Source organism: Delphinus delphis, chromosome 11 (genome assembly GCF_949987515.2).
Source record: "Delphinus delphis chromosome 11, mDelDel1.2, whole genome shotgun sequence".
NCBI lineage: Eukaryota > Metazoa > Chordata > Mammalia > Artiodactyla > Delphinidae > Delphinus > Delphinus delphis.
Window position 1 is genome coordinate 6,882,420 of NC_082693.1, and position 134,570 is coordinate 7,016,989.

The 134,570-nt window shown below is 51.9% G+C and overlaps 9 protein-coding genes and 1 long non-coding RNA gene across 29 annotated transcripts; 4 read left to right on the forward strand and 6 right to left on the reverse strand.

Annotated features, from left to right (window-relative positions):
* Window positions 1-4,600: 4,600 nt before the first annotated feature.
* On the reverse strand, window positions 4,601-6,275 carry LPAR5 (lysophosphatidic acid receptor 5). The gene has a single exon (XM_060026055.1). The coding sequence runs from the start codon at window positions 6,227-6,229 to the stop codon at window positions 5,126-5,128; it is 1,104 nt and encodes a 367-aa protein (XP_059882038.1). The 5' UTR covers window positions 6,230-6,275; the 3' UTR covers window positions 4,601-5,125.
* A 9,006-nt stretch (window positions 6,276-15,281) lies between these two features.
* Window positions 15,282-22,689, reverse strand: ACRBP (acrosin binding protein). 2 transcript variants are annotated; one of them, XM_060024183.1, is made up of 10 exons: window positions 22,594-22,689; window positions 22,167-22,385; window positions 21,870-21,964; window positions 21,285-21,402; window positions 20,224-20,608; window positions 19,642-19,774; window positions 17,515-17,694; window positions 17,241-17,408; window positions 16,141-16,224; window positions 15,282-15,586 (listed from the first exon to the last, which is right to left on the reverse strand). In XM_060024183.1, exons 1-10 carry the CDS (start codon window positions 22,634-22,636, stop codon window positions 15,464-15,466), a joined length of 1,548 nt encoding a protein of 515 aa, XP_059880166.1. In that variant the 5' UTR covers window positions 22,637-22,689; the 3' UTR covers window positions 15,282-15,463. The 2 variants fall into 2 exon arrangements, with proteins under 2 accessions (XP_059880166.1, XP_059880165.1); XM_060024182.1 differs by having other exon boundaries at window positions 15,282-15,616.
* A 265-nt stretch (window positions 22,690-22,954) lies between these two features.
* On the forward strand, window positions 22,955-27,476 carry LOC132433449 (uncharacterized). The gene is made up of 4 exons (XR_009521140.1): window positions 22,955-23,067; window positions 26,060-26,199; window positions 26,345-26,484; window positions 27,051-27,476. It is a non-coding gene; the product is annotated as an uncharacterized lncRNA (long non-coding RNA).
* Window positions 23,280-31,295, reverse strand: ING4 (inhibitor of growth family member 4). Of its 5 annotated transcripts, XR_009521138.1 has the most exons (9): window positions 31,238-31,295; window positions 27,487-27,558; window positions 25,589-25,755; window positions 25,294-25,408; window positions 25,026-25,134; window positions 24,623-24,770; window positions 24,279-24,340; window positions 23,942-24,170; window positions 23,280-23,705 (listed from the first exon to the last, which is right to left on the reverse strand). XR_009521138.1 is itself a non-coding variant. In XM_060024187.1 (8 exons), exons 1-8 carry the CDS (start codon window positions 31,272-31,274, stop codon window positions 24,131-24,133), a joined length of 738 nt encoding a protein of 245 aa, XP_059880170.1. In that variant the 5' UTR covers window positions 31,275-31,295; the 3' UTR covers window positions 23,280-24,130. The 5 variants fall into 5 exon arrangements, 3 of the variants coding, with proteins under 3 accessions (XP_059880170.1, XP_059880169.1, XP_059880168.1); XM_060024187.1 differs by having other exon boundaries at window positions 23,280-24,170; window positions 25,026-25,131; window positions 25,303-25,408; XM_060024186.1 differs by having other exon boundaries at window positions 23,280-24,170; window positions 25,026-25,131.
* A 2,482-nt stretch (window positions 31,296-33,777) lies between these two features.
* ZNF384 (zinc finger protein 384) lies at window positions 33,778-52,985 on the reverse strand. 12 transcript variants are annotated; one of them, XM_060024190.1, is made up of 13 exons: window positions 52,852-52,985; window positions 52,586-52,647; window positions 51,608-51,667; window positions 45,172-45,242; window positions 44,646-44,883; window positions 44,362-44,409; window positions 43,826-44,159; window positions 42,890-42,982; window positions 39,153-39,377; window positions 38,269-38,451; window positions 36,698-36,776; window positions 35,771-35,929; window positions 33,778-35,205 (listed from the first exon to the last, which is right to left on the reverse strand). In XM_060024190.1, exons 4-13 carry the CDS (start codon window positions 45,235-45,237, stop codon window positions 34,834-34,836), a joined length of 1,797 nt encoding a protein of 598 aa, XP_059880173.1. In that variant the 5' UTR covers window positions 45,238-45,242; window positions 51,608-51,667; window positions 52,586-52,647; window positions 52,852-52,985; the 3' UTR covers window positions 33,778-34,833. The 12 variants fall into 12 exon arrangements, with proteins under 12 accessions (XP_059880173.1, XP_059880171.1, XP_059880176.1 ...); XM_060024188.1 differs by lacking the exon at window positions 52,586-52,647 and having other exon boundaries at window positions 52,852-52,971; XM_060024193.1 differs by lacking the exons at window positions 52,586-52,647; window positions 52,852-52,985 and adding an exon at window positions 52,481-52,549.
* A 3,930-nt stretch (window positions 52,986-56,915) lies between these two features.
* Window positions 56,916-63,387, reverse strand: PIANP (PILR alpha associated neural protein). 3 transcript variants are annotated; one of them, XM_060026056.1, is made up of 6 exons: window positions 63,249-63,387; window positions 61,029-61,088; window positions 60,274-60,785; window positions 59,442-59,523; window positions 58,428-58,649; window positions 56,916-58,115 (listed from the first exon to the last, which is right to left on the reverse strand). In XM_060026056.1, exons 2-6 carry the CDS (start codon window positions 61,043-61,045, stop codon window positions 58,094-58,096), a joined length of 855 nt encoding a protein of 284 aa, XP_059882039.1. In that variant the 5' UTR covers window positions 61,046-61,088; window positions 63,249-63,387; the 3' UTR covers window positions 56,916-58,093. The 3 variants fall into 3 exon arrangements, with proteins under 3 accessions (XP_059882039.1, XP_059882041.1, XP_059882040.1); XM_060026058.1 differs by having other exon boundaries at window positions 61,029-61,083; window positions 63,249-63,328; XM_060026057.1 differs by lacking the exon at window positions 63,249-63,387 and adding an exon at window positions 62,771-63,145.
* A 17,835-nt stretch (window positions 63,388-81,222) lies between these two features.
* Window positions 81,223-87,636, forward strand: COPS7A (COP9 signalosome subunit 7A). 2 transcript variants are annotated; one of them, XM_060024201.1, is made up of 8 exons: window positions 81,223-81,313; window positions 81,795-81,999; window positions 83,915-83,990; window positions 84,221-84,309; window positions 85,407-85,609; window positions 86,263-86,368; window positions 86,478-86,629; window positions 86,779-87,636. In XM_060024201.1, the coding sequence occupies exons 2-8, from the start codon at window positions 81,838-81,840 to the stop codon at window positions 86,816-86,818; spliced, it is 828 nt and encodes a 275-aa protein (XP_059880184.1). In that variant the 5' UTR covers window positions 81,223-81,313; window positions 81,795-81,837; the 3' UTR covers window positions 86,819-87,636. The 2 variants fall into 2 exon arrangements, with proteins under 2 accessions (XP_059880184.1, XP_059880185.1); XM_060024202.1 differs by having other exon boundaries at window positions 81,311-81,426.
* A 13,744-nt stretch (window positions 87,637-101,380) lies between these two features.
* Window positions 101,381-106,044, reverse strand: MLF2 (myeloid leukemia factor 2). Its single transcript, XM_060024204.1, has 9 exons — window positions 105,841-106,044; window positions 105,186-105,263; window positions 104,805-104,931; window positions 104,513-104,548; window positions 103,822-103,875; window positions 103,311-103,439; window positions 102,986-103,145; window positions 102,168-102,380; window positions 101,381-101,923 (listed from the first exon to the last, which is right to left on the reverse strand). Exons 2-8 carry the CDS (start codon window positions 105,233-105,235, stop codon window positions 102,193-102,195), a joined length of 744 nt encoding a protein of 247 aa, XP_059880187.1. The 5' UTR covers window positions 105,236-105,263; window positions 105,841-106,044; the 3' UTR covers window positions 101,381-101,923; window positions 102,168-102,192.
* A 7,475-nt stretch (window positions 106,045-113,519) lies between these two features.
* On the forward strand, window positions 113,520-119,851 carry PTMS (parathymosin). The gene is made up of 6 exons (XM_060025932.1): window positions 113,520-113,555; window positions 115,095-115,667; window positions 118,615-118,686; window positions 118,853-118,928; window positions 119,069-119,130; window positions 119,301-119,851. The coding sequence occupies exons 1-6, from the start codon at window positions 113,520-113,522 to the stop codon at window positions 119,349-119,351; spliced, it is 870 nt and encodes a 289-aa protein (XP_059881915.1). The 3' UTR covers window positions 119,352-119,851.
* A 1,409-nt stretch (window positions 119,852-121,260) lies between these two features.
* Window positions 121,261-127,215, forward strand: LAG3 (lymphocyte activating 3). The gene is made up of 8 exons (XM_060024205.1): window positions 121,261-121,678; window positions 121,985-122,132; window positions 122,520-122,779; window positions 123,433-123,696; window positions 124,094-124,369; window positions 125,880-126,122; window positions 126,404-126,531; window positions 126,804-127,215. Exons 1-8 carry the CDS (start codon window positions 121,621-121,623, stop codon window positions 126,906-126,908), a joined length of 1,482 nt encoding a protein of 493 aa, XP_059880188.1. The 5' UTR covers window positions 121,261-121,620; the 3' UTR covers window positions 126,909-127,215.
* Window positions 127,216-134,570: the final 7,355 nt, after the last annotated feature.

The following is a 134,570-nucleotide window of genomic DNA, read 5'->3' on the forward strand; positions in this document are numbered from 1 at the left end:
CCTGGTTGGAAAGAGAGATCCACCTTATGGGATGGCTCTCAGGTGCCTTTCAAAGGTGACCTCATTGACCCTCACTACAACCCAGTAAGTAGATATTATGATCCCCATTTCACAGAAGAGAAAACGGAGGCTCAGAGAGGTTAAATAGCTTCTGAGGTCACGTTGCCAAGAAGTGACAGAGCTGAAATTAGTACCCAGGTTTGTTTGATTGCGAAGTTCTGACAGCCTTCGGGATTCCCCAAGCCCCTGGGAGAAACTTCACTTTTCAGTGTTTCCAGGGCTCCTCTGGAAAAGATAGCATGGTGACAGTTCCCCAGCCTCCCTTGTCTCCAGGATCTCCTGAAAGAAGGGAGAAGGAAGGCTCCATGTGAGATTAACCTCCCCCTCCCCATTTCTTCCAGGGGACCCCCAGTGGCAACCCCACAGGGACTTCCCTCAGGACGGTCCAGGGCTAACAAGCATCTCTTCCCTTTTAGGATCCCTTACCTTTCCCTTGGTTCTCCTGAATTTTTTGTTTTATCTCAAGACCAATGATTGTTAATCTTCCCCCAACTACTCTCAGTGCATGGAGGGACCATTCTATGGAGGAGACAGACTTTGAGGAGAACCAAGGGGAAGTGTCCTCTTCAGTTTAGCTGGTGGACAATCAGGAATTCGCTGTCTTGGAGATGTTGGGTACATCCCAGCTGGGGGAGGGGAGTCATGGCCAAATGCCTGAAGGCTGAGCCATCCTGCCTTGGGTGCCACCAATGAGCCACGCCCTTCTGAGCCCTCGATGCGGTGTGTTTTAGGACCCACCACCATTGGAACGATGAATGAGCCCAGTTCTCAGCGCTCACACAGCCACACCAGGAAGGGGCAGGTATGCTGTAGGGTGCGTGGGTTAGGAGCGGGGAGGAAAAGCTGCACAAGGTGGCCAGAGATGACACAGTAGACTCAAGGTGAGAGAGTGGTGGCCTACATGAGGAGGGAAGGAGAGGAAAGGAAACCAGGGAGCGATGGGTGTAAGGGAACCAGGGATGAGAAGGTGGGCAATAAAGGAAGGGGAGATACTGTAGGGTGTCCTGCAAAGAGTAGGAGTTCCAGAGTCTAACAGATACTGTGCCACTTCCTGCTTGTGTGACCTTAGACCTCAGCTTCTCCGGGGTGTTTCATCTGTAAAATGGAGATAATCATCATTCCTAACTCAGAAGGTTATTATAATAATAAAATAAAATAATTCATTTTAAGCACTAAATTGAGGTCTTGGCATAGCAAGTATTTTTACAACTTGTTAACGCTCTTCTTCCAGCATCTAAGATTTTATCCTTTTCCTCCTTTCGATTTTCCTAAGCCTCAAAGTGGCAAGTAACTCCAGGGCACGGGGTGAGGGCTCTGGATTTCCCACATCTCACCCCCGTCATACTGGCCACCCAGTAGTTGGGGGATCCTGTGAAAATGGCAGGCAGTGGCTACAGGCTTCCTTAAACTTCCTGTTAGCGTTAGCTTCTGTTCATTCCTCCTCTGCCTGCAACATCTCCTGATTCTATTCTTTTTTTTTAATACTTATTTATTTGGTTGCATGGGGTCTTAGTTGTGGCAGGCAGTCTCCATAGTTGCAGCATGTGGGCTCCTTAGTTGCAGCACATGGGCTCCTCAGTTGCGGCACGTGAACTCTTAGTTGCGGCATGCATGTGGGATCTAGTTCGCTGAGCAGGGATTGAACTCGGGCTCCCAGCATTGGGAGCGCAGAGTCTTATCCACTGTGCCACCTGGGAAGTCCCATCCTGAATCTATTCTTGCCTCTCTGTCTTCAGGATGGAAACCCTTTTGATATACTGAATGTGGGGAAACAGTCCACCAGAGCTTAAACAGAGGAGATTCCACACTGGAGAAAATTCATTTCCATCTGCCTCCACAGGCCGCGAGCACACTTCTCCTAGACCAGCTCCCTCACCAGTCTTTCCTTCCCCTTAGACTCTCCCCACCTCGTTTCCCTACAGCTTATCCCACCCAGTGTGTCAGGGTGGGCAAAATCTCACTGAAGAACTTCCAGAGGGGCTTCCCTGGTGGCGCAGTCGTTAAGAATCCGCCTGCCAATGCAGGGGACACGGGTTTGAGCCCTGGTCCGGGAAGATCTCACATGCCGCGGAGCAACTAAGCCCCTGTGCCACAACTACTGAGCCCGCGTGCCACAACTACTGAAGCCCGCGCACCTAGAGCCCGTGCTCCGCAATGAGAGAAGCCACCGCAATGAGAAGCCCGCGCACCGCAATGAAGAGTAGCCCCCGCTCGCCGCAGCTAGAGAAAGCACGCACGCAGCAATGAAGACCCAATGCAGCCAAAAATAATAAATAAAATAAATATATTTTTTAAAAACTTAAAAAAGAAAAGAACCTCCACAGACGGCCCACTGCCTACCAAATTAACGGCCAGAGCCTTACTTTGCATTCTCTCATCTTCCATCTTGAATGATAATTATTGTTGACTTGTTCTGTGGTCCCCACTAGATAGTAACCTACTTCACAGAGAGATTCAACTGTTCTTTACAGCAGTAATTAACACAACATTGTAATTCAACTATACTTCAATAAAAAATAAATTTAAAAAAAGATTCAACTGTTCATCATTCAACAAATATTTATTAAGTACTTCTTTTACGCCAGGCGCTGTTCTAGATGCTGGGGATACATCAGGAAACGGACCAAGCAAAAATCCCTGCCCCCAGGGAGCTTACATTCTACTTTGGGGGTGGGGTGGGGGACAGAAAATAAACTATAAAAGTTATAATAAATAAATAAGTAAATTATATACTATGTTGGAAGAAACTTGCTATGTGAGTTTTAATTACTTTGGAATTCATTCACATTATCTTCATATAAAAATACTCAAGTAGGGCTTCCCTGGTGGCGCAATGGTTGAGAGTCCGCCTGCCAGATGCAGGGAACATGGGTTCGTGCCCCGGTCTGGGAAGATCCCACATGCCGCGGAGCGGCTGCGCCCACGAGCCATGGCCGCTGAGCCTGCGCGTCCGGAGCCTGTGCTCCGCAACGGAAGAGGCCACAACAGTGAGAGGCCCGCGAACGGAAAAAAAAAAAAAAAAAATACTCAAGTAATTTTTAAAAATTGTATTCTGTTCAGTTTGGATAGGGCAAAGTCCTGAGACTTTGGACGGTGATGACGTTTGGTGCCCCCAGGGCTGGAAGGGCGTGGGTCCTGAACCCTAAGGATGGAGCAAGACGGAGCAGGTGCTAACCATCAAGCCCTCTCTAGAGCAGCAGGAGGTGAGGGCTCTAACCCGCCAGATGGAGGAAAGCCCGGCTTCACGGCTATCACTGAGGAATCTGGGTCAGTTCTCCGGTTTGGCCACCAGGGGTCATTTTACCCTTGTAAATCACCATCTGGAGCGATCACGTAAAGACACACACAAGTCTTAGTCCGAACTAAACACACAGAGACGCACCCGGGGAAACTCTGACACTGTCACACACACACACACGCACATACACAGAAACATACAGCATTGAGAGACATAGGGACAGAAATGCATGCAGGACGTGTGCATGGCATCAACTCCCTCACGAATCTCACTAATGTCAGGGTCTCAAGATGTCACAGTGCCAACCCCGCCATTCCTCCCAGCCCCGACTCCGCTAAAGAGGGAAGACAGTAGGTGGCCTGTAAACCAGACTTCCATTTCCTTACCTCCAGCTTGCCAAGAGCAGTCAGCTTACTCCCGTCCTCCCGTCCATCACACTCTTACTTTCCCATAAACTTCTTGTCTGGCTCTGGCACAGCTCCCTTTTCCCTGCCCAGAGAAGCCCTCCACCTCCTCCTGAGTATCTGTGCAACTAGTTCCAGCTCCACCTCCCTCTGCAGCTCCAGGAAGCCCCAGGTGGTGTTCACTCGGTGTGCAACTCCTCCCCACCCCCCATCCCGAAAACCCCAAGCCTTGGGGACTACAATTAGCAATTGATTTGCTGAGCATTGCCCTCTCCTTGCAGCGATAAAAACAATGTACATAATGGCCTGGGAAGACTTTACACATGACTCTAATACTCCAGTACAGGTATGGCTCTCCAAGTGTGATCTGAGGATGGATTCTTTGAGGAAGTCCACGAGAACAAAACCGTTTTCATGATACTACTACTAAGATGTCTTTTGTCCTTTTCACTCATTGTCTCACGAGTAGACGGTGGAGTTTTCCAGAGGCTTCATGAAGTGTGATGACACTTGCTCTCATAGCTATTGGAATGTGTGCTTGGGTATTTCTGTTTTAGAAAACTTACTATTTTTGATTTCTAATATGGTCATGTATCAAAAGGACAAAGTATAAGCAAACTCTCTTTGGAATTCTCCATTTTTAAGAGTGTAAAAGGGTCTGAGACCCCAAAATTGGAGAACTACTACTTTAGTACAGAGAATCTTCTCCTTATTCTAGACGAAGCAGCAGAGACACACACACACGGTGGCGGTGGTGGGGATTTACGATCTAGAATGGAGGAGCTTTTGAAAGGGTGGGTGAGGTGGAAGGGGAAGGCAGGACCTAGAAAAGGGAACAGGGACCAGGAACTCGGAGGAAAACCCCCTCTGCCCCCACCCACCCACGCTGGGCGTCAGATCTAAATTGTTAAAAGTCACTAGACAAGAAGGAAACCAATTCAGCCGGCATCCAATACGCTTTTACATTATGCCTCAGTGCTGGGCAGGCAGAGCCCAGGTGGAAAGGGGAGTGGGTGGCGTCCATGGCCCAAAGACCTCTGTGGTCGGTCTAAACGCAGGACACCCATCTTCTGCTCCAGCTACCAGCTACGGGCCGGGCCGTGTTTCATGCCCCGCCAAGGGCATTTCATCCAGTCTCCCGCCTCTGCACGGGCAGGCTCACGGCAGCACTTCCTAGGTACTAAGGAAGAGGTCCTTCTGCGCTCGCCATCACCACCTAGTTAAAGACGTTTGCAGCCGCGCTCTTCCCTCCCCGGGCCCCTGCCCCCCACACTTTGTTCCCTTCTGCATCTGTGAGCTGGAGTTGCCGCTCAGAAGTCCAAGTGCCCAACCCACCGCCCTGCTGTGCACACACCCTGCGTGTCTGCGAGTGCGAGAGACGTGGGGGTGGGGTGAGGGGACCGCGCTCTGGCACGACGTGCGTTCAGAGGGACGAGTCCTCGGAGCACCGGGTGAAGGAGTCCCGGGTGTCGGAGGGCCGGAGCAGCCCCTGGCTGGCGGCGGCCGGCACGGTGGCGTGGGAGGTCTCAGCGGTTGGTTCGGCGAGTGCCCCCCGAGCCCCGTTGGTGGCCGAGGTCCTGGCCCGGAGCGGAGAGCTCAGGCTGCGCAGGGTGTTGCGGAAACCCTCGGCGCTGAAGTAGTACACCAGCGGGTCGAGCACGCAGTTGGCGCCGGCCAGCAGCACCATGACCATCAGCACCCCGCGCACCTGGTTGCGCGCCGCCGGGCTGGCCAGCACCACGTGGCCGCGCAGCAGCCCGTACACGGCCAGCGTGGCGTTGTAGGGCACGAAGCACAGCAGGAAGATGACCAGGCTGGCCAGCAGGAGGCGCACCGTCTTCTGCCGCCGCTGGCTCCGCGTGGCGTCGGGCCGCGCCAGGGTGCAGAAGACACGGACCGAAGAGTAGACCACGGCTACCAGGGGCAGCAGGAATCCCAGCGCCTCGGCTAGCAGCAGGAGCGGCAGCAGCCTGCCCTTCCACAGCTCGTCGCTGAAGTTCTCGAAGCACAAGTGCACCCAGCGGCCGTCGCGGGCGCAGGGTGAGGGCCGGTGCACCAGGACGGTGGGCACGGCGAACAGCAGGATAAGCGCCCACACGCCCAGGCAGAGCAGCCGCGCCACGCGGGGCCGCCGCAGGTGGCGCAGCCGCAGCGGGTGCACGATAGCGACGTAGCGGTCCACGTTGATGAGGGTCAGGAAGATGCAGCTGCCGTACATGTTCATCTGGAAGACGGCGCCCGCCAGCTGGCACAGGAGGTCCGAGAAGGGCCAGTAGTGCTGCGCATAGTAGGAGAGGCGCAAGGGCAGCGACAGGGTGAAGAGGAGGTCGCTGGCCGCCAGGTTGCACATGTACACGCTCACTACCGAGTGCACGCGCAGCGCGTGCAGGAAGACCCAGAGGGCCAGCGCGTTGAGGGGGAGCCCTGCCGCCAGCACCAGGCTGTAGACCACCAAGTGCAGGTGGTGGATGGGCTGGTGGTCCGGGCACCTGAGATCAGAGTCGTTGGCCGAGAAGTTGGCCAGCATCGTGCCAAAGGGCGAGGAGGAGCTAGGCCGGGAGCATCAGGGGGCGCACCCGCGTGCTGGCTTCGCGTTCATCTCCAGTCTCCACGGCGGGGGCCTGGAGGCTGCACAGAGTCCCAGAGCAAGCGGGGGCCGGGCATAGACTTGTGGCTGTGGCTGCAGGGCCGACAGCTGCGGAGGATCAGATGCCCTTGGTCAGAGCTTCATCGGCCTCAGTGGAGACCTGGCATAGGAGGGAAGGCAGAAGTCAAGACTGTGCAAGGAAGGGCTGAAGACACAAATGTCATATAGCTGAACCTGCTGGCCTCTTGGGCCTTTTCTCAGCCTCACATCTTTCCTCCACCGTCCTTCTGGCCAGAACAGCTTTCTGCAGCCCGCTCTATGGCACAGTGCTAAATGCCCAGGCTCTAGAGTCAGGCCTGCCTAGGGTTAAATCTGGGCTTTTGTCCTCAGAAAAGTGACTTAATCTCTCTGCCCCTCATTTTCCTTACCTGGAAAAAAAAAAGGAGAGGGGCCCCTACTTCACGAGGTCGTTAGATTCAACGAGATGATATATTTAAAGTGCTTTGCTTACTGTTATTATCTACTAATATCTCTCCCTTGCTTCCTTTCTTTCTTCTACAAATGCTTACCAGGATTTTAATTATTATTATTATTATCATTTTGGCCTCGCGGCATGCAGGATGTGGAATCTTAGTTCCCCGACCAGGGATCTAGCCTGTGCACCCTGGAGTGGAAGCCCGGAGTCTTAACCACTGGACCACCAGGGAAGTCCATACAAATGCTTACTGAGACTTTAGAAGGTTCCAGGCATGTTCACAGCAGTGGACAAAACAAAGGCCTTGCCCCCACCTATGTTCCCTTCCATTGAAAGGAGACAGATAATAAAGTCCATGTAAAAAGGTATTATGTTAGGTGGTGAGAAGTACTGTGGAACCCCTCCCCTGGCACCAGCCCGTTCCGCTGACTCCCCATTATCTAAAGAATAAAGTTCAAACTCCCAAGTACAGGACAAAATCCCAGGCTCATCTCCACGACTGCTCCTGTGTGGGCTGGGTTCGTGGTCAGAGCGACCTGGTTCAGCTGGGTTGTTTGACCTCCCTAAGTTTCCTCATCTGTAAAATGGGGACAGTAATATAATGGGGGTCCCTTAGGCCAGGGGTCACCAACCCCCGGGCCGCACAGCAGGAGGTGAGCGAGCGAAACTTCATCTGTATTTACAGCCGCTCCCCATTGCTCACATTACCACCTGAGCTCTGCCTCCTGTCTGCATTTTGGTGGGTTGTATAATTATTTCATTACATATTACAATGTAATAATAATAGAAATAAAGTGCACAATAAATGTAATGCTCTTGAATCATCCCGAAACCATCCCCCCACCCCGTCCGTGGAAAAATCGTCTTCCACGAAACCGGTCCCTGGTGCCAAAAAGGTTGGGGACCGCTGCCGTAGGCTGATCGCACACACCAGCACAGTCCTTCCAGGCAGGGGACGGCCCCGTGGGTTGAACTTTTCCAGGTGCTCCCCTGGAGAGTCTGACTCGGGTGCTTCCTAGTTGGGATTCCGTGATGGGGGCAGATAATGGTTTCGTCCTAAGGGCTCGAAGGGGGCCCAGAGAGGGTGGCAGTGAGACAGGGAAGTACCGTGCGTGCTGATGAGGCTCCTGGAGAGAGCAGACCACAGCCGCTGCCGTCCCCAGGCAAAAGCTGCCAGAGGAAGGATGTGGTCAGAGGCGGAGGAGTTAGAAGACAGGACTTGGTCTTAGGATTCCACCTTCCTTAATGTCATAAGGCCACAGCAGCCACCCCTGCATTGCGACCCCCAGGTGCCATCGTGTTGTAAAGTATACATAACTTAAAAATTACCATTTTAACCATCTTTAAGGGTACATTTCAGTGACATTAAGTACAATCGCAATGTTGTGTAACCATCGCCACTATTTCCAGAACTTTTTCATCATCCCAAACAACAACTCTATACCCATTACCCAATAACTGCCCATCCCCCCTCCCTCCAGCCGCTGGCAACCTCTATTCTGCTTTGTGTCTCTCTGAATTTACCTATTCTAGACACCTCATCTGAGCGGACTCATATATCTGTCCTTTTGTGTCTGGCTTATTTCACTTAGCTTAAAGTTTTCAAGGTCCATCCATGCGGTAGTTTGTATCAGAATTACAGTCATTTTATGGCTGAATAATATATTCCTATATATATACACCACATTTTGTTCTCCCATTCATCTGCTGATGGTTACTTGGGTTTTTCCATCTTTTGACTATTGTGAATAATGTTAATGATCATGGGGTTCCATGGGCCATCTTAGGGAGAGAAGTTATCCGAAGACCCTGAGCGATTATCCCAAGATACGGAACATACTCCCTTCAAAAGGAACCACTTAAATCCTTACATGGAACCAAGTTATAAACATGAGTATAACAAGTTTCCTAGGGTTTTTTTGTTCGTTTGTCTGTTCTCCCTCCAACCATGACTCTGACTCCAGCAGTTTAAGACTTGTAAGAAGCATAGTACAACAGTTGAAGGGAATAAGGAAACACTTTGTCTGCAAAATACCAATTTCGTCAATGAAAATAATGCTAGATGGGTCTTAAACGTGCTGAAAAGCAAGTAATGCCAGGCTCTCTTCCTGAAACGTGCCCACCTCCCATGCTCCTTTGCTCCAGTCACGCCAAACTAGTGATAATTCTGCACATACCTTACATCTTCAGGGCTCTGTCTGCACGTGCTGTTTCTGCAACTGGGAATGCCCTTTCTCCCATCCTCCAACTGGCAAACTCAATCATTTCTCAGGACCCCATGATGCCTTTCCTGACTCCCTCCCTTCCCACCAGGCGAGTCCCCTCACTGGAGCTTTCCCAGCACTTTGGCCACAGGTCAGCTGTTCCCACCTGTGCTATAATTGGCTGTTCTTGGTCTGCCTCTCCCGCCCCCCCGCCTGGGAGCTCCTTGAGGGAGGGCCTGGGGGCTGTGGCTTACTCATCTCTGTAGTCCCAGCCCTCCCTCCATAAATGTTGGGTCAAAAATAATGGCTACCATTTACTGATCCCTCACCATCTCACAGGGTGTTTTACACGCACGAGCTCTAATCCTTCCAACAGCCCTTTGAGGTAGGAGTTTCTCCTGATTTTTCCTTAAGAGCTCAGTCAGTGAGGAGTGAAGTCAGGCCTCAAATCCAGGACATCCGGGCTCCAAAGTCCAAAAAGCTGCTTCCAATAAGAGTGGGTGGGTGGGTATGCGGCTGGATGCTGCACAGAGCACCTAACTTTTACAGCTGAATCGTTTTACTTCCTCTTTTGTCCAGTTGAAACATATACTTTTTAATAACCCACTTCCTTCTTTCTCCCACTTCAAACCCTGGCAACACAGACTCATCTCTCTTTCACATACACACAAATACGCCCTGATGATTTCCCCTTACCTACAGAAACAGTTTGCTGCTTTGAACTCCTTAGGTCATGACGTGTGTTTTTGTCCCATTTCCCCAGCCAGACAGTAGGGTCCTGGGGTGCAGACCACACCTTCCACAGCTTTCTTCCCAGGCTCACTCACACTTCAGTCTCTCTACCTAGCAGGCCCTTGTGATATTCATTGGCTGCCTTTCAGGAAATCTGCCCCCTCCCCCCATGTCCGCCCAGCCTGTAATCCTGTTATAATATTTCTTGCATCAGTCCAACCACTTCTTATCACATTCCTGACTATCTTGTCCGCATGTATAACTCAGAGAAAGGCATGTCCCTTTTGAAAAGCTCGTTTGGAAACAGCTTGCATTAAAACTTCAATAACAGTTTACAGCTACAATCACAGTAACATTTTATCATTCTTTTTTTTTTTTTTGCGGTACGCGGGCCTCTCACTGCTGTGGCCTCTCCCGTTGCAGAGCATAGGCTTCGGACGTGCAGGCTCAGCGGCCATGGCTCAGGGGCCCAGCCGCTCCGCGGCATGTGGGATCTTCCCGGACCGGGGCACGAACCTGTGTCCCCTGCCTCGGCAGGCGGACTCCCAACCACTGCGCCACCAGGGAAGCCCACGTTTGATCATTCTTAAGCAGTACTTGGAGCACCCATAGCTCCCTACGACTAGGAGGCACAACCTAGACACTGAGTGAATGGAAAATTATTTTCCAAGAATCCCAAGTCTTTCGTCAACAAAGTTGCAAGGTTAAAGAGGCCAAAATGTATTAGGTGAGCTGCTGCTAAGAGGTAGAGAGTTAGGAATCCTTCAGGAAAGCAGATGGTGATGCTCTCGCCTTACTCCATTCCAAAGTGGAGAAGCCCTTGAGTTTAGTTGTCAAAAAGCCACCCCTTTCCCACAGACTCACACAGAATGGCACAAGCTGTTGAGAGCTGCCAGGCCCCTGCCCTGGTCCCCACCCGATCCGCTTGCTTCCCGAGGGCTCCCCATCAGTGGAGTTGAATGGGCACAGTGCCAGGCCAGATGGCAAAGATGGGAAAAACTGCCAAAAAGGAGGCAAACAAGAAGTGGAAAGAGGGCTCTAGATGTGGGGGAGGAGTGGCACGGCACTCTCCTCAATCCTGCCTTGAGCAAGAGGTCAGGTTGGGGGTGCGGGAGACGGAAAGCAAAGAGGCAGCAGGTGCCCCAGAAAAGCAGAGACACTGGGATTTCATTTCACCAGGGAGAAGGGGGACGTGGAGGCCCACGCTGGCTCCGTAACCTCAGCACGCCCGGAGGTCATGTGAGCACACCACTACACACACACACACACACACACACACACACACACACACACACACACACGGGCGCATGCAAGGCCACACGCAGGTAAGGGTACACTGAGGGATGTGCACACAAGATCCCTAGTAACATACGAATCAACGTGTATCCACAGCCTGTAACACACGTGTGCACGCATGGAGGCACAGACAGCCGAGCCAGGGGAGGAAAGCAGACACAGTCCCCGCCTAGGGACATTATCCTTAGCCGGACAGACAGACGGGCAGCTTCAGGAGCACACACACGCATGCAGATGTGCACAAACAGATTCTGGCCCCAAGGCACTGAGAGGCAAAGAGAGGCCCTGGGGACGGCCCCGCCCACATCCCAGCCCCCGACACCACACACACGCCAGATGGTGCGCGGCCACCTTCCTCCACGCTGCTTCTCTGTCCTTCAGCTTCCCACCTGCACACCCGGGGCCCAGGTTCCTTATGTCCTCGGGGCCTCTGGGACCTGTCCCATTGCCCTCTGAGCTGGGCTGGGCACTATTCTTTGCTGAGATAAGTCACAGGGGCAGGGCTATTTTCTGCCCTGACAGGAAGTGAGAATGGAGGATAAAAGTGGCCAGGAGGCTACATCATGATCTTTCCCTTCCTCTCCTCTACACAGCTGGCCCGTGGTGTCCACCCTTCCGGCGCCTGACCAGGGATGCAGAGGGGAGCGGAACAGAAAGGGATGGGTGATCTGGGACAGAAAGGGAGGGGAGAGAGGCACCCCGTCTCTGTACAGCTTCCTCCTGTCTGCCACCCTCTCCATGTGCTTCCTGCCCCCCTACTCCCCACCTCCTCTCCTCAGGAATCCACATCCTTCAGAAGTTTGGAAAGTGGGAATGTCAATCCTCACCCTCCTTGACCCAGAAGACCAGCTCTGGAATAGCTCCCACCTTCTTTTAGGTTCTGGTGGCCAGGCGCCAGGGAGCGTGTCCACCCTCCACCTCCCCCGCACGGCGCGCGCTCCCTGACCTGCGACCTGAGCGGTGCTGGCTGAGCCCACTTCCTCTGCCGCTACACCTCGGCAGCCACGGGAAGATGCACCCTTTATCAGCAGACGCTGGTAACTGTGAAGACCTCTTAACGTCTGTAGGTTCAGACTCCCCAGACAGATCCAAACTGTGCTGAGCCTTCAGCGGAAGCTTCAAGAAGTCTAAAGGCTTTGTGAAAAGCTCTGTCCCAGGGCTGCTCTGGGTACACATGAATCCTGCCCATCAGCTTGTCCTGGGTCTGGAGAGCCTGTGGGGTGGAGATAGTACCAGGTCACCGGGCTGAGTGGATGGCTTCCTCCTGCCCTCGGGGCCACGTTCTCCCCCGCTGCTGGGTGTCCTATCTTCTCTCCATCCTCCTTCCTCCCTGATCCAGCCTGCTCTGCTTTCTCCAGCCCAGATTCCTGCTCCAGCCTCTCCCCACCCTTCCCCACCTGAGCCTCTCTTCCTGCCTTTCCAGCACCATCCCTGGGTATTCTCATCTCATCCCTCCCGAAATTTTTTCTAGGAAAAGGCAGAAAGCAAAGGCGACCTACAGCTCCATACTTAAGTCTCCCCAGTGCATGGCTGTCACCTCCCCACCTGCAGACATTTCTCCACCCTGCTGTCAAGAGCTGAAAAACACAGGAAACATAGTCCCAGTCAAGACTCAGATGGGTTCAAGCCACCCTCCGCAGCCCTGTGCTCTGGGTGGTCCTTGCTTTGGGGCCTGGCTGGGTCCCGCTGCCTCAGAGAAACCTCCTGGAGCCTTTGGCTTCATGGACCTCACCCTGACCTCGGGCAGCACTGAGTGTGCTCCACACGTAGCCCTCACGCCTCTGCTGCCCCCTTCCCCGCGGGCCTGGGCATGCAAGGCTTCCGTGTTGCAGGGGTACATGCTGGGGGCATCAGACAGAGGCACAGCTGGGCTCTGGGGTCTCTGGGTGGCCAGGAGGTGAGGCTTGCGGGTCGAATAAGTTTCTGCTTCCTCCTCAAGCCTTGCTGCCATCTCCCCTTTGGCGACAACTTCAGCTCATCCTGAAGGGACTGCAGATGTGACCTGATGGGAGGGCCCCTTCCCATCAGAGAGGCCCCCATAGACCCGGGGAACAGGTGGGCAGCTGCCTTCAGTGGTGTGAGGCAGAGGTATCAGAAGGCCTCACCCACCCTCCAATATCACCCCCCCAACCCCATGGGTCAGTATCTGAAATTTTATCCACTTCATGACACCCATGGGCCACATTCTACCATAGCTCTAGGAACATGGGAGACAGCTGGTCTAATCCTCTATTTTTTTTCTTTTTTTTCTAAACTAATTTTACCAACACTTTATTTTTTATCTTTTATATATATTTTTTTGGCCGCGCTGCACAGCATGCGGGATCCTAGTTCCCCAACCAGGGATCAAACCCACACCCCCTGCAGTGGAAGCGCGGAGTCCTAACCACTGGACCGCCAGGGAAGTCCCTAATCTCCTTGTAAAGAAAACGCACTGGGTGAAGGCAGTATCTCTCTAAGGCACCATTAGAACACTTTGGTTTGCTGGGAAGGATAACTGTGAGAGCAGATCTGTGCCTTGAACCCGCCTGTGGAGTTTAATCAGATCAGTTCATTGTCACCAGCAGAGGCCCAGCCCTGGGGTGAGAGGGTCAGGGGTTGTCTTATCTGAGAGTGGGAAAGGGCTGGAAACCATCCCCAGAGGGCCCTCCCTCCCCAGTGGCCTGGGATCTGGGGTTCAGCATGACAGCGGGGGCCTAACGGGTGAAGGGGCAGACGCAGCTCCCAGGCATACGGGCCCCAGGGTGCGTTGGTGCTTCAGGTCTAGGGAGCATCACCCTCTTGTCTGAGGTCTGCCTGCCTGAGGCCATCCTTTTGAATTCTTTATTCAAAAAGGTTTCCCAGGGCCCAGGGCCCCCTCTCACCTCCATCCCCACCCATGGCTCCCGTTTCTAAAGAAGGGGTGCTGCCCCACGTGCCCCTGTGAGGTTCAACCGCAGCTGGGACGCCCCCATACCTGTGCTCGCCACGGTGGCTCAGCCGCTGCTCCACGCCGGCTTCTGCCTGCTCTGGGCCGGGCTGGGCTGGTAGGACTTGTTCCCGGTGGGTGGGACACACACACACCTCAGCAGCTCTCGGCAGATCCCAGCTCCCTGCACGCACCCAACCCCGGGCAGGGCAGGGAGAGAGAGAGAGGAGGAAGCAGTGCCCTCAGTGGCCTCCACGGACCGGCCAGAGAAGAAACCCCAGCAGATCATGACACTTAACGCAGCCCCGACTCTCCCCCAGTAATGCCCCCCACCCACCCACTCACCCATGGCTCGCACACTCCCTGCAGTTTCCGGGAAGCCTAACTGGCACACCCACCCACAGATGCCAGATGACTAACCCCCAGCCTCCCGCTGTCCTCGGCAGTTCCCCCTGGCCGTCTCCGTCTCTTTTGGGTTCCGGCATGTGGTTTCGTTCTTGCCACATGTGGTTTTTACCTCCCTCTGTGTGTGGGGTGGCAGCTCCTAGTCTCTGAACCCTGGGCTGAGCCCCTTGTCTTCCGGATCAATAGGGCTGGGCAGGTTGTCTGCGCTCAGTACTCGAAAACAAGCTTTGAGTGGTAGGTGAAAAAGGACAGTGCGGTCGAACGAGTATGGGAAACACTAAGTCGAACAGGTTTCTCTGTTTCAGCGCTTCTCAGAGCCTTTGACATGCCTTTAAGAGGTTGACTGCTGTTGGTAATTGAAGCTGGGTGAAGGGTGCATGGGAGTGCCTTACACTATTCTCTACGTGTGCGTGTTTGAGCTTTTCCATAATAAATGTTTTCTTTTAAATGCTGTATAGCTCCCCACACGTGTGTCCTCCGAACACGTCTGGGGAGATCCCAGGTTATTAAAGGCCGATGCTTCCAGATGCAGCTCCTCCCCACATTCAGGCCATCGGGCCCATGACTGGACGTCACAGCAAAGGTTTCCTGAGCTCCAGCCCAGTTGTTTCCTTCCTCCTATAAAGAGCAAGTCCTACCCTACTGTCTGGGATTGGTCCCCCTGGACACAATCTCATTCAGCTTGTCCTCCAGAGGGACAGTCCTACATTCACATCTGAGATCATGGGATCAGGGCTTCAGAAATGGAGACACCCACGGCCTCAGGGCCCACATGGTCCCCAAGACACCCACCGGCTGTGACCTTCTTCAATCCAACTCTGATTTCTCAGGGCTTCTCCTCCTGGCAGAGGGCTGCTTCCCTGAGTACCATCCCCATGGTTCCCTCGCCTGCAGATGGATCCAGGGGTTGGAGGGTTGACTCCCCCGGGGCAGGGCCAACGAGGGGGTCAGAACCAAAACAGCCCACACAGGTTGAAAATAAACATTTTATGTAAAGACATCCTTTAAGGGAGGTGGAGCTCCCATCGCAGACGTCTCCGGGACGGCTGCCCCAACCCAAGGGAAACGTTGAGTCTGGGCCAAGTAAGAGACAACCTGGGGTCTGAGAGCAATGGAGGGTGTGGAAAGTGGGTGGGGAGAGGGCAGAGTCCAGCTCAGCCGGCTTGGCCGAGAGTCAAGGTGCTAAACTCCTGGCTCCATCGAAGCACGAGGTCCTCGCTCTTGGCCGGGGTCAGGACGGTGTACGTCTCATTCTGCAGACATCTCATGCGGGACACCTGCACGGGGATTGGGCGCACGTGGTCCAGCTAGGAAAGCCAGGAGCCCGAGGTGTCGGAAATTCAAGAACAGGAGGTGGGCGGGCGTAGGCACAGGGAGCAGAGGGAAGGAGGAAACTCAGATGTGGGTTTTTAAAGCGGGGAGGCACACCACGTAGCCCGACTCCCCCTTTCAGAAATGAGGAGCCTGAGGCTGGAGAGGAAGTGACTTGGCTCAGACGACTTGGTGAGTAACAGCAAGAGCCAAGACTGAGGCCTCAGCCTCTCAGGCCCAACCCGGCTGGGGGTTCGTCCCTCCTGGCGTATCCACAGGGCCTCTGATGTGCTGCCTCCCTCCCTCCTGGAACCCTCTGCCTGGGGGCCTGGGAGAGCTGCTCACCCCAGGGCGGGAGGAGTGGGGACAGAGCTCCACGGAGGAGGCTCTGCACGGAGATGCACCCACTCTCCACACCCCTGATGCTCGGACGCCATGGGGGGCCCAGAACGGACCAGCCCTTGGGGCTGATGGGAGGCAGCAGGGGCGGGGGGGGGGGGCGGCAGAGGGAGGGGCTCACCTTCCGGTTCCGGTTTCTCATCCTACACTGCTGGCTTTTGAAGGCACAATAGTTCGGGTACTGCACGTATTCTGTGTCACAAATCTAAGCCAGGAGCGGGGGGATGGGAGGTGGGAAGACATCAGAAGCCTCACAGACGCCAGCCCTGCAGAGTGCGCCCACGATGGCAGGACCAGGGCACAGAACCAGACCCTCTGCACCTGGGGTGTCCCCTCTGCCCTTCCCGTCCCACCCTCAGCCATGGTTCAGTTGCTGGGAAGAAGCCAGGAGCTGTAGCTGAGAAGGGGGTGCCCTGCTGGTCACCTAGCTGGGAAAGCAGCCGAGCGACGAGGGCCAGGGAAGGGGCACTGAGGGCCCATATGTGGGAAGGGGCCCAAGCAGCGGGCCCATCTCAGGGAGCTTCCTAGGGACTGTTCAGTGCGGAAGAGGTCAGAAGTGCCTCTAATGTATGACCCTGGGCCAGTCACTTCCCTCTATGAACCTCGCCTGCCCATCTATAAATCCAGGGGAGCAGCTGAGGCAGTCCGAGACCCCTTCCAGATCTAGCGGCCCAGGGAGAAGAGCTGGGCGGAGACCTCTCGGCTCAGATAAAAGCCCTCTCTTAAGCTGCCTCTGCTTTTCCTGGTCTTGATTTTTCCTGCTAAACCACAGAAGGGAGGGGCCGGGCTCTCAGCTACAGTTCCGTGGGGGGAGGTAACTCTGGAGGCGGGGAGCAAAGTTGATCCCATTGAGAGGGAAAGCGCTAGAAGATTTGGGAAGGAGCCTCCAGACTTAGGCAGGGAAGCACTGGGTCACCGTCAGCAGCCGTTTGGGGCAGAGATGAAGTCCCCCACCCCACCCGCTGCAGGTAACCGGCAGAGCTGGGACCAGACCTGTCTCACGCCCCCATGGCCTGTGCCCGCCCGGCCCTCCAGGTTTCTACTCCTTTGCTAAGCGCAATCCTGCTCTCTTGGGGTCTGGAGGGTCTACTGGGGAGAGGCAGGAGGCTCAGTGAGGCCAGGGGCCCAAGCCCCCCTCCACATCCTAGGGTTCCCCAGAGCAGGGGACCAGAGGGAACCGGGGTGAGCAGGGTGGGGCTGAGCTTTGGGGAAGGCGCTGACCTTGGTGGGGAAGTCCCCATCCTGGAAGCTGAGGAACTCAGTCTGGAGCCAGCTGGCGACTCGATTGTCTTCGCAGCCCTTGGTGGCCAGCCGGGCACACCAGAAGTCCATGCGCAGCCCGCCGTACAAATCCAGCGCGTAAAAGCGGCCCGATTTTAGGGTCCCTACCTGTGGCACGGGGCACAGGGGAGAGGTGGGCGTCCTGGCCCCCCTGCTGCCCCATCCTGCCTGGGGCCTGAGGCCCCCGGCCGCTGCAGGCCACCCTCCTCGGTACCTGGGTGCCGACGGACATGCTCTGGGACGCGAGCAGGGGGCTGACGAAGGGCGTCTTGTGGGAGCTGTCACACTGCTGCCGCTGCAGGCTGGCCTCCGAGCGGCACTGCTCCAGCTTGAGGGAGCAGAACTCACAGAGGGCACATGTAGCCACGTGGCGCCGCCCAAGGCTGTCACAGACCTGAGGAGGAGCGCGGCTGGGGGACTGAGGCTCCCCCGCTTCCGCCCTCCAGAGCCGCTCCGCAGAATGTCTCCGCATTAAGTCTTTTCCAGAAGCTCCTGTGGCTTTTCCCTGCCCCCCTCCCCAAGGGTCCTCAAGGACCTCCCGTCGGCGCTCTGTTTCTTCACCCTTTTCCTGGATTATTTCTCTACTCACAGGTAATATTCATCTCCCTGCTGGTGACACCCAAACCTTCACCATCACGTCTGATCTCTTTCCTGAGCTCCAAATCCCCACGGCCAAGTGCCTGACAGACATGTAACTTAGCCCGTCTGAAAAAGACCCATAACCCTCCCTTCCTCTCCGCTAATGATAACGCTAACATTCACAAAGAGTCGGCACAGTGCTGCGCACCATGGCGCTAAGTACCATCATCTCCTTGGGTCTCCACAGGAAGCTTCTACTAGCATAGGTACTAAGCAGGCCTCCGTTGTGTGCCTGACGAGGAAACCGAGGCTCCGTGAGGCTGAGTCAACTGCTTAAACCCACGTCTAGTGTGTGTGGAGCTGAGGCACTGGTCCTGGTGCTTCCAACTCCAAAACCTGTCCTCTGCCCGAGCACCTAGGCTCAGAACCTCCAAGTTCTTGGATGACATTTTGTATGTGGAGCCCGGTGGGGCTCTCTGCCCTGAGCAAGTCTCCCCAGCCTTCCAGGAGGAAGGAGGATCTCGCCCTGCAGCATCGCCAGTCCATCCCGTCAGCGTGTCACAGTCACAAATCTCTTACGTCGCCTTCCTTGCTCCTCCTAACAGCACACGGGGGACGCATCATCATGTCCCTGACCCCAAATCATGACTGAATTCTCTTTTCTTACCAAATTAAATACAAATGCTTCAGACTGCCATTCGGGATTATTCACATCATGACCCTTATTATCTCTTTGACTCTAAAAATCCAGTGAGCCCTCCACCACTCCTGAACTTCCTACACTCCAAAACAAAAACAAAAAGACCCAGAAGAACTCTCTCTCCAGCACCTACCACACTCCTTTTGTAACGCTACTGAATCCCTGCTCCCTGCGGGCCGAGAACAGCAGTGTGCTCGTTTTTTTTTTTGTTTTTTGTTTTGGTTCCATGTGGAATTTCTTCTCTTTCTTGCCTCAGAGACTTTGCACAAATTGATACTAACCCCTCTAGCAGGAACCTCTACCAACCCCTTCTTTTGCCTGGTTAACTTCTTTTAGCTCCGGGTCTCAGTTTACACATCAGTTCCTCCAAGAGGCAATTCTCCGATCCAGCCCAACGCGACGTTTGTGCTCTCCATCTGCTCTCTGCACTTTGTGCTTGTCCGTCATGCATTGATCCTGCCACACCGTTCTCCGTTTCCGCGTCTGTCTCTCCCACCGGACTCCAGGAGGAGAGGGAATGGGATCTGTTGTACTCATTGCTAAAATACCTAGGACAGAGTTGCTAACATCTCAAATACCTAGCCTGATCAATATTTGAACAAACGGATGAATGGGTGGCATACCAGCTCTCAACAAACATTTGCTAACTTGCACTTTTTGAAAGCCCTGTTTCCTGGGAATAGGACCTGCTGGGTGCTGAGGACACGTCGAGGCTGGGATCTCTCTACAGATCCCTGGAAACGGTTCTATGATCCCTCTGGAAAGAAGAGCTACATCTAAGGTAAAGCCAAGTCCTGCCGGTGGTGAACTGGCTCAGGAGATGACTCAAACCCAACGAGGCGCCGCCACAGCATGAATTCTGGACTGAAATGGATTCCAGACTCCGTCCTGTGACCTCCTCCTTTAAGGGGAGCTGGAGATACCCTTCCAAAGAAGGGATTCTCACTTGGAGAGAATCTCCAATGATGCCTCGGGCTTTATGTAGCCCCGCCCATTAACCGCTCCTGAGGCCCAGAGGATGCCCGGTGAGCATGGAGCCATTAAACAGCATGGTGGGCATACCGACTTCCCGAAACCGAGGATCTCATCCTCCAAGTGCTGCCAGGCCTTGGCTGTAGGGGTTATGACACAGGTGTTCTCCACAATCGAGTAGCACAGTGCCAGCAAGGCCTCCACGTGAGGCAGCTGCAGGAGACTGCAAGAAGACGGCGCCGGCTGGGGCAGAAAGCCCACCCACTCTCTTCCCCTCCCCTTAGCGTCTAGTCCTAGTCACACACATTTAGCATGCTGGATGGGGCCCCGGAAGCCTCCAGGCCAACTGCCTCCTTTTACAAATGAGGAACTGAGATCCAGAAAGGGGAAGTAAAAGTTGCAGTGCTCATCAGGGTCAGAGACAACCCCAGAACCCAAGTCTGGTAGCTCTAGGTTCAGGGCGCACCCCACTACTTCATGTAGAGACGGACGTCTAGGGCAGTGCTTAAGCCCATGACGGCCACACAGCAGGCGAGGCAGGCAGTGGCTAGGTGCACCTGAAGCCCAGGCAGATGTGAATGGGTCTGGAGGCCGAAGCTGGCAAAGGGGGCTTCTCATTCCCAAAGACAGCGGGGAAGGTAGGGCCGGTGGGGCAGACAGAACTTCCTGTACCTGCCGGGGCTCTGGGCTTTCCAGATATTCTCCTCATATACATCATTCATTTCATTCATTTCATCCATTTCCTGCACGGATCGGATGATCTCTTGGATGTTCTCCATCGTCATGGGAGTAGACTCCACTTCCCGCACCCGGGGAGTGAAGGAGAAAGGGTTGGAAGTTACAAATTCAGACTGGGTCTTGGGCTCCGGGTCTGCCTGCAACCCAGACGTCACCTCCAGCGCCTGCTTTGTGCCCTGTCCTTCCTCCCACTCCTCCTCTTGTCCCTCCCGCTCCTGCCCTTGATCCTGGCCGCCCAGGGACAGGGAGGATTGTAGCAGCTCCTCCACGCTGCTGTTAAGCCGCTCGGGCCAGGGCTGGAAGGCCTGTTGTTCTGTGGCTGCAGCAGGGTTTGGGAGGGACCAAGAGAGAGAAGGGAAAGAGATGGTCAGGTTTCTGACCCCCCATGTCTTTGTTCGCAGAGGGACACACATAAACGCAGACAAAAACACATAAACAAACACATACATAAACACAAAGGCAGAGAAAGGCAGCGCAAATTGCACATATTCATTCAGTTGAGCATAAAAAACACAGAAGAGAATACAAATATCAAAATAAAAGAACATTACCAGGGCGACAGTGGAGGCAGCGTCACCGGTCCCCTTTCCACCTCCCTTACAAGTGGTCCTCTTCCCTAAGCCACCTCAAATACCACCTTTTGTCCCCCTCACTTAGGAAACACCAGTATTCTGAATACCTAGCAACCAATCCTTTCTAGAGTGAAGATTTTAGCTGGGAAAAGTCCCAGAGCACTTCTTAATGTAGGAAGGTTTTGGGGAGCTAGGGAACATCGGTTCAGGGCAGAGATGTATGTAATGTCAGAAAACATCCTGGGACAGGAAAGCCCTAACTTGTATTCAGAAAAAGCAGGCTCTCCCTTATGTAAACAGCTGCCCATGGCCACCTCCACTGGCTCATCTCCCCACGTCCCTCCCACTGATGCCTTAAACCCTGGGCTCTGGGACTCGTGGGAGGAGAGGCTGGGAGTCTCCCAGGGGCTGGGAGGGTCTCACCTGTGATGTGGGAGGACTTGGGGGAGGTCATCGTCGTGAGCGGCACTTCAGAGGAAGTGTCCACCTCCTTGAGAGTGTTTGGTGAGAGGATTGAGACTGGCTGGGAGCACCCGACCCGCTGCAAGGAGAGAAGCAAAGTGGGAACGCCTTTCCCAAAGGGCGGACTTCTACTCCTGCTTATCCTCCGTCCCTGTCCCTCGGGTCTCCTCTCTCACAGTTCCTGGGCGGGAATGAGGGCACATGGCCCCCGGTGGAACTCTCTAGACCTGAGAAAGGTCCCCTACAAGATCAGACTCCCGTCTGGCCCACACTCCTGCCTTCAGTCTTTTGCATTTGACTTGAATGACATCACTGACCTGCTGGAAGGGCTTATCTCTGCCTCCTCCCATCCCTCTTCCCTACTTTTCTTGCAGTAACAGGACTGTTCTGACAGTCTGAATGCCCAAGGTGAGACTGTACGCACGTATAATCTGGGTAAATGATGGCAAAGTGGCAGGTAGGGAGGACCTAAGGCTGGCTTGGAGCCACTGCCACCACCTGTCCCTTGATCCTTGACACCAGATCCAACCTCTGTCCCGGCCTCACCTTGGCGTAGTAGACGTGGTTGGAGCAACGGTACTGAGTAAACTGGCAGAAGGACTCAAACCGGGAGGCATGAGGGAGGTCGGAGCAGACAGCGCCTGGGGAAGGGCGTGCGGCGGAAGTGAACACACCAGGGGGAACGCCCTCTGGGAGGGGGCACGCCCTCTGGGAGGGGGCGGGACGGGGCGGTGGGCTCCCGGGGTCTGGAGAGCCCAGCACGCGGGCTCAGTGTGAGGCGCCAGCCACCCCCTCGCCCCGGGTCCAGCGAGCACAGGTCTGGCCCTCGAGGCGGGCCCTCACCTTCCGGCACCAGGCCGTGGTTTTCATACTGGTCCAGCTGGACGAGGGTGGGGTTCCGGCAGCCGTGGGTTGCGCGGAGCCGGCAGGTGGTCTCTGCCTTCCAGGTTGGGGTCAGCAGCGCAAAGAAGCGCTCATACTCGGTGGGAGAGAGGGGGCTGCCCGGAGTGGAGGTCGAGAGGGTATCCTGGGCGGGGGCCGGTGCCGGAGGCAGGAGCAGCACTGCGGGGCGGGAAACAGGCCACGGATGGACCCAACTCCGACACCGGGCGAGCCGGCCCGTGCACACGGGGACCGGGGAGTCTGGCCGCCGAGCCCGCGGGCGAGGGCGAGAGGGCTGGGGCGGGGGGAGGGGCTGGAAGCGGCCGGCCCAGGGGAAGGCGGTTCAGAGACGGTGCAGGGAGGGCTCCGGGGGCGGACGCGCGCTCACCCCTCAGGAGTGAGAGAAGGGAGGCGGCGGCGAGCTGCCTCATGGCCCCGGACGGTCGCCCGTGTTCCCGGGACCGAGCGGCCTCTAACGGGCCGAGCCAGGGCTAGCCGGCGGGCGGGGGCCGCGGGTGCGAGGCCGCCGACGTCACAAAGGGCGGGGCGGGCCACGCGGGGGGTGGGGGACGGGGAAACGGACGTTTGGCCGGGCTCGGTCGGAGGGCGGGTGCGGGTCCCCGCGTGTCACGCTCCAACACGAGAGGACAAGGAGGGCAGGAGTGATCACTGACTCGGTGCCTTGGACGGCGGAGCTCCTGTGTTGTTCCTTACGCGTGACGTTTTTTCATCTCAAGGTGATCCCATAAAGTGGATACTGTTACTAGCCCTATTTTACAATCTGCCCAAGCAGGGTGAGGCCTGGAAGTGAGGCGCGCAGAGATGGGACGTACAACACCAAGTCTGGAGAGGGCGCCTCCAGGTAAGGAGCCGAAGGAGAAGCAAGAGGGGGTTCGGGTGAGGAGGAGATGGGGCATAAGGGGGGCTCAGTCTAAGGAGGTGGTTTCTTGGTGGAGGCGGGCCAGACAGCTCACTGGTGTAGGGCAAACTACGTGTTTTTCTGTTTTGTGTTTAAAATGAGTCAGCCTGATACTTAGTCACGTATAAAGCACAAAATACACATTTACTGGAAATTAAGTGAAAGGTATCTAAGGGAGAAAAGATGCACAATCGTAAAGGTTTTGGAAACCCTGGTCTGAGGCACAGTCCCCAGGCAGCTCGGGTGGTTCCAGAGAAGTTGACAAGTTGTGGATTCTGGGGCAGAGGTACCACTTCTGGTTCCACATCTTGTCCCACTTCTGGCATGTCATCCTCCCACCTTTTAGCCAACTCAGAGGATGCAAAATATGCTTAGCACATGCACTGAAATAGTGTCTCTACAATCAACACAGCAGGCCAACATGTACAGCTTTTATTCACCGACCCAATTCCTTTCCATATGAGATATCTGCACTCCACCCTGCCCCTCCCACTCACAAACCAGGACGAATCCTCTTGGCACAGAGGAAGGGGTGACCCTTCAGCCAGGGCCACAGCCCAGATGATCTGGAGGAGCCCCCGCTGGAAAAGCAGGAAGAGAGTGAAGAAAGTTTATCACGCCATGGCCCCCCACGAGGGGAGGGGATCAGGAGGCTGGGGGAGGGCCCCATGCTACTGCCCCAGTCCTTAAATACAAAGCAAGGGGAGTAAAGAGGACCATCCCTCAAAAATACAGCACCAACCTCAGCATGGAGGCAAAAGGACAGTGGGCAAGACCCCTTCCCTCTGAAGGGGGCGGGCTGAATGAGAGCACATACCGTTAGTGGCTGCAGCAACCCCCGTACCAGGGTCTGGGTGCAGCCTCAGCACCAGGAGTGGGGAGGGGAGGAGAGGGGATGACAACTCTGCGCCACCCACCTCTCCCGGACCCCAGCCAGGCATCCCTCTCCCCACTAGCCCAGGTCAGGGGATGTGGAAGAAACTGTGTTGGAATCCAAGGCCCTTGTCTATTTCTTCTTCCGTTCTTGGGAGCAGCGTGGGCAAAACCTACAAAGGAACGTGACAGAGAAGGGGGAGAGAGTGAGCGAAAGGGCGGATGCCCTCTATCACTCACTCAGCTCATGACAGTCCAGCCCCACCGCAGCTCTCACTCACCACTTCCCCCGAGGCTTGGTGGTCAGCCCCACACAGGCAAAATGGAACCACTCGATGGAACACTGGGAAAGGAAGAGGATGGGAGAAGCAGAACTCAGGGACCGGGGGGGGCAGAGGAAAGAAAAGAAACCCCCCCACCCTCCATTCCCCTCCCCATCCTTTAGGAATACTCCCCTATTCCATCCCTTGGGAGAATTCTTGAAGGGTCCAAGGCCAACCAACTCCAACTACCTTTCTCCTATCCCGAAGTCCCCCTATTCAACCGTTACCCCCCTTCTTGTACCCAACTCCCTTCATGTCCACCAGAACCGCCCCCCGCCATCCTGAGGCAAAACAGTTCTTACATCAGGGTTGTCACAGCCAATCATCTCTCCATAGGAGACCTGGTGACAAAGGCAATAGGTGGGTTCGTTGGGATCCACAGGCATATCCAACACATCAGAGGGGTGGACACTGCCAAAGGTCACTGAGGGCATCCCATACTCAGGGCTTCTGCGTGCCAAGAGGGAGAGAAAGTGTCATCTGCAGGAAGGGAAGCTACAGCTTGAGATGCCCAGAGCCAGCAGAGGAGGAGGTCCTTGTGGGGCTAGTGATCTGTGGCTTCTCCTCTGTATCCAGCAGATACCAAAATGGCAAGGAGAGTTGTTGGCACAGGAGACAGCAAAGTGGCAAGGGGCACTGTGGCTGGGGTGAGGTGGCGGGAAAGAGGAGTCTGTCCCTTGGCAAAATGCTCCCTGACACACTCACGTGCGCACAAGTTTTAACTTCTTCTGGGCAGCCTTGGGGGCTTCTTCGTCGGAGTTTTTCCCTTTGGAACGAGCACGGGCAGCCTTCTTCTCCTTTTGAGTCCGGCCTTCTAGGCAAGAGCGGGGGAAGCCAGAAGGCAGGGAGACAGAAGGATGGGTTAAGCCCCCCTCCCCCTGCCCCTCCTCCAAGCCGGTGCAGGCTGGCTTCTCCCTCGGGGTCCTCGCCCCACCCCTCGCCCCACCTCTCACAGCCCCGCCCCCCTCCTCACTCTTTTTGCCTTTGCTGGAAGAGCTGTCATAGTCACTTGACTCAATCTGCTTTTCCTTCAGATCAGCCTCAAAACGGGCCAGGTCTGTGTCCAGTCGCCGAATGTGTTTGTCCACCTGGGTGGGAAGGAAGGAGAAGGAAGAGCTACAGGCCTGGTTCCAGTTAAAGAAAACAGGCAGAGGCAGATTCTATGGATCTCCCAGACCCAAAACAGATCCCAACACGGCTGAAGGAGGGGGTCTAGGACCCCGAGGAATAGACGGGAGGCAGGTGGGGAGCCATGAACAGGGCCATACCATCTCATAGGTCTGCATGGCAAGCTGCACCTTGTCGTCACCAAATCCCTTGCACTTGCCATAGGCTTCCTGGATCTGTCTGAGAAGGGCCAGTTTCTCCTCGGAGCTCAGGCTGCGGGCGCTACTCATATACTCAGTGGCCAACTTGTCAATTTCAGCCTTCAGGTCTACAACAGAGACAGAGGCCTGGTCACAATGGCCCCTGAGTGGCTAGGTGGAACACACTTCTTCCTCTTGCTCCTTGGACCTTTTCCATTGACCATCATAACCTTCCAATTAAAACGTACTGAACATTCCTAGGTACTGTGCCACGTACTCAAGTAATGCAACATGTTCACAATATTTGTTTCAAAGGTGCCTTCGGGTGCTGAAAACATTGCTGTCATAGTTGGAACTGAATTTATTGAACCATAATGAGGGATTCCTGGCACCCGGCACTAATACGAAGTGTGCTTTTGTCGCTGTCTGAAGATGCTTCTTTGCAGGGCTTGCCGCCTCTTGAACCATGAACTTTCTCTCAAAAGCCATCTGGTTTCTCGTCTCGAAAACATCCCACGACAGCTCTGAGTGCTACAAACCAGGCTGGGTCATCTGCTGCTGCTGGCTTCCAGGTCTGTACATCTATATCTCATCATTTAAAATTAGGCCCTGGTCCATTCACGGCACAGTTCTTCTACTTACTTCCCACCCTGTTTTGCTCATCGTTTGCAACTTGCTTATATTTCCCATCACTTTTTTTCTGTTTGTTCATTTTAGATATTTCTCCAAACGTTTCTGCAAGGCTGGTGACGTCCCAAGACACTGAGACTTTAGATGCCCACTGCCCAATATTTGGTAGTGCTCACAAAACATGTCGATGGAGAAAAAAGTATGACTGCAACACGGGGCAGCAATAGGTAACAGGGAAGACCTGCGCGCACACTAGGTTTACGCCCCGCTTCATTTGAGGCCCTTGGAGGAAGCTGGAAAAGCATGTATGTAGTTCAGTAATCTCCAACTGGTCTTTCTGTGCATGAACTCAAGAGCTGGAACTGTATTACAAAGCAAGGAGCTGGTGCTCAGCATTCAGCAGGGAGTTCTCAGGGGCCTACGTCCAGGATTTTAGATGATGTTCACCTTTTCATGAGTGAACTTACCAAGAGTAACTTAAATCACAGCTTTAGGTATTCTAACAACAGCTTGTTACATCCTTGGGCACAGTTACATGAGGATGCACCTACATATTCATCAGCAGGTGCGGGGGGATAGCTCCAACAAATACCTTTGACCTTGAAGAGACAAACCTGACCACTGTAGTGTGGCCTCAGGCTCTAAATGCATGCCTCAGTGCAGCCAGACTTGCTCAACGCCCAGGCAAGGCCACAGATGGTACCCAGTGCTTCTGTGCGGCTGAAGAATATAGTGTAGAGATCCTGATGTTTGTTAATTGCTGCTCTTCCTTCTTTTTTCCTTTCTTTTTAAGATCTTCTCATGCAGCAAAGTTCCTGTCTACCAACATGAGTTGCAGTCTAAAGCCACAGTGAATTTTGTGACAGTAACATTAACAATCCAATGGAATAGAAACATTCTAGTCTTCCTATAAACGTACTGAACATGGAGAACAGAAATGATTCTAGGCATGACTTTGGTTTTTTTAATTCTTCTTGAGGGAGATATAAAGAGCACAGCATCTTTGAATTCTTGAGGCACTGTCACAATACGCCATGTGTTATGGAAAAGCTGACACACAAATATGGGTCATTATTACTCTCCTTCTAAGAACTGCAAGAGAGAGAGTGAGAGAGAGAGAGAGAGAGAAGCTGCAGCAATCCAGACCAGACGAAATGCTAACACCAAACAGAAGAAGAAACGATCATATACACACTCACTATACACTGGACTCCTTACTCTGTACGTACCCTCTGTTCTTTGGTCCAGGTCCCTCATGAGCTGGAAGTTTCTCTGCAGTTCAAATGGGAGGTTTTCAATACCTGGGGAGAAGAGGAGAAATTGAGCCTCCCTGGACGTCCTAGGCCCTACAGCTGCTTTTAAAGAACAGGTCCAAAACAACACTCGGTTTTCCCTCCTTCAAACCACTGGATTATCTGTTACAGCACTCATCGTTCTGCTCTCAGGAGAGGTCACGTCCACCTCTTTCCACAACTAACCCCTCCATCTCTACACAGCTTTCCCACCCTTCCTCCCTTCAGTGACTTTACAAATCAGCCTTTCCCTTTCCTTTCTTTCAATCTCTGTCTCCAAGCTCCTTGCCCTCAACTTACAAGTACCCTCCTGGCATCCTCCACCACTCATCACACACACACTTCCAACCTGCTCTCCAGACAGTAGCCAGAATGTTCTTTAAAAAATGCAGATCTGGGCTACCCTGGTGGCGCAGTGGTTGGGGGTCCGCCTGCCGATGCAGGGGACACGGGTTCGTGCCCCGGTCCGGGAAGATCCCACATGCCGCGGAGCGGCTGGGCCCGTGAGCCATGGCCGCTGAGCCTGCGCGACCAGAGCCTGTGCTCCGCAACGGGAGAGGCCACAACGGTGAGAGGCCCGCGTACCGCAAAAAAAAAAAAAAAAAATGCAGATCTGCTCAAGTCACTGTCCTGTTTATAACCCTCGAGTAACCTCCTACTGCAATATTCCTATTGCTATTCTGCACTTTCTGGCCCTTGCTTCCCTCACACCAGCCCTAACTCACGTCAGTCCCTGTCTGTGCTCTCTCTGCTCTATCATACTGGCCTCCACTGAGTGCCTTGAACTTGCCAGTGCTCTTCATGACACTTGGCTTTTTACACGCTACTCTCTCTGCCCAGAATGCCCTGCCGAGTCTTCTTCATCCCACCTCCACCATACCTCTTGGCCTTCAAATTCCTGTTCATTCTTCAAAGTTCAGCTCAACCCTGACTGCCCCAAACTCCAACAAGTGCCCTGGATTATGCTGTCATGCTATTTTTTTTTAAAATACGTATTTCGCTGCACGGGGTCTTAGTTGCAGTACACGGGATCTTTGTTGCTGCGTGCGGGACCTTTTAGTTGTGGCATGTGGGATCTTGTATTTGCAGCGTGTGGGATCTAGCTCCCTCCCTGACCACGGATCGAACCCAGGCCCCCTGCATTGGGAGTGCGGAGTCTTAACCACTGGACCACCAGGGAAGTCCCTGGCGTGGTATTCTGTGTCTACCCTTTTGGGCTCTTATCCAATGTACTTACATAAGTAATTGTGTAATTACAATTACACAATTATGTGTAATTATGTGTAATTATGTATTATGTGTAATTATGTATTACACATAAGTAATTGTGTAATATTTGGTATGTCTCCCCAGCTCTCCAGAAGGGTTAGATGCATCTGTCTTCTTCCCTATTTCTCTAGAGTTTAGAACTATGATGTGCATACAGAGGATCCTCAATAAATACTTGAATAAGTGCATGAATACTTAAGTCTCTCTCATAAAAGAAAAATCTCTTCCCATGACTCCACTTCCAACTTTTAAAATGCCTCCACTGCTTTAACCTATAAACTCAGGTTCGCCACCACCAGTTTACTGAGACTGAGCCATCAGTGACTTACCAAGTCAAATGATGGGTTACTAGTCCCATCCTAAAAAAATTACCTTCGCAGGATCTGGCACCATCTTCTCGTCTTCGAATAACTTTCTTCCTCTTAAGATTCCAAATCTCATCACATACTTTCTAGCAATTCCGTCACTGACATTTCCTTAGCCTGTCCCTTAAATGTTAATATTTTCTTGAGCTTACACTTAATTTAATCCTCTAATTTTCTCACTTGCTTTCTCTGAACGATCTCCATCTTATTTACTCTTACAGATACAATTACCATTCCTATGCTTAAATCTAAGTTGAATAAATATGTTACTGTTACTCCTGAATTTCCTATCTTGTTGATGATTTACTGTCTACCTCACTTCCCAAACAGGAAATAGAGAAGTCACCTTAGATTCCTCCTTCTCTCTCAACCACTCAGTCAGTCAATCCTGTCATATTTAACTCCTAAACACTTCTGTCACTCCCTGAGATCAGGTCCTCATCTCTGACCAGGACTGTTATCCCTAACTGAACCCTATTACCAATGTCATCATGCTCCAATTTATCATGCAACATTTATTTTCCTTTATATAAAAAAATCACTCTATTTAGAAAATCTGTTGGTTCCTCGCTATTTAAAGTGCACGCTGGTGGACTTCCCTGGTGGTGCAGTGGTTAAGAATCCGCCCACCCGCACTGGTTGAGAGTCCGCCTGCCGATGCGGGGGACGCAGCTTCGGGCCCTGATCCAGGAAGATCGCACATGCTGCGGAGCAACTAAGCCCGTGTGCCACAACTACTGAGCCTGCGCTCTAGAGCCCACGAGCTACAACTACTGAGCCCGCGTGCCACAACTACTGAAGCCGGCGCGCCTCGAGCCCGTGCTCCGCAACAAGACAAACCACCGCAATGAGAAGCCCGCGCACTGCAACAAAGAGTAGCCCCCGCTCACCGCAACTAGAGAAAGCCTGCGGGCAGCAACGAAGACCCAATGCAGCTAAAACAAACAAACAAATAAATAAATATAACGTGCAAGCTTCTTAGCTTGGCTTAAACGACCTTGCACAACCTAGCCCCAGCTACCTTCTCCAGTCTCGTTTCCCAATCTTGCACCTCGGAGTCCTATACATCAAACACTCTGGCCTCACTTTTCCCTGGCTTTGCCACAAACCCATCATAACACCTTTGCTGATGCTTTCCCCAACCTGCAATTCCCTCTCCCTCTCCGCACTCAACCTTCAAGTTTCTGTATATCACATCCTCTGTAAAGCTTTACCTACACCCCCAGGTAATGAGCCCCTCCTTCTCCAGTGTTACCTACTGTCCTTTTAATGTATTTCTATTATTTCATTTGTCACACTGTTTTATAAATATTAGCAGAACCTGTGTTCTACTAGACTATGAGCACTTGAGGGCAAGAGCCGGGTCTTATTCATTCTTGTATATCGCCAGTACCTGCCATTATGTCTGACCCATAGCAGAACCTCAAAAAACGAATGAATGACTCTCAACGGTAAGGCAAATGTAAGGGCATACGGTGACGGACTCTGTGAAGAGGTAGGTTACACAAATAGCATAAACATAACACCAGATTTCCATTTGATGGGAATTGGATCTTTACTCCAAGAGGAGAAGCCTTCCGGTTCATCATGTGACAGTGGTCACTCGTAACCCCCCATCCCCACGAGAAGCCGCTTCTTCGAAAGAACTGGTTGGAGGAGCCGCGAGCAGATCTTCATCGCTGCTCCAAATGGCAGTGGATGATATATTAATACGAAAACGACCGATTCGGAACGATTTTAAGAAAATGATATATGCTGAGGCCAGAGACTCTGCAGACGGGGGCAGCAAATATCTTCCCGGCTATGCCCACCAGCCCTTCAAGAGCCGTCCCCCAGCCCTGCCGCGCAGCCCCTCCCCCGTCTACACCCCAGAGCGAGGCCTCGACCCCGGTGCCCCGCCCCCTATTTCTTCACACCCTCCAGTATTTTCTCTCGCTCAACCTTTCACGACTGTCACTTTCTGACCACCGAGACTTCGGAGCCGTGAAGCTCCTCAGCCCCGATCCCCCCGACCCGTCTGTGACCCCTGACCCCCTCCTCCAGCCTGCTCTTACTGTCCAGATAATGTTCCAAATACATCCCCGCAGCCATCTTGAAGCAAAACAAAGCAACTTCCGCTCCGCCCCGGAAGTGACTGAACGCGAAGGGAGCCGAAGCGCTCCTACCCGGCCTGGAGCCCTTCCGCCCTCACGAGGGGAACTTTCCGCCCTCACGAGGAGAACTTCCGCCCTCACGAGACGAACTTCCGGTCTGAGTACAGGGCCCGCCGAGTTGCCTTCGCCTGGCGCAGACACTGGTCCGTGGCGGGTCGGCCGGGTGCGGGGCCGGCGGCGGTGGCCGCCGCGGCCGAGGGCGCCATTTTGCGTCCTCGCTCAAACTTCCATCCCCTCCAGGACGGGGACGTACGGGCGTGAGAGCAAGGAAACCTGTCTCTTTGGGCTTTCAGTCCACAGAGAGTCCGTCTCAGCAGCTGGGGAATGTGAATCGGCCCCTTTGGCGGAATGTGAAGCTGGCGACCAGAGCAGGTGCCTTCTTCCGCGTCGCTAGTTTCTTAGGAAGTTGAGGAGGCGCCTGGCGATGCGAGGTTTAAATCCTCCCCGTTTCTGTTCACTCGCGCGAACACCAACTCCCCAGGATTATGTTTTAACGTGGAAACAGTTGATTATTTATAAACTCTACTTATAAATACAAAGAACTACTCACACAATAAAGCTGCGGCTCTCCACACCTTTTGTCAGGGTTCCTGTCACTTGAGGACGTTCTCGCTTGTAAAGTGACAGTGCTTCTGGCCTTGCCCTCCTGTTTGTCTCCCTTTTTATTCGAGTTTGGGTACGATGTTAACTGGCACCATAATTCTGAAAGGATTGGGGCACGGAGCTGTCACAACGGGGCCAGTTGGATGCCGACTATCACCCTGGTCCGCGACATCACAGCCACAACTACGCTCCTCGTCCGGATGGAAAGCCACCAAGTGCACGACAGGCCGCCACCACACCAGGGACGCAGAACTCAACGCCCAGAGCCGGAGAGTGTTAGGAAGACAGTTTTGGAGATCACTGTCACCCCAAATCACGCGTTCTTAATAAGTATTAATGTCACATGGCAGGTTTTGGTTTGGGGGTTTTTTTGTTTTTGTTTTTTGGACTGTGCCGCGGCTTGCGGGTCGTTCCCCGACCAGGGAGTGAAGCCGGGTGGCGGCTGTGAGAGCCCAAGATCCTAACCACTGGGCCACCAGGGAACGCCCACATGGCAGATTTTCAATGAAACATTTCAGCCACATAATTTAGCTCAAATATGTAAAAAAGGACAAGGTGAAACCCCAGGTTTACTACTGAGCAGGTGGTAGATAGAGCAATAGAATCTAGAAGACGTCCCTCTAATTGCACGCGGCAGACCCTTGGATTATCTAATCTCCGTGCCTATTTCCGTGTCTAGCAAAATGCCTGGTATCCTGCTTACTTCATAGGGTTGTTGCTGTTGAAGTGTGAGGGTACCCTTCAAAAGAGATGCTGGTTGTAATACCTGTGATGAACGTAGGGCTCTCAATGTCAGTTCAACAGTTGGTGACAACAGGGGAAACGTAGTAAATAGGCAGGAAACACACACTGCACGTTTGGTCATATGTGATACAGTCGTTAGCGTCACACCACGGACTGAGACTATCTTGGATGCCCACACAAGAGCCCGAGCCCTACAGCTAAGAGGTGTTGTTTCATTGCCTATCCACGCGCCACCAGCTAATGAGCGTGGCTGCCCGGCAGTCCCACACAGGATGGCCACGTTGTCAGACGTGGGAGCTTTGTCACAACTTTTTTAGTGCTTAAAAGATTTTTAATTTTCAGAAAGGAATCTTGGAGGTGATCTAGCCCAATCCCTTCATTTAACAGCTGAAGAAGCATTGCGGCCGACACTGGTTGATGGGAGAGCCAGGGCGGAAGTCCAGGTTTCCCGCCCACGCTCTGCCCCTCAGCACTACAACTGTCCTGTTTCATTCTTCAATCCCGGTTATGGGTTCCACCACTGGAAACCTCTGGTTTTAGGTGACACAGGATATGCCAGCTGGAATTAGCACTGAGCCCACAGATGCTCTGGCAGCAGTGCAGGTCCTTCCAGGAGGCCGTGCTTCCATTTCCTGGATAGGGAGAGCTTCGAGGTATCTTGTTAACACACGACTGAACCCTGCTCTTACACCTTAGGCGACACAGTCCTCACAGCCGGATTTGTACGTAGGAACCCTCATAAACCAAGATTTCACTTCAGAGATTTCAAAGTTGTGCCCTTCTATGGCTAGGGATACACACACGGCCCCATCACACAGCATTCGTTCTTACCGTTCGCACACTCTACTGTAAATCCTTAGTACTGGCCTTGAACGTCTCCCCAAGTAGCTGTTTCCCACGCTTATACTCACATCAGTAGCTCCACTGCCTCTGATCCTTTTACACGAATTTATTTCTATACAAGGTTCTAAAAACACCCCTTGGTTTTGTACATAAGTTTTTCTTTTTTTCCTCATTTTAAATTACTTTATAACAACTGGTTTCCTGATTTTTTTTTCCATTTTCTCTTTTCTCTGAAATCTGCCATGATTTAAAAAAAAAAAAAAAAAGACGAAAGGAAATAAAAATGCCATTGGCCAGAAGACAGGGTGGAGAAAAACAAAAGGGACAAAAATAAACATCAAATATGAAAATTCTCAGAGATAATGCATTTATAAACACAGAAATGGTTACAACAAAGATGGCCGTGATGAGTGGGTATATATATATTTATATATATATATTTATATATAAATCCGTGTCCGGCAACTGACCGCGGCACCTAGGGAGCTAAGTCCAGTCCTTGCATCTGCCCCGAACTCTCCCTTCTCTGCAGCCCCCTTATCGTGGGGTTTCATAAAGAACCCGCAGCTCCTTAGGTTGGGGACGGGGAGACTGAGCACAAGGCCTCCGCTGGCAGAGAAGGGGAGAGGCTCCAAGGAAAACCATAACCCACACTTCTAAGCCACCGTCGGCCATTTTGGGGATCTCCGGCCCCTTGGGGACCACATCTCGGCCCTTGCCCCTTTACAAATAAAGGGGGTCTGACCCGGCCCAGACCTCCCTCCAGCATCAGGTAGGAAGTGAAGTGAGATCATGAGGGGAAGAAAACGGCTCCCAGGGACAGGGGCACGGGAGGAAGCTCTGTTCTTTCGCAGGCAAGAACAGAACAGGAGGCTGCTTGCATTTAGGGCTCCCTCCTCTGTGCCGTCCGGGAGTGCCAGCCTCTAGTCCTCTGTCAGCCCGAGCTTGGAGGATTACGAGGGTGAGGAGAGAGTAAGTGCCCACGCTGGAAAAGTCTCTATGAGGTCATAGCAAACCCCTCCCCTGAGCACCAACCCCCAATGTTAAAAGCTACGCTTAGGCGGGAGGCTGCTGGATTACGCGACCAGCTCAGTACTCCTCTGCCATTCAGGAGGGCTGACGTTCCTTCGGAAGAGGAGCTGAGACAATAAGGATGGTATCCTGTGAGAGAAGGCCATGCCTGAGGCCCAAGGAGATGGAGCCGTGGCCTGTCAAGGAAGAAGAGGACTTTTCCCACCAAGAGGAGCTGGAGAAAGAAGGGACCAGAGCCTCTTTCCCCTCTCCCCGGGGGACGGCAGCACAGGTCTCTACGAGCTGGCCAGGTGCTCTACCTGGATGGTGCTGGTGGTGACGGTGAGGCAGATGTCCTTGTGGTGCTCTGCCGTCTTATAGGGGGTCAGGTCGAAGGAGCACTGGGGCGGGGGATTGGGGTTGCTGTCCCCGCCACCCCCGCCCTGGGGGGCCGCCCCCGGGGACTGGAAGTGCGGAGGCTGTGGCGGCTGCTGCTGTGGCTGCTGCGAAGCCTGGGAGGCCTGGGCCTGGGCCTGCGCTTGGGCCTGCGCTTGAGCCTGGGCCTGGGCCTGGGCCTGGGCCACTGCCGCCGCCGCCGCCGCCGCCTGCACCTGCTGCTGGAGATCAGGAGGGTTGTGTTTGCGCATGTGCTTCATCAGGTACGTCTCCTGAGGGGGATGGAAGAGGGGTTGAGGGAAGAAAGAGAAGGAAGGAAGCTCCCTGTAACCAGCACCCCGGGCTGTTACCTTGAACAGAACGACACTTATACAGAGGTGCTCTGGAGCCACGCGGGTTCTCCCCATGAGCCACTTTCAGTGCTCGCACCGCGTGGACAAGGTGGGGGGACCTTTAGGGTAACCGTGGGCATTCAGCTGGCACGGGGAAAGCTGTCACTTTCTCCAAGATCTCTGAATGGAACAACTTGACCACCTTTTTCTGGAGTCTAATGGAAAACATCTAACTGAAATCTCTCGTCTCTCACAATTTCAAGACGCTTTCTTTTGTCCTGTGTCTAAGTAAAATGAAGACTCACTGCTGAGCAATCGCTACAGGCTTAAGGGACCAGGCATCCCCCAAATTCCTCAGCTCTGCGTCTGTTCACTTTCTGTTCTCTTTACTGATCCCGGCAAGTGGAGCAAGGGATGGATGGGGTGTATTCACTGCGGCAGCTCTTTATCGGAAAGGCGGGGTGACGCCGCTTGCGGGGGGGGGAGGGGGGCTCCGAGTGCTCACCGACGTGTACGCCCGGCTGCAGATGGTGCAGGTGTACACCTTGGCATGCTTCACTGTGTGCGTGGACAGGTGCACCTCCAGCGAGGTCGCGTCCGTGTACGCCCGGTGACAGTTGTGGCACTTGAAGGGTTTATCTTTGTTGTGCTGCCGCCTGTGGGACTGAGAAAACAAGGAGAAATCAGGACGGCTGCACCACTCTGCCCTCCTGCCTCCTTGACCTTAATGGAAAGCCCTGGGCTGGGTGCCAGGCCTCCTGGGTTCTCTTACATCTGAAGGCAGCAGGAATTGCTTCAAATGAAACTTCAGACGCTACCAGCTAAGGGAAGCAGCATCCTGCAGGATCCTTAAAGTCAGAATGACGGCTACGCCTGGTCCCACTAGTCCATTGGTTCTCAGAGGGAGGCATGGGAACTGCCAGGGAACACCAAGACCTTTTCAGGGGGCCCGCAAGGTCACAACTATTTTCAAAATAATAATAATAATAAGACACCATTTGCCTTTTCACTCTCATTCTTTCATGACTATACAGAGATTACACGACATGTAATATCGTAAAGACTGAACGCAGCAGATAAGAGAATCTCTCCATCTTCTAGTAAGCCAGACATTAGAGAAACGTGCATAAACAAAAAGCAATGCCGTTCTTCTCACTAAGCTTTTTGCGGGGAGGGAGGTTAAGAGATATGTTATTTATGTTAATGTACGATGGGGTTTGTTATTTTTAAACAAATTACTAAATAGTTTTTCAGTTTCATAACGTCTACGTAATTAGGTGTTACCCACATCAACGAAAGCTCTTTGGGCTCCCCAGTGACTGTTAAGAACGTAAAGCGGCCTGAAAAAGTTTGAGAACCACTGTACTAGTCAAACGGCACTGTGACCCCAAGTCTTAGACTCAAGGCCTCGTGTGGAGGGTGGAGCACCTACCTGCAGGTTGGAGAGCTGTGTGAAGGCTTTCTCGCAGCCCGGGTGTGCACATTTGTACGGCCTATCCCCGGTGTGGATTCTGCACGGGACGAGAGAAGAAGAAAGGGGAAGGACATCAGCAAGGCCGCTCGGGGACCAGCGCCTTAACAGGCCTCCTCTGGGAGCACAGGGTGGGTCTCCAGGAGACGCCGGCTCAGGCCAGCGGACCCGACTGCTGCTCGCTGCCCGCACCACTCCGCTCAAGCTGGGCTCCTCTCTGCTGGCGGAGGGCCGGGGGCTGGGCGGCCAAGGCGCGCGGAGGCCACGATCTGGCAGCCAAGGCAGCTCCTACAGTCACCGGCCCTCACGAGAGTTCAGAAACGTGAGATAAACACACGGCGAGAAAAAAGAAACACATAACACTTCTCCCTTGGCCTCCAACATACAGCCAGAAACTACCCCTTCAGCCTTAACACCAATCCCAGAGCAAGTTCTGGGGTCAAAGAAAAGCACAGAGTTATGCGAACTGTGAAGGGCAGCAGCAACATCGATGCTGGTGAAAGCTCCTTGGGGCTTTTCCCAGCTCAGCCCCTAACGGCAGGAAATGCCTAGTTTAGTACTGATCTGATCTCTTTCCAAACACTATAGGGCCCTCTGCTGAGACGAGCCAAGGACTTGAAGGTTGGCAGAACCCTGCTCCTTGGCAGGGACTTCAGAACCATCTCTGTGACCAGGTGCTTTTCGAGATCCCGGGTATGAAATCCTGAAAACCTCGCAGGACACGTCTCCTTGTGAGGAAAGCCCGATTCCTCCTCTTCGAGAAGCAAGCTGTCGGACCACTTTAAGAGGGATCGCCACCTCCAGAAGCAGCCGGGAGAGGAGACCTGTAGCCAGCAGGAGTCTGGACTCCAGCTCAACTTGAGATCCCACTGAAGGAGACCATCAGCTAGCTCTTCCAGGAGGCAGGCTCGCCTCTGAGCCACTCCAGATTCACGGGACAAAGTACACATCCTTACGGAGTAGGAGCATTTTCGTCTCATTTGCCGGTTCTCTGTGAACATTTACGCTGTGCTTTGTTCTCTCCTGTACCCCTGGCATCCCTCGGAGCCTTGCTTGGTGCTGTAGGTGTCGCTGAGTTGGTACCCAGCTGAAGTCTGATTATACCTCCTCCCGTTCATAATCGGTGCCCTAAGGGCTAGAGGGATGGTCTTCTCCGACCAAATGGCCCTGCTTTGACATCGAGAATCTTGCAGGATGCGTGCACAGGTGTCTCCAGGGAGGGAAATGAGGGAAGGAAACGTCGGCTCTGCTCCCAGTGAGTTTCCTCCTCCCTCGGATCAGGGAATGTCCCACAGTCACTGTGTCTCCTCGGTGCTGCTTCTGCCCCAGAAAGGCTCTCTGAGCGTCCACTTGCGTCTCCAGTCTTGCTTGGTCTTCCTCCCAGATGCCAGCTGTGCTCTCCTCCGGCCAGCTCTCTCCTCCAGCCGGGTCTCTCCCCCGCCCCCCGCATGCGGGTTGTTGTGTGTGTCCGGGGCGGGGGTGGGGAGGGCATGCCAGCGGGGCGGGGGCAGTAGCCCGCCACTCTCCCTTACCGTGTGTGCTGCTGGAGGTGGGAGAGCTGGCGGAAGGCCTTCTGGCAGTAGGAACAGTTGTAGGGCTTGGCCCCCGAGTGGATACGGAGGTGCTGGGCCAGGTAGGAGGTGTTGGCGAAGGTCTTGGAGCAGTGCGGGCACTTGTGGGGCTTGATGGTCTCCGTGTGCATCTTGGAGTGGATCCTGCCGGAGAGGAGAGGAGGGAAGGGGGGAGGAGGGAGCGGTTCGACACCACGGGCTCAGCTCTCCGCTGGGTGAAATGATGTTGCTTGACGGATGAGAGCACCCCTTCCTCCCTCCCCCACAAACCCGCGCCGGCCTGGAGAGGCTCGTGAAGAGGACACCCACATCTAGGTTGCTGCTCATCTTAAGTCGGTGGCTAGAATGGCAGTGAGATGATGAAGAGCTGCACCCCTGGCTCCTGTAACCTTAAAGATTTCGGTCTCGTCAGCCCTCTGCTTTGTGCCAAGGTTACACACTCACCACAGACACCCTGCTTCCAAACAGTAATTTGAACAAAGACCAACACCGCCTGTCCCCCATGGACCTGAGGTTGAATGCACACCTTGGCTCTGAACTGACGCATATAGTAAAAGCAGGGCCTGCTCTGCAGAAGATTTCCGAACACAGACACAGAGAGAAGCCACATAAATCGTTGCAGACCTTGGGACCGGAGAGCACAATGTTCCAGGCACCACCCCCAAGCTGCAGGGATACGCAGTTCAGTTTTCACAGACAGCAGTGGGAGAGAATCGAGGCTCCCAAAGGGCAGAGTTGAAAGGGACAAAAGAAAACATGTGGAGAAGAGAGGAGGCGTGGGCCACGTGGCCTCGGGGTGAGGGGTCCACGGCAGGGAGTCGGAGGGAGACTGAAAGCAGCCTTACCGGGTGTGCTGCTGGAGGTGAGAGAGCTGGCGGAAGGACTTCTCACAGAAGTTACAACTGTAGGGCTTGGCCCCCGAGTGGATACGGATGTGCTGGGCCAGGTAGGAGCTGTTGGCGAACGTCTTGGAGCAGTGTGGGCACTTGTGGGGCTTGGTCTCGGTGTGTGACTTGGAGTGGATCTGCATCTCCGACTTCGAGTAGAACGTCAGGGAGCACATCCGGCACCTGGGCCAAGGGAGGGCAGCGGTTAGGACCCTGCCCACCGTGAGGGCGTTGCTGAACCCGCCCCTCCACTTCCAAAGATGCCAACCTATCTGATCTCTCTTCTATTCCAGCGACAACGCGAGGCCCTCGAGAGGAGGAGCTCTATTTTATCTACCGTTACAGTCTGCCCTTCTAATACAGCCCAACACAAGTATTTAATAAGTGTTTGCTGAAATGCCCGGACTCCCTAAGTGTGTACATAAACAAGAATTCAACCAGGTAAGACAGGAAACTCTTATTACAGGCCCTGGGCTGACACGGCTTTCACCGGACCAGGAGTATCACCTAGCCTCTGTCTTCCTTCTGCCTGTAACTTGACTTCAGATTTCTAAAGAACCCCTTTCCCCAGTTTCCCGTGGAGAAAGTACATCCCTCAGGTAATCCTCAAGCTCCTGAGGTGACAATGAGGACGAACTGACTAGATTCCTCAGAGGACTTTTCTCCTGTCTCCTCAGATAACTGTCTTCTCTCAGATTTTCTCCTTTTTGCCAGTGATTTCTAGAGGGATGAGGTAAGAATTACCAGGGTTATTTGGAGGGGGCTTTCCCAAACCACATGTCCGGCCTCCGCTCTGGATCTGATGTTCCACCGACTCCCCCCGGCCCCCGGCCCCCTGGCAATCAAGTGAGAATTACTTCTGCAACGAGCCAAGGTAACTGCTGGAGTGGGTTGTATCCCTCAAATATGAAGGAGAAAAAAAAGACTGGCAAAATACTGAGCCTCCCCGCTAAACCTTTCCTCTCTCCTAGCTCAATGCCAGCACTTCGGGTTGACAACAGTATCATCTGAATACACTTTCATGCATCATCTGAGCTGGTAATCCTTCTTCCTGCTCTTATACTGCCCAACAATATCAAATAAGGAGGCCTGTGGGCAAGATAAGTCACAATTATTCAGACTTTACTGGGCGAAAGTTATCTATATGTGAGCTGGAACCCTATCACTCAAACAACTCACCAGCACACAATGTGGGCTGAAGCCAGGCCACTGGGGCAAGTCCCTCTTCTCTGGGTCCCCCCCCAACGTCTCTCTCTAGGAGGGGCTTAGGATGGTGAAGGGTGACTTCTGCTTTTTTCCTGATCCCAAGAGAATATGCAGAGAATAACTGAGATGCAGACTAAAAAGAACTCTGAGCTCCTCAGAGAAGAAGAGACCACTGTTACTTGGGCGTATGGTTCCTGTGTTAATGCTTCCATTAAAAATCCAATCATTGAGGCCAATTTCTAGTTCTCTAGTCACTTGATAATTCTGAAAGAAATCCGATTACCTGTTTACCAACCCCTGGCTGTTGTCTGGGATGCCCAACCATTGTGTGGGAGGGTGGGAGGTTCTGTTTATAGTTAGCAGGGTCCAAAGGACACAGCCAACAGAAGTCTGGACACCGGGGCTCTACTCAGGGTTCAGTTACAGGCTTGCTCATCAATCTAGACCTCAATTTTCTGGTCTGTAAAATGGAGAGATAAATAACTGCCCCCCAAAGGGCCAGCAAACACCCAGGAGAGTCAATGGTAAGCCAAGCATTCGCTAACAATAAAACTGCATTAAGGTCAGCAGCACCAGTGCTGAATGAGCTCATGCTGCTATACACTTCACTAAAACTGAGGTTAGAAAACTAGACACAGTGTCACTTGGAGAGGAACTGCACTAGAGTTACAAAACAGCTTCCCTCCGCTAAGATTTCTCAGACAGGTGGAATGATTTTAGCTCAAGCAAAACCTCATTAGTTTGCCTGTGAATGCTGAACACATAACTGCACCCCTTAACCTGAGATTAGTTATAGAAGAGAAAATCACCCTCTTCCTCAAAGTTTCCAACGAGGGAAGAATCTGCAAAACTTAAACTCACCAATAATGGACTGGCAACAACATGAGCTGTCTCCAGAGGTATGAGTATAATAAGGATAACATAACAATAACACAGTAATAACGGTAGTAGTAAGTGCCACCTGTTGTTGTGCCTGACACTGCCGGGCTCCAATTAGGTCCTTTAAACACATTGTTTCCGCTCCTTAAAACAACCTGGCAAGTACTATCCCTGTTCTACAGAAAGGAGCACAAAGGCTCAGAAAGGTAAAGCAATTTGCCAAAGGGCGAACAGTGACTCATTCTCACCTAACCTTAAGACTCCTCACACTAGAGGTATCCAGGGGGAAGCTGGACCATCCTATCATCTGCCAGAAATGTTTAAACACTAAAACTACAGAGAAGCCAAATAAGTACAAGCCTAATGCAAGATGTCAGGTGCTGGGAAAGAAACCCGATTAGGAGAGCTGTGGCAGTGGGCAGTGGCCGTGTCGCTGGGCGCACAGCTCCAGGGGCACCATTCACACCCGACACCACAAGGGTGCTCCCTTGGAGGCCTGCAAGGCAATGGCCTTGGTTACAGTAACCGCTTTGAAGTGAATTATCAACGCTTTTTCCCCTAAGATGTTCAAAAACACTTTCAGATACTCTGATTTTCCCTCAAAACATTTCCACAGGATAGATGAGGGCCATGACTGGTCTTCAAATTTTACTAGAAATAAGTTGACTTGCCCAGAGAAAAAGAACCCAGTTCCCCTAATACCCAGTCAAATGCCACAGACCACAGGAATGGATGTAGTTGACCCACACCTGTATCGAAACGGGGACTCCTCGTGATTAAAAAGATTCCTTTGGGACCTCAGAGTTCTGAGTTTGTGAAGAAATTGCATTTACCTATAACATAATCAATCCCCCTTAAATTCAGAGTTCTCTTTAGTCACCTGGAGGTAGTGTGTGGAAAATCCTATCAGGGCTGCCCTCCAATTGTACATTCACATTTCTTTGCACATGCACAGTGTGGCAAGTCCAGAAATAGCTTTAATGTGGGTCCGGAAGACAAAGAGAGAGAAACCTTGGCAGAACCAGATGACGCTGATCCACGGGAAGGGCCCTACAGAGTGTCAGGGAGCCCCCCACCGTTCCTGCAACAACCGGTCTTGTTCAGGTGTAGCTCCAAGTCACAATGACCTCACTTTAAGCCAACACATAAAAATCCAAATCTCTACAAAATAAATTTAAAAGGGATTTTCATTTTATGGAATGTATGATACCTTTAAATGAACCAAACTTGTCAAGTACCTTTATAATATGATGTAAACATTGCTCAGGAACACTTTTACTGTGTAAGTGGGGTACACCTGTAATAATAAAGCTGCAGTGAACTTTCAGATTACGAGCTGGAATTCTGCAGTGCTCAATACTTTCTGCATAGCAACACTCCCCTCATTTTGACTTACAAAGACGGATTTAAACGCTCGGAACTCTCCATGGTAGAAGTGTACAACACATAAAAGTAAATGCTACATGATGACTATTTCTCATCTCTTTCGAAGTTCCCAACATTTCAAATCTCATTTGATATATAACTCCCAAGAGCTGGGAGACATAAACAGAATTCTCCCCATTTTACAGATGAGGAAACTGAGGCCCAGAGAGGGGAAAAGGACTTGCCCAGGGTCACACAGCAAGTTCGTGGTGGAGCCGGGAACTGAATCCATGAGCCCAAGGCTCTGTCCATTTCCTGTGCCGCAGTTCCCTTCGCTCCTAAAATGGGAACAACATTGCCCATCTCGGTACACTAAGGACAGACCCAGTCTCCCAGCCATGCACATCTACCCCTGTCTGTGTCAAAGCTGTGACGGTGGCTATTCCACTCTGTACGCTGGGACCAGACTCCCCAAACCCACTAGGGCCCTTGACGGTTCTCAAGGGGATTAAAAGGTTTCCACCTTTCAAAGGGCAGGGAGTTTAGATATGTAATTATTTTTGTATAGTACCACATGCAAATATGCTTATAATGCTTTTCGGCAATGGACGACTTAAAGGAAGTAGAGGATCAAAAGAACTTCCATGAATGAGAAAGTGAGAAAACAGCCATCTCACAAGCATATATTCCACAGGGGGAAGGGGAGGTATCCTATTCGTTCCACCTTTTTATACAGACCCCTCCCATCATCCCAACCATGCAGGGTCAGGCAGGCTCAATGCTCAAATACGGCCCAAGAACCGGTGGATAGCACACTGGTTAAGGTTAGGGGCTTACCAGAAATGTTTCTTGAAAAAATAGGAATGGAAAATGTAGAAACCAAAAAGGAGCTGGAGACAAGAGTCTCAAACCCAGTCTAAAGCCTCATTACAAGAAAGAAATTCCATTACGTCACCCCAAAATAAGTCAATGCTGAAGACCTCAAAGAAGGAAGGGGTGAAATGGGTCTGCATCCTGGGGAAGAGGAGCCAGAGAAGGGCCAGAAGCTCCACTGTCCTAACCCTCAACAGAACACTTGACATGCACGTGGATCCGAGGCGGAAGCTGCCGGCGCGCGGAGCCCGATGGGCGCAGGGAAGCTGAGAGAGCCGCACCCCACCCTGCCCGGCTCTGATCCTCACCTGTAGGTCTTGCCGTCTTTCTGATGGTCATCGTCATCCTCAGGGGAGAGGACGTAAGGGTCGTTCATCTCGGGAAGCCCCGATTCCAGCATCCGCTTCTTCTTTCGGCCCCGGGGGGGCTTAGCGGCCACAGTGCCGCCGCCGCCACCACCGCCGCCTCCTTCCTCTGTTAGGGTCGATGCTACCTTCTTAGAGAGGTCAGGGACCACCTGCAGGGCTTGTGAGCCAGGGGGAAGAGCTGAGACAATCATGGGAGCCGAAATGGGGAAGGTCTGAGCTGACGAGGCTGTGGTCACGAGGGAGCCTGAGGGGGATGTGATAACCAAGCCGGGACCTAGGATTGTGAGAAAAAGGAGATGGTGTCATGTTGCCCAGTCCGGATCCTAGTCCTACATCATTTTCCCCAGATCATGGTCTATTTAACCCCTCACCACCGCCCCCCCGCCCAGAGTATACAGGAAACCCCAAACCCTGTAGAAAGACAATGGTCTCCTAACCCCTGTCCCCACCCCGCCCCCAGTAACAGTGAGATTTACCCCTTGATTGACTCCCTTCTCTTCTCCACCTCTGAGAACAGGAGACTCCTTGATTCAGAGAAGGAAAGAATGTCACCTCCTCAAAGGCAGGGACCGCATCTTCTACTTCTTTGTATCGCCCACAATGCCTAGCGCATTGCTAGGCACACAGTAGGCACTTAATAAAAATCTGATTGAGTAATCAAACACATATCCCACTCCCCATGTCCTTGGCGCCCTCCAGCCTGGGGTACTGATCGTGGAGGATCAACACCTCAGATTGGAGAAGAGCAGAGGGTGCTCACCAGCGGTCATCAGTCCTGTCGACGGCACAGGGACCACCGTGATATTCTGGGTAACGGATGCCTGGCTATGTGGGGTCAGCTGGTCTGACTTGGACTCTGTGTCCATGCTGATGCCCGAGGGCAGGGACACCGAGGCAGGCACTGTCAGCAAGGTGGGGTAGTGGGGTGGAGCCAGCCCACAGCCCTTCTCTGGCAAGAGCTGGTCCTTCATCTTGTTGATGAACATCGTGTTCTCAATCTGAAAGAAAAGGAACGGGACAGTGGCCTCTGAGGGAGAGTCCCGAGTCTGTCTGCTCCCTCGGCACCTCACACTATCTATCCTCTGTGGGGATCAAAAGGCGGGTGGTTAATATCTGTGCTTCCAGAGAGAAGCTGAACAGAAACACTGTGTAATTCTCAACGATGGGGGGCCTGGCGAAACAGCATGGGATTTATCTTGCTTCAGTGTCCACGGTAACAGGACTTGCTACTCAGAGCTGAAAAAAGTACCCAGTGGAGCAGAAGCAAAAAACCAAACACCACGTACCTGTCCTGAGACCGTGGGGATGGAAGGCCAGAAGTACGGGTTAGAATTGAAGTGAGATTCTTCCATTCTACCTGAAGAAGGAAACGAGACCACATCACACTCAGGAATCATCTGAAGCAGCTGAGCAAGGGCGAAGGGGCGCTAAGGAGCTCCGGGTCTCTTCCCACAGGGCTGGGAGTGAGGAGTCAAGGCCTCAGGATCTAGCATATTAGTCCCTCTGGTCAGAGCCACTCACCACTACATCCCCATCCAACAGAGGCTATCCCAGTTCAGATGCTGGTGAAAGAACGTACACACATCTCATTTACCCACACAGTGTTTCCTGTACCCCAAATAAACAGAAGTGGTATTTCTTTCTTTGGCTGACAGAAAGAGAAATTGAAGGCCTGAGAGAGGAAGGCTCGGATCCAAGGTCCACACAAAGCAGGTCACCGATCGGCCTGAAAACAGCCAGGGTACCTGTCATTGTTCCTCTCCTTTCACCCCTCAAATCCATCTTCCTTGAAATAAACAATTTCAAGAGTTCCAACTGACATGTCTATAGTTCCCTGTAGCCTGAAAAGGTTCTAGGACAGAATACAAAATGTCCAAGAGAATTAAAGAATGAAATTGGCGAGAATCAGAATCAAGGTCTTTGGGGTACCAGATGATATCTGAGGACCACGCCCCATGGATCCCACCAAGGTCTGAGAACATCTGTGATGCTGCACTGGGTACCACACACACTGGACTGACCAGTAAGAACCTAGGAGTTACCAGTTTTAAAAGGGGTTCTAGGGAATTTCCTGGCGGTCCAGTGGTTAGGACTCTGTGCTTTCACTGCCGAGGCCTCGGGTTCGATCCCTGGTCGAGGGACTAAGATCCTGCAAGCCACATGGCACAGCCAAAAAAAAAAGGGGGGGACTGTTTCCAGCACCAGCACCCCAGATCTCCACCTAAAGGGATTTAGAACAGGGACAGTGGTGGGTCAGAACACACACACATTACCAGACTCCTCTGTAGTTCTCAAACACTATACCTCTAAGAGTTCAAGTTCTCCTCTGTACACGGATGACAAGTAAGCTTAAAACCTGGGGAGGGAAGAATAAGGAGCAAGAAAAGGAATCCCTCAGAATCATGCTGCAAGTCACAGGTGGGTCCGGAACGCAGGCATCCCACCACTCATTTTCATACTCTGATCGCTTCTCCTAACAAGGCTTAATTGCAGGCTATTGGTCCAGAGTAGCTTCCCAAAAGCCTGGACCAGGAGAGATCCAGGCTGGCAGAGGCAGGGGAAGCGGGAAGAGGACACAGGTGGGAACGGGAAGGGAGGGAATAAACATTAACACCGCGGTGCTGCTCCAGGCCGAGAGCGGCCAAGCTCCGGGAGGGGCAGAAGGACCACAGGACGCTGTGACTTGTAGCCTGGTCACACACATGGTCCCACTGAGGACACGCTGGAGGCGGACACCAGGGATTCTAAGAGATGGGCAGAGAAACTGGGTCTCAAGCAGTGACTAAGGAAACCAGGAAAGTTCTTCAGCAAAGGAGGTGAAGCAAAAGATCTCACTCTAAATGTAACGGAGTTCCTGGTCCTTCTCCAGAAGCCTCATCACATTTTTTGCTCTACTGAACAACACTCTGAATTTTCATAAAACCTATAAAGGGAAGCAGAACTGAATTTCAGCCTATTTTTCCCCAAAAGTAGCAAAGTAGAGGAGCAAATCTGTGGCTACCACAGCTTCATACAAATGAGGCTCAACTTTAAATGCCCTGAGGGTCAGGCACAGACCAATCCTGCTTCCCAAGTTATAAACACAGTAAAACCAGACACCCTCCACACAGGTGCCACCTAGCTCCCTGCCAGCTTTATAAAGGGCCTCGAGCCTTAGGCCCTCCGGAGGCAATGGACGCTGAGAAACAGTGAGATCACAGTGTAAGGGGATCCGATCTTGCCCAGCTTTGGGGGAGGCAGGGGCCACATCCTGAACTGCCCCCAGGTTCTAAGACAGGACCCATCACCCAGTAGGCAATGCCATACTTGGTGAACCGAGTGGCAGCAGACTTCGCATACGGACGCTGAAAGCCAAGCCAAGGGCTCCGACAGGGACCCACAGCCCCATCCCTCTAACCTTCTAGCTGAGAGGCATGAAATCGACAAGGGTGGCGGCTGTGGTGGAAATGCAGTAGAGAATCAGGCTGGAGAGTAAAGGAAAGGAGGATCTAATCATAATATCCCCCTAAAGAGACAAGGAAGTAAATGCATTACGGATGTGAAAATTTAGGAGGGAGGAACTGAGAGCCTGAAAATAAGGCTGTCCTCAGGATTCTGGCGAACAAGGCTCCTCCCCATGCCCAAACTACATCCATTCTTAGTGTCCTGCCAGGGGCTCAGGGGAAGCAGTTTCTGAGTCAAACATGGCCTGTAGGTTGTTACAGAGGGGCACGAAGTGACTTGGAGGACAGTATCACCACCACCATTAGCATCTATTAAGAGCCCACTGTGTTCAAGGTACTGTTCTGAGCACTTTACAAGCGTCGCACCATTTAATCCCACAACAATTCTATGAAGCAGGAGAGTGCAATTCCTATTTTTCTTTTTTCTTTCTCTTTAAAAAAACATTTTACTGAAATATAGTTGATTTATAATGTTGTGTTACCCATTCTTCAAATGAGGAAACTGGAGGCAAACAGTAAACAGCAGAACAGGAATCTGAACCCAGGACCAAAGAGCAAGCTAGAAAAGGGTCCTACAAGAGACCAACTCAAGTACATGCTCTCTGATGCTGGGGCTTGATTCACAAATCGAAATTTAGACTATTTCCAGAAATGGACTATATACTTTTCAGGTAGTTCTCAATAAATGCTTTCAACAATGAAGTTTTCAGGGAATTCCTTGGTGGTCCGGTGGTTAGGATTCCACACTTTCACTGCCAAGGGCCCAGGTTCAATCCCTGGTCAGGGAACTAATATCCCACAAGCCACAGCATGGCTGCCAAAAAAAAAAAAAAAAAAGCAAACACCAAAAACGAAGTTTTCAATGACAGCAAAATGCAGTAAAAGATGATATTCTCTGTCCACATCCAGTGAAACCTCACCTGGCCACCAAGATAACTGATTTTAGAATGATGGGGTCTGAATTAAAAGGCCAGACTGTCCAGAAGGGGCGAATAGAAGAAAAGGCCCCTCCACCTCCCTGGATACCATCTCTCACTCTGCTTTGGTTCCTAAAAGAACAAAGGTGAAGATCAGAACCACAGCCGCTCCCAGGACGAAATGATAAACGTGTCTGTGGGCTCCTGATAAATACATCAGCCCAAAAGGGGGTGCACGGGGAGCCCTGCTTGCCCAACTGGAAGCAATATCCGCCTGCAGGATGACACCGGAGAAAGAGTCAACACTGTCCTGATGCCAGAATGTGATGTAAATGGCGCCCCCTGGGGTTGTGTCACAGGGTGCCCTGGCACCAGCTCACTCAAATACCTGCCAACTGTTGTCTTACCACTTCTCCTTTCAACTCTCTATTACGCATGGAGGAACGCCCACCAAACCATCCTGACATCCAGGTACGCACATACGAACATTCTTAAAACCCGAAGAAAGCAATGATATTACAGGGAAACTTCACCTCTACACAGAGTGCCAGTTTTCTTTTGTTTGTTTTATATTTTGGCCTCGCCGCATATCTTGCGGGATGTCAGTTCCTCGACCAGGGATAGAACCCAGACCATGGTAGTGACAACACCGAATCCTAACCACTAGGCCACCAGGGAACTCCCCACAGAGCATCAGTTTTGATGATTATGCCAACACATTAAAAACAAACCAGAAGGGGTTCACCCTAGACTGGGAAGGAAGAGGCAGGCTTCTATTATAGCCCCAAAGCTCAGGAGAGAAGGAAGAACACAGTAGGTGGAAAGATGATGTTGGCAGATTGAAAATCTGGGTTCTAATTCCAACTTTACTACCGCACCATGCCTCTGCTGTTCTCCAATAAGAAGGGACATTTACTATAATTAAGTTGGACAGCATTTTCCTTTCAAGAGGTTCAGGAACTACATACTCCTTTTCCAATCTCAAAAGAAATCTTGGAAGACTGAGAAGGTGAAGAAAAAAGACAATATTAAGTTATGTCCATGAAACACATAGGAGGACTTGAACTCTTGCACCAGAGCTCTGTCCATCTGTTCATCCTTCCCCAGTGCTACCGGCCATCCAGGGATAAAGACATCACTGCCTCCAGCATTGCAGTTTTCGTAGAAGTACTGAAGACCACCACTTCTTTCCTGGTACTTACAATTTTTACATTTTTTCCCCCCAAAATAAAGCATGGTTTTCTTTTCTCAAGAAAATAACATTCATCACACAACCAACCTTTAGGAAATCATGAAATACACCAACCCAATTTAGTAGCCAGAGGATGGACCGAGGAATCAAAGCTTCCAGAATCTAGGTTTAGGCCCTACCTCAGTAAATGACTCTGAGGAATTTACGACTCTCCTAAATTTCTACTTGGGTAGAGGATGGAAGAGTATCAAACCCCTAAAAAATTCATAAGGCACATGGAATTGAGATGGAGACAACACACAGAAGAAAAAGAATAAAATGCTCAAAGTACTCCTGAGGAGAGTTAGAGAAACACTTCCATGTGATGAGGACTATTCGTGACAATTAGCAGAAATTACATAGAGACCACATAATTATAAAGGAACTACCCGAAAGTATCAGATCTATAGCCCGCAGCTTACTAATCACCAACTAGAAGCACTAACAAGAAAGAGAGATGCAAAGAACAACCAACTCAAATTCAACTACAGAAAGAACTGGAGGGGCTTCCCTGGTGGTGCAGTGTTTAAGAATCCACCTGCCAATGCTGGGGACACGGGTTCAAGCCCTGCTCTGGGAAGATCCCACATGCTGCGGAGCAACTTAGCCCGTGCACCACAACTACTGAGCCTGCGCTCTAGAGCCCTTGAGCCACAACTACTGAAGCCCGCGCACCTAGAGCCCGTGCTCCGCGACAAGAGAAGCCACCGCAGTGAGAAGCCCACACATTGCAACGAAGAGTAGCCCCCGCTCGCCGCAACTAGAGAAAGCCTGCGCGCAGCAACGAAGACCCAACGCAGTCAAAACTAAAAAAATTATTAAGAAAAAGAAAAAAGGAAAGAACTTGACACATGGATCTCGGACACTCTATTGAAAAAAACTGTTCCAAAATGCACAACTGCAGAAAGGTTGCAATATTAGCTAAGGACTTGAAGTGAGGAAACACACAGGACCATTTCTCCTCAGTTAGGAAACAAATCTTTTTCTCAGGTCCTAAGGGCATTCGAGAAGGTCCATCCCAATAGGATCTGGGGACTTCCTACTGTGAACTCTCCCAAGTACAAAATAACTGAGAACAGGTTTATCCCAATTCTATTGGGAAAAACCATCACACCATGCCCAAAGAGACCAACAGGACCACTACCACCACAAAGCTGGCAATCTGAGCCAGCACCTCCTACCCTGGGCACCACTGGACCACTGTACCTGCACCCTGCAGGGAGAACGCCATAGTGGTTCCCCTTGTCCTGCCCGTTCCACTATTAATCGACAGACCTGCGCATTGTGAGGCAGAAAAGAAAAAACAAACCAAAAAAAAAAAAAGTCTGGAGAAGAGGGAATATGCACCTAATATTTAATCACCAACTCGGCTCAGAAGCCTATGGGGAATAAATTTTATAAACCAGCCTGGAATTGGTTCTCAGAAGACACCTCTAAGATTATAAGCTCTGAACTCAAACTCTCTTGGGTTGATATATTGTCATTCTCAGGCAACCTAAAACTCAATCACCATCAAACCTCATATTCTGAATTCTTCCAGAGCTACTTCTGGAGTCTACTCCATACAGTTTTATCCACTTTATTTCAAACTACCCACGAATCAGTTTTTTTCCCCCAAACTTCACCCTGCCACGTCAAATTCAAATAACATCACACCACAGATTCTAATCACTCACCAGGTCCACTCCAAACACTGATGCAACGTTAAGGATACAAACTCCACTCTAAACTCAGTTCTGCTTGTTCCAAACACGAGAAAGCCATTCCATTAGCTATGCCACAAAGGCTACAATGGCAACTAGGGCCCATTTATCTCCAAAGCAGAATAAATTTCTCCTTTGGACACAGTGCAACACTGCTTAGTGAGTTCACTTGAGCATCTCACAACTCATTCTTGTTGAGGACTGGTGGGCATGGAAGGTGATGGGGTACAGTGCCAACTTTCGCACAAAACTTCCTGGGTATCCTCAAAAGATAATACGAAGAGGCTGATTTTTCTCCTGCAGCAAACACCAGTATTACAATTGCTATTACTTGAACAATTCTGTCATGCTGTCCGCAAAAGGGCCATTTGATTATGACCCCTTTGTCCCCCAAAACTGGAAAAGCCATTAACCCCAAATTGTCTTACCCTCTCTCTCTCTTCCTCCTGTCGTCTTATTCCTTGTCCTTTCCAGGGCTCCTGAACTTTCTGTAAACAAATTGTCTGGGTTACAGGGGCCGGTAAGGGTGCAGCCACCGGAGAACTGTGGAGAACCTCAGGAATTCTTTGACCATCTGGACCACTCAGTCCAGAAAGCAGGCGGACCCCCGACTAACCATCCAAAGATGCAAGGACAGAACGACAGCAGTGCAGGGCCACCCGCTATGTGGATACAAGGGAAATACATCCAATTCCCAGCAACTAAGATGAACTCTACCACCAGTGCGTGGGGTCCACCCCTGGGCTCAGACACTGGTTCTTCTTGGTCTCCCGGGGCCGCAGGTAACCGGAGGCGGGGGCGGGGGTGTGTGGGGACGGTTAGAGAACAGAAGAACTGGAAGAAGAGAAGCGTCCCTGCCTCCCAAGGATTGGCTCAGAAGGCAAAGCTGAGGACCCGGGGGGGGGGGGATGCACAAGCCCTTGTGTCAGGCACAGTGCCAGTTCAGGCCCAGGCACTTCCTCTGGCCTCCCCCCCCCCCCCCCCCGCCGCGAGGACTTCGCCCCTGCCTACCCAAGGCCCTGCGCCAAGAAGTACCTCCCTCAGCACAGTGGTCTAGCTACTGGAGACCCCGGCTGTCCCCCAAACACCTTCGCTGCCCTGAGACAGCCCCTGGGCGCCTTCTCCTGAGGTCGCCCACCACCCCTTCCTCTAAGACCCTTCTTTGGGACGCCCCTCCTTCCTCTCCGGGGAGCTGAACTCTGCCACCCACCAGACAGACACCCGCCCCCTAAACCCCCCCCATTCCTCCCCATCGCCCGCTCCTCCACAACCACTTCCGGTTCCGGGACGGACACACGTACAGTCCCATCGTGGACCCCCCCTTCCCCGCCCCCCCCCCAAGGAAAAGGGGAGGGGGAAGGAGCAGAGAGCTCGGCGCGCGCCGGCTGCAGCGGCGCGAGACTCACCCGGCGGCAACGGCTGCGGCGGCGCCAGAGCCGGAGCCAGAGAGCGGGAGGGGCGGCGTTTGCTGGGAAGGAGGGAGCAGAGTGCGGTGGGAGGACCCGGAGGGGGCGAGGGGAGGGGGATAGCGCCAGGCGAGCGCGCGGGCACGCACTTTAGGCGCGAGGCAGACCCACACACTCACACGCACGGATCGTGCGCGAGACACCCGCAGGGCGGGGGCGCTAGGCAGTGGGTGGCCCCCTCCCTCCCTCCCTCCCCTAACACTCACCCGGAAGTGGTGCCGCAGCTCGTGCTCCCGAGAACCCCGATTCCTCCACGCCCCCTCCCTCCCTCCCTCCCTCCCCCCACTGGCTCGGAGTTGAGCCGCGGCTGAGAGAAGGCGGGAGCGCCGGAAACGAAAAGGGGGGAGGGAGGGAAATAGCAATGTTGGGGGGGCGGCAATGGGGAAAGGCGGGGTGAAAATGCAAAGGTCGAGTCACTTCCGGGAGCAGCTAAAGCACATCCGGCGCGGTTAGCGCTCCAGCATACTCAGGGCGGAAGTTACGACAGTAGGGGCGGAAGTAGCTTCTGCCCGGGGACGCGGTATACCCTCCAGGGATGTGACGCCACAGCGGAAGTGAAGGTGGGTTCTGCTCTAAGGGCAGGAGCCGAACCTTCACGACTGCGGTTCCGGGCTTCCGGAAGGGACTTCAGGGGAAGTGGGAGGGTGGAAACGCGACAGGTTCATGAATTATGCATCAAGGTACGAGGGGCGGTATGGATTCTTAAAAGACGGGTCCTGGTTCCCTTCCCTCAAGGGGCTATAGGCAGACGTAGGGAGTTACCATTCTTTTTCCTTACATACTCTCCAGAAGGTCTCAATGCTTTGAATATGAAAGAAAGGAAAAGGATGTGTCAGTAGTTTTCTGAGGTCCCTCCTTAGGCCCAAAGCGTGACTAATTAACCCACCCCCCCACCCCCCAGGCCTCAGAATCCGACCCCTGCCTAACCACACCCCTTACTCTCTTTGCTTTGGTCTCTAAGTTCTTGTGGCCCTCTTCCACATCTTTATCTCCTACTCACCTGGCTTTACTTTTAAATATAGCACTCACCTCTACCTGATTCTATATTGTTGGATGTCCTCCTCTTCTCACTGGAATATCGGCCCCACGAGGGCAAGGACTCTGAATTGTTCGCTGCTGTATCCTCAGAGCCTGGCACTTAGTAAGCAGTTGGTAAACGTTTGTTGCATCAATGAACAATTAATGTGAACTCTTTCAGGAAGCCTTCCTTGATTGCTCCAACGGTCTCGTTCTCCGAATTTCCACAGCATTTAGTCCGTACCTTTTTTTTTTTTTTTTTTGGCTGTTTTAACTATTTCATATATGTGACTCTTCAGCAAGTTTGTCAGCAACTCGGGAGAAACTGTCTCATACATGGTACCCTCCCACTGCTTTGTTGAGCACACAGTAGATGCTAAATAAATACATGCTATTTGAGTAAATGAATGCTGCCACCAGCCTGTCCCAGATCTGACCAGAATCCCTCTGGGCTCAGCTCTATTTTGAGTGAAACAGAATCAAAGTGCCTCCTATTAACAGTAATAGTTCCTTGCTTAGAGATCAAAATAACCCCGATAGGAATAACTGTAATGCCAAATTTTACATATAATGAACATAAGACTCTGAAGACTTAAGTGATTTTCCCCAAGGTCACAGCTTCCCCAGGAAGTAGCAAAAGACACCTAAAAATAAAAATTCCAATTAAATGTTTAAGTAGAAGATATGTATTTGTATCTTTTTAAAAGCGTCCGCTCTCTTTATCACATTTTGGGACTCTGTAACCTGTCTGTGTCAACCCAATAGTGACACAATAGGATAAGGGTCTTAAGGGCGCAGATGTGACCAGACGTCGTTGCTGTATGGGTTAGAGATCGATGATTTGAGAAACCTTGACTTTGGGGGCAGAGATAGAAAAGTGGGAGCAAAAGGGTGGTAATCACTGTAAGTTCTGGTTCTCTTTCTGTTCTCCTATTTACAATAACTGGCACCCCCCGGGCCTCGGTGTCTCCAATTGTCAACCCTGCTGCTGCCCTTGCTATAAGAAGCAAGTTTTAGTGCTTTGAACTCCTTAGAGAAAAGCTTTAGAGAGATAAATGTGGGGCGTAGGGGGAGGAGGGCTGTTAATTTTAGCCTGGGGTTTTCCAGCTGGCACTCTGTTTCCATCTTGAATCACTTCCACACCCTGAGCTCTGCCTGGGAGATCCCTCCTCCTGGGGGCTTCCCCACTCCCTGGTTTGGTCTGAGCCACAATGGTAAGCATTCCAGAAAAATGCTTAAGAGAAGCCTGGCTTAGTCATTTGATGCACAGCTCAGGAGGCAAAGAAAGCATACAGATGAGAGATGCTGGTCCCAGTAGTGATGGGTGGCCTCCAAGAAGCAAAGGGGTAGTATGGCCACTGTTTGTGTTCTTGGTCTGTGACTAAGCAGTGACTCCTTTGCCACCTGGAGCCTTCTGAGGACCTCCCGAGGCCCCATAGTTTCAGTTTCAACACTACATGAGATAAAGTTAGGATCCTTCCCCAGGGCCTCCTGACTCTTCCTGGTTAGCATAACAATGGGATTTAGTTTGGGATCATTCCTTTAGGACAACTCAGAAGACTCGGACATCTTTCTCCTCTGTCTCTCCCTGCCATCTGACTTTCCATGGGGAAGGAGGGCATTTAGGGAGAAGGAACAGGTAAGAATTTCCTGTGTCTTGCTGGTGTATTTTAATTTATTTAAATTTAGGGAAACAGCAGTCTAATCAGGTGATAATTAAGTCCCTCTTCATTAGGGACCTTCATGTGTGCCTTTTGAAATGGATGAGCCCTGGGGTCACACCGTCCCTCTGAAGAGGAAGGTGATAAGAGACATGTGCTGTCCGGGCACTTCAGCTCTTCCCCTTCTGCGCCTCCTCTTCCCCCCAACCCCCACCTGACAAGGACTAGATTCCTGTGGGGAAGGAAGGGAAAGGGCAATGAGGCTTCCTCTCCCGTCAGTCTCCTCCCCCTCGTCCTCAGGTCCGTCCCTCACTGCCTCCAGCCCATCCCAGCAGCACCTCTTCCTGCACTCTCAGGTCTCATCCAGCCCTCTCCCTTCCACCAGCTTCAGGCTGGGGTCTCTTCAGGTCCCACTGGGTTGACGCTGAGCCCGCCTCAGCAGCGTGTTTGCCTCGCACCTCTGCTTTTAGCTGGTTCATCACTCCTTGGCCCGGGTCTGCTTCTTTCTTCTTTTTCTTAGGGAGTCTGATGACCCGAACCCACAAACAGCTCTGATCCTGAGAAATACACTCCCTCCACCTCGCTCACTGTTGTGTGCTTCGTGGACTCAGCCACACTTCACTTGAGTACACAGTAAAGCGCCCCAACCCCTACAGCACCCACCTACAGATGCATGGACATTCCTGATTCTAACTGCAGAAATAAACACATGGAGGCCAACACAGGCCAGGGCAGCCCCCCTCTTGCACGTGACCGTCTCCTCTCCTCCCTGGAGCGCCCCCATTTCCAGGGAGCAAGTGGGGCACAGATGGGGGTGGGGGGAGAAATGGGACCTGGGTGGTTACCATGGCAACGGAACCTAGCAACAGCTGAGAGGCTGCCGTGTGGGTTTTTGCAGGGCTGTTACGAGAGCCAGACCTAGAGCTGGGGGCTCAGAGGTGACTGATCCCAGCTGGGCAGCCTGCTTTCCCTCCTCCAAACGCACCCCTCGATTCCACGCCCACACCCCAGCAGTGCCTCTCAGAGAGGGCAGAGCGGGGAAAGCTAACGAGAGCTAACCGCGGGGCTTCTGGGGGCAGCTGTGGGCGGGGGCGGGTGAGGGAGCAAGGCTGCAAATAAAGCAAGCAGGGCAGCCAGCCTCTCTACTGCGGCTCCCTCTCACCGCTTGCCCGTTGCTCCATTTTTCCTTCTCCTTTTGCCCTTCAACCTCCACGTGTCTATCCGCGCTCTCCTCTTCCTTTTCTTGCTTGCGCCGTCGCCTGTGCTTCTACGTAAGTTTCCCTTTTCTTCTACCTCCTTTTTCGTGGTCTCTCTTGACCTTCTCTAGCAATTAACAAACCACTCTTCCGGTTTCTCTCTTGCTCCGGCTGCTCCTTGTCAAGACTGCCCCCTTCAGAGTCTCTTCCTTCCATTCCATCCCGAGTCAAAGCCCCCGAATCCCAACCCCGGGTCAGAGCAGGCCAGGTCACATCGGGTCCGGAGGGGTTACCCGCACTCCCCCCCATCCTTCTTTTCTTCCCTCTTAGCTGCCCATCGCCCCTCCTCCTCTTCTCTCTGTGGGGCTCATAAGGCAGAACCAGGGGACTCAGGTATCTTGCAAAGGCTTTATTTGAAAATTTTGAAACTTACATCCCACAAGAATTCAAGATTATCACCACAAGAAGAAAGAGATAATACAAAAATATATATCACAGCATAGGAGCCAGGTAAGAGAGGGAAGTAGGAAGGAAGGTGGGAAAGCCATGAGAAGTCAGGACAAACCTGAGGGGGGGGCGGTGCAAAAGGAGGGAGAGTGGAGGAACCAAGGAGGGAGGGAGGGAGGGAGGGAGGGGCGGATTGGGAGGCAGAGCTCCCGATGGCCTTGAACCAGCTGGCTCCGGTCCCTGGCAGCCTAGGTGAAGTTACGGAGGCCCTCAGGGAGGCCGGCAAGTGGAGGACTGGCTCAGGGGGCTCTGAATTCCAGAGTGACACACACAGACAGCCAGGACAGACGAGACAGAAGGACTTGGGAAGCAGGGGAGGGCACATGGGAGCCCCTTTCTCATGTAGTGCAGCGGGTGACTCCCCAAAAGCCATCTCCCAGACAACAGAATTTAGCAGTGGAGGGGGTGGGAGTTTGCGCCCTCAGTACTCCCATTCCCACAGGGAGCCCTCAGAGCGGGATGGGGGAGACAGCGAAACACGTGACGCGGAGCGGGATGGGACCGCGACAGATGGAGGCCCATGGAGCCCCCAGCTCACCTCCCACCCACCTCCGGGGCAGCATGCAGGGGCCACAGAAACTCAATCAGTGAGTGTTCGTGAGGCGAGAGTGTGAGCATGACACACAACGCCACGGCGCGGGGCCGCGACATGCACACGAGAGTCCACGGGAGTCACCCACTGACCTCTGAGTGACGGGCCACTGAGCGATGGGTGGGACGGGGGAGAAGAGAAAGGGAACAGTGTGAGACGAAAGGGAGGACGCGAGGGATCCGCGGAGGGGGGAGACGTGGCTAGGGAGACTGGCCGTACAAGAGCATGAGTGTGTGCAGTGGCTCGTGAGGGGAGAGGTGAGTGTGCAAGGCTCTCATGTGAGTGTGCCAGGGCGGGGCCGGGGGCCAAAAGCCACAGATATGTGAGGCCCCCACCTAAAGGAGGCTGAGCAGGCGCGCTCACCCGCGGGCTAGCGAGTGTTCCGAGGCGCCCACGGCCGCCCTGCCCTCAGCGGGATGGGGGCTGTGCCGGCCCCTTGGCCCCCTGCTTGGTGGCAGCCCAGGCTTGGGGGGGATCACAGATTCACCAAGGGAATCCTGAGAGGAAAAGGGAAAGGGCACCGTCAGGAACCAAGAGGCAGGCCAGAATCGAGAGGGCAGTCCAAGAAATAAAAGGGATCAAGTTTAGGAGGGCAGAGTTGGAGTTAAATGGCAGCATGAGAACAGGACGCAGATCCACAGACAGCGGGAGATGGAAGGGTGCCCCGGCGAGGAGGGGTCCAGTCTCCCGGGGTGGGGGGGCAGGTCTGCCTCCTTTCCACCCGCCCGGGAGGGAGCGCCCCAATCCCACAGTCGCAGCCCCGAGGTGCCTCCCCTGCCCGCCCTCCCAGCCCTCTGCCCTGCCCTCACCGGTTCAGCTGGAAGGCTGGAGCCCCCTTGGGCTGGGGCATCCCAGGCCGGGGTCCCCCTCGGGGCTCCTCGTGGTCAGGGGTGGGGGTGGGCGAGTCCCCGAAGGCCCCCAGCACAGTGACCCCGGCTGGGGACAGGTCTGTCAAGGGCTGCTGGCTCTCCTCCTGCCTCAGGGCACCTTGCTGCCCAGAGGGCCTGCGCCGCTTCTGGCTACGGTCCCAGCTGGTGCCCCGGAAGGAAAGAGGTTCTCACACACTCAGGAAGCCCCCAACCTGGGCTTCCAGCGCTGGCCACCCCTAGCCTCCCTCAGGCACCCGCAACATCCTACGGCAGAGAAACCAGCCTCTAACAGGTCCCTAAGCCCCGTGTCCTGAGACCGCGTCCACAAAACCACTTCCTCTCCCCGCCAGGGGGCTCGGGAATCTAAGCCACCCTCTCGCCTGGTTCAGATCCACAGAATGAGTAGCTCCTCCCCACAGACACACAGAGTCCCCCAGAACCGCCTCTCCCCCACGCATACCCAGCAGAGCCATTTCAAACCTCCGCAGCAGGCGCCTGGCAGCTTTAGTTCTAGTTCAAAGTCAGCTAATGACCTGGACGCCTGAGTCTAATGATTCTTGCAGTCAAGTGGGAAGGACTGAGCAACCCGATATGAAGTGTGTGCAAAGGAAGCTCAGATTTTTCTCCCTCCTCCCCAGGCAGCCTTAAGAAGGGGCTCTGCAGAATGGGTCGTGCAGGATACGGGGACAAGGGCTGGCCACCAAACCCCAGTGCACACAAATGACTCCCCCCCTCTCCCATCACCCTTGTGTTTCCCCAGAAGGGATCTGCACTCATTTCTCAGAGCTTCCCCCACCCGAATCCTTCCTACCTTTTCCCAAAGTCTTGCCCTAACCCACCACTTCCTATCCCACCGCCAGCAAAACCGCCGCCCTGGCTCCTTCCCTCCTTCCAGCCAAATGTAGCCAAACATTGATGGGGATGCCAGCATCTCCTCCCCCCACCCCAGCTTACCAGAACTTGAAGATGATGCCAGTGGCCACGAGAACAATGATGACGGAGATGGTAATTGTGACGTAGAGCTGAGGGTCCACACCTGCTTGGGGTAGGGAGAAATTTTTAGGGAGGCTTGAGGTGGAGGGAGCTGAGAGAGGCTGGAGATTGGGTTGGAGCGTTGCCGTTTGAAGCCACATTGCCCAACTCTTTCTGCTTCTCTGGAGCCTCCCCACTTTATTTTTATCATCGGCTTTCCGCAGAGTTTTCAGCTCTTTTCCTCCCAAATCCTTTTTCTCCACTTCTCCAAATCTTCTATATATATGGGATGAGGAGGAGGTTCCAAGGTCACAGAGATCTTCTCTCTCTGCACAGAAACTAGGGGCTGGAAACGTCCATCTCCACCCTGGCCCCACCCCCAGACCACTGGCCCCGTCTCAGCGCTCCCCGAGCCGAGATGTCACCCTTAAGGGCTCGTTCATTTCCTCTGCCTGGAATACTCCCACTGTTTCCAAGGTCCCGCTTAAATGTCAGTTCTTGGAGGGTGTCCTGATCCCCAGGCAGAAGTAGTCTCTCCCTTCTCTCTCTGCCTAACAACATGCTGTGCACACCTCCACTAGAGAATGTATTACGTTGACTCATCCCCGAGTGTTTACACATCTGTCTTCTCCAGTGGACCTGAGCTCCTCTGAGGCTCAGATGCATCTTGGTCTCGGCCTCCTGTGCCAGCGTTAGTGCCCAACACATTTGTGGAAGGAGCTAACAGGCAGGAGGACCTCTGTTACTTCCTTTAGAGTCTTCAGCCAGCCTCCCCACCCCCAAATCCCTACCAACCTCCCCGACTCCCACTCACCTTCCCCGCGGCCCCCGAACAGGACTGGCCGCAGGGTGGCGGGTGCTTCTCCAAGGCTAAGCCCATCTCCATCACCCCGCATGGAGTCTGAGTTGGGGTGTGGGGTGGCCAGCCCATGCGGGGCTGCGAAACCATAGTCCAGGGGCAGAAATCCAGGATTGGCAGAGTTGGGGTCCCCCCCATCCTCTCGAGACACTGTAGGACCCCACACAATAGCCCAGGGGTACTGGGATGAGGGTGGCCCCTCTTCAAAGCCTGATGGGGTGGCCGGGGGCGAGGTGCCCGGCAGGACTTGCCGACGTGATCTTGGGACCCGCGGGGAGCGGCTTGGTGGAGGTGCTCGCTCCCACACGCACACATGGCGTGGGGCTGAGGGCCCTCCCCGGGCACAGGGGGGCCGGGCTGGGGCTGGTGGGGTCCGAGGGGAGGAGGAGGAACCTTGGGCAAGCGGTGGGAGGGGCAGCAACAGCAGTGGCCAGAGAGGGAGGAGATGGGACAGCAGCAGCGCAGGCCTGCGGGAAGGGAGAGAGAGCGGGTGAAACCAAGGCCATCTTGGGCTTATGTGTGCAGAGGACAGGCCGCCTCCCTCCAAGACTCTGTGCAAAAAGTAGGTGGGCCTTGGGAAGACTGGTCTCATTTCCCATCTTCCTAGGGTCTAGCCCTCAGGATGGAAGGCCCCGGGTGGGCCTAGGAGGGAAAGGGCCAAGACCCCACGGAAAGTGGCTTCCAAGCTTCCCCTGCTGGGCCAGACTTACCACATTCTGGACTCCATGTCCGAGATCTTCCTCAGAGATGACCCAGATTTTCAGCCTTTACTGGGGGAGAGAGGGGTCGTCACATCCCAACCCTGCCCTGAGTACTTCCCCAGCTCATTCATCCACCAACTCACCTCCATCTCCCCTCCCAGCTGTGGCGGCCAGCTATGCTGCTGCCACTCAGGAGCCACGGCTGCCTAGCATCCTCTTGCGGGGGGTGGGGAGCGGGGAGGGGAACCCCCAGAGTGGTCCCCTGTCTAGTCCCCAGCCCCTATCTACACAACTTCCCAGGTCCCTGTTACCTCCCCCCCCAAGGGTCTACTCTCACTTCTCTGGCTTCCTTCCGTCTCACTTCCTCTGCCCACAGCTCCTAGCTTTTCTTAGATCTTAATTTAGAGCCAAGAACCTTGTGATTCCTTGAGCACCTACCGAGGGAGGGAGGGAGTCTGAGTGGGGGAGGGAAGAGGAAGTCAATCTGAGTGAGTGTGTGAACGTGTGTGGTTGCACGGGGGAGCATCCCCGCCTGCCCACCCCACTTGTTGTCTGAGGCCTTTCTCTTATGATTGAATGGCCCCAGGAATCTCGTCTTCAGGAGCAGGGGAACAGGAGATGGAGGGATGGAAGGAAAGAGAGAGGAGGTGGGCGGGAGGAAAACTACAGAATATAATATTTGCTCAATGTTCCATCATCCAAATGCATAGGTGCCCTCTGAGGGGAGGTGGAGTTGGGGAGAGGCCACCCCCTCAAATGTAGCTCTCCTGGGTAAAGAGTCCTGGGAGAATCGGGATGGATGGTTTTGAAAGAGGAGGACACGTTCTCAGAGCTGAGGGTGGTGGATCCAGGCGGCGGCAGCAGGCTCCCCAGTGAATGAGGATATGACACTTGGTGTCCTCTGGATTCTGGGTCTAAATCTGGACATTAAACCCTCTCAGAGAATAACAGGGGAGTAGGTGGGAGAGTCTGGGGAAGGGATTGGGGAAGTGGGCTGTGGGGAGAGATGTGAAGGCATGATGGCCTGAGACAGGGAAGGCTGGTGAAGCGTGAGAAGGGAAGAGAAAGGTGAAGAGGAAGCAGATGAAGGGGGCTAGTCCTGAAGGAATGGACTTGGGGGGCGCAGAGGAGATCGGCAGCTGGAGGATGCTGAGGAGGGGAGTAAAGGTCAGGGAGGGAAGCTGAGAGGGTGAAGCGGTCACAGGAGCGGGGAAGAAGGAGGAAGGGCAGGAGGAGGAGGAAGGAAAGGTCCAGGCAGGATGGGAAGTGGAGATCGTGGAAGGGGAAGGGAGAAGAGGGATGGAGGGGACCAGGGATGGGGAGGAAGGAAGGGGGAAAGGAGAGAACATGGTACTGAGGACAACACGAGACAAGGAAGGGACGGGGGACGGAAAACGGGAACAGCAAAGATGGAGGAGATGGAAATTGTTTCTTCCAACGGAAAGGGATACGGAGCTACGGAGAGAGGCAGGGATGGGGCCCAGGTGGGAAGAAGGGAGACGGAACCGGGAAAAGAACGATGCTGCAGGGACAGAGGAAGGCGTGTGAGCCAGGGGAGGGGAAAAGGGCTTCCAGGGACGTCTGTGGCCAGCTGACTCCAGGACCCACTCGCCTCTCCGCCTGTGCATCCCACCTCCCCAACCAACGTCATCTCCAGTCCCCGGACCCCGCACCCCTTAGTCACCCCGTCCAGGAAGCCCCAAGTCCCCTGGCTGGCGCGCCACCCCACCCTCCCCTCCCTCCTCACCGACCTGTTGTGCGCAGGAGACGAGCTGGGGGTGGGGCGGGAGCCTCGGGCTGGGGGAACCGGGCCCCATCCCCAGCGCGGCCGCGAGCCCACCCCTCCCACAGGCCCACGCTCCCTGGACAGGGCTGGAAAGCGATAAGGGGGGCGGGGGACGAGAACCAGGAGGTAGGCGAGGGGTCTCCTCGGGCGGGAGCGCCGAGAGCAGAAAGGGAAGCCGAGGATGGAGGATGCAAGGAGCCGGGGGCTGAGCCCAAGGCGGGAGGAAGGCAGCGGCGGGGACGGCGACCGCTGCGCCAGGAGGGCAGGATGGAGTCGGGACCCGCGGAGCGAAGGAAAGCGTGGTGGGGAAGGCGCGCTTATGCGCTGGAGGCTCGAGCCGGGCGAGGGACCGCGCCTGGAGGGGCGGGGGGCGAAAGGCGCGGAGTCGGGGAGGGCAGGGCCGGGCTCCCTCGGGCGGGGGCGTGGGGGTTCCTCTCGCTCACCTGCATGCCTGGCGCGGCGGCGCGATGGCTGCGGGAGCTCGGGGCTGCGCCGGGCTGGGGGGTCGCGCGAGCGTGTGGGGCACTGGGCATGGTCGGGGGATTCTGAGGGCAGCGGGGTGCTGTAGAGGGTGGGGGCGGGCGCCCGGGGCGCGGGGCGGCGGCGGCGGCGGGAGATGCTCGGCTCGGCTCGGCTCGGCTCGGCTCGGGCTGCGCTCGGCCCGGCGGGGCTCGGCGCGGCAGCTCGGAGCGCTTGGTCTCCGCCTCTCCCCCTCCCGCATGGTTTAACCCTCCCGCTGCCGCGCCTGGGGAGCCGCGCCCGGCTGCGACCCAGGTGCAGAATGCGAGAGGGCAGCGGAGGGTGAGCACCGTCCGATTCCCCGGGTTCCGGTGGTGGGCTTCTCCACCCTTCACCCCACCTCCATGAACACCGTTGGTTGCCCCGGTCAACCTCTGAGATTCTGAGTCACCCAAAGCTCTGTGACCCCAACTCTGTTTCGCCCCAGCTGGAGAGTGCTGAGTGCTGGGGATGAGGTCGGGGTCAGGGTGGGAGTGGAGACCTTGGATTATCCCAACAGCTTGATCCCCTGATTCCATTCTGGTCCTGCTGCAATGCATTCTCCCCGAAGCAAACCAAACGATCTTTAAAATAGGTAGACCGAGTTGCATTACTCAGCTTTTCTTGCGCTCAGAGTATCAAACTCCTCACCGTGACTTACAGGGCCCTGTATAACCTGGCCCCGCCCCTCCTATCACTCTTCATGCCTCTGCCACACTGGACCTGATCTATGTTACTGTAGTTAGAAGGGCTTAACCTGCCACAGGGCCTTTGCATTTGCTGTTCCCACTGCCTGGAATGTTTTACCCTGGCTTTTCACAATGATTCACTCATTTCATTAAAATTTCAGTTAGATCCAATGTCACCTCCTCTGCGAGGCCTTCCCTAACCTCTCTATCTAAATGGGCTTCCCCTGCCCCCACTCTCATCCTGTCCTACCCGCCCCCCCTTCAGGTTACCCTGTTTTACTTGAGTTGCACTTCTAGGACAGTACACTCTTCTAATTTCCTTCATCCTCCCTGGCTTTTCCTTCTCCGTCTTCTGCCTGCCCTCTAAATGTGGGAACTTGCTAGGGCTTAGTCCTTGGCCCCCTTCTCGTTCCACATTCTCGGTCCAGTGATGTCATCCAGTCCCAGGGCTTAAATACTATGTAAATGTCAGCAAGTCCTAAATTTATATCCAGCGCTCCAGACTCGTTTATCCAACAGCCTACTTGACATCTCCACTTGGATGCCTAAAGCCATATAAAGCTCCTATGGCTCAAATAGATGTCTCGAATTACCACTGCTGCCCCCCGCCCCCCGCCAGTCCATCCCTCTCCCAGTAGTGTTCCCCATCCAGGGGTATGATGGCTTCTGCTTGTTCAGGCGAAAAACCTCGGAAACATCCTTCCTCCCTTTCCCTTTTCTCACTGATTCCTACCGTGTATCTAATTCATCAGCAAGTCCCGTGAGCTCTGCATCTAAAACATGTCCTGAATTCATCTCCTTCTCTCCATCATTGTTATAATCTTGCTATAATCTTGTTGCTTCTGCCCTTGCCCTTTACAAACTAGTCTTCACAATATCTAGTAATTTTTTTATACAGCAGGTTCTTATTAGTTATCCATTTTATACATATTAGTGCATATATGTCAATCCCAATCTCCCAATTCATCCCACCACCACCACCCCCAACCCCCCGCCGCTTTCCCCGCTTGATGTCCACATGTTTGTTCTCCACATCTGTGTCTCAATTTCTGCCCTGCAAACCGGTTCATCTGTACCATTTTTCTAGGTTCCACATATATGCATTAATATACGATATTTGTTTTTCTCTTTCTGACTTACTTCACTCTGTATGACAGTCTCTAGATTCATCCACGTCTCTACTAATGACCCAATTTCGTTCCTTTTTATGGCTGAGTAATATTCCATTGTGTATATGTACCACATCTTCTTTATCCATTCCTCTGTCGATGGGCATTTAGGTTGCTTCCATGTCCTGGCTATTGTAAATAGTGCTGCAGTGAACATTGGGGTGCATGTGTCTTTTTGAATTATGGTTTTCTCTGGGTATATGCCCAGTAGTGGGATTGCTGGGTCATATGGTAATTCTATTTTTAGTTTTTTAAGGAACCTCCATACTGTTCTCCATAGTGTCTGTATCAATTTACATTCCCACCAACAATGCAGGAGGGTTCCCTTTTCTCCACACCCTCTCCAGCATTTGTTGTTTGTAGATTTTCTGATGATGCCCATTTTAACTGGTGTGAGGTGATACCTCATTGTAGTTTTGATTTGCATTTCTCTAATAATTAGTGATGTTGAGCAGCTTTTCATGTGCTTCTTGGGCATCTGTATGTCTTCTTTGGAGAAATGTCTATTAGGTCTTCTGCCCATTTTTGGATTGGGTTGTTTGTTTTTTTTAATATTGAGCTACATGAGCTGTTTATATATTTTGGAGATTAATCCTTTGTCTGTTGATTCATTTGCAAATCTTTTCTCCCATTCTGAGGGTTGTCTTTTGGTCTTGTTTATGGCTTCCTTTGCTGTGCAAAAGCTTTTAAGTTTCGTTAGGTCCCATTTGTTTATTTTTGTTTTTATTTCCATTACTCAAGGAGGTGGATCCAAAAAGATCTTGCTGTGATTTATGTCAAAGAGTGTTCTTTCTATGTTTTCCTCTAAGAGTTTTATACTGTCTGGTCTTACATTTAGGTCTCTAATCCATTTAGAGTTTATTTTTGTGTATCATGTTAGGGAGTGTTCTAATTTCATTCTTTTACATGTATCTGTCCAGTTTTCCCAGCACCACTTATTGAAGAGACTGTCTTTTCTCCATTGTATATCCTTGCCTCCTTTGTCATAGATTAGTTGGCCATAGGTGCATGGGTTTATCTCTGGGCTTTCTATCCTGCTCCATTGATCTGTATTTCTGTTTTTGTGCCAGCACCATATTGTCTTGATTACTGTAGCTCTATAGTATAGTCTGAAGTCAGGGAGTCTGATTCCTCCAGCTCCATTTTTTTCCCTCAAGACTGCTTTGGCTATTCAGGGTCTTTTGGGTCTCCAAACAAATTTTAAGATTTTTTGCTCTAGTTCTGTAAAAAATGCCGTTGCTAATTTGATAGGGATTGCATTGAATCTGTAGATTGCTTTGGGTAGTATAGTCATTTTCACAATGTTGATTCTTCCAACCCAAGAACATGGTATATCTCTCCGTCTATTTGTATCATCTTTAATTTCTTTCATCAGTGTCTTATAGTTTTCTGCATACAGGTCTTTTGTCTCCCTAGGTAGGCTTATTCCTAGGTATTTTATTCTTTTTGTTGCAGTGGTAAATGGGAGTGTTTCCTTAATTTCTCTTTCAGATTTTTCATCATTAGTGTATAGGAATGCAAAAGATTTCTGTGCATTAATTGTGTATCCTGCAACTTTACCAAATTCATTGATTAGCTCTAGTAGTTTTCTGGTGGCATCTTTAGGATTCTCTATGTATAATATCATGTCATCTGCAAACAGTGACAGTTTTCCTTCTTCTTTTCCAATTTGGATTCCTTTTATTTCTTTTTCTTCTCTGATTGCCATGGCTAGGACTTCCAAAACTATGTTGAATAATAGTGGTGAGAGTGGATATCATTGTCTTGTTCCTGATCTTAGAGGAAATGCTTTCAGTTTTTCACCATTGAGAATGATGTTTGCTGTGGGTTTGTCGTATATGGCCTTTATTATGTTGAGGTAGGTTCCCCCTATGCCCATTTTCTGAAGAGTTTTTATCATAAAGCGGTGTTGAATTTTGTCAGAAGCTTTTTCTGCATCTATTGTGATGATCATATAGTTTTTATTCTTCAACTTTTTAATATGGTGTATCACATTGATTGATTTGCATATATTGAAGAATCCTTGCATCCCTCGGATAAATCCCACTTGATCATGGTGTATGATCCTTTTAATGTGTTGTTGGATTCTGTTTGCTAGTATTTTGTTGAGGATTTTTGCATCTATATTCATCTGTGATAATTGGTCTGTAATTTTCTTTTTTTGTAATATCTTTTTCTGGTTTTGGTATCAAGGTGATGGTGGCCTCATAGAATGAGTTTGGAAGTGTTCCTTCCTCTGCAATTTTTTGGAAGAGTTTGAGAAGGAGGGGCGTTAGCTCTTCTCTAAATGTTTGATAGAATTCGCCTGTGAAGCCATCTGGTCCTGGACTTCTGTTTGTTGGAAGATTTTTAATCACAGTTTCAATTTCATTACTTGTGGTTGGTGTGTTCATATTTTCTCTTTCTTCCTGGTTCAGTCTTAGAAGGTTATATCTTTCTAAGAATTTGTCCATTTCCTCCAAGTTGTCCATTTTATGTCATAGAGTTGCTTGTATTAGTCTCTTAGGACGCTTTGTATTTCTGCAGTTTCTGTTGTAACTTCTCCTTTTTCATTTCTAATTTTATTGATTTGAGTCTTCTCCCTCTTTTTCTTGATGAGTCTGGCTGATGGTTTATCAATTTTGTTTATCTTCTCAAAGAACCAGCTTTTAGTTTTATTGATCTTTGCTATTGTTTTCTTTGTTTCTATTTCATTTATTTCTGTTCTGATCTTTATGACTTCTTTCCTTCTGGTAACTTTGGGTTTTGTTTGTTCTTCTTTCTCTAGTTCCTTTAGGTGTAAGGTTAGGTTGTTTATTTGAGATTTTTCTTGTTTCTTGAGGTAGGCTTGGATAGCTTTAAACTTTCCTCTTAGAACTGCTTTTGCTGTATCCCATAGGTTTTGGATCGTCGTGTTTTCATTGTCATTTGTCTCTAGGTATTTTTTGATTTCCTCTTTGATTTCTTCAGTGATCTCTTGGTTATTTAGTAACATATTGTTTAGCCTTCATGTGTTTGTGTTTTTTACGTTTTTTTCCCTGTAATTGATTTCTAATCTCATAGCGTTGTGATCAGAGAAGATGCTTGATATGATTTCAATTTTCTTAAATTTACTGAGCCTTGATTTGTGACCCAAGATGTGATCTATCCTGGAGAATGTTCCATGCGCACTTGAGAAGAAAGTTTAATCTGCTGTTTTTGGATGGAATATCCTATAAATATTAATTAAATCTATCTGGTCTATTGTATCATTTAAAGCTTGTGTTTCCTTATCAATTTCCTGTTTGGATGATCTGTCCATTGATGTAAGTGAGGTGTTAAAGTCCCCCACTATTATTGTGTTACTGTCAATTTCCTCTTTTATAGCTGTTAGCGGTTGCCTTATGTATTGAGGTGCTCCTATGTTGGGTGCATATATATTTATAATTGTTATATCTTCTTCTTGGATTGATCCCTTGATCATTATGTAACGTCCTTCCTTATCTCTTGTAACAGTCTTTATTTTAAAGTCTATTTTATCTGATATGAGTATTGCTACTCCAGCTTTCTTCTCATTTCCATTTGCATGGAATATCTTTTTCCATCCCCTCACTTTCAGTGTGTATGTGTCCCTAGGTCTGAAGTGGGTCTCTTGTAGACAGCATATATATGGGTCTTGTTTTTGTATCCATTCAGCAAGCCTGTGTCTTTTGGTTGGAGCATTTATTCCATCACGTTTAAGGTAATTATCGATATGTATGTTCCTATGACCATTTTCTTAATTGTTTTGGGTTTGTTTTTGTAGGTCCTTTTCTTCTCTTGTGTTTCCTACTTAGAGAAGTTCCTTTAGCATTTGTTGTAGAGCTGGTTTGGTGGTGCTGAATTCTCTTAGCTTTTGCTTGTCTATAAAGCTTTTGATTTCTCCATCGAATCTGAATGAGATTCTTGCCGGGGTAGAGTAATCTTGGTTGTAGGTTCTTCCCTTTCATCACTTTAAATATGTTATGCCACTCCCTTCTGGCTTGCAGAGTTTCTGCTGAGAAATCAGCTGTTAACCTTACGGGAGTTCCCTTGTATGTTATTTGTCGTTTTTCCCTTGCTGCTTTCAATAATTTTTCTTTGTCTTTAATTTTTGCTAATTTGAGTACTATGTGACTCGGCATGTTTCTCCTTGGGTTTATCCTGTATGGACTCTCTGCGCTTCCTGGACTTGGGTGGCTATTTCCTTTCCCATGTTAGGGAAGTTTTCAACTATAATCTCTTCAAATATTTTCTTGGGTCCTTTCTCTCTCTCTTCTCCTTCTGGGACCCCTATAATGTGAATGCTGTTGCATTTAATGTTGTCCCAGAGGTCTCTTAGGCTGTCTTCATTTCTTTTCATTCTTTTCTCTTTATTCCGTTCCACAGCAGTGAATTCCACCATTCTGTCTTCCAGGTCTCTTATCCGTTCTTCTGCCTCAGTTATTCTGCTATTGATTCCTTCCAGTGTAGTTTTCATTTCAGTTACTGTATTGTTCATCTCTGTTTGTTTGTTCTTTAATTCTTCTAGTCTTTGTTAAACATTTCTTGCATCTCCTCGATCTTTGCCTCCATTCTTTTTCCGAGGTCCTGGATCATCTTCACTATCATTATTCTGAATTCTGTTTCTGGAAGGTTGCCCATCTCCACTTCATTTAGTTGTTTTTCTGGGGTTTTATCTTGTTCCTTCATCTGGTACATAGCCCTCTGCCTTTTCATGTTGTCTATGTTTCTGTGAATGTGGCTTTTGTTCCACAGGCTGCAGGATTATTGTTCTTCTTGCTTCTGCTGTCTGCTCTCTAATGCATCTATTCCTGATAAGAGCCCCTAGGAGGCTCTAGAATGTCCTGTCGCTATCCCTCCTCCTGGCCCCACTTTTCATGTCAGCTTGGTTTTTAGTTCAGCCATTCTTTCTTGAGATTCCTTTCAAAACAGGAGAACTCTTCACACTCCCTGTCACCTTTTGCCAGTTGTGGGCAGTGATTTGACTGTGGATCCAAGCCCCTTTGATTGGATTCCTCCAAAGAAAGTTCAGCACTGGGGATAAGCACCTTTAACTGGAAATGTTGGCTTATCTGCTGCTAGTGTTGGAGGGTCTCCTGCAGAGGCAGCAGGTGGCTGTGGCTCACCGCGGGGACAAGGACACTGGCAGCAGAAGTTCTGGGACGTGATCCTTGGCGTGAGCCCTCCCGGAGTCCGCCATTAGCCCCACCAAAGAGAAGGTAGTCCTCTAATAATGTTTTGAAAATCTAAATTGTATCATATTCTTGCCTGCTTAAAATATTTAAGTGGCTGGGGGCTTCCCTGGTGGCGCAGTGGTTGAGAGTCCGCCTGCCGATGCAGGGGACACGGGTTCGTGCCCCAGTCCGGGAAGATCCCACATGCCGCGGAGCGGCTGGGCGTGTGAGCCGTGGCTGCTGAGCCTGCGCGTCCGGAGCCTGTGCTCCGCAACGGGAGAGGCCACAACAGTGAGAGGCCCGCGTACCGCAAAAAAAAAAAAAAAAAAAAAAAATTTGAGTGGCTTTTCATTGTGCTTGGAGTAAATCTGAACTCCGTGTTAGGAGAGGCCCTCCAGCTCTTACTCCTCAATATTCAAGCAATGTGCCAGGTCAGACTTCTTGATGTTCTAAACATCTGAAATTATCCTCTTGGCACCCTGTACTTTTCATCCCCTCTTCCTGGAATGCTTTGCCCCCCGCATCTTCACCTAGTTGGCTCCCTCTTGTCATTCAGCCACCCACTGTGTCTCATTGGTATGTTTCACTGTTTTTCCAACTCATCACTCTCTGAAATGATCTTATATTTGTTTACTGTTTATTGTCTGACCCCACCCAGCCCCACAGACACTAGAGAACAAAGATCTCATTTGCCTTGTTTACCCTGTATCCTTCCTTGGCACCTGACAGATAGTAGATGCTCAATGTTTATTGCTTAGCGAACTTCACCTGGGACCCCTGCCCACTCCAAGCTCTTCATTCTCTCCTGTGTTCTCCACCTGCCTTTCCGGTCTATCTGCCTGCTCTCCCTGATCTCTTCCCTGTGCAGAATGCTTTAAGCCAAGTCTCTGCTTACACCCCTGCCCCTCCAGACTCTCACGCCTCATCCCCTGCGTTATTAGTATCATTAGCCTGACACACTCGCCTCCCGGAAGGAAACCTGCTGTTCTGACCAGCATCTGCAGTGACTGCCCTCCTGCTTGTCTGTCCCTGACAGCCCTTCATTCCGAGGTCAGAAGACAGTGAGTGAGCCCTCCTCCTAGTGTCTCCCAGTGGCAGGGGAAGACGGTGCACATTGGATTCAAACCGGGCCATGTCAGGCAGGGTGTGCAAATCCTGGGCCCCAGTGAGCCCCAGCTTCATCCTGAGGATATGATGGGTGTGGGTCAAATTTATCAAGTGAATATTCACTGGCAGTGTAAGTGACTTTTACACTGAAGACTTTGGGTCATTATGAATTATTTCTCATATTCCTGATTGATTCATTCTTTCAGTGACTTTTTTTTTTTTTTGCGGTACGTGGACCTCTCACCGCTGCGGCCCCTCCCGCTGCGGAGCACAGGCCCCGGACGCGCAGGCTCAGCGGCCACGGCTCACGGGCCCAGCCGCTCCGCGGCATGTGGGATCTTCCCGGACTGGGGCACGAACCCGTGTCCCCTGCATTGGCAGCTGGATTCTTAACCACTGCGCCACCAGGGAAGCCCAATACCTTTTTGTTATTGAAACTTCCTATCATGGATTTTGGGTATCTCTCAAGTTATTTAGATCGTTAATGTCTTCAAATGAACTTGTATCATTTTCTGCATACAGATAATGCCCATCTTCTGTTTTACTTATTCCTACGTACTTTACTGCTTTTCTGTTACAGTAAATGGTATTTTTTAAGATTGCATTTCGAATTGCTTTTTGCTGGTATATAGAAACACACTTGATTTTAAATACTGATTTTAGCTTATTAACCACCTTAATAAGCTCTCTTTTATGTATACTAATTTTTCTATAGACTCTTGGAATTTTCTACAAAGACAGTCATGTCATCTGCAGATGATGGCAGTGTGCTTTTTCCTTTCCAATGCTGTGCTTTTAATTCTCTCTGCTTGTGCTGGCTGGGACCTTTAGTACAATGTTGAATACAAACAGTAATAGCTGGCTTCTTTCTTTTGTTCCTGGTTTTAAAGGAAACACTTCCAACGTTTTCCCAGTAAGAATGGTGTTTGCCGTAGTTTTTTTTTTTTATTATGAAATTTTATCAAATTAAGGAAGCCCCCTTCTATTCCTAGTTTGCTAAGAGTTCTGTCACATGTGGTTGTTGAATTAAATGCTTTTCAAAGCCAATTTTTATTGTGAAATATAACACAAAGATAAATGCAATGAGAACATAAAGTATATTGAACAGTTATAAAGGGAACACTTAGAGAGGGAATACTCATGTAACCACCATCTAGGCCAACTAGAAGAGTCTTGCCAGTATTCAAAAAGGACCTCTGTGATCTTACTCCAACATATACCATTCCCTCCTCACGGTAGATCAGTAGTATTTTGACTTTTATGGCAATCACTTCCTTGATTTTCTTAATAGTTTCCCTGTATGTATCTACATGCCTTAACAATATAGTTCCTTTTGTCTGCTTTTGAAGATACACATGTAATAATACTACGTGTATTTGTTATACGTGTAGCAGTGAATTACGGCATCATAGATGGGCATCTTCCACTTTATTAGATAATGCTAAACGCTTTTCCACGGTGGTTGAACCACTTGTCCACTCATTAGCTGTGTAGGAGAGTTTCTCTTGCTCCATGTTCTTGTCAACACAATATTTTCAGACTTTAGTTTAGGCTACTTTGTATACAGCGATATTTCATTATGGTTTTAATTTACATCTGTCTAATTATTAATAAGGTTGAGCACCTTTTCATATGTTCGTTGACCTTATGGATTTCCTCTTGTGAATTGCTAGTTCAACTCTTCAGTTCACATTTATAATTCTTATGGTTAGGATTTTTTCTTACTCATTTGTAGGAGTTCTTTATACATCCTGGACACATCCTTTGTCAGTGATAATGTTACAGATTCTTCCTTCTGTTCTGTGGTTTGTCTTCTGATGAACAGATGCTCTTGATTTTAATGCAGTCAAATGTATCAGTCTTTTCCTTTATGGTTAGTGTATTTGTCTTAAGAAAGATTTCTCTACCTTGAATTCATGAATAAATTCTTCTACATTATCTTTTTTTTTTTTTGGCCATGCCACACATCTTGTGGGATCTTAGTTCCCCAACCAGGGATGGAACTGGGGCCCTTGGCGTGAAAGCCTGGAATCCTAACCACTAGGTCACTAGGGAACTCCCCTACATTATCTTCTAAAACCCTTCTAATTTGCCTTTTACATTTAGTCTGTAGCATAGTAGGGAATGATTTTTGTATGTGGCTTGAGATAGGGGTTCAGTTTTATTTTTTCATATGGATACCCAGTTGTCACAGCAACATTGAAATGTGTGTCTTTTCTCTCCTGCTCAAATGTGCAGATCTATCATAAATCGTGTCTATGTATGCGTCGATATTTTTCTGAGCTCTGTATTATGTTCTAGTGGTCAATTTATCTATCTATCTTGGGCCAGTACTACACTATCTTAACTACTGTGGCTTTGTAATTATGTCCTGGTATCTGGTAAAGCAAGTCTTGTTCGTTTCCAAGAGGCTATTTTTTGCCTTCTGCATTTCCATGTAAATTTTAGAATTGGTTTGTCAGTTTTATCCACTCACAAAAAAAGCCTGTTGGGATTTTGATTAGGATTGTCCTGAATCAGGATGAGGACTGTATGAATCTCTTTAGGGAGAACTGACTTCTTCATGATATTGAGACTTCTAATCTATGAATGTGAAATATCTCTCCATTTATTTTAGGTCTTCAGTGTCTCACAATAAATGATAATTTGCTGCCTGTGGGTCTTACTCATGTTTCGTTACATATATACCTTGATATTTGATATTTTTCATAGTATTGTGAGGGGTAAGTTTTAAAATCATTCATCATCTGATTGTTGTTCATATATAAATATATTAATTGATTTTATATTTTCTTAAGCAACCTTGTTCAACTCTTATTCTAATAATTTATTTGTAGATTCTTTTGAATGTTCTACATATGCAATCACATTTTGACATTTTCTGTAAATGATAACTGCTTTATTTCTTTTTTAACCTAATTATTTTACCCTTTTTTTTTTTTTTTCCTTACTCCTCTGTCTAGAATCCCTGTTACAAGACTAAACAGAATTGGTGGTACCAGGCATTCTTCTATCAGATTTACAAGTTCCCTTCTAGTTTTCTTCTTTTTTTTTTGACCACACTGTGTGGCTTGCAGGATCTCAGTTCCCCAACCAGGGATTGAATTCTGGCCGCACGGCAGTGAAAGTCTGGAATCCTACCCACTAGGCCACCAGGGAACTCCCACAAGTTCCCTTCTAGTTTTCTAAAAAAAATTTTTTTTTTTTTTTTTACCACAAATGGATGTTGATTTCATCACATGCTTTTTCTGTATTTATTGAGATGCCTGTGTGATTTATTCCTTTAATCTAGTGATGAAGTGATGAATAAAATGAATGTATTTTCTAATATTAAGCTCGCCTTAAATTCCTGCCATAAATTCAAGTTAGTCTTGGTGTATTATCTTGTTTGCCCTTTGCTAGATTCAGTTTGCTCTTGTTTTATTGAAGATTTTTGTATCTCTGTTAATAAGTGAGATTGGCCTGCAATTTTCCTTTCTCGTATTACCCTTTTCTGGTTTAGCTATCAAAGTCATTCTGGCCCCATAGAATGAGTTATGGACTGTCCTTTCTTTTCCCAATTTCTGGAAAATTTTATATAAGGTTAAAATTGTCTACACTTTGAAAGCTTGGTGCAACTTGCCTGTAGGATGTAATTTTTAACCCTGTCTTTTCTTTTTACACCTCACGTCTCATCCATTTGCAAATTCTGTTCACCTCAGCTTTAAATTAAATTCAGAATCCAACTACTTCTCACCTCCACTGCTACCACCTTCATTTAAGCCACCACAATCTCTCACCTGGATCATTGGAGTAGCCTCCTAAATAAACTCGTTGTTTCTGTCCATGCAGCATCAGAATATTTTAAACATATGGGTCAGATCCTGTTACTCCTCTGCTCAAATCCTCCACGGGTGTCCATCTCACCCAGAGTAAGAGCCAAAGTCCTTACCATGACCCACAAGGCCTGATAGGACCTGGCCACCCGGCTCTCTCTTCCACCTCAGCCACTACTTCTCTCCCTTCTCACTCTGATACCGACTAGGGTATCAGATCAATAGAAATTGACTAGAGGCCAGACAAGAGATTCAGGCAAGACTTTACTGGGGCTCCTGCAGCCACAGGAGGTAGCAAGAACAGGCAGGTTCCCTTGATTGCTCGCTCCCGAAGGGGGCGGTGAGCTGGTTTCTTATACAAGGTGATGGTAGGGGTGTGTCCCGGGGGGTCAGGCCAGAGTGGTGGTTTAGGTGTGTTGCTTACCCCTTGGGTGGTGTTTTGTGCAGGGGGCGGGGGCGGGCATGCACAGTACCCTGTTTTTGCTCCTGGCTCTGCAGAAGTGAAGTGGCAGTTGAGTTTTTTGGTCTTTTTGTATCTTTTTGTTCATAATTTGTCCCAACTGTGCTTGCACATGGTTATTTTTAGTCCCTTATAGTTTCTTTATACCTTGTAGCTCCAGGAGCTGTTTGTCCAGTTGCAAGCATTGCAGCACTGCAGCAAAGGGTCCCAGGTCCCAGCCTGTTTCAACTCTGCTCCAGCCACACAGGCCCCCTTGCTGTTCCTCATACTCATCAATAGGTTCTCATCTCAGAGACTTGGCACTTGTAGTTTGCTCTGCCTGGGACACTGTCCCCACAGAAATCCATATGACTTGCTCCTTTTTCTTTCTTTAAAGTCTCTGCTCCATTGTCACCTTATCAGAGAGGCCTTTCCTTACAACCGTATACAAAAGAGCAAATGTCTCTTGCATTCCCCATCCCCCTCCTTGTTTTTTTTGCTTCATAATTTGCTCCTGACCACTTACGTGTGGACCTATGTATTTACTGCCTGAGTCTCACCACAAGAATGTAAACACCAAGAGGACAGCTATTTTTTCTATATCCCTAGTAGTTAGAACAAAAGCCTGACAATAAGAGGTGCTAAATATATTCTTCTGAATCACTGATGAATATTTTATTATGTGTCTGACTCCTTAGACATCAGCTTCTCTAGCTTTATTTCAGTGCATCTTGTTTTCTACCCTTAGCATTAAAAACACAGCACCTGACACACGGCCTTGTAAATAACTGTCACTTAGTAATAAATGAGTGAATAAATGTTACATCCTAATCTTTGCTTAAGCTTAATTAGCTCCCATCCTCCCTTGGAGATCTTTACTTTTCTTCCCACTTTCCCCTTTTTCCTTATTTCTATTCTTCTCTTTCTCATATCTACCCCTCCTCCTCTTCTCTCTCTGCCCTTTCTAATCTCACTTCTTTAGTCCATCCCCCCTCCTTTCTTCCTCCAAATTCTCCTTTTCTCCTTATCAATTGTCCCCTCATTTTCTTCTCTTATTCCTCTCTCTCTCACGGGACCATAAAACATCAGAATCAGAGCTGGCCTTAATCTCTTACTGTCCAGATACTGAAGAGGAGCTACCACAAGATGGCACAATCCGCTTTAAGGTCATAGCTAGTGTAAAGATGAATGAATCAGGACTAGATCTCAGACTCTTTCTCCCTCCTCTCTTCTCTCTTTCATTTCTGCTTTTTCTTCTCTTTCTTAGCACAGTGTTGGAGTCAGACAAACTTGCATTTGGATCTCAGTCCCATCACTTATACTGGTGACTTGCAACATATTATTTAACTTCTGTGATCCTCAGTGTCCTCACAGGTTAACTGAGATATTAATGTGCACCTCAAAGGGTTGTAAAGGTTAAATAAAAAGTTGAACAACAACAACATACACAGACCAAAAAAAAACCCCACAGCTAACATCATACTTAATAGTGAGAAACTCGAAGCTTTCTAAGGTCAGGTACAAGGCAAGGATATCCCCCCTCAGCATTCCTTTTCAACATTGTACTGGAAATCCTTGCTAAAGCAATAAAGCAAGAAAAAGAAAGAAAAGGTATACAGATTGGGAAGGAAGACATAAAACTGACTTTGTTTGCAGATGACATAATCATTTATGTAGAAAGTCTGAAAGAATGAACAACAACAACAACAAAAATCTCCTGGAACTAATAAGCAATTATAGCAAGGTTGCAGGATACAAAGGTTAATACACAAAAGTCAACTGCTTTCCTATATACCAACAATGAACAAGTGGAATTCGAAATTAAAAGCACAATGTCATTTAGTAACCAAAAAATGTGAAATACTTAAGTATAAATCTAACAAAGCATGTAAAAGATCTATGAGGAAAACTACAAAACTCTGATGAAAGAAATCGAAGAAGAACTAATTAAATGAAGAAATAATCCAAGTACATGGATAGGAAGACTCAATATTGTCAAAATATCAGTTCTTCCCAACTTGACCTATAGATTCAATACAATCACAACCACAATTTCAGCAAGTTATTTTATAGATATCAAAAACCATTCTAAAATTTATATGGAGAGGCAAAAGACCCAGAATAATCAATACAATATTGAAGGAGACGAACAAAGATGGAGGACCGACACTATCTGATTTCAAGACTTACTATAAAGCTATAGTCATCAAGATGGTGTGGTATTGATGAAAAAATAGACAAACAGATAAATGGAACAGAATAGAGAGCTCAGAAATAGACTCCCATATAGCCAACTAATTTTTTTTTTTTTGCGGTACACGGGCCTCTCACTGTTGTAACCTCTCCCGTTGCAGAGCACAGGCTCCGGACGCATAGGCTCAGTGGCCATGGTTCACGGGCCCAGCCGCTCTGCGGCATGTGGGATCTTCCCAGACCGGGGCACAAACCCGTGTCCCCTGCATCGGCAGGCGGACTCTCAACCACTGCACTCCCAGGGAAGCCCCTAGCCAACTAATCTTTGACACAGGAGCAAAGGCAATACAATGGAACAAAGATAGTCTCTTCAACGAATGGTGCTGGACATCCACTTGCAAAAAAAAAAAAAAAGAATCTAGACACAGACTTTACACCCTTCACAAAAATTCACTCAAATGGATCACAGACCTACGTGTAAAATGCAAAACTATTAAACTCCTAGAAGATAACATAGGAGGAAACCTAGATAACCTCGAGTGTGGTGATGCCTTTTTAGGTATGCCACCAAAGACATTATACATGAAAGAAATAATTGATAAGGTAGACAATTAAAATGTAAAGCTTCCTCTTTGAGGTAGACAATATCAAGAGAATTATAAGACAAGCCACAGACTGGAAGAAAATATTTGCAAAAGACACATCTGATAAAGGATTGTTATCCAAAATATATGAAAAACGATTAAAACTCAACAAATAAGAAAACAACCCAATTAAGAAATGAACCAAAGACCTTAACAGACACTTCACCAAAGAAGATATACAGATGGCAAGCTCCACATCAGATGTCATCAGGGAAATGCAAAATAAAACGATAGTGAGATACCACTAGACACCTATTAGGATGGCCCAAATCTGGAACACTGGCAACACCGAATGTTGGTGAGGATGTGGACCAACAGGAATTTTCTCACTAATTGCTGGTGGGAATGCAAATTGGTACAGCCCAGTTGGAAGATAGCTTAGCAGTTTCTTACAAAACTAAACATACTTTTACCATATGATCCAGGAATGGGGCTCCTTGGTAGTTACCTGAGGGAGTAGAAAATTTATGTCCATACAAAAAACCTGAACATGGATGTTTATAGCAGCTTTATTCATAATTGCCCAAACTTGGAAGAAACCAAAATGTCCTTTAGTAGGTGAATTTATAAACAAACTGTGGTACATCCAGACGATGGAATGCTATTCCGCACTAAAAAGAAATTAGTTATCAAGCCACAGAAAGACATGAAGGAAACTTAAAGTGAAAGAAACCAATCTGAGAAGGCTACATACTGTATGATTCCTACTCTATGACATTCTGGAAAAGACAATGTTATGGAGATGACAAAAATATCAGTAGTTGCCAGGGGTAGGAGGCGGGGAGAGATAAGTAGGCAGAGCACAGAAAAATTTTACAGCAAGGAAAATACTCTGTATATTATAATTATGGATATATGTCATTATACAGTTTTCCAAACCCACTGAATGTATACCACCAAGAGTGAACCCTTAGGTAAACTATGGACTTTGGGTGATTACGATATGTCAATACAGGTTTATCCTAGGTAAAAAATGTACCATTCTGGTGTCTGATGTTGATAATGGAGGTTATCTATGCATGTGTGGGAGCAGGGGGTATATGGGGAATCTCTGTACCTTCCTCTCAGTTTTACTATAAAACTAAAACTGCTCTAAAAATATAAAGTCTTTAAGGGACTTTCCTGGCAGTCCAGTGGTTAAGACTCTGTGCTTCCACTGCAGGGGGCAGGGTTCTGTCCCTCGTTGGCAAACTAATATCTTGCATGTCACAAGGTCAAATAATAATAATAATAAAAGTCGTTAAAACGTTGAACAAATAAAGGCCTGGCACATAATAGAATATATATTGCCTCTTTTCTCGTTCTTTCCTTATATTTTTCTTTTTCCTTCCCTCTTTAAATGGATAAGGTTGGACTCATTAATTCTTTGGTTCCTTCAAACTTTGGATGCTTTATTATGCCTTTGATTCCTTCTCCTCACTTTCATGTATCAGCTCTTTCATTTATTTCTTCTTCTTCTTTCTCCTCCTCTGCCTCTTCTTCCTCATTTTATTCTTCTCCTTCTCTTTGTCCTTTCCCTGTTTCTGTTTCTCCTTTTGTATCATGAACCAAGCCATGTGGACTATAAACATTGAGCTTAAAGTCCCCTCAGCTCCAGCAGTCTACCAGTTCTATGATTTTTTTTTCAGTTATCTTCTTTTTCCCTTTATCTTTCCAGTACTTATAAATTACTTAACTTCCCTGGGCCTCGGTTTTTCCATTTGGAAAATGGAAACAATAATGGATTGTTATAAGCATCAAATGAATGAAGTAAAGCTGTTAGCTCAGTGCCTCACACAAAGGCTCCAAGACACTGTTAACTTTGCTCTCGTTTGACTTTCTGCGAGCCCGGGATGAAATAAAAAACACTATAGAAATGTTAGTTTATTTTTTTTCCCCCTAAAGTATCACAGTGAATTGGAAAGTTGGCTCCAGGTTTGAAAAGACATGGGTTCCAGGGAAAACTATGAATTCTTATGAGCCTCAATTTTCTGATCTATAAAATGAGAATAACAATATATGCCTTCCCTCCACCTAGTGTTTTTTTCCTTCCCGGGAATTAAAAAAGGCAATGTGTAGGAAAGCATCACCCTATAAGTACATGTGGTAATCATGACAGATGGTGTTCTGGAGCCACAGTGGGGATGCTGTAAAGTTACGAGGATTCAGCGGGATACATTTTTAATTTTAAAAGATGCCTGACCTACAGTAAGCATTCGATACATGCTATAGCTATTACTATTTCCTTTACCGTGTCCACTCTTTTCTCTAGATCGTCCAAAAAAATGAGTGGTTGCGCTACCCAGGTGATCTCTGCTGCTCAACTTCTATTATTGATTGTCCCCGTCCTCTCACCTCCTCATCCCACCAGGCTTTTTTCCTCCTCCCCCTCTCTTACGATCACAGCTTTCATCTCGCCTCAGGCACCCCGTGCAGCCAGATGTCCAGATCTCAAGCGGCTTAGAACTGCCGGGACCGGCCTGAGACCTGGAGTTCCCTCCGCTTTTAGCGTCCAGCACTCTTCCAACAATAAAGTTTTATTGAAAAAAGTCGAAGAAAAGGCGCCCGTCCTTCTTTCTGCAACAGCCAATCAGAGGGCAGAACGCCTGCTTCGCTCACGGGAGCTTCAGCAGTCAGAGGAAAGGGCGGGGCATGTCGCGCCCGAAGCCCGCCCCGTAAGAGCGGAAGTACGGCCGGAAGCCAGCCGTAGAGTTTAGGGGCCAGAGCGGCCTTGCAGGGAGTTGGCAGGAAAGGCTGGGAACAGCTGCCGGAGGTGACGGAGCGGTGGCCCCGCCCGGTACGCTGGAAGACGAAGCTTCCAGGTAGCTGTCCGCAGGGTCTGACCCAGAGTACGACGGGGCAGCCGGCGGGAGCCCACGGTCCCTGGGCGGCCTCTTTAAGGGAGGGGGCGGAGCCACGTGGAAGGATCCCGAGGGTGAGGTCACGTGCTTCGGGGCACGTGCGGGGCACAGTGGCGATTTGAGGGAGCGTCGTCGTTGGGGTGGACACTATGTGACATCCCTCCCCCCACTAAGACCTGTGCCTTGGGGTTCAGTGGGGTGCACTGGTGGGACTTGGGGGTAGGCCCAGGGATGGGGGAGGTGGGCGTGGCAACCCTGTGTCAGCCAGGCTGCCATCGAAGTGGCTGAATTTAGGATTCCTAGATCCAAGGGTTAGACTGCTCCATCTCTGATTCCTCGTTGCAAAAGTGGCTCAATGCCTCTGCAATAGAGGTCCTAGGCCTTGTGCTTTTCATCCTCCCCGGTTCAGGAACCTCCAGCTTCACATCCTCTTTCCTTGCAGCTCCAGACTTCCTGAGCCCAGGTACCCCCAGCTCAGTGCAGCCATGAGTGCCGAGGTGAAGGTGACAGGGCAGAACCAGGAGCAATTTCTGCTCCTGGCCAAGTCGGCCAAGGGGGCAGCGCTGGCCACTCTCATCCACCAGGTGCTGGAGGCCCCTGGTGTCTACGTGTTTGGGGAACTGCTGGATATGCCTAATGTTAGAGAGGTGGGTTCTTGGCCTGGATAGCACCCAGGGAGGCTTGGGGCTAAAGTTTGAATTTGAGAACGGGTGGGCAGGGCTCATTCTGCAACCCCATAACCATTCAGTTGAACAAGAATATGGTGATTATTAACTGGCAGCTTGCAGAAGTAAGTAGGCAAGTAAACCTCTTCATTCCCCTTTGGAGATGAATGATCTGTAAAACCCAGTATTTTTCATTTTTAAGCAAAAGAGCCTGTGATTCAGAATAGGAGACCTGATTCTAGCCTGTCTCCATCAGTGTTGTAGCTCTTAATAATCATATTGCCTTGATCAGGTCACTTTTATTTTAGGGCCTAAATTGTCTTTTAAAAATGGACCTGAGAAAAAAAAAAAAAAAAAAAAAGGACCTGAGGGCTTCCCTGGTGGCGCAGTGGTTGAGAGTCCGCCTGCCGATGCAGGGGACACGGGTTCGTGCCCCGCTCCGGGAGGATCCCACATGCCGCGGAGCGGCTGGGCCTGTGAGCCATGGCCGCTGAGCCTGCGTGTCCGGAGCCTGTGGTCCGCAACGGGAGAGGCCACAACAGTGAGAGGCCCGCGTACCTTAAAAAAAAAAAAAAAGGACCTGATACTGCCCCTCACTATTGTTGTAGAAATCAGATGAGATTATGGGAAAGTATAAAGTCTGGTACAAGTGGAAGGAATGAATGTGAAATTGGCATGACCTGTTCTCTCCCGTTTGCACCATATGCTAATTCACTTAAGTTTGTTAAGGTAGAAGTTATCTTTTTCCCAAAGCCACATGGCAAGATGCTAGGAACACAGCAGAGAGAACTGTTCACACAGAAGTGGCAGAGTTAAGAGTTTAAAGCCCAGAGTGAGTAGGTTGCCAAGATGGGTGACGCCAGCCGAAGCCCTGAGATGTTATGACAGTGGTAGGTGGACAGGTATGAGTTAGGTTTTTGAGTGCCAGTGATTGAGTCAATGAATTTAGCCTTTTGGAATCCTTCTGGTCCGAAGAAAACTGGCTGCCTTCCTTCCCTGCTCTCCTCTGCAGTGGAATTAAAGAGAATCAGGGTGAAGGAATAGAAGTGTGTTTTGGGTTCCTGTTCAGCACTCTGCTAGTCATCTGGGAATACCAGAAAAGCACAAGATACAGTGCTCCCCTTGTGAAACTTACGTTCCAGTTGCAGAGAGAAGATGAATGGATATCCATGCGTAAATCATTTATTTAGCAAGGATTTATCAGCAGAGCCAACTTACATGCACAGCTCTGCTAGACCTAAGTGGGATACCAGAGACCACATCTGTAATCTTGTTGAAAAGAAAGATATTCTTAGGTAACAACCTTAGGTGGGCTTCGATTGACTAAGTGGGTGATCAGTGGTAGGAGAGGAGGTCTGGGTGGACCGGCTTGGGTGATGAAAGCTCCCGGGTGATGCCGGTCTGAAGCAGAGGCCACAAATCCCAGTGCCTGCTCAGTTCGTGCAGCCGTGAAGGGAGTGAGGCTGAGGCAGAAGTCTTTGGTGAATTGGAGGGTACAGCAGCCCCCCTAAAGGTATTCAAATTCAGAAATGCTAAATATACTCTAAGGACCAGACAACACAGTTTGCAGTGTTTGGGGGGTGTGCGTGGTGTGTGTGTGTTAGATACTAAACACTGAAAGTTTTCAACTCTGAGTTTAGGGTAGGAATTGGCGGCAGATGGAGCAAGAGGACATTGCGGATTGGGGGGATAGTGTAAACAAAGGCCTGGAGGCAGAAGTGAGGCCTTCCTGTGGGGTGAGTGGTCAGAGAGGCAGAGAGCTCCTTTCGGTGAGCTGGGAAGCTAATGTTGGAGGGGAAGGCTGGGGCCAGAAAGTGGAGCTCAAGCTGGGTAAGGCTGGGAAGGTGGAGAGAGAGGCCCTTCCTGTCACTTCTTCTCTCCCCTCATGTTCTCACAGCTGGCTGAGAGTGACTTTGCTTCCACGTTCCGGCTGCTCACGGTGTTTGCTTATGGGACGTATGCTGACTACTTAGGTAACAGGAGGGGCTGGAGGTCTGGAGACTGGAGGTGGGAGAAGGGCAGTTTACCGAGGGACTTAGAAGAAATTCCTGGGATACCCGACTTAGATCCCTTAAGTACACAGGGTCAGGGTGAAGACCTGAATTGGCATGGAAAACTCAAAAAAAAAAAAAAAGGCAAGGGAAGGAGGCTAGGGCTTTCCACAAATGTGAAATCAGGATTTCTTTGTCTTTTTTTTTTCTAGCTGAAGCCCGGAATCTTCCCCCACTCACAGAGGCTCAGAAGAATAAGCTTCGACACCTGTCAGTCGTCACCCTGGCTGCCAAAGTCAAGGTGAGTGACAGTCCCCCCAGTCCTGAGGCGCAGAGAGCCCTTCTGTATCTCCCTTCTCGAGGGTCCATCTGAAGGGAATGGCATTGGACAGCCTTTGACCACCATGTTGCTTCTTCCTGACTCGCCCCCTGCCCCTCCAGGGTCTGTGTCTGAACGCTGTTACCTGCGGCCTTTGGGGCTGAATATTATTCTCCTAGTTTTCTATTTTGTTTTTCAACCAACTTAAGTTCTAATTAAAACACCTTTTACGTTTGGGGTCAGAATAGCAACTAGGATACCGCTCACTGTCGTTCAGCAGCCCCCTCTTCCCCCCACCGTAAAGTCCTCTGCAGACAGCCGCGGCATCCAAAGCTGGAACGAAGCTCTCTCTTCTGGGGAGGTGCCAGCTTCTGTTTGCTAAAATAAGAAACACGTAACCCAGGGTATTCCCTGGCGGTCCACTGGTTAGGACTCGGCGCTTTCACTGCGGTGGCCCGGGTTCAACAATCCCTGATCGGGGAACTAAGATCCCGCAAGCTACGCGGCGCGACCAAAAAAAACAAAAGAAAGAAAGAAATACATAAGCCAGAAGTGTCTTTGTATATCCAGTTGGGTTCTGTTTTTGTTAACTCTCCGCCTCCGCCCACCTGCGTCTCCCAGTTGTTACTGACTCTCGGCGTGCTCATGGTTTTACTTAAACCAGGCTGTCTACTGCAAGATGCCTCTTTGGAGGTAGACGGAGTATAAATGGTAAACAGAGTAGCTCCAGACCTCTCCCACACCACATCCTCCCATTATGTCAAGCTCATCTTGACCAGGTCCGTGTTGTGTCCTGAGCTGGGCCAGAGGATGGACATCCAGGCAGATGTCCCCCTGGGGTGGGGGAGGGAAGGGAGTAGGGGAGCCTATGTCTTTTATTTAAGATTGTTCTTCTCACGTTGTTATTTCTCAGGTGGGAGTACTTTTATTTATTTTACCTTAGAACCAGCCTCTTAGAGGAAACGATTTAGGAGTAGGAGCAGAGGGTGGGCGGTGGGGGGGGGAAGGAGGGAAGAAGAATCTTGGAAGCCCTTCTCTGCTGCGGAACCTCACAGCCCCAGCCCGCCCTCGGGCCCCAGTGTATCCCATACGCAGTGCTGCTGGAGGCCCTGGCCCTGCGGAACGTGCGGCAGCTGGAAGACCTCGTCATCGAGGCCGTGTACGCCGACGTGCTGCGCGGCTCCCTGGACCAGCGCAACCAGCGGCTAGAGGTTGACTACAGCATTGGGCGGGACATCCAGCGCCAGGACCTCAGTGCCATCGCCCGAACCCTGCAGGAGTGGTGAGACCTGTGTCCCGGCGCCGTCCCTTCTCTGCTCGCCCCAAGAAAGGGAGGGATGCTTTGGAGGGGGGCGAGTTGGGCCGGGAGGCAGAGGTGGAACCCAAGAGGATGAAGGGGAGTGAGCTCGTTCCTCCAGAGGCTTCTGAGGGAGAAAAAGAGTGGAGGAGGGCCTGGGGGGCAGGAGGCCGGAGGCGCTTCCTCGATGCAGTGCAGTAACCGGGGGAGGGAGGGGGTGGTACTCTTGAGCGCACCCCCTGCGGTGTGGATCACATGTCTCCGGCTGCATGCAGCCCCCTGGTCAGTGGGCAGCCCTGTCCACAGGCCACGGGCCTCTCCCGCTTCTGTTTTGTGTGTTCTTGTCTGACTTGAGCTCGTTAAGACACCTCCTCTTTTTCCTCTTTGCCTCCCCCACCCTGTTTTGGTTTTAGTTCCTACTCCCATCTTGCACATCACTCCGGGCACTTCTCTCTCCTCCCGTATCTTACCTGAGTGTCCTGCTGGCTCCTGGGAGTACTGTCGCAGGTGGCTCCCAGGTGCCCTGGCAAGGCTTCTGACTCAGACAGGGGTCTGGATGGCCGGACTCGGGGGTGTCTGGGAGTCTCTCTTTCGCGAGCCTGATCACAGCCCTCCTCTGCTGACCCTCGTTCCCGCAGGTGTGTGGGCTGCGAGGTGGTGCTGTCGGGCATCGAGGAGCAGGTGAGCCGCGCCAACCAGCACAAGGAGCAGCAGCTGGGCCTGAAGCAGCACATTGAGAGCGAGGTGAGCAGGCGGGCGTCCCGGGCAGTGACGGCCGCAGGCAGACCAGGTGGGCAGGGGCTGGCAGGTTCTGGAACCTTCCTCGTTCTCCCCACTCCTTTCATCCTGGTAGGTCGCCAACCTGAAAAAAACCATTAAAGTCACAACAGCTGCTGCCGCCGCGGCCACGTCTCAGGACCCCGAGCAGCACCTGACGGAGCTGAGGGAACCGGCTCCAGGCAGCAACCAGCGCCAGCCCAGCAAGAAAGCCTCGAAGGGCAAGGGGTGAGCGGCTGCGGCGGAGCCGCCGGCGTCCGGGCGCCCTGCTGCTGCTTCCTCGTGCCTCCCGTCACCTGCGTGGGGGTCGGGGACGGGGGAGCTTGCAGTGCTGAGGGGGTTCCCTGCAGCCTCTCTCTCTCTCTTCCCCTTGCCAGGCTCCGAGGGAGCGCCAAGATTTGGTCCAAGTCGAACTGAAAGGACTGTCGTTTCTTCCGGGATGTGGGGTCCTAGCTGCCTGCCTGCCCCTTAGGAGTCCTCAGAGAGCCTTCCTGTGCCCCTGGCCAGCTGATAACCTAGTTCATGACCCGTCACCTCCCTTCTTCTCTCCCACACCCCCAGGCATAGACCACACCGTCTCTGGGGGGAGGCAAGTACAAGTCGTGTTTTTGTTGGTACTTTTTGTTTCACGTAACTTTCTTGTGTGTCCCATTGTCCCCTCTTCCTGCCACGCTCCCTCCCCTATTTCTTTAGGAGTCAGCGTCTGTCCCTGTTTATTATACGTCACTGAGTGGGTGGGGCTGCCGTGTCTCCAGCATAACCCACACGTGATCCCTTCCCCTTCCTCCGCCCCAGCCCTGCATGCCCAGCCTCCTGCCCACCCGCCTGTTTGGGCAGCATCTGAAGAGCCATAGGGCTCCCACCTTTATTCCCACCCTGAGAGTTCTGGGAGCCATTCTAGGAGTCACTGGACACTCACATCCTAGAATCCTGTCACTCTGCAGTTGTTTCCTGTCCTCTCTCCTCCCCTTGGGTCCTGGGAGTGCTGCTGCTTCAATGACCCCAGAGCCTCAGGGCAGCTGTTTCTTGAGCTGTTGTGAGATGGTCCTTTCTTGGCCCTGGCAGTCTTAGAAAGCCTGATGGCAATCCTAGAAGGATTTACACTTCCTTCTGTGAGTTTTGTGTGGAAGGGCAGGGGATATAGATTGTATAAAAAGAGTATATATACGTATATCTATATATAACATGACACAGAAATAAATCTATGAGAAGTCTATCTACAAACACGCCCTGAACTGGGTGTCTTCTGTCTTTGGTGTTTGTGGATGGGAAGAAGGCTCATTCCCAGTCCGCTCTAAAGCAAAGTGCCGGAAAAACAAAAGAACCAGGTACTGGAGACCTAGATCGTGGGCCGTTTGGCTCTGGCCAGATCGGCTCAGCATCTCGGCATTCTTTAAGAGGCAGTGGATGCTCACCGAGCACCAGCATGTGGTAGGCTCTGGAGGTCCAAAGCGATGGGCACTGTCCCTGCTCTCAAGGAGCTTGAGTTCAGCCTGTTTCCTTCCAGCTTATAGAATTGTAGGCGGAAGAGTTGATAGTAAACTTCAGTTTTTGCATCAGTACCACACAGGACTCTCCCATCTCAGTAAGAAGCAGCAGTCGGGCTCCTGTCCCCGTCCAAGGCAGAGCGTCCAAGCAGCATGCTGGGAGGATTAGTCTCCTTGGCTCAGCGCACTGCTGCGCACGCGCTAGAATTGGGAAGCTCTAGTGTAAGGGACAGCTGCCCCCCCCCCCGCCCCCGCCTGTGCATGAGAGGCGATTGCCTCCTGAGGGTCCCAGTGTTGACCGAGTTGCCCTCCCGAGCTTGTGCTGTCCTCTAGGTGGAGATGTAGGACAGACTACTGTTTACTGGTCCTAAAGGTGTCAGTTGTAGAATTGGAAGTGGGGGTAGATCCCGAGTTTTCGGTTAAAAGTGGTCTGGGTGAGCCAGTTATCTTGCAGGGCAGCGGAGACTGAATGGGACCAGTCCAGTGGGCCCTGTCTCGGGAATTGACACTGTTGGCCTCTCGCTTTAGCTTTGGCCTAGGCTAGCCTGTTGAGCCTGTTGCATCTTGAGTCTAAGTCTCTGAAATAAAGCCCTTCTTCCTCCCACACCGTCCACTGTGCAGAAGTCACTAACTGCTGGTGCTTCGAGCCTGTGCCCCCTTTCCCTGCCCAGGCCCCATTTTTCTCTTGAACTTTAGTATCTCATTTTCCTGTAAGCTGCTTCCAGCCCTGACTCCACAACTGCCCTGATCTGTCTAGTGCCGGCCTTCCGTGGGTGTCTCTACGGTCTGGTGTGGGCTGGGCTGGGACTGCCTGGTCCTCCACCCAAAGAGGGAGGAGGCGCCGTTCACAGCCCCAGGGACATGAACATGCAATTTGTCTTTGATTTACAAAGACAGGGCTCTTGGCTCCCAAGGCTTGGAGATGGGGGAGTGGAGTATTTGGGGGCTGGTTTTGACCATGGAATTTGGTTCGGGATTTAGGGATTCTGTGCATAACCAAGCCTAGGGCACCAGGAAGATTCTCCCAACCAAGAGTCTTATCAGCACTTGCACATTCTCACATGCTGATCCCTACTGTACAGCAATCTCAGAGGAGCTCAGGGCTGGACCACTCTGGTAGGGAGGAAGAGGAAGAGAACTTGGCTTCCTGTGAGTTCAGAGTTCGTGCACATGAAACAGGTGACACTTAGAAGGTAAAGACAAAGTCTCCATAGCTAAAAAACATGACTGCACTGGGGCGCACCTTTATGCACAAGAAGAGCAAAGGCAATGTCTATAGTCAGTGTTTCACGCGATCCTGTTAAAGAGGGGTTAGAAATTCTCTGCTTAGGTTCAACTTCCAACATGGGTGGAGAGAAGGGAGTTCAGCGGGGCAAGTCTAGGCAGTGTATGAGTTCTCTTGCTGTGTAACAAATTACCCTGAAACTTAGTGGCTTAAAACAACACACATTTATTATCTCAGTTTCTATGGTCCGCGAATCAGCACAACTAAGTTGAGTTCTCTGCTGAGTTTTCAGGGTCCCTCCCGAGGCTACAGCACAGTGTTAGCGAGGGCGTCTCATCTCAGGGTTCCAGTAGGAAGGACTTACTTCCAGGCACACCCAGTGATTGTCAACAGGATTCATCAGCTTTAGGTGGTCAGACTAAGGACTTCATTCCCTGGCTGACTGTATGTCAGAGGCAGCCCCATTCATCAGAGCAAGAGCCAGAGAGAAGATATCAGCAAGGTGAAATCAGTCTTTTGTAACCTAATCACGGAAGAAACATCCCATCAATTTTACTAGTCACCAGGTTCAGCCTAGTGACTATCAGAAGGCAGGGATCACTGGAAGGCATGTCAGAAGTTTCCTACCTCAGGCAGTGTTTCTTTGGTCCACCGGCATCAGAATTATCAGGGGAGCTTTTGAAAATGCATATTCCTGGACCCCAGTTCCTACTGAATTAGAATCTCTGGGATTGGACTGGAAATGGGACTTCACTACCCTCATTGACTCAGCTCTGAGCTGTGATGTCCCATTTATATAAGCAGACTTGCCCAGATTAGTGCCACCTTAGATCAGCTGAAAAGGCTTCTACTGCAGGGCCTTGGAGGACGGGTGAGGAGGCCCTGGGTCACCATCGGGAAAAGAATGATGAGCAAAGGTGAAACTTTGAGTACAGGGCGTGAGAGAGGACTTGTCCTGTCTCTGAGGTTCTTAAGTATATTGTTATATAATTAAAAGAAGTGTGATAAGTACTAAGACGTATAGGGTGACATGAAAGCGCTTACCAGGGGATCTACTTGCCTGGGGTCAGGAAAGCCTCCTCCCAGGATGTGACCTTTAAATTGAAATTAGAAACCCAAGTAGCAGTTAACCTGATAAAGGGGAGGGAGGATGAGCAATCTGAGTGGGACGAAAAGTGGGATGAAGGCCTAGGAGCAGAAAGGTTTCATCCTGTGGACTACTGCAGCTCCCCTAATATGAAATGTGTAACGTGGGGCATGCGTGGGGAATCCCGTCCTATACTTTTACGTATTGTTCATCTGTCCAATCAATTGGTAAATATATCTTGACTGAAAAATCTGAAATAATACAAACCATAATGCATATATTATACTTCTGGGCATTGGGATTTTGGGTGATTTTTGTCTTTTTGCCTGTCTCTATTTTCCAATATTTCTATGATAATTTCTAATAATAAATAATATTATTTATTACTAATAAATAATATTTATTAAGTGCTTACTGTGATCAAGCACTGTTCTGAGTGCTTTATGTATATAAACTCATTTAATACACACAACAACATTCTGAGATTAATATCACCATTATCCCCTTCTAAAGATAACAGAAGTGGTACAGAGAGGTTATGTAACCTGCCTAGGGTCACACAGATCGTAAGTGGAGTAGGCACACACCACCCTGTCTCTCTCACGCTACTGGACAGAATGCATGGAGCAGTTATCCGAGATCTATGGTAAATAGTAAACAAAGTAGGGAATTCCCTGGCAGTCCAGTGGTTGGGACTTCATGCTTTCACTGCCGAGGGCCCGGGTTCAATCCCCGGTCGGGGAACTGGGGTCCTGCAAGCCACGCGAATTCAAAGTTCTGCTAAACCGGTGGTGAGTTTACCATTCCCTCCCCCCCTCCAGTGTTGCCCAGATTAGACTCAAAGACAGCCCCAAACCGAGAAGTGTACATGAGGTGTGAACTGAAAGAGCTCCCTTTGGAGTCTTCTATTGCACATCTAGGGAGCAGAAAGGGACTCCTAAGGGTCAGTGAGTGGGGAAATCCCGTTTTTCTTCTTCCCTTCTCCCACCTCCAGCCCCAGGGAATACCGTGGTGGCGGCGGCACAATGACAGCAACAGTGGCCTGGCAGGCACTTAACTCTAGGGAGGAGAACCCTTCTCTCTGACCACAGGAGCTCTGGTCCCAAAAGTGTGAGGCAAATCCCCTCTGCTTTTTTCTTTCTCTGTTCTCTTGATGCTTGGCCCAGACACACAGTGAGAAATGCCCAGGAGAGTAGAGAAACTTTAGTTTCTGGCCCAACTTTGGGCCAGAAGATTGGGAAGGGAAGCCCCAGAGAACCAGAGAGTGTCAGGATATTGCAGAAAGGAGGGAAACCAAGAGAACAGCCCCACTGAGCTCTGTGGGAACTCCTGGGCTCACCTGCAGAGTGAGCATGAATCTCACCTAAACAGCTTAACTGAATGGGGTTTTCAGTCTCTTAGGTGTAACACATGTGACAGCTACAACACAAAGGAATGAAAGCAAAGGGACCTGGGTGATGGTCAAGTTTCTACACTTAAAAGGAATTGGTGAGATACACGTTCTCAGTGAACTGTGAACATATGCATTTTATAATCCCTAGAGCAGGGGTTAGTACACCATAGTCCACAGGCCAAATCCAGCCCACTACCTGTTTTTGTAAATAAAGTTTTATTGGAACATACTTACACTTCATTCATTTACATATCATCTGTGGCTGCTTCCACACTATGGTGTCAGAATTGTGTGTTGTAACAGATATTGTGTGGCCTGCAAAGCCCAAACATATTTACTATCTGGCCCTTTACAGAAAAAGCTTGCCAATCCTGCCCTAGAGCAACCACTTAAAAATTAGTGAAAAAATCACTAGATAAAGTGGAATACTAAATAGTATCCAAGTAAACCAAAAGAAGGCTGGAATGTAGACATAGTGGAATTATAAACAGAGGACCAGGGGCTGCCCTGGTGGCGCAGTGGTTGAGAGTCCGCCTGCCGATGCAGGGGACACGGGTTCGTGCCCCGGTCCGGGAAGATCCCACATACCACGGAGTGGCTGGGCCCGTGAGCCATGGCCGCTGAGCCTGCGCGTCTGGAGCCTGTGCTCCGCAACGGGAGAGGCCACAACAGTGAGAGGCCCGTGTACCGCAAAAAAAAAAAAAAGAATCCGCCTGCCAATGCAGGGGACAGGGGTTTGAGCCCTGGTCCGGGATGATCCCACATGCCATGGAGCAACTAAGCCCGTGTGCCACAACTACAGGGCCTGCGCTCTAGAGCCCGTGAGCCACAACTACTGAAGCCCGAGCGCCTAGAGCCCGTGCTCTGCAACAAGAGAAGCCACCGCAAGGAGAAGCCCTCGCCCCGCAACAAAGAGTAGCCGCCACTCGCCACAATTAGAGAAAGCCTGTGTGCAGCAACAAAGACCCAATGCAGCCAAAAGTAAATAAATAATTAAATCTTGGACTTCCCTGGTGGCTCAGTGGTTGAGACTCCGCCTGCCGATGCAGGGGACGGGTTTGTGCCCCGGTTGAGCGTTCGGAGCCTGTGCTCTGCAACGGGAGAGGCCGCAACAGTGAGTGGCCCACGTACAGCAAAAGAAAAAAAAATTAACTCTTAAAAAAAATAAAAATAGAGGACGAAACAGATACATATAAGTTGACAGAAATAAATCCAAATATAATAATTATATTAAATATAAGTAGCCTAACTACACCAATTAAAAGACAGAAATTATCAAAATGGATTAAAAAAACCAAGATACAACTATATGTTGCCGTCAAAAAAGCCATTTTTAAGTATGACATGGATGGATTAAAAGTAAAAGGATGGGAAAAGATGTACAATGCAAATACTAATCAAAAGAAACTTGAAGTGGCTGTAGTAATATCAGACAAATTAACTTCAGAGCAAAGAAAATTACCAGGGATAAAGAAGAACATTGAAGAACAATGATAAAAACTTTGGTTTTCCAAGAAGACATAATTCTAAATGTCTCTGCATCTAACTACAGAGCTTCAAAATACATGAAGCAAAAACTGATAGATATTAAGGAGAAAATGAACAAATCCACAATTATAGTAAAAGAGAAATGTCAAAACTGCTCTCCCAGTAATCAACAGAACAAGTAAACAGAAAATCAGTGAATATATTAGAAGTATATAGAACTGAATGATGCCATCAACCAATAGGAACTAACTGAAATTTATAGAACACTCCCCCAACACAACAGAAAACCCTTTTTTCCCCCAAGTGCACTTGGAACATTTATTATACCAAGATAGACTATATCCTGGGTCATAAAACAAACCTCGGCAAATTTAAAAGACTTAAGGTCATACAAAGTATATTTTCTGACCATAATGTAATTAAAACTAGATATCAATAACAGAAGGATAACAGGAAAATTGCCAAACACTTGGAAACTAAACAACACACTTCTAAACCCAGAGATCAAAGATGTGGTCTCAAGAGAAATTAGAAAATATTGTGAACTTAACAAAAAGGAAAATATCAAAATATGAGATGCACCTAAAGCAGTGATTATAGGACAAATTATAGTATCAAATTCTTGTATTAGTAAAGAAGGTCTGAAGTCAACAATCTGCACTTCTACCTTGAGAAGGTACATAAAGAAGAGCAAAACTAAGCAGAAAGCAAGTAGAACGAAAACACAAGAGTAGAATATAATGAATATGAAAACCAAAAAAGAAAAAAATTGGGACTTCCCTGGTGGTCCAGTGTTTAAGAATCCACCTTTCAATGCAGGAGACGCGGGTTTGATCCCTGGTCGGGAAACTAAGATCCCACATGCTGCAGGGCAACTAAGCCTACACACCGCAACTACTGAGCCCACATGCCACAACTACAGAGAAGCCCACACGCTGCAACAAAGAGCCCTCACGCACCAACTAAGACCTGATGTAGCCAAATAAATATTTTTTTAAAAATCAATGAAACAAAAAATTGATTCTTTGAAATGATCAATAAAATTGATAAACCTCTAGCCATAGTGACCAAAAAGAAAAGAAAGAAAGAGAGAAAGAAAGAAAAGAGAGAAGATACAAATAACCAATATCAGGAATAAAAGGAGATATCACTGCACACCCCACAGACATTAAAATGTTAGTAAGGGAATACTACGAATAATTCTACACACAAATTCAACAACTTAGATGAAATGGACCAAATCTCAAAGTTACAAGCTACCAGAACACAACCAAGAAGAGAGATGTGAACATAAATGTACAACTATAAGACTCTCAGAAGAAAATCTTAGTTACCAGGAGTTAGGCAACGCGTTCTTAGATATGACACCAAAAATATGATTCGTAAGAGAAAAAGGTGGTAAGTTGGACCTCATCAAAATTCAGAACTTTTGGCTTCCCTGGTGGCGCAGTGGTTGAGAGTCCGCCTGCCGATGCAGGGGACACGGGTTCGTGCCCCGGTCCGGGAAGATCCCACATGCCGCGGAGCGGCTGGGCCCGTGAGCCATGGCCGCTGAGCCTGCGCGTCCGGAGCCTGTGCTCCGCAACGGGAGAGGCCGCAACCGTGAGAGGCCGGCGTACCGCAAAATAAAAAAAAAAAAAAATTCAGAACTTTTGCTTTGAAAAAGACCACACCAAGAGGAGGAAAAGATAAACTACAGAATGGGAGAAAATAGTTGCATATCCCTATCTAACAGAAGACTTCTAACTGGAATATACAAAGAACCCTTAAAACTCAACCATAAGAAAATAACCCAATTTTGAAAAAAATGACTGAAGGACTTAGACACTTCATCAAAGAGGCTATAATGATGACAAATAAGCACATGAAAGGATGTTCAACATCATTAATCATCAGGGAAGTACAAATTAAAACCAATGGTGAGATGTCTATAAATATCTCACTGTGAATAAAAGAATACCCACACCCCTAATATAAAAACTGACAATACCAAATGCTCGCAAGGATATAAAGCAACTGGAACTCTCTTACATTGCTGGTGGGAACGCAAAATGATGCAGCCACTCTGGGAAACCGTTTGGCATTTTCTCACAAAGTTAAATATGTACTTACCCATGTGACCTAGCAATCCCAAGCCATTTCACTCCTAAAGAAATTAAAACATGTTCACACACGTGTACATGATTGTTTATGGCACTCCTGTTCGTAATTGCCAAAAACTGGAAACAACTGGAAAGTTCTTTGACAGATGAATGGGTAAACTATAAACACACAGTAAAATAGTACTCATCAATAGAAAGGAGGGAGCTATTAACACACACGACAACGTGAGTGCATCTAGAAGGCATTATGCTGAGTGTAAGAGCCACTCTCAAAAGGTTACGTACCACAGGCAATACCTTTATTGCTGGTTTGGTTCCAGAGCAAGTCACATGAATGTTTTGGTTTTCCCAGTGCATACAAAAGTAATGTTTATACTCTAGTCTATTATATGTGCACTGGCATTATGTCTAAAAAAATGTACATACCTTAATTGAAAAATACTTCATTGCTGGGGACTACCCTGGTGGTCCAGGGGTTAAGAATCTGCCTGCCGATGCAGGGGACAGGGGTTTCGATTCCTGCTCCGGGAAGATCCCACGTGCTTCGGAGCAACTAAGCCCATGCATCACAAGTACTGAGCCCGCACTCTAGAGCCCGCGAGCTGCAACTACTGAGGCCGCGTGCTGCAACTACTGAAGCCCGCACGCCTAGAGCCCGTGCTCTGCAACGAAGAGTAGCCTCTGCTCGCCGCAACTAGAGAAAAGCCTGCACGCAGCAACGAAGACCCAGCACAGCCATAAATAAATAAAACAAATCTTAAGAAAAAAATACTTCATTGCTAAAAAATGCTAACCATTATCTGAGCCTTCAGCAACTCATAATATTTTTGCAATAGTAACATCAAAGATCACTGATCACCATCACAAATATAATAACAATGAGGAAGTTTGAAATATTGCCAAAATTACCAAAATGTGACACAGAGACAGGAAATGAGCAAATTCTGTTGGAAAAGTGGTACCGACAGCCTTGCTCGAGGCTGGGTTTCCACAAATGTCCAATTTGTAAAAAACGCAGTATCTGTGAAGTACAATAAAGCGAAGCACAATAAAGCAAGGTATGCCTGTATATGATTTCATCATGTGACATTCTGGAAGTGGCACCGCTATAGCAATGGTGGACAAATCAGCGGTTGCCAAGGGTTAGGACTGGAGGGAGGGGTGGCCGCAAAGGAGCAGCAGGAGGGGGTTTGGGGGTGATGGGACCGTTGTGGTCCTGATTGTGGTGGTGCTTACACACATCTGCACGTGTTCAAACTCAAAGAACACACACACGGAAATTTTATTGTATGTTAAAAAAAATATTGAAAAAAACGGACATGCTGGGCTACCGGCATCCATCGTTTTAAACACTATGCTATTACTTGGGTAAATGTTAATATAAATTTGAAATTTAAAAAGATCATCAAGTGGGGGGACTTCCCTGGAGGTCCAGTGGATAAGACTCCGCACTTCCAATGCAGGGCGCACAGGTTGGATCCCTGGTCAGGGAACTAAGATCCTGCAGGCCACGAGGCCAAAAAAAAAAAAAAAAGAAAAATCCTCCAGGAACTTTCTATCTAAAGGGCCCCCATGGTGAATCACGCTGTACCGCATATTAGTATCATTTGTGTCAGTCTGGACTTGGAGTCCTGGCTCTTGAGTGCTGCTAGGTAGCTGTATGGTGTTCAACAAGTCACCTGTCACTTAGCAATAAAATGGGAGCAGGTTTGGATGGTATCTGTAATCGTTGCTAAGCTGCACTGGAATTCTCTCCAGCCTCGAGATTCTGCTTTAGTGGGTCTGGGCTGGTAATTCTGATCTGCTGCCACTTTGGGAACGTCCAGAGAAGGCGATCTCAGAGGTCTATTTCAACTCTAACATTGCTATTTATATCATATACTGGGTTTGCTTGAATTAAGTTCTATCTGTATTGAGAATCAGCTTCTGTGCCACATTCCCTGTGAATTGGGAATCCCCCCCACCCCAAATCTAGGATATCTTTAACTAAGTTCACCAGTGGTGGGGGCGGATGGCGTACTGTGGGGCATGCGGGATCTTAGTTCCCTGACCAGGGATCGAACCTGTGCCCCCCGTGTGGAAGCACGGTCTTAACCACTGGACCGCCAGGGAAGTCCCTCACCAGTGGTTTTCTAAGAATCTAGCTTTGTTTACTTTCATCAGACCATTTCCCACATCAGTGTCACCTTGACCTTTCCCAGGGTATTTCTGCTCCTTCTTTTAGAGACTCAATCCCACCTCTGCGGCCCTTTCTCATGCGCGCTTCTCTCCCATCTTCCAGCTTCATGTGTCCAAATGTCCTGGCTGCACACCTTCAGACACTTAGTTGGTCTCCCGGCTGGAGGACACTAACATCTTGGGGATAATTGTTCAGAACCTGCAAGTCATCCAGGTGGCAGGTGACAGAGAAGATGAAGAGGGTGGGATGGATGCTGGGAGAAACCAGGGCAGCACCCTATTCCCATCTTCAAGATAAGCCTTCAGGGAAGAAGAGTCACAAAAGGCAGACAAAAAGCTCAAGCGACCCTGACTGCTGACCCAGCTCCTCTCACGGATGGTCCAGAGCGGGGCGGGGTGTGTGTGTGGGGAGCGGGGCGGAGCCCAGAAGGGGAAGGACTCCCTGCTTCTCCCTGTCTCCCTGGAGATACTGTTTAAGGCCAGACACTGAGGCTGGGGGGGCTCAGAGCCCGTCAGCACTCTCTGCAGAGAGGGGCTTCAGGCCCACCTTCTTACCACAGCTCTGCCAGCTTCTGCACCCCTGGCCCCTCAGGTACCCTTCCCTTAAGCCACACCAGCTCCCTGCCCCCCCGCAGGCTCTCCCTGGGGATAGAGGCTAGTTGGGAGGCTCCTTTGGGGAGCAGCTACACCAGGTCTCTCCCTGTGCCCCATCTCCGTGCTCGTCTCTTACCTCTTGGTGCCTCCCGTGCCTATCCGTCTTCATCTCTCCCTCCTTGTGCCGCCACATCTGGCTCCCGCTTCTCCTGTCTGAAAAACCCACTGATGTCTAAGAGGGAGAGAGGTTAAGGGTAACTTTTCCTTACCCCGACCCACTGCAGTGGCCTGGGAGAAGGAATCCTTGACCCTTGCTTCTCCCTCAGTGTGGGAATGACCCATTCCTAAAACTCAGGGCATCGAGGCAGGACAGGTCTGTAGAGTTAAATGGACTTGAAATATGGGGGCTGGGAGACCAGACCCTGGGTTCTTCTTGTGGATCAGCTCCTGGTTCTCTGGGTAACCTGGTTATAGGACTTGGGCACTGAGCAGAGGAAGGGGGAATTGGGTAAAGGGTGTGACTAGGACTTGAGGCCCTGTTACCCTAGGAGGGGAAAACTCCCAAACTGCAAGCAGGACTGGGTCAGCACAGCCCCAAACATTTCTACATGTTGGTCTGTGAAGCATGAAAGGGTGAAAGATAATAGTCAGTAGCTGGGAGAACGGAGGCTGATGCAAAGCCAGTAAGACCATTTCGAGGCTGTGTCTGAAGGTATCTCAGGGGTCCTGAGGATGGAACCGGGCATGAGGGCCACCCTAGAGCACTGAAGGTGCAGGACAGGGGCAGGGTAATGGGGGCGAAATCAGACATCCATCCTGTGCACTGTGTCAAATGCTTCCTCTGTACTAACTCACCTAATTCTCATAATTCTGAGGTATGAATCCATGTTCCCACTGCCACCAGAGCCTAGAAAAAGGCACATTTTACAAAGCAGGAAACCGACGTTGAGAGATTAAGACTCTTCGTCAGGGTCAGAGGTAAGCAGCGTGGCCCGGGCTTGCTTGTACCAGTCTGTAGTTGTAATTTCACTCCTTTAATTCACAGCCTCCCACCAAGTATCAGCCTCTCCCAACCTGTAATTTTCTGGGGTGGGGGAAATAGCCCAAGTGTGGCCATGTGCCCTGGACACCTGTCAGGCAGAGGACTGAGCGGGAGGGGGTTGTGGATGGGCATTGTGAATGAGGCGGGGCCATTCCGGACGCAGACCTGGAAGTAAAGTGTCAGCATTCTTCCTGAGAGTCCTTTCCTGTGTCTGCTCCCCGGCTCTCACCCCACATGGTAGACAGGTCAGGAAAGGGCCAGGGGGCTGGTTCTAGAGCGTCTCACTCAACTTTGCTAACACCCAATGCCCCACCACGTGCCCTTGCTGAAAAATGCTGTCACGGGCCCTACGAATACGTGCTGGGCAGCAGGGTGGTCCTCGCCCAAGAGCAGGGATCAGGAGTGAAAACTGGTTGGTTTCTGTGTCTGAAGCCAGGACCCAAATGAAAGCCTGTGAAGCACTGGATGACTCACCTGGATGGAAACCAGGGCAGCCCCTGTCCTGCTCCAGCCCCTACTCCGAACTGTGCCCAGGAGCATGGGCACTGGGAATGGAATCCAGGTTGAGAGGTTGGGCTTGAGCTGTCGTGAGAAGGGACCCCACAGCTGAGGTCCAGGGATGGGAGGGACCTGCCCAAGGACAAATGACTGGGCTGGTGGCAGAGCTGAGCCGCCTGTCAAGGGACTGACGACAGCTCCTCCCACACCCAGAGGGAGAAGCCATGTGCAATCTGGACAGAGCACAGGTTACACCGGAAGCTGAGGGCTGTGGGCGCTTTGAGCTCCATCATCCACAGTTCAGGACCCAGGCGGAGAGGAATTCCCGCTGCCTGTTTGACTTCTGGGATTCCCGGATTCTCTTAGCCACTGGGTTGGTTCCGTTGACCCTGGTGGAGCATCGTTAGTGGCCTGTTTACTGACTCAGTACCTGCCCTGGATAGGACGTCGGTGCCTGCTGGCCAAGCTCACCTTTGTCTCTGCTTGTTGAGAGACTAGAAAAATCCTCTTTTGTTTTTTTAAAATTTAAATTTATCTTTAATTCATTGCAGCATAACATGAGTTAGAGCTGCTCTAATACATGAATTCTTCAATTTGGTCTAAAGGCAAATCAAACAGTCCCTTTTTCAGAAAAGTAGCTTCTGACTTGATCAACATAACATATAACCATCTTTAATATTCAGAGCTGCTATGGATTGATGCTTACCCCCCCGGCTGCGCCATGGAGCCAGACTTCTGACCTTATACAGAAGTCAAAATGGTAAGGCATATAACAACAACAACATAAATATATAAACACAAATAAATAGATGGATACACACATTGACATATACGTGTGTATATACATATATATAAAATTCAAAAATAAACATCTGTGTGATGTCATAGTTTACAAAGACTGTTAATATCTATCCCTCGGAAACTCTTTGGCTGTGAGTTTTTTCAAATGCCCCAGAAATAAACTCTGTAGATACTCAGACACTTTCTGATTTCTATAGTCTGCTCCTTATGCCTTCTACGTCATCAGGATGGACAAATCCTCTGGAACCTGTTTGTCCATCAAGGACGTGGGGAAAATCCCCTTCCCTGAGAGGACCTGGGGCCTCGAGCGGGCTGTTTTTGCCTTTGGTTTACCCACTGACAAGGACAGAAGATGTTTATAGAGCAGAAACCGCCCTCGGACTCTCACAAGCACTTGCCACCACTGAAGAGTCCCCAGGAGGAACAGAGCGACCCGTTTGCTGAGCCGGGTCGAGCAGGGAGGAGCGTCTTGAGAAATTTGAGTGCCTTGTGCCCGTCCAATGCTGCTCAGGTTCCAGGCTAGTTTTCTTCCCTGGTCTCCTTCCCCGGGCTCAAGTTCTCAACAACTAGGGCTGCAGGGTTTGAAGAATGCTGCTGACCCGAGCTCCTCCCCTCTGAAGACCCGCGTGGGGTTGTCTGGGCTTCTTCCTGCTCTGCACCCCAAGTGTTCCCGCCCACAGTGCAGGCCAGAAAGAAGCCCAAGGACAAGGGGCAGAAAGCTCCTCAGGTGCCTACAGGTATGCCCCGTGATCCCCCCGATGAGCGAAGGTACAGTGAAAGCGAGGGAGCTGGCAGGACAGCCGCCGCTGGTCTCGCCCCCGGCCCAGCCTGGCCGCATCCGCTGCGGCTTCTCGCCCACCAGAGCTCTGACAGCCCCACTGCGGTACCACTGAGGTGCTGGGCTTGAACTTGAGTTAAGGAGGCCACGCACAGAGATAGAGGGAAGGTAAGGTGACCAGAAGGAGACAGGAGGGTTGAAATTGAACAGGGAAAAGAGCAAAAGTGAAGCCAGACACAGCACTGTAGATCAACGGCATCTCAGTAAAATAAGTTAAAAGAAAAAAAAGTAATGCCAGAATCCTACTTGGTCTTTTCTCCATTCTCCTTTATTCCATAAACACCTAGTTACAAGCTGCACAAATCAAAAAATAAAGGCAGAGAAGGACGTGGGGCAGATTTTTATGTTGCGTAGTGGCTGGGAAGGGAGACTGGGTTGGGAACCGGTTCTTCCCACCACACACAGCCCTGGACCAGGGCTATGGCCCCTGCAGCGGGGAATCTGGGGAGGAGGTGGGCAAAGATCCAGGGTCACTGAGGCCCCTAAACCCAGAGCCCACCCCAAAAGCCCCTTCGATGCATGGCAGGGGTAGAGTGGGGAAGGGAAGGAGTTTCAGAGATGGGGCAGCAAAGTGAAAAATCAAGTTAGTGGATACAGAAGAAGTGGAGCCATCATGGTAAGGAGATTAAAGAAGGAAAACGTAGGTAAAGGGGGAGTGAAAGGTTCTCGCTGAGACCCCCAGGGAGAGGTGGGGGCCAGCGGGCCTGTTAATTTAATATTAAATTGGGAGTGGGAGTGGAAGAGGATAAGTTATTTCAGGGGATGATTTCTCAGCCTCTCAGCCCGTACCTGGAGGGGGAAAAGAGATGAGCACAAGTCAAAAGGAAGACAAAATATAAAAGCCAGGGGTGGTGACTCATCCCTTATTCCGGTGAGGACACTCTTCTGTCCTTCCGTACCAACTAAAACTTTGACTGTCAAAGGCGGTGTTTGCTGGACACGTGGGCTGCTTCTGCCTCAAGGCTGAGGGCCGGGTACCACACGCTCCCCACCCCCACCCGTGCCTGAGGCCTCAGCCCCCCCAGGTACTTACACGAGAGGCCGAGGGCCCGGGGCCCTCACCAGTCATAGCGGCGGGACTGTCGAGACGGGGAGTCCTCGGGTCCCTGGATGGCCAGGCGGGGAGGCCCCTCAGCCCTCCGCCCCCCACCGCCTGAAGCCTCGTGCCTCCGAAATTCCAGGGGGCGCTGCTGCCGGTATCGGGAAGTCTCCCTCCGCCACTCATCATCAAAGGCGGCGGCCTCACCTGGGGAGGACACGGAGACCACACACGACACCTGTGTACCACCTGGCTTCCCGGGGCAGACCCGGGGTGGCTCACGACCAAAACCCAGGGCGAAGGCTGAAAGTCTGTGTGGGGGGACGTGCTGGGGAAGGGAAGCGACTTATTTAGCAATTTTGGATTCAACATGGCTCCTGGAAGCATGGACGCAATGGAGGCAATCAGGGCTCCTGGCAGCATGGAGGCAGTCAGGAATGGGATAATTAGTTACTTAGTGCAGTCCCACGCACACACTGTAAGTATTTAATAAATATTTGTCGACTTCTAAGAAATAAGTAAGAAGAACTAAAACAACGGATCCAGATGGAGACGGGTAGATTACTATCAGTATCTGACTCAGGTGACAAAGTTTGCCTTGCGCGGTGAGGACGCTGCCGGCACTGACTTAGCCCTAAGCTGACAAAAAAGCTCCGAGGAAGTTAAGAACATGGGGCTCATCCATAACCTTGCCCAAGAAATAGCTACGGAGGCAGGAAGAGACAGCTGCTATCTCCCGGCTCACGGGACCGGGGCAGGGGCTGCCGGCGGCCGGGAAGCGGGCCGGCCGCGCGGCGGGAAGGAAGGCTCACTCTCATCCAGGTTGATATAGTCCTGCCGCTCCTCCTGGTCCCCCGTGCGGTGGTTTCGGGAGCGCTGCAGGATGTGAGCCCTGTCTCGGATGTGATGCCCAATGGACATCTGCTCCAGCCCACTGTCCGAGTCCCGTACAGTCCTCCGAGTCTCCCGGATCTGGGGGGGAGGCAGAGCATGGCACACTCAGCGGCTCCTTCCAAAGCCCGGCTACACCAGCCCAGAAAGGCCGCCCGGGACCCAATCCTGAAAAAAGCAGCCAGGATTTCTGTGGGGGCCATCCGATCGTGCCTCCTCTGGGACAGGAGGAGCCCTCCAACTCACCCCGCCTGGGGCCGAGCGCATCTCTGCCGTCTCTTGGTAGACCTTGGGTGCGCCGGCGCCCGTATTGGAGTAGGAGATGACAGTGGAGGATGAAAAGGTCTGGCAGTTACCTCCAGCTGTCATGTGCTCCTGAGGACGGAAGGGAACAGCAGGGCTGTGTGGGGAGGGTTCGCCTCCGGGGAAGGGATCCCTCCCTTCGGCCACCTGTGCCTGCCCATATCTTTCTCACAAAATGTGAAAACATCAGGACGCATCATTACCCCCCAAATTCCTCTGAGTCCAACAACACGCCAGAAGGACCTGAAGCGATGGAGCCTTAAGTGCACACTTCATAAGGTACACTGCTGCTTCCCACTCAGGAACCCGCACTCTCCGGGTCCAGTGGCCTTATCCAGCTTGCACACTCCACAAGTATGCCCTTCCCCACTCCCGCCTCTGGGGACTCAAGGTGTTGCCAGCCATCACTGGGAACAGGGCCAGGGAAGGGGATGGGATAGGGCAAGGGTCTCACCATGTTCCCAATCATGTCGTTCATCATCCCAAACATGTCCATGAAGCCGCCCGACTGGAGCAAAGAGACGGAAAACAGAGTCAGAAAGCAGGGCCACGATCAGAGGTGGGCGCGCTCAGGCTCCCACGGGCTACATAGCTACACGTTCCCTCTCTCCCTTTCCTTCACATCTAGCAACTGCTCTTCCTCATTCCTCGTGAACAGGTCCAGAACAGGCGTGCTTCTCTCCACGCTTCTCCTCCTGTATGCCGCTGCCCTCCTCCTCCTCCTCAGTCTCTGTGGCTGCTCTGATCCCATGTTCCTTCTCCTGGCTGCCCTATTTCCTCCTACCTTTAGGAAGCAAGCCAATGTCACTGGATTCTAACCTATAAGGGGTTGGTTCTGAAACTGTAGAAAAATCTTCTACAAGCCATCTCTAGTTGGCCTTTCAACAGCACCTCCTTCCTCAAAAGAACAATTATATCAGGCAATGATATCTTCCTGATGGGTACCGCTCCTAGAAATACAGGAGCCAGTAAGTTAGCATCGTGAACTCACAGGACTCAGCACACAGCAGGCCCAGAGCTCTGTGAACACTACACGAGGATTCTAGGGTTACCCATAAGGCTATCCAAAGAGGCACATTTGGAAATAATATCTAAGGGTATAGAGCATGTCTGAGATGGAAGGACGCAAGGAGATGAGGACTTACCATTCCCAGCATCCCGAAGGGGGAGACAGCCCCAGCCTACAGGAAGACGTAAGGAACAGAAATTAGGGACCACATCCTATCTCATTACCATCCCAAACCAAGCCCATGGCCTCTGTTGCTTTTCCATCCTCCTCTCAAAAGGGGATCACAAAGCCTGTTTTTCCAGACCCCTTTCCCCACTCCTAGAAGGCATCCTACTTGCTAAGTTGGCCGTTGTGCAAGAAAAATCAAGCACTTTACTGACCACGCTCCAACCTTTTTTCGGGTCTCAGGTCTGTTGCAGCACCATTACCTGCATCCTGCGGCTGGCAGGCCTGGTCCCTGGCATGCTGCCATCTGTGATGCTGAGGAAGGGGCTGTATCCAAAGCCGCCCGACAACATCCGGTTCATGTGCTGACGGTGAATGGCAAAGGGGTCCCTGTGCAGGGAGTATACGGTGCGGGTGGCAGAAGGGCCAGCAGTCAGCACCTCCCACCCGCCCCTCCCCCGAAGAAAAGAGCCATAGGGAACCAGCGGCACAGATTTCCCCTCGAAGTCTGAGCTGGGGCTGAGTGGCCACCAAGTTGTGATCAGTGCCCGCGACGAGCCCAGATGTCTGGCTCAACTAGTCAGAGACCTAAAGTGGAGCGGATGCGTGCTCCAGAGTAGGAGGGGGAGGGGATGGATACTCACATCAGGAACATGGGGTCCTCAGGCTCCACGTCCCTCATGAAGCGGAACATCCTGATTTTAGCTCCAGGGGGCTCCACACTGTGAAGATGTGGAGGCTCAAATGTTGGAGGCGGCCAGGCTTTTCGCACACCCGCTCAGGGCAGGGACTCTCAGAGCATGGTCCCTTTCCAAACACTGGAACTGGCCCCCCAAACTCCAGGGAGACCCTTCTGCAGGTGTTCAACATCACCCTCTAGGAAAAGCACAGCTCTTCAAACCTCTCCCCGAAGGAGGACCATGGAAAATTTTTCCAAGCCTGTTTTCTGCCTCCCCCACTCAGAGCCATCCTCTTCCCAAAGCCCTGGCCAGAAGCATACTCCCTTTCCCCCGACGCCACCTTTCCGCAGGCGAATCCCAAGTGCCGGCCCTCCGCCCGCATTAATAACCCCCACCCCGCCCCCTCCTCACACTCGGCCGCCGCCAGGCCTCCCCCGGGCGGGCCTCACCGTCCCCTCCGCGCCTGGCGGCGGCACCCCCCCAGGCCCTGCCTCCCTGCCCGGCGAGCAGGAGGCAGGCTTGACCCGCTCCCCTCCCCGCAACCCAGGCTCCCGGGGTCCCTGCAGCCCCACGGGCCGCTCCCACACCGGACCGGCTGCCCGCTCCGCTTGAGCCTCACCGGTCCCCGATCCGGACTCAGCGGCCCATCCGGCCGGTCTCGCCTCTCGGTGCGCGGCAGGATCGGGGCTTGCGGCCCGGGACGCGGGATTGGTCCGGGCGTGAGCTCCTCGGCCTCCCGAACAGTCTCCTTACACAGCCGCCACCTCTGTGCCCCTCCTCGGCCCACTGAGCCCGAGCCCCGGCCAGGCCCGGGCGGAAGTGACGTCACGATGGGACAGCCCACCCCCTTGGGCCTGTGGAGCTCCGCCCACGAGCGGGCTTGTGGCGCGCGCGCGCGAGCGCCCGCGTGCGCGAGGCTGGCTCCCGGGCCGCGGAGCAGGGAGTCGCGGAGTCTTCCGGGACCAGGGGCGGGGAGGCCTCGTTAGTAACCTGGATTTGGGTCCTGTGGACTGGAGGAGGCTCCCTGTAAGGGTGTGGGGGAGGAGCAGAGGAGTCCATCGCCGCGAGGGGAGGAAGACGGAAGAGGACGCGGGCAGATTCCCATGGGGGAGGGCAGGCTCCTCACGGGCCCCACGAGGTGGGGCGGATCCCTGGGGGAGCAATAAGCAGATTTCTACCCGGGAAGCTTTCATCCCAAGAGGGAGGAAGGGCGGCAGTTCTACGGGGGAGGCGCTAGGGCCAGTCCCCTCGAGAGGAGGCGCGTTCCAGGCAGGGGCGGGGCCCTCGGAGTGACGTAGGAGAGGAGGTGACAGTTCTGCCCAGGTCTTCCTCTGGCTTCGAGAACTCGGGCTGGGGCAAAAAGAATCCAGGTTGGGGACCGGCCGCCAGATGGCGCTCTGCGGCCAGGCTAGAAGTGCAGCCCCTTGGGAACTGGCGTTGGCGAGGCTCCCGGACCCCCCCTCAGTTACCCTGCTCTGAAGGGTCACACTGGGGAGAGGCCCTAGTTCTGAAACCTTTTCGTTTAATGCCAATCTCCGCTTTCTCTTCTCTAACTCCTGTATCCTCTGGAGCTCCCAGTCCGCACTGATCTTTTCTTGCCTCGAGACAAGTAGGTAGGTAGGTCAAGGGTCTAACGTTTGGGAGAAGAAAGGGGTGGAGCGCTCCATTAACCAAGCTCACCCAGGGGCAGAGTTGCAGACAGGCCCAGGAGACCTGACTCGACTCGAAGGCCAAAGACTGACACTTTGACATACTGAATGTCTTGCATAAAATCTGGCCCAACTGGAGAGAAGGGCCCCCTCCCCCTGGGTGTCAGGGGATTTGGACTGTCCGGGGTGGACTTTAGACCGGACCTCTCCAGACTCCAGCTCTCCTGGTTCTTTACACTGGCCGCTAGCCACGTTAGCGGGCCTGACATCTGTGGGCCTGTGAGAGAGGCTTGTTCCCATCCCCAGCACTTCCCTGGGGAAGGAAGTGAAGGGGGTCCCTGGTGACTCAGGAGAAGGTGGTGGGAGCGGGGCTTCTTAGGTTTCTTTGGACTTGATCATTATTAAAGAGGAAAAACACAATAGTGGAGACAGAGGGGAACAGAGAGAAATTAGAAGCTGGCAGACTGGCAAAGTTAAAGCCAAAGACAGAAAAATAAGAAAATGTATTTTCCATTGATATTTCTGGGGAAGAGACTTAGTAAAATATTTTATCTTCCAGATGCTCTTATCTCTAAACATGCCGCCATGCAAGTGCCCCTTTTCCTCTTGCTCCCAAACAAAAGCATTTTGACATGTGATCAAGAGTTGTCCCAGGAGAGTTCTGCAGCCCAGCCTTAAGGAAGAGTGGGCCTTACCTTCCAGCCTCTCCCTCCTCATTTCATGTCCAGCCTTCCGCAGAGATGCCTAGGAGATGCAGCTTAGCTTCTAGCCTCCTCCTTTGGTCTTTTTCCATTACCTTGTATCCTCTACCTACTGCCTTTAGGTGTCTAGAGCTCTTTCTCTTTTTCCTTCCAAGACTTAAGAATCTGATATCAGGGACTTCCCTGGTGGTCCAGTGGTTAAGACTTTGCACTTCCACTGCAGGGGGCACGGGTTTGATCCCTTGTCAGGGAACTAAGATCCCACATGCCGCACGGTGTGGCCAAGAAAATGAAATTAAAGAAAAAAATCTGGTTTATCAGTCATTTTTACCTTTGCATGATTTTAAATCAATTACCTCTCCTAGGAATATTTACAAATTACAGTTTAGCATCTAACTATGACCTGGGCTTTGTCTCAGGTTAAAAAGAGATCCTTGGGACTTCCCTGGTGGCACAGTGGTTAAGAATCTGCCTGCCAATGCAGGGGACACGGGTTTGAGCCCTGGTCCGAGAAGATCCTACATGCCGCGGAGCAACTAAGCCCATGTGCCACAACTACTGAGCCTGTGCTCTAGAGCCCTGTGAGCCACAACTACTGAGCCCACGTGCGACAGCTACTGAAGCCCGCACGTCTAGAGCCCGTGCTCCGCAACAGGAGAAGCCACCGCAATGAGAAGCCCGCTCACCACAAGGAAGAGTAGACCCCGCTCGCCACAACTAGAGAAACCCGCGTGCAGCATCGAAGACCCAGCGCACCCAAAATAAATAAATAAATTTTTTAAAAAAAAGAGATCCTTGAACAGATGGGGATGAAGGAGGAAATGCAGAGCTCATTTTCAGAGTGCCCAGCGGTGGACCATTACAGGCAGCCATCCACTCCAGGAATTGAAGGAATGTAATTTTACAAGTAACCTTTCTGTCACCTAGACATGGTTTGTGTCTGTCTTCCTTCTCCGTCACCTTCCCATCCCTTCCGTCCCCCTCCCTCCCCCCTTCCTCCTTCCTCCCTTCCTTCCTTCCTTCCTTCCTTCCTTCCCTCTGTCCCTCCTTCCTTCCTTTCTCACGTCTCTGTCCAGTGAATTCTGATGAACAGAAATTCCTCAGTCATCAGAGTTTCCTGTAGATGATAAGATGTAGGAGGGAGGGTGGGCCCTGCCAGGGGTGAGGCTGAGCTCAAAAGGGGATAAGCATTGTTGGGAAGGAAGAGAAACAGTGGTTTCTCTTCACTGCTTTATCTGATGGAGCCAAAGTCAGGAAGTCCTTGAGAGAGTAGAGCTGGGACAGAAAAGGGGCCCTTGTTAGATGTGAGCTCACGCATCTGGAGCAATCCCAGGGCAGTTGGCTATTGGAGCAGGGTGAGGATGGGGCGATGATGGAGTTAGGGGAGACTGGATTCCAGCCTGAGCCAACGTGAATGGGTGTGATTTGTGTATGTGTATGTGCATCTGTATGTGTGTGGGGGGGAGATAAACCCTGACAATTAGCACTAAGTTGCCCCAGGTAGAGAGACTGAGTTGTATAGTGGACACCAGATCAGAGTGAGATTGAAAAATGACTCAGGAACATGTTTTTAAAAACCAGCTTTTCAGTTTGTTTTATATTCACATCCATTCAACAAATATTTATTGAATGCCTACTGTGTCAGGCACTGTTTCTGGCTCTGGAGATATACACAGAGAGAAAAATAAAGCAGGTTGGAAGTTGGGTAGAGGGACAGGCAAGCAGCTGGGAGGTGGTAGTTGCTTGTTAGGGTGACTAGGGATGGCCTCATTGATAAGGTGACTCTTAAGCAGACTGGGGTTAAGGCATTCTGGGCAGAGGAAAAAGCAAGTGCAAAGGCCCTGAGGCAGAAGTATGCTTAGTGTGTTCACGGAACAAAGAAGCCAATGTGCCTAGACTGATGTGAATGAAAGGAAGAGCCGTAGTGAGAAACAAGGCACAGAGCAAGAAGGAAGCCAGATCCCGTGGGACTTTGTAAGACCTACAAAGGACCACTCTGGCTGTTGTACGGAGAATAGACCATTGGGCGGACCACAGCAGAAACAGGAGGACCTATTAGCATGCTGTAGCCATATCCAGATGGCTTAGAGTAGGTTAGATACAGTGGAGGCGAGAAATGGTCAGATTCTAGGTATGTTTTGAAGATGGAGTTAACAATCTGCTGATGGTTGGATGCAGTACAAGGGAGAAGAGTCAAGAATGACTCCAGAGGGAGTTCCCTGGTGGTCCAGTGGTTAGGATTTGGCGCCTTCACTGCTGTGGCCCTGGGTTCAATCCCTGGTCGGGGCAGTAAGATCTCTGAGAGCCGCAAGGCATGGCCGGAAAAGAAAAAAAAAAGAATAACCCCAGGGTTTTCTGACCTGGGCAACTGAATGAGAAATAAATGACCATTCTGCTTGCCACACTGTACTGTGTGCATATAGGATTAGCTTGAGAACATATGGAAATTGTGTCTGGCTGAAATTGTGATCCTAACCACAAGGCTACACTGGATAACTGAGTGGACAGTCTTCCCTTTAGAAGCTAGCCACCCAAAGCAGGAGGAGGACAACAGGAATACGTGAATCCCATGCCTAGTTCAACCATAAGATATTAGATGTTAGACTGCCTTGGGCAGGTATGCTAATGTTAATGGTTGGCATTAGCAGTGGAGTTTTAAGTCTTAAGAACTTCCTGTTGTCTGTTGATCATTTCAAGAAGGCATCGCCAAGGAGGCAGCATGTCTCGTGATTAACGTGGGCTTTAAGGATTGAAGTGTGCGCTGCCTGTGTGGCAGTTCCTGTCAGTAAACATTTATGGAGCTCCTACTATACGCCAGGCACAGTGCAAGGTGCTGGAGATGAAAAGACAAGTAAGACACGGTCTCTGCCCAACAGGGTTCACAGTCCAGTGAGGTTGCCGACATGGAATCCATGATAATCCTGGGATGAAGGCCGCCATGGGAAGATGTATATTAAAAGGGCAAAAGTGGTCCAGAAGAGGGTGTGAGTGGCTCGGGGGGTGGGGTAGGGCAGCCAGGAGAGCATTTCAAGCGGAAGGTGAGATTTTAGGTAGAAAAGCAGTTTATGCATTTCAGCAAACATTTTTGAGCTTCTACAATATGCCAGGTACAGCAGTAAGTGCTGAAGATACAAAAACTCTTAAATCATGATTGAAAACCCAAATTAATTAAGCTTAAAGTCAGTGAGTGATGTTGACCCTTGGAGCAGGGGCAGGACTGGGCTTGGAGAGAAGAGGAGGTGCTCAAGGAACCTTTAGAAAGTGAAATGTGAAGGATCTAGGGAAGAAAGGAAGAGGCGGCGTCTCGGATGACCCCTTGGCATGAATAAATGGGTGGGGGACGGGATCTTCAACTGAAATAGAAAAATGGGGGAGTTGCAGTTGGAAGGCATGGGGTTGAGGTGCTGTGGAGGATCCAGGGAGAGAAGACAGAAGGGAATTGGAGTCATGACTCGCACTCAGGAGAGAAGCTGGCGCTGGAGATATGGGTTTGAGAGTCATCAGCGTTTGAGGTATGCGTTGGCAGTGGGACTTGTACCATTGGAGGTGCGTGATGGAGTCGCTTAGGGAGACTGAGTGAGAACAGGACCCCTGAGACCTGGGCCACCTGCATGGGTTCAGTTGGCACCGTTGACTGAATAACCTCCTCCAGATTATTAAGTCCTCCCTCGGCCTTTTACCTTCTGGGCAGAATAAGCCTCTAGCTGTCACTCCTGGTACCATCTCCCCTAGCCTTTTCACTTTCACTTTCCTCTACTCTGGGTCAGCCACATTGTCTGTTTCATCTGTGAAAATGTGGAAATCCTGAGCAATCATGCACCTGTGGTAAAGTACATGACAACAGTGGCCCAGGTGACCTTCCAACACGGCAGCCAGAATTGCTTTTGACTTTCCATGTACAGAACACTGGGGATGGAGACAAGAGACGAGATAGAAAAAGAAAAGGCAGTTTAGGGCCAAGGTCTGAAGTGGTGCTGTCCAATATGGTAGCCACTAGGGCTATTTAAATTGAATTAAAATTGGGAATTCCCTGGCAGTCCAGTGGTTAGGACTCAGCGTTCTCACTGCTGTGGCCTGGGTTCAATCCCTGGTCAGGGAACTAAGATCCCACAGGCCGTGCAGCATGACAGAAAAAAAATAAAATAAAAAAGAATGAGGTAGACTTCTATTTAAAATAAATAAATAAGGGACTTCCCTGGTGGCACAGGTGGCACAGAATCCACCTGCCAACGCAGGGGACACGGGTTTGATCCCTGGTCCTGGAAGATCCCACATGCCACGAGCTACTGAGCCCATGCGCCACAACTACTGAAGCCCGCGTGCCTAGAGCCCATGCTCTACAACAAGAGAAGCCACCGCAATAAGCAGCCCACACACTGTAAGGAAGAGTAGCCCGCGCCCAGCAACGAAGACCCAACGCAGCCAAAAAATAAATAAATAAATAAATTTAATTAAAATTAAAGTAAAAAACACAGTTCCTCAGTTGCACTAGCCGCATTTCAAGTATTCAGTGACTACACGTGGCTTGTGCCCACTGTATTGGAAACTGCAGATATAGAACATTCCCGTCATCACAGAAAATTTTGTTGGACAGAGTCCAGCCTAACTAAATCTAGGAATCCATCTCCTCTCAACTCTCTACTGTCTTGAGTTTTGAAAGGATTTTTTTTTTTTAAAGCAAAGGAAAAATGAGGAATAGCAAACGAGGTCATTGGGAGTGGAATGGGATGAAGAGTATAGTGAGGAGTGGAGAGGCCCAACTTTCAGGTTTCTGTCCTCCCATCCTTGAATGATAGCTAACAACGCCTTCCTTAGCACTTCACCTATCAGATAAAGAGGCAAACTGAAAAAACCCAGGAAGCTGAAGAGGGGGAAGAATTCACTTTAGAATGAGATGGAAATAGTTATAGAGTTGAACACCTTCTACAGAGTAGTGAGGGAATTGCTGGGATGTCAGAAGTTTCCAGGGGGCTCGGGCCTCCCCTATTCTCACCTGGCCTTCCTTTTCCCACCTCCAGAAAATGTGTAAGAAGGCACAGGTTTCCGCATTCAACCAGTGGAAAATTCTCCGTTGAATTGTGAACTAAAAGAACTCTAGGAAAAGGCAAGCTTCCACAAGGCCTCAGAAATCATTCTTTGGAAAGTAGTAAACACAGGCTGGCATCATTTAACACTCTTGGCCCCAGAGGCCCAGAGACCAACCCCAAGGAATAGCGGGTGGGCTTTCAGCATCCCACTCATTCCAAATTCATCCTAAGTGTGTAGCTTTCTTCTTAGGAAGCCAAGACTTCAGGAGACATGTGTTGTCCAACCAGAGAGCGAGGGCTAAGGGGTGCTTCTCCCATGCAGGAAGGAATTAGATCCAGGCCTCCTGCTTCCCACTTTTTCCTTTGGTCCCTGCGGACCCTAGTGTCCAAACTCTTAGATTCTCAAGGCTCTCCCTTGGGCCTTGGGGCAGGATTCCCATTCTCTGCCTCTCCATCTCCCTGGAATTTTCCACTGCAGCTGCCTCCGCTCCCAGACACCCCTCCCTGGGCAAAATTCCCGGCTCCCTCCGCCTCCCCTTCCCTAATCACACCTCATTCCCACCCCCGGCCCTCAGGCCCAGCCCACAGTCCAACCCACAGCCCACACTAACCCCGGTGGTCCCAGTTAGGGAAATGGGAAGCCAGACCCTTATAAAAGGGTGAGAGGGAAGGTCCTAGGCTCTCTCCAGGGCGGGGATAAAGGACAGTGGAGGGGCTGGTCCCCTGTGGGGCTGGAGTGGGGGGAGTGGCCCTCCTCAAATCCCCATATAAGGCAGGGCAAGCAGTTAGGCTCCTGGATTGGCTGATTCAAATGAGCATTCCACCTGGCAACAGAGTTTCTATTGGCTCTCAGGAAAAATAGGAGGAAGGTGGATGGAGGTTGTTGGTGGCGGTGATTGGAGGGGGGGGAGGGGAGTGGAGATGACCGGAGTGGGGGGCGGTTACCAGGGCAACAGGGTAAGAGCCCAGCAGGGTGTCCGAGACAGCAGGCGGGGCTGCTAGGTGGAGAAGGGGGGAAGAGGAAAGGAGGGTGGGAGGGAGAGGAAAGAGACTGACGGGGAGGGAGCGAGACAGGGAGACTGGGGGGGGGGGGAGGGGGAGGAGGGGGGAGAGGGAGATAAATGAAGCAAGAGAGTACAGAGATAGAGAGGGTCAGAGATCGCTAAAGACATCAGCGAGTATGTCAAGAGAAACAGAGACAGAGATGGAAAGATCTCAGGGAAAGATGGACAGAAGTCGGCAAGGAGAAACCTGGGTGGGGCTCCAAGATTTCTGAGGAGACAGAGACTGAGAAACTGATAGAAGAGTCGAAAGAGAAATTAGGAGGTGTGGACACCAAGGGACCAAAAGATGGGGTATTTAAGCACTCAAAGACTAAATGGTGATGATTGGTCAGTTATGTCTTTTTTTATAAAGAAAATGAAAATGATAAAAAGATGAAGACTAATGATAGACAAATACAGGAGTGCACATACACCAAAGATACCTTTTTCCAAACCCTAGCCTTCCATCCCATCCACCTTCCTGACCTTTGCTACACACCCCAGGTCTCCTGTCCCCTCCTGAAACCCCAAGCTTCTCAAAATGACCCAAAGATACTGAGACTGAAGGAGAGGAGCTGAGGGTGTGTGGAACAGTGTGGGCTGGAACCCCCTGCAAAGGAAGCAGATATCATCCAGAAAGGCTGGGGAAGATGGCAGCAGAGGAAAGAGAAAGACCAAGAGAGGGAAAATGTGGGAAATAAGGACATGAAGAGGAGTTGAGGAAAATCAGCTAAGGATATAGGGCCGGGTGACAGACTCAGATGAGACAAGAACAGTGTTGTCTGGAGAGAGAGGGAAGGCAGAGATGGAAGGTAGAAGAGGGCAAGTGAGAAGTGGAGAAGGGGCGACAGAAGAGAGTTGTGAGACAGAAATGGATGAGGAGGGATGGAGATAGAAGGACCAGGCAAAGAAAAGTGAGGTGGGATGGGCAAAGAAGAAAGGTCGAAGATGGAAAAGGGGAAAGGAGATTGGAAGGCCTCTGACTCCCCTCAGATCACAAGCGAGAGCCCGGAAGGGAGGAACCCAGCAGGGGTCACAAAAGTCAGCCTAGGGCTGGACGGAGGGTGGGCGGCCCTTTCTGCTCTCTCAACCCCTCCCAAGGCCACCCAGGGAACGTAGATGCCGCAGGAGAGGGGAAATCCAGCGAGATGTGGAAGTAGCTCCCGCCCTCTTCCTCCTCTTTAAGCTTTTGGTTTCTCTAATACCTGCCCGGCCTTTCCATCTGCTTCCCCCCCACCCCACCCCTTGGCAAAAATCTCGAGGCTATTGGTGGGGTGTCTGTAGGATCCAGGCCATCCCTCCAGCCCGCCCCCAAAAGACACACTCCACATTCGCCGGCAGTAGGTCGGGATTCGGAGAGGTACCTCCCCGCAGGAACCCCACCCCTTCCCACCTCCTCGCCCCACTCCTCTCGCCGCGACCGTAGTCTCTCCATTTCCCCCTCCTGGTGTAGTCCTCCCTCCCGCCTCTCGCGCGCTCCCTCCCCTCGCTTTCATCCTCCTATCCCCACCTCTCCAACCTCCGCTTTCATCCTCCTCCCCTCTCTTCTCCTCCCCGCTCCCGCCTGCCCCACCCCTGGGAAGCCCCTCCCGTCGGGCAGCGCCGCTTTATAAGCGGGTTCCCTGGCCGGGGGCGGCAGCGGCTGGTCGGCGGCAGCTCTGCGGGTGCGGGGGCGGCGAGCCGAGGACCGAGCGACCGCGGCCGGAGCGCGCCGGCCACCGCCCGCACCGCCCTTCCGCCCGCCCTCCGGACGGCCGCAGCCCTGCGGGTCTCCGCTCCAGACCCACCCCCGCCCCACCCCGCGCGCCTCTGCCGCCTCTTCCTGAGCCCCAGCTTGCCGAGCGGCCGCCGCTGCCGCTGTCGCCGCCGCCGCCGCCACCGCGCCAGGTTCCGGCCGCGGCCACCCTCCGCCGTCCAGGGCCCTTCCGTCCCGGCCCCGGGACCCCGACTCCCCGCCAGCTCCGGCCCCGGCCCCGGCACCATGTCGGAGAAGAGCGTGGAGGCAGCGGCCGAGTTGAGCGCCAAGGTACGGGCGGGGCCGGCAGCGGCCCGGCCTCCGCACGCCCCCCGGGCTCCGCGCAGTCGTGCGCCCCAGGCCGCCCCCGACGGCCGCAAGCTGCTTGCCCGGGTGCAGGGTCCCGGTGGACCCCACTCCGCCCTCCCCCCGCGCCCCAGCCTGGCGCTGCCTGCCCCGCTCCGCGCGGCTCGCGCCAGCGCCCTCTAGCTTCCCGAGCGCCGTGCGCCCGGCTCCCGGCCTGGCCGCTCCGGCCCCGCGCCGTCCCCACCCCTCTCCGGCCCCGGCTCGCGCGCCTCCACCCCGGCCGGTGACCGTCGGAGCTCTGCGCGTCTCATCTACCCTGCCCCCTCCCCCGCGCCCCTCTCCGGCGCCCCGTCCCCTGTCCTCCCTTCCAGTCTGACCTCACCTTTCCTCCGCTAAGCGGTTTGAGAGCCTCCGGTGTAAACAGGACTCTCCTGGGAGGCTGTTCCTCTTGGCCCCTCCCCTCGAGGCCCAACCGACTCTTGCTTCTCTCCTCCGACAGCTACTGCCTCTGTCTATTTTCTCCTTCCCTCCTTTCCTTCCATCTGAATCCACTCCTTCGTCCACTGGCCTTCTTCAGCTCTCTTAGTCTGCATAGCCCTCCTCCAGCGTCTCCCCCCACGCTTAAAGAATCTTGAATTCCTAAAAACCAGAAGGGGGTCGGGAACAGCCTTCGAAAAAGCTGGGGCCCAGCATTGCATGGCATTGCATCGCGCTGCCCTTGCTCCCGTCAGCTCCCTCCCTGGCCCCATCCCTTCGGCCTTGCCTCTCTTCCAGCCTTTCTCTAATTTCCCTAGGGAACCTGCTGAGTGTCGCTTGGGGAAATTAATTCGGCCAGGGTTTGGGGGCTGGGAGCCCGACCTTGGGTGGGGGGTGATTGCTGAGGAGGTCACAGAGGTCTCCTGGAGGCCGGTGAAGTGAAAGGGGGAACCAATGGGATTCGAGGCAGTGGGAGAAGGGGCTCCGTGTGAGATCTGACAAGGTGTGCTGAGCGGCCCTCCGGTGGGCTGTGCGGTGGCATGTGACTTCACTGAGTAGGTGTCTTTGTATGTCTGAAATCCAGCGAGCGTGTGGGACTGCCCGTGTCAGTTACATGTGTGCGTGTGGAGACGTAGCTGTTCTGGAACCGTGTGGCTGCTTTGTGAGTGCCGAGTGGCTCGGCACTTGTGCTGTCTCGAGAGTGTGCCAGCGTGCCCAAGCACCGGGCCGTGCGTCTCCGGATCGCGTGGGCGCCCCTCTGTAGCTGTGCGTGTGAATCAGTGTCAGCCTGTGTCAGTGTGTGTGCCCGTGTTGAGTAAATGAGGCCAGAGAGCTGCCTAGCACAAGACCTAGGTCACATACCCTCCTGGAAAAGGGATCATGGAAGGACAGTGACCAGAAGGACAGGACCAGACAGGGGAGGAGAGGGCCCGGCCCCTTGGACTTTGGCCTCTGGTAGACTGCCTCCCTCCCTGGCACTCACTCTCCTTTCCTCCATCAGCCCCGATGAGAAACTCAGGCCAGGGCCGTGCAGACCTGGTGCTGGGGCCCCCAGAGAGAAGCTGACGATCCCCTGGCTCTCCAGGCCCAGGATGTAGGGGAAAGCCCACCAGGTAGTAGAAATGCCACACCGACCATGTGGCAGAGAAATGAGGACAGCGAAGTGGCATGAAGAAACCTAGCTGGAGTGAGAGGGGCAAGCGTTTTGCGCTCCCCATAAAGGGAGAAGGGAATTGAGCGTCCCTCCAGGCCAACCACCCAGCACCAAACCTCTCTCCTGTCCCAACCCTGTTCCAGAAAGGACACACCCTCCCAGGGTGATCTACTCACCCAGAAAACTTCCATCCCCATGGAATCGGATACACAGAGTTGCACACCAACACCAGATCCGATCCGATCACACAGAGACACCACAGTGCCTGCCAAGGGGTGGGGTAGAGAGAGGACTGGAATCTCAATTGGAAGGGCCGGTGTGGTGTCCCGAGAGAGGGGACTCTTGTGAGCACCTCCCTGGGCCACATCACATCAGGACAAGACATCAAAGGTGTGCCTGCTGGGGTCTTGGGAAGGAGAGAGGGGCCGTGTGGAGGGAGGGGACTCTACACAGGGACCTTCCCCTCTACTTTCCCATCCTGCCCACACAGACCTTGTCTGTCTCTTCGTCTACCAGGTCCCAGAGTCTTTCCCTTCCACGTTTCCCTTACCCTACTTCCCCTACATCCCCCCTGGCAACGGTGACTCCTACCCTTCTGCCACACCAGTGCACACACCACACCAGGGCCCACGCCGTGCTGGTGCACGCACCATGGGTGGTCGGGAGGAGGAAGCCACCTGCACTGCCTGGGGGCAGGAGTGGGCAGAAGTGAGAGGGGGCACTGGGAGTCGTGCCAAAGGGGCTCTTCCTATTCCTGTAGCGTTGGGCCAGGTACGAGCCTGAGGATTAGGGGGGCACAAAGGCAGAAACAAAGGCTTTCGCAGCTGAGAGGGAAGCTGGGAGGGATGCCCAGGAGAGAGTACTCAGGAAAAGGCCCCAGAGGTAGACAAAAGGCAGAGCAGGGCCGGCAGAGGGAGGGGGCAGGCGAAGGAGGGACCTCAGAGGGGGTGGGGCATCAGGGCTGCGAGCAGATGGAGGGGATTTGCTTTGCTGAACTGAACTCTTCAGCCGGTGAGGTTGGGCAGAACTTGGTGGGGGTGATGAGCGCTTACCTTGGCTGCCTCTTCCCGGGCTTCATCACTTTTCTCCTCCCTCGAGTCTTGGGGAAGGTGTCTGGTCTCAGCCCCTCTGTGGCTGTGAGGACCCTGGGACCTCTGTTCAGTCTCTAAGCCGCACCGCCCACTTTCTCCATCTCCCACTCCTCTAAAGTCACTGCAGAGGGAGAACCGGGCCTGGAGGGACTTAAGTAAGGGCTGCAGATCATTTGTGGTGAGAGGAAGGTGACCTGTCTCTCTCTTGCAGGACCTAAAGGAGAAGAAAGAGAAGGTGGAGGAGAAGGCAAGCCGGAAAGAGCGAAAGAAAGAAGTGGTGGAGGTGCGGAAGGGTCACCTGCCCACCGTGCCCCCAGCTCCCTTCCTGGGGGCCCGCCTTTCCCCGACCCCTCCCATCCTCGCCACCCCGCCCTCAGGCCCCTTACCCTTGGCGGGGACGGTGGGTGGAGGCACAGGGCCATCCTGACACCTCCCTCTCCTGTCCGCAGGAGGAGGAGAACGGAGCTGAGGAGGAAGAAGAGACCGCCGAGGACGGCGAGGAGGAGGATGAAGGAGACGAGGAAGGTGGGGAGGGGCAGGGAAGGCTGGGCTCAGAGGAACCGTCAGGGTGGGTTTGAAGACCTGAAGCAGGGCTGAGGGCCGCCACAGGGGGTCTCTGCTGGAGCTTCCAGCCCTTCCCCAATGACCCATTTCTGGCTCCTCAGATGAGGAAGAAGAAGAAGATGAGGACGAAGGGCCCGCGCTGAAGAGAGCTGCCGAAGAGGAGGTTTGGGCTGGGTTGTGGGCTGAGGGGCTGTCAGGGATGCAGCAGGGCCGGGAGCCCTTTGGATTTGGACCTAGATCCCGGTGGTGCAGGGCGGGGGCTGGAGCTGGAGCAGCACAGAGGGCGGTCCCTCTCCCAGGTGACGGCTACCGCAGCTCTTTCCCTCTCCACAGGATGAAGCGGATCCCAAGCGGCAGAAGACAGAAAATGGGGCGTCGGCATGAGCCCCCCGCCAGTGGGCTGGGGGTGGGAGGCCCCTCGGGGGCCTGGAGGTGAGGGTAGGGACAGCCGAGCACAGCCGCTCTTCACCTGGCTCCCTGCTCTGGGCCCCGCGCCAGAGCTGCCTCCCTCTCTCTCCCCAGCCTTCTCGTGCCGCCCCTCCACACACTGCCCCCTCCATCCTCACTGCCATCTTCCACCTCCTGACCTGCTCCATCTGAGCTCCCCAGCTGGTCCCCAGTGGCCCCCTCCCTCTCCCTCCTCTCTTCCTCCATCCCCGCAGCCAGCCCCACCCTCCTCTGGGAGCCTCTCCTTCCTAACCTCTGCATCCCAGCCTCACATCCTGCCCATCCCTACCCTGCCTGATCCCTGGGTCTCCCTCAGATCCCCTTCTCTCAGACAGCGCCAGGCCGGGGTGGGAACAGGGTTGGGGCCGAGCCCCACAGCTGCCCCCCTCCCCTCCCCTTTTTGTATAATTTAATAAAGAAACGGTCGCGCTTCTGTTTTTAACCTGCCTCCTGCTTACCCGGGCAGAGCGAGGAGGGTGGCCAATGGTACATTCTATCAGGACCCCTCCCCTCTATAAAAAATCGGCCAGCGGCACCCTCCTACCACCCACCCCGGGAGAAGACGAGAGCAGCAGCGCTCCGGGTGGACAGGGTGGGGGTGGGGCGGTGTCTTTGAGAGCTGACTCGCGTCTCAGTTTTGGATTCTTGGGGATGTTCCTCCCAGCCATACACACACCCTTCCCTGCTAACCCGCACCGGGCTAGACACTGCTGAGCCCAGTGGAAAGCTACCAGCCCTATTGTGCTGAACCAGGCAAAGAAACAGCCTCAGAAACAGGAAGTCCCGCCCCTGAAGTGGGAGAGGGCAGGAGACCTGGGTCTCAGCCTCTTTGGATGGAGTGAGAGTTGCCTGGCACTGAGCAGTGAGCTCCTTCCTGGTCAAGCAGGGAGAACTCCAGGACCTCTTGCGGCTCCAGGCCTAATGCAAGTTCTGGCTCCGCAGGCTGGGTGGCGTGGGGAGGAGTTCCCCTCTGGCCTCAGCCTTCCTTCCCTAGTTCTGCCTCAGGTTTTCCCGAGGCAGGATCCCTGCTGCAAGATGTCTGCATTTTTCCATATCACCCTTGCCCTCTCCTAGTTCAGAGCCTCTGGATTGGGAGAGCCTGCTGATCACACAGAGGTCTGAGCTGTAGAGGGGTGTGTGTGATTCACTGATACCATTCATCCCCAAAGATGAGAAGACACCTGTAACTCACCCGGGGTCAGGGTCACACACACACACACACACACACACACACACAGCTTTTGTCTTCACACTCCCTACCTGACCTTTAATCTCTGAGCCTGCCTCAGTTTCCTCATGTGTACAATGGGGGATAATATTAGATTTCATGAGTTACTGCACACAAAGTGCCCACTACAATGCCCAGCACATAATGAAGGCACAAGACAGTGTAGCTATTCTTTTCCCTGTGTGTGGGGTGCCCCTCTTCAGACCTACCATCTCTTAGGGTACAGCAGAGCTTCTAGGAGTCATTGGATGGGTGGGGAGACAGGTAGACGAGGGTAATGAAGTTCTGGGAAGGTAAGGGAATAAGGGAGGGGATGAGTACCAAGGAAAGAACTTGCCAAGAACGTATGACTGGGGCCTGGGGAGGCAGCTCAGAGATGGGCAAGTGGGTAGTTCAAGGCAGAAGAGAAGGGCAGAAGTTCCTCAGGAAAGAGAACAGTCAGGAGGGTGGGGGAGGAGTGGAGAGGGCGGTGGGGACACCCAGGACTGAGGAAATAAACAAGGGGAGCGCCATCACAGGGGTGGAGGTAATGCTGCTGGGAATCAGCCCCCTCAGACTTTCCACTGCGAAGCGAAACCGTGAGCCCTGGGGTGCTGGGGGGGGCGACGGGGAGGGGAAGTGCGAAAGGTGGAGGGAAGACAGAAGGACAGGGGCCAGGGCCCTGGGAGCAGCAGAAGGGCCTCTAGCTCAAGACAGCCACCTTACCTCCACTCTGCTCTCTGCCAGCACCCTGCCCTATCCCCCGGGACCCCCACCCCATCCCTGACCGCACCCTCCGGCTGCCCGATCTGCCGGGCTTTCCTCTAGATTCCAGCCCCTGGTCGTTGGTTCCTCCCTCTCTCTCCAGGCCTCCATTCCTCTTTTTCTAGATTCTCTTTCTCCAACACCCTCTTTGCAGAACCCCTCTTGAACATCAGTCCTTCCCCACTTTCTGACCTCTTCCCTTTGGAGGGCTGTGTGGCCCAGGGCTCAGAGGAGATGTGGGAGGCTCGGTTCCCGGTCTGGCTGCTTCTGCAACTGCTGTGGGCAGCTGCAGGTAAGGTGGGGACCACCCTCTGGGAGGGTTGACCTCCAGACCCACAGCAGGGGGTGAGGAGGGATTTCTCGATGACCACACAGAGATGCCAAGGCCCTTAGATTGGGTGGATTCTTCTAACGCCTTTCTTGGGGCAGTCCTTCAGCCCCCAAAGCCTCTCTTAGGTCTCCCCCTTGGCAGGGAAGGGGCAGAAACCCAAGGTCTCCCTCAGCCCTGTTTCTCCCTCAGAAAACACTGAGGCTCCTTCTCTGCGTTGAAGTCTTTTGGCTCACGGCCCCTCCCCTTGGCCTCTCTTTTCCTCCCCAGTGGAGGCTCCAGACCCTGGGGCAGAGGTCCCGGTGGTGTGGGCCCAGGAGGGGGCTCCTGCCCAGCTCCCCTGCAGCCCCACAATCCCCCTCCAGGACCTCAGCCTTCTGCGAACAAGACAAGTCACTTGGCAGCATCTACCAGACAGGTAGGCACCCCAGACTGCAGCAGCAAGACCCCCAGCTCCAGCCGTAAAGGCGTGCAGACTTCCAGTCCCGGGCCCAAGCCAGCCCTCTGTGTTCTCCCCCCGAGCTGTCAGTCCCTCTGAAGCCAGTGGCTCAGCCTCCCCTGCCGCCCCCCGCCCCCCTCCCCGCCCTTCCTCCGCAGCCTGCCTCCCTCACACCTGCGTCCCCCAGCACGCCTGCCTGTCTCCGGTAGTGGATGGTGCTGGCCAACCGGAGCGGGGGACGGGACGGTTAGCAGTCCAGAGATCTTCCTTTGGGTGGGCTTCCTCATCCTCAAAGTGTGGTTGGACGGCCTCTTCCCCGGGGTTTCTTCCCCTCGCATTTCTCAGTCCCATCTCTCTCCCGCCCAGTGAGCCCGCGGCGCTCTCCCCGCGGGGCCCGGGGCCCCGCCGCTACACGGTGCTTAGGCTGGCTCCCGGAGGCCTGCGCGTCGGGAGGCCGCCCCTGCAGCCCCGCGTGCAGCTGGATGAGCGCGGCCTCCAGCGCGGGGACTTCTCGCTGTGGCTGCGCCCGGCCCGACGCGCCGACGCCGGCGAGTACCACGCCGCTGTGCGCCTCGGGGACCGCGCTCTCGCCTGCCGCCTCCGTCTGCGCGTGGGCCAGGCGGCGGGTAGGTGTGGCGGGGGGTGGGCACGGAGGGGGGAACGGGGCTAGGAGGAGGGCGCCCCATATCCCGCCGCCCCGGAGGCAGGAAGGGCTGCGCAGAGGCTGGCTGTGCTTCTAAGGATGCGTCCCAGGCCCTGCCGGAGAGCCCCGAGCAGAGGGGCGGAAGGGGCCGGCGAGCCTGCCTGCGGGGTGGAAGGTGCCCCCGGAGAAGCACGTGTGTGTAGGGAGGGCCGGGTGGAGAGATCGTATCACCCCTCGAGCTCCCCTCCCCGACCCACAGCGGGAGTGCCAGGGTGGAGGAGGGGATGCACCCCTTCGAGGGGGGAGCACGGGGCTGGAGTGACTCCGTTGAGACATCTGTAGTCTGTAGCTCGAGGTGGCCTTAGTGGGGATCCTCAAGCAAGGCCTGGAGAAGGGGAAGCGTAGACCAAGCCCAGTGAACTGGAGGCAGGGGGCAGGGGAAGTAGGCAGGGGACTCCTGGGTATGCATTTTAAGCACCTCCGGGGCCAGGCCCTGGGCTGGGTGGGTGGGAGGACGGTTGGGAGAGAGAAGACAATGAGATCTACAGCCAGGTGCCTGTTTCCAGGAGCTTCCAGCTTAGCTGGCCTGATGTGTTGGGAAAGTGGGCCTGATCAACCTTCTCTGTCCTTGCGCAGTGACTGCCAGCCCCCTCGGGTCTCTGTGGACCTCCAGTTCCGTCATTTTGAACTGTTCCTTCAGCCGCCCTGATCTCCCGGCCTCTGTGCACTGGTTCCGGGACCCAGGCAGAGTCCCCGTTCAGGAGTCCCCCCATCACCTCTTAGCCGGAAACTTCCTCTTCCTGCCCCATGTCAGCCCCTTGGACTCCAGGACCTGGGGCTGCATCCTCACCTACAGAGATGGCTTCAATGTCTCCACCACGTACAGCCTCACTGTTCTGGGTAACTCCTCCAGTCTGCGTTCACACTTGACCACAATCCCTTCCTGCCCCCCCTTCCCCCCGTCACCTCCCCCGGGCTTATGAGCCCCCAAACCAAGCTGATGGCACCTGTGATTGCTCTGGGCCTCACTGTCCCAGTCCTTTCTCTTTCTCTTTGCAGCCTTTCAGCGGCTTTTCCCTTCTAGCTTTTCCCTTGGTCATCCAGCCTCACTTGCCGCCCTTTGGTCTCCTATTGGCCCACGCACATTCGGGGGTTCTGAGCACCCGCAGTTCATCCACCTTATTCTGCTCCTTAGCACTCTTCAGAGCTGGACCACCTCCTTCACCCTTCCTCCTCCCTTCCCTGCAGACCTAGCGCTCCAGCCCCTTTGTAACTTGGGGCTCCCTTTTCTTTGCAGGCCTGGAGCCCCCAGTCCCTCTGACAGTATACGCTGGAGCTGGTTCCAGGGTGGAGCTGCCCTGCCACCTGCCTCTGGGTGTGGAGACCCAGTCTTCCCTCACTGCCACATGGACCCCTCCTGGGGGAGGCCCTGACCTCCTGGTGGCTGGAGACCATGGCAACTTTACCCTTCTACTAGAGGCTGTGGGCCAGGCCCAGGCTGGGACCTACACCTGCGGCGTCCACCTGCAGGGGAAGCAGCTCACTGCCACTGTCACTTTGGCAGTCATCACAGGTCAGCCCCATGTGGGAAAGGACAGGAAGGGAAGGCTAGCTGGGCAAAGACTGGGCAAGTCCGCCTCATGATGCCAGGCCACTGGGCACAAGTTGCAGGGGGATGCCCCTTGTGGCCTCCTGTTTTTTCGCCCCCGTATAACGAACAGAAACTGAAAACCTCCCCTGAGTCACTGGATGAATGTTCCACTCTTCCGTAAGGGACTCCCCTGCTCTGAATTGGGGGGAGGGTCAGAGAAGTTAGAAGGAGAGGTGGCAGAAGTTTGAATGGTTCAAGAGAAGTGGAATATAGTTCAAGAACCCGTGTCCACTTTGGAGCCAGGGCCTGGGTTAAAGTCGCAGGAAGTGGCCTGGATTGGGGAGGAATGAATAAATCCGTCCCTTAGTCAGCAAATATTTACTGAGCGAGGGCTTTTCAAGACAGTATAAAACAAACATAGAAGAAAAAACTAAACAAACTCGGAAGGTATGTGTTGATTGATCGGTAACTATCACCGCTTGGTTGTGTCTGCCGTACTCACCTACGCCACTAAATAGCTCCACAAAGTAGGCACTTAATAATGGACATTGGTTGAATGAATAAATGAATCTGCCAACGACACACCTCCTGAAGCCCAGTGCTGGATTTCCACCTGCTTCCCAGGGATCTCTACGTAGATATGGCACCCACACCTCAGCCTCACTCTGAGCCCCATCTTTTCCTCGCACCCAATCCTCTTGCTAAGTCACCTTCCCGTCAGCCACTCGTGTCCTACTCATCCTCAACTTCCTCCTTCCCAGTCAGTTACCACAGCCTACCAGTTCTTTCTGTCCAAGGTCTTCCTGAGGGTCCACTGTCGAGTCAGTTTTCCAAGCTATCTGCATGACACCTCAATGGGAGAGAGATTGTTGTCCCTGTTTTACAGAGAAGGAACTTTCCCAAAGTCACAGAGCTGGGAAGTGCCAGACTTGGGGCTGAACTCAGGTGTCTGTGCCAGCAAACCTTCAGGGGCCTGTACGCCATGCTCAGCTCCAGGCCATTCATCGATTTTCTCCTCCTGCCCATCCCCGCCGCACAGCTTCGAGATGCTCTGTCCCTAGATCGGTTGATCTGTTCTCTAGACATTCAGAAATGGGGCTAGAATGCATTTGGGGGACACAGATGTGAGCCACAGCATGGAAGCAGGAAAAGTGCAAGGTCTCCGGGAGGCCAGCTCACCTGAACGATGGGGGAGGGGTTCTGAGCGTTTGAGTAGAAAGTCATGGAAAGGAATCTGAAATCTTTGTCACGCGATCCTTCGGGCCGTCCCCCGAAGGCAGTAGGGAGCCTGGAAAGTTTGGGGGCAGCAGAGTGATCTGACCAGAGCTTTGTCTTGATAAGATTAATGTGGCCATGACCCTGATCTCCTCCCCTCCACCTCACCCAATCAGAGCCCAGGTGAGTCAAGGCAAGTGAGACTTGGGGGTCGGGCCTAGGCTTTCATGTAAGGGGGTCGGGGCCCCCAAAGATCTCTTCCCTTTAATTTTTTCAGTGACTCCCAAATCCCACGGATCACCTGGCAACCTGAGAAAACTGCTTTGTGAGGTGACTCCGGCATCTGGACGAGAACACTTTGTGTGGAGCCCCCTGGACGAGCGGTCTCGCAGGACCTCCGCAGGCCCCTGGCTGCTGATGCCGGAGGCCAGGCTCCTTTCTCAGCCCTGGCAGTGCCGTCTGTACCAGGGGCAGAGGCTTCTCGGGACCGCCGTATATCTCGCTGAGCTGTCCCGCCCAGGTCCGAGACCCCACAGCGCCATAGCCCCAACTCCAGACCAGTCACCTCCATCCCACTTCCAGACCTCCTCCCCACACCACGCTCGCTCTTTCTCTCCAGTCAGGGAGCTGACCTCCAGCTCCTGTCTAGGCCTGACCCACTTCTGCCAATAATTAGCTGAGTGACCCTGGACGAGCGCCTTAAACTCTCCGGGTCTCATTGCCGGTAACATGTGGGGGTGTGGCAGGGTGTCCTTCCGGCCATGACCCTATGGCTCTTGCAATCCTGACCTCTCTCCGTAGGCGCCCAACGTTCCGGGGGAGCCCCGGGGGCCTGGGAAACAGGCCACCTTCCTCTCCTCATCCTTGGGATCCTCTTCCTCCTCGTGTTGGTGACTGGAGCCTTTAGCTTTCACCTTCGGAGAAGACGGGTGAGCCGGGAGCCCCCCTCCCCAGTCCTCGGTGTGCTGTCTGGCACCCCTTCCTCACGTAGATGAGCAAGGTTGACCCCTGAACTTGCCCTCAGAGCCCCCTCTCCATGAGCCTCTGCACTCCAGGGACCCCTTGTGCCTGAAGGAACCAAAGGAGGGGCTGAGGGAAGGCCTGGGACCATATGGGCAGGGAGGGGCCTGGGAAGGAATAGCTTATTCCCTTTCCCTTCCCCCTCCTCTTCCTCCTACCCTCTGTGTCTGTCTTCCCACAGTGGCGACCAAGCAGATTCTCTGCCTTAGAGCATGGGACTCACCCACCTCAGCCTCAGGGCAAGACAGAGGATCCGGAGCCGCAGCCGCAGCTGAAGCAGCCCTGAGCTGGAGCCGGGCAGCCCCTGCATCTCCGCACTTCAGTGCAAATAAACTCCCCGTCAGCAGCAAGCCTGAGTCCGGCCCCTTCTTGCCCAGGGAAGGTTCTGCCTCTCCCCAGCCTCTGGGCTCCCTTCTCACACCCCGGCCTTCTGACCTACTTTCCCCAGGCAGTCATGCATCTTCCCCTTTTCCGTTCCTGGTTTCTTCGTGATTCTTTCTTCCTGGTGTCTGTCTTGCTCTTTCTTTCTCCTGGGGAGTCGTTTCCCTGAAGGTCCGGGCAGCCCTCACCCCTCACGCCTCACCCCTCCAGCCGTCTCCTCCGTCCTTCTGCTCACGCTGCTCCGGCTGCCCGGTTTCCTTTATATTTTGCCCTCAGGCCCACCCCACGCACGCCATACCTCAGCACTGTCCTTGGCCCTCTGGCGGCAGCGCACGCACGCGCGCACACACGCACACACGCGCGCACACACACACACACACACACACACACACACACACTCAGCCCTGCCGGGTCGAGTCCTCCCGAGATGGGGTCTCGCAACCTTTCTGGGTGGCAGCCTCCGCCTCACCCCTATATTCCGCAGCCCTGGGCGACCTGTCTGGTCGCAGGCACGAGCGCACACTGCCACCCAGTGGTCTCTGTTTGTCACACACCACAGGGTCACAGGGCAGGCTGAGGCAGATTAGCAGTGTGGGGACCGGGGACCAGGCAGCCCCGATGCCCCGTGGGCTGGCTCTACCTTTGTGACTGCACTCTCCGTGGTCCGCGCATGAGAGCGCACCCAGCAACTGTCTCCCGCCCTGTACACCCTCAGGACAGATCACCCTGGCCCTGGCAAAGTTATGATCCAAGTCTGACACAGGGGAGTCCTGGGGACAAAGTGCCCCACGTGGGGAAGAGAACAGACACCCAGACCCTGGCTGCTGCTAACGCCTCAGGAGTCCGGACCCCTGGCTTCTGGTCCCGGCTGTGCTGATGTGACCAGAGCTCGTCTCCTTGAGCCTCAGTTGCCTCATCTACGAAATGGGACCAGGAGGATAATGCACCCAAAGGGGTTGTGCAGATATGGGATAATACGAGGGCTTCGAAATCTGTGGGTGTGCTGAGCATCCATTCGTGAAGGAGGAGGAGACCCACGAGCCTGATCGCCTCCTTGCTCTGTCTGTCTGTCTCTCTAGGAGGGAACATTTCTCTGGGTGGGGCAGACGGTGCTTTAGCAGAGCACACACACACTCACACACACTCACACACACACACACACACACACACACACACACACACAGGGACCCAGCCCTCCGCCTGCAGTGTTTGCAGGGCTCTGGACTTGGGCTGAGGGAGCTGTCACCCTGGACTGGAGGGAGAACACACTGCAAGTGGGTGGGAGCTGGTCTACAGGCGCCAATGGGGGGGTGCACAGACACAGGATGTGGCAAAGGCCCTGCCACTGTCCCCCGAGCCTGTGTGCTGTGTGCAGTGACACAGACACGAACCATGAAGCTGAAGACCTGCCCCGTGGAGACACAATGGCCAGAGACTTGGGGACAGAATGGGGAGAGGAGCACCTCCGTTCCGTGCAGAGCCCTGGCGGGGAGGGGCCGGAATGACCCATTTGAGGCCATCTGAGGTTCCCAGCCTTAGGATGGTGGTGACCCTTGTCTCGTCATAGGCAGGGACACAGGGGCACAGAAAGGAGGCTCTGGGGCTCGCCAGGGACGGTCGCACTGTAAGGGAAGGCCTGAAGCCCCTCTGAGCGGCCTTCAAAGCACCATCTACCCCCTTTGCTGTGGGCTAGGGGCGCTGCCAAGGAGACTCCTTAGCTCTGCCCACAGCCTGCTCTCCACGGCCGTGGTGAAAGCCACCAGGCTTTAATGGAGCAGGGGTTTCCTGGAAAGTTCTGTGGGTGACATTCTTCCTCTCTACGAGGTGACACCCTCTGCCCTTTGGGCTTCTGAGAGGAGTCACTGAGGATGCACAGGCTCTGTGCAGGGACGTCCCCGCGCTCATGCACAAAGGGGACAGGGAGGGGACAGAGGCCACCTGTTCCTCCACCCACTGAGGAAGAGAAGAGCAGAGAGCGGAAGGAAATGGGGGCAGGGGGCTTGTGTATACGGTGCTCCTTTGATTAATTCTCGGCCTGTCTCTGTGGGATCTCTCCTGGGGGCAGGGTCACTTTCCTGCTCCTGCCTCTCTGGCCCTGAACCCCACTCCCCATCCAGCAAGAGAACCTCCAGCCCTTTCCGTGTCCTCTTAGGGTCCAGGGAGTGAGATCAATCCATCCTGTTTCACCAAGTTTATCTGCAAACTGACATTCCAGGTTGGGGTCCTGGAGGGGAAAGGGTGGCAAGGAGGCAGGGAGCTCATGGGGGTTGTGGGGAGGGGGAATCGTCTTAGGTCCTCGTTAAAAAGGAAGGGAGGGGAGCACCCTGGTGGCCTAGTGGTTAGGATTCCGGGTTTTCCCCCCCTGTGGCCTGGGTTCAAGTCCTGGTAGGGAACTGAGATCCCACAAGCCGCGCGGCACAGCCAAAAAAAAGGGAAGGGGGTGTATTAGTTATTTACTGCTACGTAACAAACCACCCCCAAACGCAGTAATGTAAGAGAGTAAAGATATTATCTAACAAGTTCAGGAATCTGGAAGCAGCCTGGCTGAGTAGTTCTGGTGCGGGTCTCTTACGGGGGTTTCTGCCACGATTTGGGCCAGGGCTGTAGGCATCTGAAGGCTGGGCTGGGCTGGAGGATCTGGTGGTGAAAAGTTCCCTCAGGTGGCTGCCCGCCAGGGGCGTTGGTCTCTCCCCACGTGGGCCTCTTCACAGGGCTGCCCATGACCTAGCAAGACGAACACTACCATGTCTTTACAACCTAATCTGGAGAGTGACATGCCATCCCTTCTGCCGTTTTCTGTTGGCCACAGAGCCCATGCTCGTACAGTGTCGGGGACAGCATGAGGGTGTGAGGTGAAGGCAGCAGCAATCGCGGGGGCCATGTTGCACCCCACTATCATGGTGGGGAACAGTGCCCGAAAGAGACATAGGCCAAGAGGGGGAAGAGGCCTCTCTGAGGACCTCCACCCCCAGCCCTGCCAGGGACCTGACAGCCTCCTCCAGAAGTTCTGGAGGCCAAACGAGGTCCAGAGCTTTGCCCAGTCCAGCGTGTCAGGCAAGAGGCCATACTGTGCGCCTTCAGGCCTGTGGTCACCGTTGCCGGTGTGTCCCCCACCCCTGATCTGGTCTTCTCATCTCCACGGGGCAGGGCAGCCCCACAAAGGTCCCGGCCTCACCTCCCGCAGCAGCCAGGGTACTAGGCCTGGGCTCCTGCTGTTACCCCTCCCCCAAAGGAGGTGCGCTTAGCTTTCCCTGCTCGGGCCCACCCCAAGGTGGGGTTCGACCTTTGAAGGGAATGAGATTCGGGTGGGGATGGGTTCTATCTGCTCCACTCTGTGGCTGACAGTTTCTCCAGGGCCTGCAGGTGCCAGCTGGCTGAGCCCAGGCTGGGCTCTGAAATTTGCCTGCTCATACCTCCCATGGGGCGGGAGGCCTTGCAACCACCCTCTGGGAGTTGTAGAAAGTGGTCGTGGAACCGGGGGGAATGTGGCCTGGGTGGAGGTGACTCAGCCCTGCAGAACTCTGCTTCCCAGAGAACAGCCTCTGTGCCCCTCTCCCCTCCCCTCCCCTCCCCTCCCCTCCCCCTCCCCCTCCCCCTCCCCCCTCCCCAAGCCCCACTTGCACCCGCTTTGCCGAGGCTGTGGAGGGTGCCACTGCAGCTGCTCTGGTGAGGAGGCCACCACAGGACTGCACCTGGGGCTTCCAACCTCCCTGCTCCACAGGCGGCCCCACCCCTCCTCCCACAGCCTGGTCCCCAACACTCTGTCAGCAGCCTGGGTGCTGGCTACCCTCTGCCTCCATCTCTTGCTCCCCCCCGGTCTACCCCCGCACCTCCAGCCTGGAGACAAAATACACGCGGCAAAAATAGCTTTGTCTCGGGAACCAGGAGACTTCTGGAAACCCCCATGCTCCGTGCCTACCGTCATATAATGGGGCAGAGAGCTTAACTTCGGTTTCTTCTTCTGTAAAATGAGGATAGTAATACGTGCTGAAAAGGTCTGGCATATGCTAATGTATGTGACAGTGCTTTGAAAATGGAAAATCTCTCTCTAGATGTGAGGGATCCTGGTGACGCCAAGCCTCAGAAGCCCCAGATGAGGTCACTGGCCTCCTACCCCCTCCGTTGCTGTGGGAGAAGACTTCCCGCCGCCTCATCCTGACCTTTTTTTTTTTAATTGAAGTATAGTTGATTTACAATATTATATTAGTCTCAGGTGTACAGCATAGTGATTCAATATTTTTATAGATTATACTCCATTTAAAGTTATTACAAAATGATGGCTATATTTCCCTGTGCTTATTTATTTTATACATAGTAGTTTGTATCTCTTAACCACCTACCCCTATCTTGCCCTTCCCCCTTCATCCTGGCCTTCCTTTTTTAATTTATTTTATCTATTTATTTTTGGCTGCGTTGGGTCTTCGTTGCTGCCCGCGGGCTTTTCTCTAATTGCTGCGAGCTGGGGCTACTCTTTGTGGCGGTGCGCGGGCTTCTCACTGCGGTGGCTTCTCTTGTTGTGGAGCACGGGCTCTAGGCACACGGCTTCAGTAGTTGTGGCACATGGGCTCAGTAGTTGTGTCTCTTGGGCTCTAGAGCACAGGCTCAGTAATTGTGGCGCACGGGCTTAGTTGCTCCACGGCATGTGGGATCTTCACGGACCAGGGCTCCAACCCGTGTCCCCTGCATTGGCAGGCGGATTCTTAACCACTGTGCCACCAGGGAAGTCCTCCTAGCCTTTCTTACTGCAGAGGAGAGGCAGTAGGGTGAGGGGGACCATCCAGGGACTAGGGGCCAAGCAGGTAAGTTCAAATCCTAGTGCCATCAGGGGTAGTTACCAGCTTTGCGACTGTTAGTGATTCTCTTAAACTTTTCGGGCCTCAGTTTCCTCATCTGTATGGTCTGGAAAATAATACTTATGCCCGATCATTGCTGTAAGGATTAAATAAAATACACAACCATATAAAGCACACAGCAGTTCTACATGTTCAATATAAACTTGCTGTCTCTTCCCCTTTTCTTTTCCTGCTTGAAAACCCCAGAGGGAGGCATTGGTTCTTGGGAACCCATCTTCACAGGCCACAGACCCAAGAGCTGGGTGGCATCACACCGTCCATCTGGTACATCAGTTGCAAACTGGTGGGCCCTGAGCTAGATCCAGCCCTTGGAATGCTTTGTGTGATTTATTCAGTGTTAGAACAAAACACAAAATTAGTTGCCAACATTAAAATTAGGAGATATTACATAAATGTCTGGTTTTCCACCTTCTGTTGAAATGTTGGCAGAGCTGGCGACTCTGGGTTCACGTTCTGGTACAACCTCTACTGTCAGCTCAGCTGGAGCTGTGTGGTTAGTAGCTGCCCTCAGTAGCTGAGGCAGGGCCTCTTTTTACCTCAGTCTTCACCCCTCCCTAATGTTTACTACCAGCTTTTCTCAGTTATAGTGCTTAGCAGGCTCCTATAGGCATTTAAGTCTGTGAGCCTTTCTCTAGCCCCTCTGCATTCATTCATTCAGAAAGTATTCAACAGCCAGGGGCTGGGGGGAGGGGGGAACAGAGAGTTTGCATTTAAGAGGGACAGAGTTTCAGTGGGGGAAGATGAAAAAGTTCTGGAGATGGATGGTGGTGAAGGTTGTACAATAACATGAACGTACTTAATGGCATAGAACTGAACACTTAAAAATGGTTAAAATGGTAAATTTTATGGGATGTATCTATTACCACCATATATTTAAAATCAATCAATATCAATACAACTTAATATTTTAAAAAGTATTCGACAAGTATTAAGAGTCTACCAGGCCCCAGGCTCTCTGCTGGGTGCTAAGTAAGACAGATGTGGTCACCACTGTAGCCCGTGAGACAGACACTAAACGACAATTTCATAATTGTTTCACTTGGATAAGTGCTTCCAAGGGAGAAGCCGCACAGGGTACTGGGAGGTCTTACCACAAGGGAACCTTCATTCAACTGGGGCGCCTGAGCAGCCTTCTCAGACTAGGAGGAGGGGTCACGCGGAGGATGAGGGTGTGCTGTTCCTCACCCCACAACCCTCACCTCTGGACCACCCGCCTCCAGGCTTCCTTCAGGGGAGAAATCAACTTCAGTCTCATTCCAGCCTCTGTTATGTGGAATTTTCTTTCACTGAGAGCAGAGCCCAGTGGTTACTGATCTATGCTTCCCGTGGAAGCCTTTCTCAACCTCCCAGTTGCAATAAGGTTCCCTATGATAAGCTGTCCCAACATTCTGTGCTTCTCCCTTTGTGGCACTTATCCAGTTGTGATGGAATTATTAAATGTTTAGTGTCCGTGTCACCATGTCTAGCTTACTGAACATCACACCCCCGGGCCCCAGCAGCGTGCCTTGGGCTGTTAAACACCGCACACTTGTTGAATATACCAATGAATGGAGAGAACTGGGCCAGGTCAGGGGTTATGATCTTAAATGCCTACAGGAGCCTGCTCAGTCATGTAAATGAGAAAAGCAGGCAGGCGGTACACAGGAAGGATGTTTGCATTCCTGCCTGAAGGAGGACACACCCTCTCCCTTGAAGGACAAGCCTTAGAGCTTGCACCTAACACTTGCTCTTACTTCCATTAACCAAACCCGAGTCATTTAGCCATACCCAGCTGCAAGGGAGGCTGGGAAATATCACTGAAATCTGGGCAACAGTGAGCTCAGCTAAAAATCGAGGGTTCTATTACTAAGGAAGAAGGAGAAAACAGATTTGGGGGACAACTAAAGGTCTGTGCAGAGAGAGAGCTAAGATCTAAAGAGTGGATACAAGTTTTCCAGTTTGGTGATTCTCAACGTGTGGCCCATGGGGGTCCCTGAGACCCTTTTGGGGAGCGGGGGTTGCCAGGTCAAACCATTTTCATAAAAATAATAGGACATTATTTACCTTTGTCACTACGTTGACATTACAGTGATGTTGCAAAATCTGGGTTAGACTGCTGCCTTAGCACAAATCAAGGTCATGGTGTCAAACCCTGCTATGGTCATCGTGCTCTCCACCGCCAGGCACTTGCAGTAAAAAAAGAAGAAAAAATTAATGCCAGTTTCACTTTAGAATGCACTTGATGAAGCAGTAAATAAATATTAATTGTATTAACTCTCAACCCTTGGGTACACTGTGTTATGAAATGAGAAGTAGCAGAAAGTGCTTTGGCTGCAAATAAAGCACAATGGTTGTATCAATAGAAACACTTGTATTAATAGTTGCACTTGCAAGCTGAACTAGCCACTTTTGTTCATAGTAAGGGAATGCCGTGATGACACGCGCATATTGGAAGGACCACTCAGGCTGCTGTGCAGAGGATGGCCTGGAGGAAGGTAGAATGGAGAGGCCAGGAGGCCAATGAGGAGGCAGGAGCTGTGGTCCAGGTGAAGGATGATGATGGAACCGTGGACTGGAGTGGTGGTGGTGGGCAGAGTGACTTGGACAGACGTCAGAGCTGCTTAGAAGGTAACGTCTGGGGGAATTGGTCAATAAATACATGGGAGGGGGCGGGTGAGGAAGGAGTCAGAGATTACACCCAGTTCCTTGGGCTTGAGCAGCTTGGTGGGTGGTGG

Excerpts from the sequence above, each read along its gene's own strand:
- LPAR5 (XM_060026055.1), bottom strand. The coding sequence starts at position 6,229 with ATGCTGGCCAACTTCTCGGCCAACGACTCTGATCTCAGGTGCCCGGAC.
- ACRBP (XM_060024182.1), bottom strand. The coding sequence starts at position 22,636 with ATGAGGCAGCTCGCCGCCGCCTCCCTTCTCTCACTCCTGAGGG. Across the intron at positions 21,403-21,869 it reads ACCACGTCTACTACGCCAAG|CGGGTCGGGTGCTCCCAGCC; the intron begins GTGAGGCCGGGA and ends CTCTCCTTGCAG. Across the intron at positions 15,617-16,140 it reads TGAGAAACCGGAACCGGAAG|CTGGACCACGTGCGCCCAAT; the intron begins GTGAGCCCCTCC and ends TGGCTTTCCTAG.
- ING4 (XM_060024185.1), bottom strand. The coding sequence starts at position 31,274 with ATGGCTGCGGGGATGTATTTGGAACATTATCTGGACA. Across the intron at positions 25,409-25,588 it reads CCATGCAGACCTATGAGATG|GTGGACAAACACATTCGGCG; the intron begins GTATGGCCCTGT and ends CTTCCCACCCAG. Across the intron at positions 24,771-25,025 it reads AAGTTAAAACTTGTGCGCAC|AAGCCCTGAGTATGGGATGC; the intron begins GTGAGTGTGTCA and ends CTTGGCACGCAG.
- ZNF384 (XM_060024190.1), bottom strand. The coding sequence starts at position 45,237 with ATGGAAGAATCTCACTTCAATTCTAACCCGTACTTCTGGCCTTCCATC. Across the intron at positions 35,930-36,697 it reads CACAGCTCTCCAACCTGCAG|TCCCACAGGCGGCAGCACAA; the intron begins GTAGGTGCTCCA and ends TTGTTTTCTCAG. Across the intron at positions 35,206-35,770 it reads GCAGCCGGGCGTACACGTCG|GAGACGTACCTGATGAAGCA; the intron begins GTGAGCACTCGG and ends CATCCCCCTCAG.
- PIANP (XM_060026056.1), bottom strand. Across the intron at positions 59,524-60,273 it reads GTTCGGGGGCCGCGGGGAAG|GTGTGGACCCTCAGCTCTAC; the intron begins GTGAGTGGGAGT and ends TACCCCAAGCAG. Across the intron at positions 58,650-59,441 it reads GGCATCATCTTCAAGTTCTG|CTGGGACCGTAGCCAGAAGC; the intron begins GTAAGCTGGGGT and ends CCGGGGCACCAG.
- COPS7A (XM_060024201.1), top strand. The coding sequence starts at position 81,838 with ATGAGTGCCGAGGTGAAGGTGACAGGGCAGAACCAGGAGCAATTTCTG. Across the intron at positions 83,991-84,220 it reads GACGTATGCTGACTACTTAG|CTGAAGCCCGGAATCTTCCC; the intron begins GTAACAGGAGGG and ends TTTTTTTTCTAG. Across the intron at positions 84,310-85,406 it reads CCCTGGCTGCCAAAGTCAAG|TGTATCCCATACGCAGTGCT; the intron begins GTGAGTGACAGT and ends CTCGGGCCCCAG.
- MLF2 (XM_060024204.1), bottom strand. The coding sequence starts at position 105,235 with ATGTTCCGCTTCATGAGGGACGTGGAGCCTGAGGACCCCATGTTCCTG. Across the intron at positions 104,932-105,185 it reads GAGGACCCCATGTTCCTGAT|GGACCCCTTTGCCATTCACC; the intron begins GTGAGTATCCAT and ends CTCCCTGCACAG. Across the intron at positions 103,876-104,512 it reads CCTTCGGGATGCTGGGAATG|TCGGGCGGCTTCATGGACAT; the intron begins GTAAGTCCTCAT and ends TCTTTGCTCCAG.
- PTMS (XM_060025932.1), top strand. The coding sequence starts at position 113,520 with ATGACCGGAGTGGGGGGCGGTTACCAGGGCAACAGG. Across the intron at positions 118,687-118,852 it reads GAAAGAAAGAAGTGGTGGAG|GAGGAGGAGAACGGAGCTGA; the intron begins GTGCGGAAGGGT and ends TCCTGTCCGCAG. Across the intron at positions 118,929-119,068 it reads GGATGAAGGAGACGAGGAAG|ATGAGGAAGAAGAAGAAGAT; the intron begins GTGGGGAGGGGC and ends CTGGCTCCTCAG.
- LAG3 (XM_060024205.1), top strand. The coding sequence starts at position 121,621 with ATGTGGGAGGCTCGGTTCCCGGTCTGGCTGCTTCTGCAACTGCTGTGG. Across the intron at positions 122,133-122,519 it reads TGGCAGCATCTACCAGACAG|TGAGCCCGCGGCGCTCTCCC; the intron begins GTAGGCACCCCA and ends TCTCCCGCCCAG. Across the intron at positions 123,697-124,093 it reads GTACAGCCTCACTGTTCTGG|GCCTGGAGCCCCCAGTCCCT; the intron begins GTAACTCCTCCA and ends TTTTCTTTGCAG.